The 136,621-nt window shown below is 43.1% G+C and overlaps 1 protein-coding gene and 1 long non-coding RNA gene across 3 annotated transcripts; one reads left to right on the forward strand and one right to left on the reverse strand.

Moving 5' to 3' along the window:
- Positions 1 to 25,055: 25,055 nt before the first annotated feature.
- LOC118009596 lies at positions 25,056 to 43,422 on the reverse strand. Of its 2 annotated transcripts, XR_004678979.1 has the most exons (4): positions 43,163 to 43,422; positions 33,341 to 33,425; positions 27,073 to 27,208; positions 25,056 to 25,166 (listed from the first exon to the last, which is right to left on the reverse strand). It is a non-coding gene; the product is annotated as an uncharacterized LOC118009596 (long non-coding RNA). The 2 variants fall into 2 exon arrangements; XR_004678980.1 differs by lacking the exon at positions 33,341 to 33,425.
- A 114-nt stretch (positions 43,423 to 43,536) lies between these two features.
- LATS2 (large tumor suppressor kinase 2) lies at positions 43,537 to 119,340 on the forward strand. Its single transcript, XM_035003717.1, has 8 exons — positions 43,537 to 43,704; positions 56,324 to 56,873; positions 106,336 to 106,468; positions 107,851 to 109,262; positions 110,392 to 110,974; positions 112,253 to 112,435; positions 114,203 to 114,309; positions 116,972 to 119,340. Exons 2-8 carry the CDS (start codon positions 56,532 to 56,534, stop codon positions 117,464 to 117,466), a joined length of 3,255 nt encoding a protein of 1,084 aa, XP_034859608.1. The 5' UTR covers positions 43,537 to 43,704; positions 56,324 to 56,531; the 3' UTR covers positions 117,467 to 119,340.
- The last annotated feature ends 17,281 nt before the right edge of the window (positions 119,341 to 136,621 follow it).

Here is a 136,621-nt window from a genome sequence, read left to right on the forward strand (position 1 = left end):
GAAGGGGGGGAAATCGGAGGGGTAGACGAACCATGAGAGACGATGGACTCTGAAAAACAAACTGAGGTTCTAGAGGGGAGGGGGGTGGGAGGTTGTGTTAGCCTGGTGATGGGTATTGAGGAGGGCACGTTCTGCATGGAGCACTGGGTGTTATGCACAAACAATGAATCATGGAACACTACATCTAAAACTAATGATGTAATGTATGGGGATTAACATAACAATAAAAAATTAAAAAAAAAAAAAGAAATAGGTAGGTAATCTCCCAGTGGCTCCCCAGGGCCTTCAGGACAAAATACAAATCGATTAATGTGGTTTTCTAAGTTCTTTGTAACTGGCTCCTACCTACCAGTCATAACTTACCTCTCTAGCCAGGCTCCTAAATATTCCATCTCCTGTCTCTGAGCCTGTGCACTATGTTCATTCTGCTTGAAGACCATCCTACTCACTTTGTACCCAGCAGATTTCTATTCTGTTTTTAAGTCTCAGTGTAGATATCATTTACTCTAGGAATCTGTATATTCCAATATATTACATTATATTCCCATGTAATAATTGTCCCGCTATTTGGTGTCATCCATGGAAGTCTGCAAGTTCTGTGAGGGGAAGGCCTGCATAAGTCTTGTTCACAGTTCTATTCCTAGCCCTTAGCACAGATGGCCCTGGTCCCACATGGTCTTTGGTCAAGTGTCCATGTTTCTGGAGTCTTCCTTGTCGCTATGGTAAGGCCCTTCTCTCAGCCACCTCCACAATCTTTTCCTGTGCTGTGGTGTGCAAGATGGCATGAGGCTGTCCTCAGGCCATCTGCTCAGGAGCCTCACCCAGCCAGGCCACTATACAACTCTCGTGCATCTTGGGGCCTGGAACCTGGGGCTCCACAGAGGGCCTTATGGCCTCCGTGGGCTGTGGGATCCCCTCAGTCTTTTCCAGGGCTGTTATTAGCTTTCATCCAGGCTGAGTGAGGCTGCTTTTCAGAGACACCATCAAAGTGTGTCTCCATGGCTCTTATCTTCATCTCTCTGAAGTTCATCTTCACCCCAGTGACCTTTAATCTCGTCTTGGGTAGAACAACTTGCTTTTATGTCATCACGAATTTTCCCGAATCAGAGGTTTATGGCATAAACTTTGAAAGTTTGGCGCTCATACTAGGTTTTGGTAACTCAGAAAGTATTTTCTCTCAAAGCTTCTGTCTCTGTCATGAGCCTCAAAAGTCTATTTTGATAATTTGTTTCTTAACTTTGAGTTGCAGCCCTCTCAAAGGCAGTAAGCATATCTCATAGGCTGGATTTAATGATGGAAGGGAATGTGGGATAAAAGGAACTAATAAGAATGGGTTTATATGTCAGAATACTGCCTCTATACAGACCCAACAATCACACAGACACTTTCTACGATAACATGGGGTTGCATGCACAGGAGTCCCATTCCCAGGAATTTATCCTACAGAAACACTTACAAAACAAGGTAAAAATGAATGCATAAAGATGTTTTACAGTGTTGGGTTTTTTTGTTGTTGTTGTTTTGTTTTGTTTTAGAGACAGAGAGAATGGGGGTGGGTAGAGGAGAGAGACAGAGAGAATCTTAAGCAGGCTCCATGCTCAGTGCAGAGCCTGACATGGGGCTTGATCACACAACCCTGAGATCATGACCTGAAATGAAATCAAGAGTCGAATGCTTAACTGACTGAACCACCCAGGGTCCTCACAGGATTTTTTGTAATACTGAAAAATCATAAAAACCTAAATGTCCATCAACAAGGACTGGTTAAAAGATGATGAATGGATAAAGAAGAGGTGGTATATATATATACAATGGAATATTACTCAGCCACATAAAAGAATGACATTTTGCCATTTACAATGACATGGATGGAGCTAGAGAGTATTATACTAAGTGAAATAAGTCAGTCAGAGAAAGACTGATCATACCATATGATCACATTCATGTGGAATTTAAGAAACAAAAGAAAAGAGAAAAGGAGGAAAAAAGGAGAGAGGGGCAAACCAAGAAACAGACTCTTAACTATAGAGAACAAACTGATGGTTACCAGAGGGGATGGGGCAGATGGGGAAATTAAGAGGATGGGGACTAAAGAGCACACTTACCATGATGAAAAAAAATAAAATGATAAAAAAATTAAAAACTACCTTTATTAACTGCTTTTATCATGTATAACATATTGTGAACATCTGCATTTGTAATGGAAGCACAGTATTCCATCCCAGGGATGCACCAAGAATATTAACTTTCCTGCATTTTGGTTTCTCTAATTTTTTAAAACATTTTAAACAGGGGCGCTTGCATGGCTCAGTCGGTTAAACTTCTGCCTTCAGCTCAGGTCGTGATCCCAGGGTTGGGCTCTCTGCTCAGCGGGAAGCCTACTCTCTCTCCTTCTGCCCATGCACTCTTTCTCTGTCAAATAAATAAATAAAATCTTTAAAAAAAAACAATTTTAAACAAAGTTGGGTAAGTGTTCTTTTACATACTTGCATACTTAAATACATACTTTTAAAAAAAGTTTTTATCACGAAATGTTCAAATACGCAAACCACAGAATAGTACGATGACTGTCCATGTATCGCATCCAAATTCCACAATTACCATCTAGGAGCAGATCTTGTTTCATTTATACCCCACCTACTTTCCCCATCCCTGATTATATTGATTATATTGAAGCAAATCCCCAAAATAATATCATTTCATCCATAAATGTTTCAGTATGTATCACTAAGAGATAAGATTCTTCTTTTAAAATATAACCATAATACCAATATTACACCTGAAATCGTTTTAAGCATTAATTTCTTAATATTATCAAATAAATAGTCAGTGTTCAAATTCCTGATTGTCTCACAGAACTTTAATTTTTTTGCACAATTTCTTCTTCTTCTAATTAGGATCCAAATAAGAGCTATATGTCTCCTGGCTGATATACTTCTTAATTCGTTTTTTAGGGCAGCTTGATTGAGGTATAATTTGTACAACATAAAATTCACCAACTTGTTTCTCTTTTAATCCATAAAGTCCCCTTCCAGCTCTTTTTCTTTTTGCAAATTTTTGATGAAGAAAGCGGGTAGTGTTTCTCACTGCAGCCCCATGTAATGTCACTCAGCAAGTTTTCCCTGTCCCCTATATTTCCCAAAAATTGGTGGTTAGATTTAGATGTGGGATCAGATTTAAGCTTTACATTTTTGGCAAGAAGACTTCACAGGTGGTGGTGTGTACTTTCACACGCAATGTATGTTTATCTGTCTTTTTGTGTGTTTATCAGCCATTGATGCTTCTTGACTAGAGCCCGTAAAAGGGTCATACAGTGCTGATACTCTACCTTGTTTTCTTCATTTCTTCATTAGCTGCAATACTTTGTAAATAGAAGTCTCCCCTTATCCCTTTCTGGTTACCCAGTACTATAGTTCGTACTGGAATGGCGAGAAATAAATGCTTAATTCTTTCCTTTTATTTTCCAGTCTTGAAAATAAAATGTGGGTCCCTAGCATTCTCTGAAGGTGACCAACGAGGGTGTTACCATTCCTGTTTTTAGTACCCTTTTGAATTCGTAAATGTAGACAGTTTTAAAGTGTTTCCATCCAATGCAGTGAAATTCCTTGTTGCTCAAACTGTCCTTTCTTTGGTCGACGGGAGCTTTCAGTTCCATCCCGGACTTTTTTTACTTAACCGGAGAAATCAAGTCAGTTCTTCCTGCTTAGCACAGGAAAATATTCCAGGCTCATTCACACCCACTCACCCTAGAACCTAATATGTCACAGACCAAAGAAGGCAGGAGGAAACAAAAAGTGAACAAAGGCCCTCAGCTTAACTGGAAAAAGCCCTGGGGCGTGAGTCAGACTATCTGGGTTTAAGTCCTGACTCTGTAAATGGCTGAGTATTGCATTTGAGACAATTGGTAAACTCTGATCCTCTCACCCTTTTTAATTTTTTCTCATTTGTTTATGAGGATAATAATAGCAGGAACAACAATAGTAACCATAGTGTTGCCCACTTCAGCAAGTGTCTGTAGAAAGGCACTCTGTGCATGGCACACAAACGATATGCTATCACCGTGGCTCCTTCAGCCTGGGGTCCCCATCCGAAGAGCCCCACCACCAGCACAGGTGGTGGTTTCTCTCCCTTCATCTGTCTAACAGTCTCTTTGAAATGCTCTCTCTAAAGGGCTCTCAAACCTCCTTTCTAAAATACCAGTGAAGGGGGGCGCCTGGGTGGCTCAGTTGGTTAAGCCACTGCTTTCAGCTCAGGTCATGATCCTGGAGTCCTGGAATCGAGTCCCGCATCGGGCTCCCTGCTCGGCGGGGAGTCTGCTTCTCCCTCTGACCCTCCCCCCTCTCATGCTCTCTGTCTCTCAAATAAATAAATAAAATATTTTAAAAATAAATAAATAAAATAAAATACCAGTGAAGGGGCACCTGGGTGGCTCAGTCGGTTAAACATTTGCCTTCGGTTCAGGTCAGGTCAGGTCAGGTCCTGGGATGGAGCCCTGTGTCAGGCTCCCTGCTCAGTGGGGAGTCTGCTTCTCCTTCTCCGTCTCGCCGCCCCCCCCCTCCCCCCCGCCTTGTGCTCTCTGGCTCTATCTCTCTGTCAAATAAAAAAACTACCAGTGAAAACAACGCTGGTGAAGCTGGATCTCTGGACCTCAGTGGGGAAGTGGGCACAGGCATGTCATGCTGTTGAGAGGGTCAAGCAGTAGGACTTTTCTGAACAGTCATTAGCCAGTATGTAGCCAACTTTTAAAACGTGTCTATTTCTTTGATTCAGCAATCCTACCTCCTAGAAGGAATAGTTAGACAAATGAGATAAGATGTATTTGTGAGAACGGCCATTATGGGGTGATTTATAAAACCTTAAAAATTGGAAAAAATGTAAATATTACAGTAGTTATGGAAATGATGAAACATCCATTAAATAAAATGGAATACCATACAAAAACTGAAAATAATTTTGTAGGTCTGTATTGACTGACATGAGACATATTCGTGCTCTATTCCTAAATCTAAACAAATCAAGACACAGAAGCTGGGCGGGGTGCGGGTTGCTGGAAGTGTTTCCTATCTTGGCTTGGACGGTGACTACACAGGTGGACACATAGGTAAACCTGCACCGAGCTATGCACCTAAGAGTTAGGTACTTTACTTACATTTTACTAATAAACAAGATAAAGTAAAAAAGAAGGATAGAAGGAAGGAAGAGAGAGAGATAAAGAAAGAAAGAGAAAGAAGAAAGAAAGAAGAAAGAAAAAGGAGAGAGAAAGAAAGAGAGAGAAAAGGAAAAGGAAAGGCAAGATCATCAGAAGCAAGCATGGGCTCACCAAAAAAGTCATACCAGTCAAAACCCAAACCAAATAAACCACATAACATAATCCTGCATATATAGTAGGAACCAAAATTTTTGTTTTTAAAAAAGATAATTAAAAAGATACACTTCCAGAAGACTATTTGTTTACTGAATATTAAGGGATACACGTGCCCCCAGTCTGAAACTCATGATCGCGCGCAGGGTGCGGTTCCAACACTGTGGGGGTCTCTTGCCTGCACTGCCTAGGTAGCACCTCCTGCTGTGTCTCCCGGGGATCCCCTTTACCCCCCAGCCTGTTCTCCCCCAGCAGCCAGGGGGAACCTTGGCAGCCAGGACCCCTCCGTCCCTTCCTCACCCTCCAGTGACTTCCCATCACAAATAGAACAAAATGTGACCCCACCTACCTCACTGACCTCCCCTCCTTTCTTTCTTCTCACTGTTTCTTGAACACGCCAAAGAAATCCTCACACTTGATGCTTTTCTCTCAAAAATTCACATGGCTCATCTCTCCTTTCCTTCAAGTTTCCTCCCTCAAATGCCATTTCTTCAGAGAAACCTTTCCCGAACTCCCAAGCCAAAATGTTACTGCCGTATCCGTCATCTACTCCCACTCCTATTTTTCCGCACAGCATTGACCACCCCCTGGCTTTTTGCTGCATGTTTACCTCTTGGAGCGCTGGTCTTGCCTCATGCCTTCCTTGGGGTGTAGCCCCGCACCTGGCTGTCTCTGTGAGGAGTTGCTGCATGCAGACAGGAGAAAATCTCCCGTGATAGGAGCCCTGGTCACGTTAGTTTTTCTCCCTTGTACTTTTTCTCATTTTCTGAAATGTTTTACAATGAGCAAATATTACCATTACAACAACAAAATTGAACGAAGTTGTGTTGGTTTCCTAGGGCTGCAAGAACAAAGCATCACCCGCACAGACCACCATTGTCTCCAGGTGTAGAGGCTGGAAGTCCAAGATCAAGACTGGCAAGGTTGGTTCCTTCTAAAGACTGCGAGGGAGAATCTGTGCCAGGCGTCTCCCCAGGCTTCGGGTGGTTTGCTGGCAGCCTTTGGCGTTCCTTGGCTTGTAGATGCATCAACCCGATCTCCATCTTCAGCTTCACATGGCGTTCTCCTTGGTGCACGTCTGTGTCCAAATCTCCCCTTTTTATAGGAACATGAGTCATAGTGGATTAGCTGCCCCCCACCCTCATGACCTCATTGTAACCCAATAACCTCTACAAAGACCCTGTTTCCAGATAAGGTCATATTCTGAGGTGCCGGGGGTTAGGATTTCATCATATCTTTTTTTGTGGGGGCACAATTCAACCTATAGCAGAAGTATTACCTTAAAACAAGAAAAAACGGGGCACCTGGGTGGCTCAGTCGTTAAGCGTCTGCCTTCAGCTCGGGTCATGATCTCAGGGTCCTGGGATCGAGCCCCGCATCGTGCTCCCTGCTCCACGGGAAGCCTGCTTCTCCCTCTTTCACTCCCCCTGCTTGTGTTCCTGCTCTCGCTATCTGTCTCTCTGTCAAATAAATAAATAAAATCTTAAAAAAAAAAAAAAAACAAGAAAAAACGAATTTCTGAAATTTAAATGTCAGAAATGTGTGGAAACCTGTGTGTGAGGGGAGGATACTTCCCTGGAAACGTGACTTCTTAGATACGTTTTCTTTCAGGTTAATGATTTCACTAATGTCTAAAGCTGCTTAAGAATATCTCAGTCAAGGGACGCCTGGGTGGCTCAGTTGGTTAAGCATCTGCCTTCAGCTCGGGTCATGATCCCAGGGTCCTGGGATCGAGTCCCGCATCGGGCTCCCTGCTCTGCAGGGAGCCTGCTTCTCCCTCTGCCTCTCTCTCTCTATCTCTCATGAATAAATAAATAAAATCTTTAAAAAAAAAAAAAGAATATCTCAGTCACAATACAATTCTGGCTCATGCCAACAGAGCACATCTTTCTGTAAGATGCTCTTTTATTCACTTTAATTCTCCACCACTGAAACTTTCCTGCATTAAGGGATTGGCCCAGCTTTCTTGGGACAAAAGGCCTCTTGACTAAGCCAAGAGGAGCCGGTCACCTCCCAGAGGGCCCCTCCTCTCCCATGATGGGAAATCCATCTTAGCCTCCACCATCTCCCAACTCTGCAGCGAGGAAGGGCTTCCCTTGGAAGTGGGGCTTGACCTCATTCATGCTTCTAGAGTGTCTTTTTTTTTTTCTTCTTTAAAGTTTATTTTTGTATCCTGTTGTTAAATGAAATGCAACCTCCCTCTGTGCAGAATGGGAGGAATAGTTGCTTTTCTTTTTTTTTAATCAGAAAGCCTAGAATCTTTCTGGCAATTATGCCGTGACTGACATAGCTTAGTCACTTTTGCACAATTCTTTCCTGTTCTCTTTATGTTTGTTTTATCCTGAGGTAATTCCAGTCCTTCAGCTTCTGTGGCCTTGTGAGGTTCACGTGCGCTTCGCCTACTCCCCTCGCTGTGGGAGGATCGTGGGGGTTCCTTTTCCTCTTCTCCCCAGCTCTGTTTGCCATTCGCACACCACTGACTTTTCCACACCACCTGCCAGATGGGGCATAGGGCCCCTTGTGAACATCAAGACTCCTTTCCCATAATCTTTGATCCTGGCCTACAGGCGAATCCTGCCCAGCAAGTGGGGGGTGGCACAAAATAGATAGGGAGAGGAGAAAGCTAAAATGGGAGTGGATGCTAGAACCTGCTGGTAGGCTTTGCAAAATCAGCCACCGGGTTTTGTGGGGAGCCACTGAGAGGAGACGTGGGCTGGGAAATGCATGGCATGAGCCCAGAGGGTGTGGGCTCACACGCTTTCCCCTCCCTGCTCTCTTAAGAGCTGGTGGCTGGACAGCCACAGGGCCGAGATCTTCTGGCAAAGTCCTTTGTTCAAACATTCCCTCCGTTTTATTCATTCATCCACTGATAACACAGTTCCTGCAGCAGCAGCCGCAGCGTTAACCACAACAGGCCTTGGGCCTCCTCCCGGCCGGTGTTACCTCGGTCCTTCACATGAATGATTTCAGGTAAGGCTCGCAAAAACCTTGTGAAGTAAACACCACTGTTCTTCCCTCTTCTTCTTCTTCTTCTTTTTTTTTTTCAGACGAGGACCCTCGGGGGCCTGAGGGGGATGCAGAGGGCGGTGTCCTGCCCTTGTCCCTCCAGGGCGCTCGGCTGAGGGCGACTCCTGGTAGCTTCACTTGCGAATGCTTTACCAAGGTGTCATAGGTGACAAAGTGGCCCAACACCACACAAGCCAGACTCCAATCCCGCCCACCTGCGGTCTTCCCAGTATACCAGGAACCATCCAGTGAGGCAGCCGGACAGGACCCTCAGCAAAGGAAGGCCTGCCCAATGGAAGGCTGTATTGGCACTTGCCGGAAGCCAGACACGTTGCCCTAAAACACTTTTTTTTTGGGGGGGTCTTTATTTTTTATTTTATTTATTTATTTTTAAAGATTTTATTTATTTATTTGACAGAGAGAAACACATTGAGAGAGGGAACACGAGCAGGGGGAGTGGGAGAGGGAGAAGCAGGCTTCCCGCTGAGCAGGGAGCCCCATGTGGGGCTCGATCCCAGGACCCCGGGACCATGACCTGAGCTGAAGGCAGATGCTAAACGGCTGAGCCACCCAGGCGCCCCTGGGTGGGGGGGTCCTTTAAAAAGGCTTTCAATTTCTAGAAAATATATGTATTGTAAATATAAAAATACATATGTGTAAATACATTCACATACCCGGATGGCTCCCTTGAAATTGTCAATCCGTGCACTCTGACGCTATCCATCTTCAACAGAGAAAAACCTTGGGTTGGGTGCAGATCCACTTACTTATTAAAGCAACGAGTGTTGTTTTATACCACCTCTTAGGTTTCAGAGTTACTTGGGGCCCTCCGGTGCCTCCCTGGGCTTTGATGTCACATGAGCTGGAGGCGGTTCCCCGCCCTGCCCTGGTCCCTACAACTTGGAGCGGCGGCACTTTCATCACCTTCAACAGGTTCAGTGGCATCGAGATGCAAAGTGCCTGGCACCTTGTCAGTGCCCAGTGGACCAAAACTCTCCTTTAACGAGTTCCCAGCCTAGAAGAGGACCTGACAGCTAATGTTTTCAATTTTACAGTAATGGCGCAAGTATATGGAGAATGAATGGTATGCATTTATACACCCAGCGAGAAAACATGGAATTTTTTAAAAAGCTAACAAAAATAATCTTTTCCTAAGACTTCATTTATAGGATGAAGTGACTATTCATTGGGCTTATCTTTCAAGACTGCTTTTTATAAGGTATTGCTTTAAATTGTTCATTATTTTTTTTTGCAAACACAGCACATGTTAATTGCACAAAATTCAGGGAAAAAATCAAGGTGAAAGAAGAAATTTTAAGAATTATCCATGAACCTGTCAGGTAGCGGTAAGCACTGAGAATATTCTAGTGTTTTTCATTCATTTTCTGTGGATACGCATTTACATATAAATACACATAAATAAATACATGCAGATAAGGCATGATGCTGTAACATTTATTTGATAATCTTTTCTATAAAACTTTTCATCGACATATAACATCCTACAGAAAAAAGTGCACAAATCTAATAACTTTTTTTAATGCAATGCATAACAAACAACATATCGTTGAATCTTCTATAGCATGTTTCATAACTCCAGTATTCTACTTTGTGAACATACCGCTTTTCTGGGATTCTTGAGTTGCCTGAGGTCAAACAACTTTCTGAAATGAATGTCAATTCTTTTTTTTTTTTTTTAAAGATTTTATTTATTTGACAGAGAGAGATACAGTGAGAGAGGGAACACAAGCAGGGGGAATGGGAGAGGGAGAAGCAGGCTTCCCGCGGAGCAGGGAGCCCGATGTGGGGCTCGATCCCAGGACCCTGGGATCATGACCTGAGCTGAAGGCAGATACTTAACAACTGAGCCACCGAAGCGCCCCATGAATGTCAATTCTTAAGCAGGACTCTTATTTCAAGGTCCTGCACATTCTTGCAGGCCATGTATGGAAACTCATGGGCCATAGATGACTACCTCTCTCAGGATCCTGGAGCTCTTGATAAAAATGTAGATTCTTGCCTTACCGAATAAGAATGTCAGGGTTTGGGGACCAGGAATCTTCATTTAAAGTAAGCTCATATAGGAAACTCTTAGGAGCATTGAACTTTGAGAGCTACTGGCCTTTTATCATTTTAATGTGAACATTCCCTCTTGGGGTGTTATTATCCAGAATGATTGAAGAAGTAACCTCACTTGCTTTCATGTTCCTCAGTGACACCCAGATTGTAGGGTCTGCTTAACGGGAGGTTGAATGAGGATGAGATGTCTCAGGGGAGAAAAAGCGGGCTGTCTCACCTACTCCCTCCTACTCCCAGAGCACTGTTGGGAAAGACATTCTCACCTCTCAGAGCCTTAATTTTCTCATTGCAAAACAATGATGGTGAAAATAATGATCTCTCAGGGTTGCTACAAGGACTGAATGAGATAATGTCTGGGGAAATCTCTGCAAACCAAAACCTGCTCTAAAATATTATTATTACTATTATTGTCATCCACAGCTCAACTTTTTCCTCTCAGTCATGGGGATCCTGGTTAATGGTTACTTCTACACTTACAATGTCTAATATAGTAACCACTAGCCACATGTGACTTCTGAACATTCAAAATGTAGCTAGTCTGAATTTTATTATAGTTGTGCTGCAAGTTAAAATACACACCAAATTTTAAAAACAGTACAAAATACAGAAAGTAAATATCTCATTAATAAATTTTTAATGTTGATGACATGTTAAAATAATAATTTGGGTTAAATAAAATATATTGTTAAAATCAATTTCCCTTTTTTCCTTTTCCTAATGTGGTTAACTAGAAAATATTTGTATGATTTGCTACATATTTTTTTTTGGATAGTGCTATTCTAGAGACATTTTCAACAAAATAATTGAATTAAAATTCCCAAGTTAAAAAGAAGAATGTCAGCAATAAGAAAACAAACAATCCTATTAAAAAGGGGGTCAAAGACCTTAACAGACCCCTTACCAAAGAAGATATAGAGTTGGCAAATAAGCATATGAAAAGATGCTCCACAACATATGTCATCAGGGAAATGCAACAATGAGATACCACTATGCACCTATTAAAATGGTCCAGGTCCAGAACACTGACAACACCAAATATTGACAAAGATGTGGAGCAACAGGAATTCTCGTTCACTGCTGGTGGGAATGCAAATGGTCCTGCCACTTTGGAAGATAACGTGGCAGTTTCTCAAAAATTAAACATACTCTTGCCATCAGCTTCAGCAACTGCACTTCTTGGTGTTTATCCAAAGGAGCTGAAAACCTATATCCGCACAAAAACCTGCATGTGGATAGTTATAGCAGTTTTACTTATAATTGCCAAAACTCAGAAGCAACCAAGATGTCTCTCAGTAGGTGAATGGGTAAACAAACACTGATACATCCAGACATCAGAATGTTATTCAGTACTTTAAAAAAAAAAAAAAAAAAGCTATCAGACCCTGAAAACCCATGGAGGAAACTTAAATGCATATTACTAAGTGAAAAAAAGCCAATCTGAAGAGGCTACATACTGTGATTCCAACTATATGACATTCTGGAAAAGGCAAAACCATGGAGACTGTAAAATGATCAGGGATTGCCAGGGGTTGGTGGAGGTGGGAAGGATGAATAAGCAAAGCACAGGGGATTTTTAGGGCAGTGAAACTATTCTGTATAATACTGGAATGGTGGATGCCAGTCATTATACATTTATCTAGACCCATAGAATGTACAGCACCAAGAGTGAGCCATGATGTAAGCTGTGGACTTTGGGGGATTATGATGTGTCAGTGTAGGTTCATCAACTGTAGCAAATGTATCATTCTGGTGGGGATGGTGATAGTGGGGAAGACTGTGTCTGCATAGGGTAGGGGGTATATGGGAAATCTCTGCACCTTTCTCTCAATTTTACTGTGACCCTAAAACTGCTTTTTTTAAAAATAGAGCCTTTAAAGAAAAAAGAAGAGGGGCGCCTGGGTGGCTTAGTTGGTTAAGCATCTGCCTTCAGCTCAGGTCATGATCTCAAGACCCTGGGATTGAGCTCAGCGGGAAGTCTGCTTCTCCCTCTCCCCCTCCCCACCCTGCTAGTGCTCTCTTTCTCCCTCTCTCTCAAATGAATAAATAAAATCTTTAAAAAAAATAAAAAGAAAGAAGAAGAAAAAGAAGGTTGTACTGGCCTGAAGGAGAAATTGGCCTAAGAGTAGGGTAATGTTATAATTATGTGTGTGGGGGGGGGGATCCAAATTTCATGCATCCAACACTGCTGGCTGCCCATGGAATCTTGGGGGACTCTTGTCCTAAGAGTTTCTAGGAGAAGACCAAGGGAGGGAACAAAGCGCCAGAATTCATTAAGTCACTTTAAGGAAATCATGGGTTATAGAGTAGAAAACATTAGTAAGGCCCAGGGAAGGTGAAGTGTAGATCATTATAAAAGCTGACATCCAGCGCACAATGTCCTCATGAAGGCAGGTTTTTAGATATCTGGAATTTACTTCCAAATACTTCAGTGCAATTGTGTGTGCCAATCAACTTCAAATTTAATTCTGAGACTGTCCAGCCAACAGCAAGTTGTCAGCAGTAAAGTACTGCTCAGAAATAAAAGGAATTACTAATAATATGGTTGAATCTCAAGTGTAGCATGCTAAGTGAAGAACTCAGACTGAAAAGGTGTCATGTTTTGTGATGCCATTTCTATGACACTCTGAAAAAGGCAAAACTATTAGGTAGAAAATAGATCAGTGGCTGCCAGGGGCTAGAGGTTGGGAAAGGTGTGTACCATGTAGGGGCGTGAAGAGACATTTTATATCAAGGAAAGTGTTCTGCATCATGATTGGGGTGCCTAACTGTAGGTATCTGTCAAACCCATAGAACTATATACTATAAAGAGCAAATGTTACTATATGTAAATTCTATTTCAATAAACTCGAGGAAGAAAAAGACTGCACAGTTCACATTTCACTGTATGTAAATTTTACTTTAAAAAAAAGTCCATGAGGGAGTGTCTGGTTGGCTCAGACATGGCTCCACGCATGTGACTTGATCTTGGGGTCATGGGTTTAAGCCCCACACTGGACATAACTTTAAAAAAAAAGTCCATGTACAAATACTGGAGTCTAGTTGATATGCATCTTCAAAGTGTTCAGGGATAACATGTACTGATTACTGCAACTTACTTTTTTAAAAATTTTTTTTATTATGTTATGTTAATCACCATACATTACATCATTAGTTTTTGATGTAGTGTTCCATGATTCATTGTTTGCATATAACACCCAGTGCTCCATGCAGAACCTGCCCTCCTTAATACCCATCACAAGGCTGACCCATCCTCCCACCCCCCTCCCCTCTAGAACCTTCAGTTTGTTTTTCAGAGTCCGTAGTCTCTCATGGTTTGTCTCCCCCTCAGATTCCCCCCCTTCATTCTTCCCCTCCTGCTATCTTCTTCTTCTTCTTCTTTTTTTTTTTTAACATATAATGTATTATTTGTTTCAGAGGTACAGATCTGTGATTCAACGGTCTTACACAATTCACAGCACTCACCATAGCACATACCCTCCCCAGTGTCTATCACCCAGGCACCTGCAACTTACTTTGAAATGAATCCGAAAATTGGAAGGATCTAGGGCGCCTGGGTGGCTCAGTTGGTTAAGCATTCAACTCTTGATTTTGGCTCAGGTCATGATGTCAGGATTGTGGGATTGAGCCCCACAGTGGGCTCCATGCTGGGCGTGGAGCCTGCTTAAGATTCTCTCTCCCTCTCCCTCTGCCCCTCTCCCCTGTTCTCTCTCTCTAAGAAAAAATTGGATGGATAAGTGGATAGACGTGTGATAACACAAACATAGTAGAACCAGGGCGTGCAGTTCTCAAAGTGATGCCTGGGAACTGGCAGCCTCAACATCACCTAGAAACTTGTTAGAAATGAACATTTTTCAGGCCGGACCCACTGAATCGGAAACTATGGGAGTGAGGCACAGCCGTGTGTATTTTAACAAGCCTTTGAGGTGATTCTGATGTGTGCTAAAATTTGAGAACTATTGATGCAGATAGTGGTATATTGGTGGTCACTGTACAATTCTCTTAACTTTTCTGTACGTTTGAAAATTCTCATGATAAAAAGGGCGGAGAGAAGAATGGGAGTCCAGGAGCGGTGGGCTCACCTTATAACAGGAAGGAGCACCTGCACGGGTGGCTGTGGAAGTATCCCCCTTGGTTCGGTCCATTAGAAGGAAACCTAATGCAGGTGCCTGGGTGGCTCAGTCGGTTAAGCGACTGCCTTCTGCTCGGGTCATGATCCCGGAGTCCCGGGATCGAGTCCCACATTGGGCTCCCTGCTCAGCGGGGGGTCTGCTTCACCCTTTTCCCTCTTTTTTTTTTTTTAAAGATTTTATTTATTTATTTGAGAGAGAGAATGAGATAGAGAGAGCATGAGAGGGGGGAGGGTCAGAGGAAGAAGCAGACTCCCCGCTGAGCAGGGAGCCCGATGCGGGACTCGATCCAGGGACTCCAGGATCATGACCTGAGCCGAAGGCAGTCGCTTAACCAACTGAGCCACCCAGGCGCCCTGACCTCTTTCCTCTTGTGCTGTCTCTCATTCTCTCTCTCAAATAAATAAATAGAATCTTTAAAAAAAAAAAAAAAAAGAAGGAAACCTAATGATGTGATGTATGTTGTGATCACTGCTAACATGTAATGCTACGTCAAGCCTTTTATCAGGCTTCCTGTGGGGGATACTTCGTGTAGGGGATACTAGTCTAGGGTTCTGAACCTGAGCTTCAGAGAGCCCAAAAAGTCTGTGGGTAGAGCTAAGGGGTTTGTGAACTTGGGTAAGGAAAAGTTACATCTTTATTTTCTCTAACTTCTAACTGAAATTTAGCATTTCCTTCCTTTATGAATGTACGCAGCATTCTCAGTAGTATTAGCAGAACCTGTGTCTTTGTCTTCAGTAGAAATTACAGATTTTTCCTATCACATGACAATTGTAGTTATTCTTGAAATACCATTTATGGTCATTACTACTTCTTCACTATGGAAGTTGTTAGATCTGCCATCGGATCTTAATGCATGGGTAGAGAAAAACATGTGTTACTATATCATCAGATTTTTAAAGTATTTGATAATCATATTTCAATAAAATTGGTTTCCTTTGTAATCATATGTATTTTATTTCATGCATTAGAAAATATTCTGAGGGGCACCTGGGTGGCTCAGTAAGTTAAGTGTTGCCTTCGGCTCATGTCATGGTCCCAGGGTCCTGGGATCGAGCCCCTAATCTGGCTCCCTGCTCCGCGGGAAGCCTGCTTCTCCCTCTCCCACTCCCCCTGCTTGTGTTCCCTCTCTCGCTGTGTCTCTCTCTGTCAAATAGATAAGTAAAATCTTAAAAAGAAAAGAAAAGAAAAGAAAATATTCTGAGAAGGGATCCACCAGCTCCCCAGACTAAGAAGTTCATTTCTAAAAAAAAAAAGATGCAGGGGCGCCTGGGTGGCTCAGTCGTTGAGCGTCTGCCTTTGGCTCAGGTCATGATTCCAGGGTCCTGGGATCGAGCCCCACATTGGGCTCCCTGCTCGGCGGAAAGCCTGCTTCTCCCTCTCCCACTGCCCCTTCTTGTGTTCCCTCTCTCGCTGTGTTTCTCTCTGTCAAATAAATAAATAAAATCTTTAAAAAAAATTTAAAAATTTAAAAATTTAAAAAAAGATGCAAAAGCCCTGCTTAGCCAGACTGAGAGATAGCTGTTCCGCTGAAATTCATTTCTGAAACATGTAAGCGTTGGAACCTCCCCCAAGCCCGCGGCTCTGCCAGCCAGATTCAACAATCACTCTGAATTCCAGGGAGCTGGAAGGAGGGGGATGGCAAAGTGCAGGCTGATGGAAAACAACACTTGCTCAAGAACCCAGACCAGAAGAGGAGGCATCTGCCTCAGTTCCTCTCTGTTCCCTCCCTCCATGTTCCACTGTCCTCCCATCTGGGCCTGGGCGATTTGCTAGTATCTCGTCGTTACGGTGATAGCCTTGGCTATTAAAAATAATAATCTTCAAATTCCTCACTTTTGGTGTGAGCCTCAGTATTTGCAGTGGCACCAAAACAAAAGTAGATTTATTGCAAATATATTGCATAGTTTTCAGTGAAGCTCAACCTTGGCCCACGGTACAGAAAGGCATGATAAGTGGCTCCTGCTTTGCCAGCTGTAAAACTCAACTGGAAGCTGTTCCAAGCTCAGGATGAATACAGTGTGTTTAATAAAAAGGAGAAGAGGGAGAAAGAGGAAGAGAAGGAGGAGGAGAAGGGGAGAAAGGTCCTTGTTAACTTTATTAAAGTCACTTGAGATGAAAGGTCCCTGCTGATTGTCACCCTCTGGTTAGGTTTAATGGCAGTGAGATTGTAGTCCACTTAGTAAATTGTAAACATGGATTTGGATCTGGCCACTTACTAACTGTGAGGCTTTAGGCCACTTAAGGCCTCTGAGCCTCCTTTTCATATGAAATGGAGTTGCTCAGAGTAGCTGCCTATAGGGTTGCCCTGAGGATCGGATGAGAAAAACCCTGTAAAGAATTTACCTGGGGCTTGACACAGGGTGAGCCGGAGTCTCAACCCTGGTCCTCACACTGGCTGCAGGGAGTGATCACGGGAGGTGTGTGTGAGGGGGTGTTTATTGTGGTAAAATATACATAACACAGCCTTTACCATTCCACTCCTTGTAGGTGTATAAGACAGTGACAACTGAGTACATTGACAAAGTTGTACAACCACAACCACTGTCCATCTCCAGAACTTCATCTTCCCAAACAGAAACTCCATCCCCATCAAACAATAATTCTCACCTGGGCAGTTTCCAAATAACATCTGGACCCCACCCCAGACCCACTGAAGCAGGGCCTCTGGGGGAAGGGCCTGGCAGCAGTATTTTTTTAAAAACTCACAACCACAATGTTGATCATTAAACAAAGAAAGTCCTACTCAAGTAGGTTTCCAGTTCCCCAACCTTTTTTGGTCACCTCAACTCCTTGAATGTACTAAGAAGGCAGAGGATGAAGAGGATTGAGCCTACAATTGCCAACTCTGGGACCTGGACATGGCTGCAGGCCCCTTCAGCCTGAACCCTCAGCTCCTTTGGCACGTCCTTTTCAGTTTTCCCAAGAGGAGTTTATTGCTGTTGTTCTCTGATCACAGAGGCAACATTAGCTCCTGAGAGAAAAATCAGAAAATATAGATAAGCAAAACAGAAAAACGCAGTTTCCACTTTGAAAACATTCCTCTTGTACTTCCTGATTCCTTAAGCCCTCTGAGCTCTTTCTGCCAGCTGGCTGCCTATTTGCCCATATGTCCTGAGCCTAGATTGATTTTATTTTATTTTTTGGTAAGATTTATTTGTTTGTTTGAGAGAGAGAGAGAGAAAGTGCTTGAGCAGAGGGAAAGGGAGAGGGGAACCAGGGCTCCATCCCAGGACCCTGAGATCATGACCTGAGCAGAAGCCAAGAGTTGTATGCTTAACCGACTGAGCCACCCAGACGCCCCATAAACTTGATTTTAGTTAAGAGTGTCCCATATACTTTTTAGCCCATGTTCACTATTTCTTGGAATGATTTTTGCAGAGGTGGAGGGTTTCTTCCCTGCCTCCTTGATATCACCCACTGCATCTTGCTTTCCTGTCTTTAATATTTAATTTCTGTGGGAAGCAAATTCAGTTCAACAACATGAATGTAGCGTCTGCATACATACATACATGGGGAAAGGCACTGTCAACTTGAGTCATATTACTATTTAGCTGTTTTAGCAAAGTTTGATTTGCTAAGATGCTTTTTATAATGAATGTACTTTCTTACAAAGGGCAGGTAAAAATCAGTAATGACCACAGATACTGAAGGAGTTTTAAAAACTGTGGGGGTGCCTCTCCTCGATAGTAGTCAGACATCAGGGAATGTTGTCATCTTTCAGGAAAACCGAGGCTCTGACTCCTCTTCTTGTGATGCAGGCTGAGGAAATGGAAGCAGGGCTGTACCTGGGCCTCAAAATACCTTCCCATACTTCCTACCCACAGAAGAGTTATTTGAGCCAACAAACTTCTGTTTTAAAATGTGATGACATCTCTCTATACACGAATAATGAAGTAGCAGAAAGAGAAATTAAGAAAACAGTCCCATTTACAATTGCACCAAAAATAATTAGATACCTAGGAATAAACCTAGCCAAGGAGGTAAAAGACCTGTCCTCTGAAAACTATAAAACACGGATGAAAGAAATTGAAGACGGCACAAATGAATGGAAAAATATTCCAGGCTCACAGAGCAGAAGAACAGATGTCCATACTACCCAAAGCATTCTATACATCTGATACAATCTCTATCAAAATGCCAACAGCATTTTACACAGAACTAGAACAAACTGGGATGCCTGGTGGCTCAGTCGGTTAAGCATCTGCCTTCGGCTCAGGTCATGATCCCAGGGTCCTGGAATCGAGCCCCGCATCGGGCTCCCTGCTCCGCGGGAAGCCTGCTTCTCCCTCTCCCACTCCCCCTGCTTGTGCTCTCTCTCTCTCTCTCTCTCTCTCTGACAAATGTGTAAAATCTTAAAAAAAAAAAAAAAAAGAACTAGAACAAATTATCCTAAAATTTGTGTGGAACCACAGAAGACCCTGAATTGCCAAAGCAATTTTGAAAAAGAAGAACCAAACTGGAGGTATCACAATCCCAGAGCTCAAGATCTACCACAAAGCTGGGTAATGAAAACAGTATGTCACTGGCACAAAAATAGACACATAGATCAATAGAACAGAATAGAGAGTCAGAAATAAACCCACAATTATATAGTCAATTAATCAATGCAAAAAGACAGTGTCTTCAACAAATGGTGTTGGGAAAGCTGGACAGCCACATGCAAACGAATGAAACTGGACCACTTTCTTCCACCATACCCAAAAATAAATTCAAAAGGGATTAAAGATCTAAAACCACAAAAATCTTAGAAGAGAACACAGGAGTTGTCTTTTTGACATCGGCTGTGGCAATATTTTTCTAGATAATGTCTCCTGAGGCAAAGGAAGCAAAAGCAAAAATAAACTATTGGGACTACATCAAAATAAAAAAACGTCTGCACAGCAAAGGAAAACAATCAACAAAACTAAAAGATAACCTACTGAATGGGAGAAGATGTTAGCAAATGACATATCCGATAAAAGGTGGGTATCTAAGATATATAAAGAATGGAACACCAGAAAAAAAAAATCCAATTTAAAAATGGGCAAGAAGACATGAACATTTTTCCAAGGAAGACATCCAGATGGCCAACAGACACATGAAAAGATGCTCATCACTCATCATCGGAGAAATACAAATCAAAACTACAATGAGATTTCACCTCACACCTGTCAGAATGGCTAAAATGAACAACACAAGAAATAGGGGTGTGTGGGTGGCTCAGTCGGTTAAGTGTCTGATTCTTGATTTCAGCTCAGGTCATGAACTCAGGGTGGTGCGATTGAGCCCTGCATCGGGCTCCATGCTCAGCAGGAAGTCTGCTCATGATTCTTTCTCTCCCTCTCCCTCTGCCCCTCACCTCTCTGCACTCTCTCTCTCTCTAAAAATAAATAAATCTTTAAAAAAAACAAAAAAAACAAGAAACAAGAAGCGTTGGTGAGGATGTGGAGAAAAAGGAACTCTTGTGCACTGTTGTGGGAATGCAAACTGGTGCAGCCACTGTGGAAGACAGTATGAAGTATCCTCAAAAAATTAAAAATAGAATTACCTTATGATCCAGTAATTCCACTATTGGGTATTTACCCAAAAAACCCCCTGAAAACACTAATTTGAAATGATGTGTGCACCCCTAGGTTTATTGTAGCATTATTTACAATAGCCAAGGTATGGAAGCAGCCCAGGTGTCTATTGATAGATAAATGGACAAAGAAAATGTGATATATATATATATATATATATGAATATTATTCAGTCATTAAAAAGAATGAAATCTTGCCATTTGCAACATGTTTGGAGCTAGAGAGTATAAGGCTAAGCAAAATAAGCCAGTCGGAAAAAAACAAATACCATATGATTTCATTCATTCATTCTTAAATTCCTTTAAGAAACAAAACCTATGAGGGCACCTGGGTGGCTCAGTCGGTTGAGTGTCGGGCTCTTAGTTTCAGCTCAAGTCATGATCTTGGGGTCCTGGGATCGAGTCCCACAACAGGTTTTGTGCTCAGTGCGGAGTCTGCTTACCCTCTCCCTCCCCCTCTGCTCCTCTTTCTCTCTCAAATAAATAAATAAAATCTTAAAAAAAAAAAAAAGAAACAAAACGTATGAACAAAATAAAAAAGAGACAAACCAAAAAACAGACTCTTAACTATAGAGAATAAACTGATGTTTACCAAAGGGATGGGGGAAGTAATAGGTGATGGGGATTAAAGGGTACACTTATCATGATGAACACGGGGTGATGTACAGAGTTGTACACCTGAAACTAATCTAACACTGTATGTTAACTACACTAAAGTAAACCTCCCCCACCCCGAAATGTAATGATCTCAGAGGATCCTCACTTCAAACTCTTTGATATCAAACATCTTTTTCTAACACCAAGGTCAGCCTAACTATGGGGCTAGGGGTTCCAACATGGCTGGGAGCACTGTGGGGGCCTCCCCCCACACTGGCCTTGAAGGGACTGAAGGCTGCTTTGGGACACGTGTCTGCAAAGAGGCAAACAAAGACTACATCAGCTTCAGTTTCCTTGTCTGCAAAATGGCGTGATGTGAAAGGGCCAATGTGAAGATTTAGGGGAAATCATGTTTCTAAAGCCCTTTGCATGGCGATGGGCACATAGCAGGCTCAGAATAACAGGTACCTTTTACTGTTGACATCATCAGCATCACCGTCACCATCTCCTATGCCATCTCCTCTGGCATAGGTGTGGTGGGTTGCTGATGCCCAGTTTGGATCTATTTCTCCCCAGAAAAAGAGAGATAAATATGAGAACTTTCATCCCTATAATTCTATGGTATTCACTGATACCACTAACTACTAACATCCACTACTAACATGACCCCCTTTAATTAACCCAGACAAGCATGTCATTAGATAAAACATAAATGATCTTGTTAAGAATAAGTAACATGGGCTGAAGCTGGACAAACTACTTAGGTCTGTTATTTTATTTTTATTTATTTATTTTTTTAGAGGGAGGGAGAGAGAGAGGGCGGGGTGGGGCAGAGGGAAATGGAGAGAGAATCTTAAGCAGGCTCCATGCCTTGTGCAGAGCCCAATGCAGGGCTCGATCTCACAACCCTGAGATCATAACCCCAGCTGAAATCAAGAGTCAGATGCTTAACTGACGGAGCCACCCAGGTGCCTCTAGGTCTGTGTATTTTAAACTGTGGTCCTTAGATCTCCCTTAGGAGAACTACCAAGAAGACTTGTTTAAAAGGAACTTCCCTGAATCTGCAAGGTGAACCTGGAACATCTTGTCATACAGAAAGAGAAAGAAGCTATTCAAAAGGACTCAGGAGGTAATGTGAATCGGCATGCACTGGTTGAAATGGGACAATGTGAGAATAAACATGTCAATGGATCAAAACATATCCTGGTATGTTCAAATGATACCAAAAGCAAACCAAACACTCCTGGGTAACTTTCACAGAATGCTAGAGAAACAACTTATCCCTTTGGAAACTGACAAAATAAAGGGGAAAATCAAACATTTATTCTCCCTCTCCTGTTAGAACCTAACCTCAGGAGAACCAAATAGTTGTTGCAAGGAGGTTTCTCTTTATAAAAGAATTCCAACTGATAAATGAAGATAGAATGATAGAATATCGCCACTGTGCCGTCCCCTAATGCAGTAATGGATTAGGTATCGAGCATCAACATTTCCTAATGCAACACAGGAGGAACAACCATACTAAGTTGATACTAGGTGGCTAACTATGGGAGTATATTACGTTCATCTTGCCAAAAAATAAAATCTGAACCTGATCAAGCAGCTTGGTCCCACCACCAATTTACATGATGCAAAAGGGATATAGGAAAATGTTAAAATGTACCAGGAATGCAAGCAGCAAAATTGAGATGGTGGGAAACTCTGCTGGACATCTAACCTGGTTTCTTCAGTAAATATATTGCAAGGGGGGAAAAGAAGACAAAAAGAAAAACAGGGGGTGGCTTAAAAGGGACTGAGGCATATTAGCCTACTGCAGTGTATAGACTTTAATCCTAATTCAAACAGAGGGCAAAAGCCATATTTTTAAAGAGAAAACTAGAAATTTGAACGTTGATCCTATTTGGTGATTTTAAGGGATTATTGTTAACTTCTTTAGGTGTGAAAATCACATCATGGCTATATTTTTTTTACAGATTTTATTTATTTATTTATTTGTCAGAGAGAGACAGAGAGAGCGTGCACTAGCAGGGGGGGAGGAGCAGAGGGAGAGGGAGAAGCAGACTCCCTGCTGAGCAGGGACCCCAATGTGGGATTCATTCCCAGACCCTGGGATCATGACCTGAGCCGAAGGCAGATGCCCAACCGACCGAGCCACCCAGGCGTCCCATGGTTATATTTTCTTTTAATTGAGGTATAACTCACATACAACAAAATTTACCATTTTATAGGGTAGAATTCAGTGGTTTCAGCATTTTCACAAGGTTGTACAATGATCACCATTATTCAATTCCAGAATGCTTTCATTACCCCAGAAAGAAACCCCATACTCATTAGTTGTCACTTGCCCTTCCCTTCTTTCTCTTGTTTCCTAACAACCAGTAATCTACTGTCCCTATGGATTTGCCTGTTATGGGCATTTTGTATCAATTGATCGTACAATATAGACTTTTGTGACTGGGTTTTTCCACTAGCATGTTTTTAAGGTTTATCTATGTAGTAACACGTATAAGGACTGCATTCATTCCTTGTTATGGTCAAATAATATTCCATTGAATGGATATATCACATTTGGTTTATCCTTTCATCAGTTGATGGACACGTACTGTTTCCACTTTTTGGCTATTATGAATAATGCTGCTGTGAACATTTATGTACAAGTTTTTCTTAAAGATTTATTTATTTGAGTGGGGGAGGGGCAGAGGGACAGAATCTTAAGCAGACTCCCTGCTGAGCAGGAAGTTATATGTGGGGCTCAGTCCCACAACCTGTGAGAGAAACCAAGTGTGGAGGCTCAACCTGACTGAGTCACGCAGATATCCCTATGTACAAGTTTTAGTGTAAGCATTGTTTCCACTTCTCTTAGGTATATACCTAGAAGTGTAGTTGCTGGGTCATGGTAACTCAATGTTTCATGTTTTAAAGAACTATCAAACTGCTTTCCACAGTAACTGTACCATTTTACATTCTCACCAACAATGTATGAGGACTCCACACCTTAGCCAACATTATGTCTTTTTTTATTATAGTCATCCTAGTGATTGGCAATTAGTATCTCATTATGGTTTTGATTTACATTTCCTTAATGACTAATGTTGTTGAGCATCTTTTCATGTGCTTCCTGGCTATTTATATATATTTTGGGGGCACATATCTATTTGGATCCTTTGCTTGTGTTTTAATTGGGTTGTCTCTTTATTGTTGAGTTATAAGAGTTCTTTATATATTCTAGATGTATTATTATGTATATCATTTTATTAGTATATGATTTATGATTATTTTCTTCCATTCTTTTCACTTTTTTTGAATTGTGAATTGTCTTTTCCCCTTTTTTTTTTAAGATTTATTTATTTATTTGACAGAGAGAGAGACAGTGAGAGAAGGAACACATGCAGGGGGAGTGGGAAAGGGAGAAGCTGGCTTCCCGCCGAGCAGAGAGCCCGATGTGGGGCTCAATCCCAGGACCCTGGGATCATGACCTGAGCCAAAAGCCTGAGCCAATCAGGCGCCCCTCTTTTTTTTTTTTAAGATTTTATTTATTTATTTGAGAGAGAGAGAGCACACCAGCAGGAGGAAGGGGCAGAGGGAAGGGGAAAAGCAGACTCCCCATCTGAGCAGGGAACCTGACGTGGGGCTCCATTCCAGGACTCTGGGATCACAACCAGAGTCGAAGGCGCTTAACTGACTGAGCCACCCAGGCGCCCTATCTTCAGTCTCTTGATACTATTGTTTTATGTACAAAAGCTTTTAATTTTTTTAAAGATTTTATTTATTTATTTGACAGAGAGAGTACAAGCAAGGGGAAAGGCGGGGAGAGGGAGAAGCAGGCTCCCGCTGAGCAGAGAGCCCGATGTGGGGCTCAATCCCAGGACCCTGGGATCCTGACCTGAGCCGAAAGCAGACACTTAACTGACTGAGCCACCCAGGTGCCCCGCTTTTAATATTGATAAAGTCCAATTTATCAATTTTTTTCTTTTGTTGGTTGTGCTTTTGGTGTCATATCTAAGAAAGCTTACCAAATCCAAGGTCATGAAGATTTACACCTATGTTTTCTTCTTAGCGTTTTATCATTTTAACTCTTACATTTAGGTTGTCGATCCATTTTGAGTTAAATTTTGCATATGGTGTGAGGTAGAGATTTACCTGTGGATATCCAGTTGTCCCAGCACCATTTGTTGAAAAGACAATTTTTCCTCCATTGAATTGCCTGGACAACCTTATCAAAAATCAATTGACCATAGAAGTATGGGTTTGTTTCTGGAATCTTAATTCTATTTATTTTATGGCTATTTTATGCCAGTATCATACCTCTTTGATTTCTGTAGCTTTGTAGTAGGTTTTGAAATTGGGAAGTGTGAGTCTTCCAAATTTGTTTTTTCTTTTGAGGATTGTTTTATCTATTCTGATCCATTGAAATTTAGGGTCAGCTTGTTCATTTCTGTGAAAAAACATTTGGAATTTTGATCAGTATCACATTAAATCTGTTGATAAATTTTAACAGTATTAAATTGTCCAATCCATGAACACAGACATATTTCCATTTATTTAGGTCTTCTTTAATTTCTTTCAACAATATTTTGTAGTTTTCAGTATACAAGTCTTGTGCTTCTTGGTTAAATTTATTCCTAAATATTTTCTTCTTTTTGGTTCTATTATAGATGGATTTTTTCTTAATTTCATTTTCATATTATTCATTGCTAGTGTACAGAAATAAAATTGATTTTTTTATATTGCTCATGTATCCTTTTACTTTGCTGAACTAATCTATTAGGACTAATAGTTTTATTCATATGTATTTTTAGGATATGTCATCTGTAAATGAAGATAATTTTATTTCTTCCTTTCTAATTTGGGTGCCTTTTATTGTTTGTTTGTTTTTTTAAGTGCCCTTATCTTTTAAAGATAAGATTTGAAATATTTATAGAAAGAAATGATGTCTGGGATTTACTTCAGAATAATCTGGGAGATACAAGAAGATAAACAAGAGGTGCCATGTGTTAAAGCTGGGTGATGGATGTGTGAGGGTTCATTATACTAATCTCTTTATTTTTGTAAATACTTTAAAATTTCCATAATAAAAACCAAAATGAACACTCCTGGAGTCCTCACTTTGGATGGACTTTTGGACTCAGAATGTCTGGGTAAGGAGTGAACTTTTTAAACAAGCTCCCCAGACTATACCTATAGAAAATATTGTTTGAGGGTTTCCATCCCAGTCTGTGAATTACAAGTGAACAGAGCTTTCTTTATCCTGGCCCAGGATCCCCTCCAGGTTTTCACCACCTTGGTGCTTTGCCAAACTCAGGTCTGTGTTCGAGAAGCCATGATGAAAGATGCCCCTTTACTTTCACAAAAACCTGTGATTAGGCAATGTCATTTGTATATATTGACTTAGTGAATATTTTGGTTGCTGAAAATGTTAAATTTCATTAACTTGTCACTCAATTAGGCCACTTCCACAAAAAAGGGGGGGCCACGCATACATGGTTGAACCCAAGTTTTTAAATTAATATTCCACTTGTTTCTACCTTTTGTCTCATCGCTATTAAGTACCACAAGTTTAAGAACAAACTGCCTTCAAACCAAATGTCAGCAAACTGTGTAACGTCACACAAGCCAATTTTTCTTTGTTTTTTTTACATGAGAATAACTTAGCAGTTCAACAGAAGTAGATTGTTTTATTTTAAAATACAATAAGAAAAAATATCTAATTCTGCCTTCTAGATTTTGAAGGTGAAACTATATAGCTCTCTGAGCCTTATTTTGGGGTACTATTTAAAAATTTTGTTTCCACCAAGTTTAGACCACACAGGCTGCCCCCCAGAGTTGCCCCTTCTGGGCCCCGTTTTTGCTTTCCATAGCTGCACTCATCTGAACTTCAGACTCCAACTGAGCCCTGACTTTTGGTTTGATACCCTCTGAGCACTCAAGCCCTTGCTCTGTTGGCATATTACTTTGAACTTCTTACGGCTCTGTTGCTGCCGTCATTATTTCTCTTGTATGTGGGGCTCTCTCCATCAGTCTTTTCTGTTCCTTCTCTTCACAGTCCTTGGCACAAAAGTGCTCAATGGATGTTATTGGCTGACATCCAGTCCTATCCAACTTTACTAAATAGCACACCTACAGAAACTAAACATTACGCTATCATAGGATCCCGGGCATTTGAAAGAATATTGTTAACATGCGCCGCGCCCAGGTTTATGTTTAGCATTTAGCAGCGGAGCAATGAAGGCAACTGCAAATATGAAGTTCATTTGCAGTTCAGCAGAGAAGTACTTGTTTTGCACACAAATGAAACCCCATACATCCACGTCTTGCCAGTTGTGCTTTTTCGTAGAACTTACATGTAGTGACTGCATCTTAAATTAATGTCCAGCACTGCCAGGGAATTTTCAGGGCTGAGCCCCTCGTACTGATGTTTGTCCTCGGTCAGCCCATTTGGTGCTTGAGATAATGCCCAGTAGATAGGAGAACGGTTTCCTGGAAGTGAAAGAGCAAATTCCTCTGAGCATTCCTCATGGTGTCAGGAATTGCTTCTCTTGAGGAAGGAATTGAAATCATTTGGCCATCTCTCTTTACCCATAGTCTCAATTTCCTGACATTCAGAGTTTTTCAGTGACACATTCTGCTGGGCGTGTGAACTGACCAAACAGGGTGTGGCCTCACAGAGCGTGCTGTGGTGAGCAGACCGTCTGACCTCTTGTTTCCAGCTGAGACGGGGCCAGTGTTTGCGTGCATGTGTGTGCGTGCGTGTGTTAGCAAAGGATAGGGTTTGACTTTGATCAGTTCAGCTAACTTTGTGAGGAACATAAAAGCAAACCAAAAAAAACGGTGAAGTGGCGACATAAGATTATGGGATATCGACAAGTTCAAAGTCATCTTTGTATTTCCAGTCTAACCTGTAAATCCTATGTTTTTTCTCTTTTTCTAACAGCACTAAAGGAAAACTAGGGTTATCCCTGAATCAGAACCCCGAGTTTTAGAGATCCACCATAACACATTGCTCTACCCTTGCCAAACAAAATGCTTGTCAGGCCTTAAAAAGGCTTAGAATTAATCCCACAGCTGCCAGTTATGATATTCGACTTGTGGCGTTCCTTCCTAAGGTTAGGGAAATTCCATTCAAAGTCCCCAGATTCTTTGTTTGTTTTTTTTTTTTTTCAGCATATACAGCATGTGGAGTTTAATATGGATAGTTTTATGAAAAAACAATTCTGTATCTACAGGATGTTGGTCACAACTGTGCTTTACTTAAAAATCATCATAAATGCCCTATTTATATTTCTGTTCATGATTTCTAAGAAAGCACAGCTATGGGCTATAATTGGTAGCATATGGTGCTATTACCTTCTGTAGAAATGCATTTCCCTCCCTCAATTTGATGTTAATAATTTGATTCATTAGGCTGAAAACTCGCCGAAAGATTGTTGGCTTTATCCTTCCATCTAGGATGTTCTTTTCACTCTTGAGATTTGGTAAGCTCCAGCTCCTCAAAATTTTTCCTTGGATAAAAATTTTATTTATTCAACAACCATCTACCATATGCCAGGGCCTTCACATACATTGTGTTATTTGATCCTATGACACCGTGAGAAGGATACGAATCCCTGCTTTATAAATGAGGAAACCAAGGCTCTGAAAAGTTTTGATGAAATTGGTCAAGATCTCACAACTAACCAGATATGTTGGCTCCAAAGACTGGCTCTTTCCAGCGCACTCAGCTGCCTCCCAGACCAGAGGTTATAGGCTTGTAATCCAGGATCAGGAAAAGTTTTGTGGAGGAAGTGGCAGGATGGGGAGCTCTTTTAAATCAGAGTGATAGAAGCTTTCAGAGCAACAAGTGGGAAAAAGTACTAGGGAACAAAACCATGTGGAAAATAAACAGATCTGCAACATACACACAACCTTTCTGGGCACCTGAAATCACACCATTAGAAAGTAGTTACTTTCAATCGTTCTATCACATTAATGGATCACGTCCTAGGTGCCAGCCTTGTTCTAGGGTGCTGAGGATGAGCTAAGACTAAAGTAATCCCGTCATAGTGCAGTTGACAGTAGCAGGGTAAGGTCTCTCCTTCCTTCCCCCCCTTCACTTAGTAATTCATTTATACCTTTCTTTTCCAGGAGCTTCAGAAGTGCATCCAGGAGACAAGACTCAGAGAGAAGCCTGGGAGTGGGTTCTGGGTGGTGGACTATTCCTGGGATGGCAGAGCTGCCCATGGGCATCAGTTACCCCAGGGAGTCTCTCTGTGTCCAGCCTGGGTCCCATCTCGGAGGGGAGGGAGATGCTACCAGGCACGCAGAGGGGCAGGGAGGCTGTTGGGAATAACCCATTTACTCTGAATGGCGTCCTGGTCCACCTGTCTAGGCCTTTGTTCAGAGTCTTGTTGCCTTGGTCCTAGTGAGGACCAGTCTTCCTCACACACCTGCACCTGCCTGGTGTGCTCATCTCACCCAGAGATGAAACTGCCTCCATTTTTGTCTCCCCTACAAGAGGAGAGCTCTTCACAGGTGAGGCGGGCTTAGTCCTCTCTCCTTTGGCTTCACACAGGCTGGGGTGCAGTAAGGCTGAATCAGGCTGAAGGGAGAGAGGGAGAGGTGGGCTGGGGAACAAAGGAGCTCAGAGCGGATGGTGAAAAGGAGCTTCCTTCAGGAAAGAAAAAAGGTGGGATGCATGTGATGTTGGTTAGACCCAGAGGTAGACAGGCAGCTCTGGGATTTAACGGATGTGAGGCTCCTCCTTTCTCCCTATAAGCCCAACTGGACTCTGCGCATCAACCTTATAAGCCGAGTGGGAGTTGTGAACCAGTAAGTCAGCCTGAACTTGGTTTCCTGATGTGTTCTGTTTCACCAGCATTGTGTATTCACAAAAATTGACTTTGTGAACTTTTAGATGAGGTATGTGTCCCCCCACAGGCCCCAGTGTTCTTTATTTCTTACAGAGGTCCAAACACAGGGTCATTTTACTGACCCTGGTTGATCTGTGGAGGTGTTTGCATAGCCTGAGTTCTATGGCAATATCGGGGGAGGTACCCGAAAAGCAGGAGTCGCTGACATCCCCCTCTTTGTCATTCCCTATGTAACCAAATTCCCTATGTAAGCCAAATTTTGTTGATCTTGCCTCTTCAGCAGCCCCCGTACCCATCCAATTTTTCCATGCCCACTGCTGTGGCTCTGGGGTGACAGTTGGCAACCTTTTCCTGTAATAAGCCAGAAAGCAAATATTTAGGCTTTACAGGCCATATGGTATCTGTCACAACTACTCAAGTCTAGTGTAGGGCAAAAGCAGCTATAGATAATATGTAAATGAATGAGTGTGGTTGTGTTCTCATAAAGCTTTATTCATGGACACCGAACTATAGATTCATAAAATAGTCATGAATCATGAAATATTATTATTTTTCTGACCTTTCCCCCTATTTAAAAATATAAACACCATTCTTAGCTCAGGGCCCACATAAAACCAGGTAGTGGCCTAGATTTGGCCCATGGGCCGTGGTTTGCTGACTCTTTGTTATGGGTTGAGTTGTGTCCCTCCAAAATTCATATGTTGGAGTCCTAAACCCCAGTATCAGGATGTGACCTTATTCAGAGATACAGTCTTTGTACTGGTAATCAGGTTGAAGTGAGGTGGTCAGGTTGGGCCCTAATCCAGTATGATTATATGTCCTTATAAAAAGGGGAAATTTGAACGCAGACACATACAGAGCAAGACCATGTGAAGACACAGGAAGAAAATGACCACCAACAAGCCAAGGAACACCTGAAGCTACCAGGAGCTCGTAGAGAGGCCTGGAACAGATTCTCCCTCACAGCCCTCACCAGGAACCTGTCTATTGACATCTTGATCTCCAATTTCTACCCTCCCCGACCATGAGACAATACATTCCTGTTTAAGCCCCCCCAGTTTGTGGTATTTGTTAGGCAGCCTCAGCAAACCCCTCTCGCCCTGCTCTGAGGAAGCGCCCTCATCTCTCACCTCTGTGAGGCCTGTGACTGCTTAAGCTCACGTCAGTCCTCAGTGTAGACCTTCTCAGTGACTGCCTGCTGTTCTGAGGTAGATAAAGAACCGCATCCTTACCCTTCCCAGAAGTCTGGCCCTGCCTGCCCTCTAAACCTTTCCTTTCAACTCCCCGCCCTTGTGCCCTCCTGCCTTGGACACTTCCCGTGGCTGCGGTGTGACCATTGCCTTCAAGGGCCCCTTCCTTGTATATGTGTATAAAGGCAAATATAATTGATAATTGACATTACATTCATATTTTTCTTTTGATTTTAAAAGATGTTAAAATTAGAACGCTTTTGTGGGCCTGATAAAGAGGTTGCCCTGGCAGTTCCCTCTACCTCATGGTGAGGCTGAAGGGGGACATGAGAGGGACTCAGGTCACCAACATCTCCTTCAGCCCCTCCAAGTAAACTTTTGTGGTCCCTAAATCACTCCTATTAGCATCACCAAGAGGGGTTTGTTTGGTGAAAAACATGAGGGTCCTTCCAGCAAGAGTAGACTGGCTACCATCTTCAAAGGACACTCATTAGCCCAGCACTCCCTCCCCCATATAGAAATTCTCCAGTACCCAGGCCAGGGATGCTGCTCCCACCCCATCCCTACCCTTTGCCTGGTTACCTTCCACTCACCCTTTAGCTCTCAGATGTCATTCCTTCAGGAAGAGCATCCCTGACTGCCTCCTGTGCCCAACAGGTTAGAGGAATTAGATGATATGACACTTACTACTGTTTCTAATCATGCATTTGTTTTTGATTTAGGGCCACCTCCTCCTTCTTGGAGTGGTAATTTCTATGATGACAGGGTTCTGTTTGAGTTTGCTCACCATCATTATGATCTCAATGCCCAGCACTGTGCCTGGAATTCGATATACAGGTGATAAATGAATGGATGACAAAGTATTTCTAATTCTTGAAATTCCACCTAAAGAGATTCAGTCCTTTGAATCTTAAAGGCTTTACATCTCCTGGGTTCCCTTTAAAATGCAAATACTCAGTGGTTATTAGTTATGGAGGAAATGCAGCATCGGAATGGGCTCAGACATGGTGACCACACATGGGACCGGCACTGTCTTGGGGACATAGAGATACAGCATTGGTTACCTTCCATGAGGACTTCAAAGAACCTCCTCTCTTACTTTTGACCTTCTTTAGGGATCACTAATAAAAAGGACTGTGTGGCTCGGTTGGTTAAGCGGTTAAGCGTCTGCGTTTGGCTCAGGTCATGATCCCAGGGTCCTGGGATTGAGCCCCACGTTGGGCTTTTTGCTCAGCGGGGAGCCTGCTTCTCTTTCTCCCACTCCTCCTACTTGTGCTCTCTCTCTCTCACTCTCTTTCTTTCTGTCACAGAAATAAAAAGAATCTTAAAAAAAAAAAAAGGACTTGGGCTCAGGCAGTATTTCTAGTGCATTTAGTAATTAAAACTTAATCTGGAGAGGAAAACTGAGAAATCGGCCAAGAACAATTCTACAGTAATGGGGTGGGTAACCACAATCCAACAGCCCTGTCTGTCGCTGGAGCACCAGTGTTCCTTGATTATTTTCCTGCTGGGAGCTCAGCCCTTCTCTCTCCCCCTGCTTTGTCCCCTGAGTGCACGTTATCTGAGCTTCTGCTCCAATTGTACTTGGCTTCTTCCTCTGTTTTCCTGCCACTTCTTCCCCGTCCTAGTCAGATTTTATCTAAAATTTCTCTAGATATCAGTAGCTAACTACGTTCAGTATTTGAGTTGTTGCATGTTTGCTACAGAGATCTTCAACGCATATTCATTTTGAAAAATATATAGTGTACTATCTGCTAAATAAAGGCATACTGGGGGTGGGGGGTATCATGCTTAAAAACCAGCAAGAGCCTGGTCCAAACAAAATCCATCATTCTTTTTTTTTTTTTTAAAGATTTTATATTTTTATTTGACAGAGGGAGACATAGCGAGAGAGGGAACACAAGCAGGGGGAGTGGGAGAGGGAGAAGCAGGTTTCCCACCGAGCAGAAAGCCCGATGCAGGGCTCAATCCCAGAACCCTGGGATCATGACCTGAGCTGAAGGCAGCCGCTTAACGACTGAGCCACCCAGGCGCCCCCAAAATCCATCATCCTGATCTCTCAATGTAAAATTAATCTGTTAGTTTAGCTCTGAGTTGTGATTTTTTAGTGTAGCTTCCACTGTTCAGAAAATATTTTCCTTTCCTCTTGACTTCTTAGATGTCTAGTTCTGGGATCTGTGAAATTCATGCATCCATTGTCAAGGGAGCAATCATCTCTAATATCTGAATCTTGCTTTATGCTTTTACAGTGATTATTTGAACACTGTAGCTTCATATCTTGGGATTTTTAGTAGTCTATAAATGTTCTGTCTGCCTTGCTATTATCATCATGGTATTCATTCAGTATAGATGGGCATGAATGTGTCCCTTGATCTGGGGGAACTTTTTTTTTGAAATTCATTTTTCTCTAATTCTAAATATAATTTATATTCACTATTGTACTCTTCCCTCCCTCATAATTCCATCCTGGAAAAGAAACATTAAAGTGCGGACTTAGTCCTTTATAAGTTAACCAAATCCTGTTTGGTGTGAATGTAAACTGATTATTATCAGCAATATTAAAAAAATAATACCTTGGTTATCTGCAGCCATTTACAGGTAAACATGTCTCTTTATCCATTCTCACTTATCAACTCCTTGAAGTTCCAAGGTCTGCTTCTGAGGAAAGGCATGAAATATAACTAATTGAAATTAATTGTGTGATGGGAATAATATTTTCTGTTAATGGTAAATATTCAAATGGTTTGGGGCTACTGATGATAGTAAAGGAATGGCTTCTAATTTCAAAGTTCAGATAATTATATCTAACATGAGGGAAAAAAGAAGGGAAAGGGTATACTTATTATGGTTATTTTATGTCTGCCATCTTTATAGGGATTTCCATTTGTTCATTACGTAAAAACAAAACAAAAGAAATCAAAAACAATTGTTGAGCAGCTTCTGTTTACTAGGCAAGGGGCTAAGTACTGTGGTGGCTACTATATGCACCTAAATCCTGAGCGCTCATTCACCTCAAGGAGCTAGAAGTCTAACAGGAGAATTAGGAAAGTTTGCAAATAACCAGGATCCCAGACCATTTCCCATCAGGAGAGAAGTCCCACACAGTGCTGCAGGGAGTTCAAAAGAAAGGAAAGTGGCTACTTCTGACTTAGATAGTCAAGGACAGCTTCTTGGAGACAGTGAATTAGAAAGTGTCTAGTGAAGGAGAAACCCCCTGAAGGAGGGTGTAGCAGTTTCCTCCTGCTGCCACAACAAATTCCATAGACTTAGTGGCTTAAAGCAACAAAAATGTCTTCTCTTACAGTTCTGGAGGCCAGAAGTCCAACATGGATCTCAATGGCTAACACCAAGATGTCATCAGGGTTGAATTCTTTCCTGGAGATTCTAGGAGGGGGAGTCTATTTCCTGTCCATTTGGGTTGTTAGCAGAACTCAGTTCTTTGTGGTTGTAGGACTGAGGTTCCTGTTTTCTTGCTGGCTATAAATCGAGGGCTTTACAAAGCTTCTAGAAGCCACTGCATTCCTTGGATCGTGGCCCTTCCTCTGTATCCAAACCCAGTTGCAGGTCAAATCCCTCCCATGTTGTAGCATCCAACCTTCCCTTCTGTTCTCTTCCACTTTAAGGACCCTTTTAATTACAGCAGGCCCCACTTGAATAATACAAAATAATCTCCCCATCTCAATGTCTGTAACTTTAATCACATCTGCAATGTCCATTCTGCCATGTGGAGTAACATTCACAGGCCCTAGACATTAAGGCATGGATATCTTGGTGGGGAAGTGGCATTCTGCTACCTACCACATGGGAGTAGGATTTCGACCAGGAGAAAAAGTGGGGAGTAGACAGCCAAGCCTGGCAAAGCATGAGCAGGACATGGAGACAGATTCCAAGCAGGAAACAGCCATTTGGTTAGCATCTAGGTCTAGGGTACACACACCTGCATACATGCACACACAGAGTCAAAGAATGCAAAGGAAGCCTGGAAATACATTTTTTCACTTCATCATGGAGGGCTTGTCAACTATCAAAGAGTCTAGGCTTTGTTCGGTAGGCAGTGGGGAGCTCCTGGAGGTTTTTGAGTAGGCTGCACATTAGGACAACTGATGTGGCTTCAGGCTGTGAAGAATGGATGGGAAAAAGATGAAACTGAAAGGAGGGGAGCCCATTTAGGCCACCATAAGGGTCTAAAAATGAAAGGGAACGGTGATGCCGGGGTCTCCTATCCCATTCTTCACCTGTGCTGCAGACCTAGAAGGTGGTAAGGTAACGACTATGTGCCTCTGCAAGTCATTGATTGTATGGTAACTTATTACAGCAGCAGAATTCTCCCATTTAAAACAAGTTCTCCCCTTGAACCCTCATTGTCCTCCAGCTACTTTCATTTCCTTGTTTCTTTGCCACCTTACTCATCACAAATGTTTCCCGCCTAACGTCTCCTCTCTTCAGCCTCCCAAGAGAGAGCTCTCCGCTAAGGTTCCACTGACTGCCAAGTCTTTAAATCCAAGGGACATTTTTCAGTTCTCATTTTACCTGACTTTTTAGGAGCATGCATCTTTGTTGATCTCTCCTGCCCTGAAACACTCTTCCCTTTGTTTCTGTGAAACCACATTGACTGGAAACCACATTGACTTCCAGCTCTCTGGCAGCTTGTCTGTTTCCTGTGCAGGCTCACCCTGCTCTACTCACCATGGAATGTTGCATTTCCTCAACATTCAAGTCCCTTCCCCCTCTCCCTCTACACTGTCCCTGTGGGCAAATTCCTCTACACCTTCAGCTTTGGTGGCCACCTGCAATATATGCAGGCAACTCACAAGGTTGGATCTCCTGATCAGATTTCTTCTGAGCTACAAATGGGTGTCTACAACTATCTTCATAACACCTCCATTCACTCCACTCCACCCCAAATGATAGCTCCAAAAACAAATGCAGGATCTCAGTGCAATGGAAGGCACTATCACCCACCAGTTTGAGAAGTTAGAAACCTCACAGCCACTTGCTTCTCCCTTGGGCCATACAGCTGATCCCATTGTTATTTCTCCATTTCATCTACTCTCTTCCTCCTCCAAAGCTATCATCTTAGCCCGAGCTGTATCACTTCATTACTCGACTAGCCTTTGCCTCCTTCCTTTCAGCTCCCACTCGTCCTTCACTCAGCCCCCAGAATGATCTTTTGGAAACACATCAGGTCATGTCATTCCATCATGTCCCTTTCATGACTTCCCATTGTTCTGAGTATAAAGACTAAGATCTTAAAGTGACACACAAGGCCCTATGTAGCCTGACCCCTGCCTACCTCTCTATCCTCACCTTTTATCTCCCACCCCCTACTTATGCATGCCAATAACAATAGTCTCTTTTAGCATTTAAAGTGGTGCCTTATGTTCCTTCCCCCACAGGGCCTTTGCACAGGTAGTTCTCTCTGTTAGAATGCTTTTCCTGTCCATCTTGTTAATTTCTTTGCATCTTTTACATCTCAGCTAAAGTGCTTCCTGATTTTTTAGGCCAGATCACATCCCCTCTTTTATAAAATCTCAATGGATAGTTGTGTCTACTTTATAGTACTAGCCACAGTCCCAAATTTCCATGTTTGTAGCATTACCTCATTATTATTTACCTCTCCCACTAGACTTGTAAGCTCCATGAGAATGCCTGTGTTCAGTATTTTGTCCCTGGTACCTAGCACATCTGGGCGCCCAATGTGTTGAACAAATTAGGTACTGCTGAAGAGGGTGACAAGACTAGCATATTGTAAATGCATGATAAATATTTGAGTGAATATGTGTTCCATTTAGACCACTTTGACTTTGAAAGGTTGTCAAACCACACATATGAAAATGTCTAGAATTGGTTGGAAGTCTGGAAATGAATATGTGTGACTTTCAAATGCAAATTATAACTTTCTAACCCATGAACACACTCAAATTCCTGTGTATGTAAAATACCAGGAAGAAAAGGTAGGCAAACTCAAGATCTTGTTTTTCTTTGAGGTCACCTTTCAGTGTAGACAAAAACCTTGTTCCGTTCTTTTGTTGTGTGAACGCTGGCCACTGTGATGCTTTCTACCAGAGTGTTGTCCTCTCATCTCCTCTCTCTGCCTGAGCTCAGTTTAACTTTCTTTCACCCTCTGTGATATCTCCCCAATATTCTTTCAGCTCCTCTCTCCTCCCCGAGTATTAATTTGACAGTAGGTAAGCACAGAGAGATACCATCTGGTCTTCCCAACTTCTCTGTTTACTTCACCGTCTTATTTCTCTAACATTCTCCCTACTCTCTCCATTCTGTCCATTCTCCGCATGCCTGAAATACCAGGCTTTCCCATGACTTTGCTCCTGCCCTTCTCCCCTTCCAAGTATCTTTACCTCAAACTTTAGTTCTTTCTCTCACCTCTTTCTGAGAGGTATTAGCTCTGGGACATTTTTCAAGTTTCAACCCCAAACCAAGAAACTCTTTTTGTTCTGGAGTTGCCAGCTATCAAATACAATCTGCATGACTGCTTCCTGACTTTTACAGATTTCCCTTTGCTCTTTGAAATTTGGCAGCCTGTCACTGGCCCCCTTCCACTTCTGCATATGAAATTACCTTATCATCATCTCATCAGAGTTTTTATTATCAAAAGCCATTTATCAAGCATCTGACTATAACACACTCAATTGTTTTTTTTTTTAGATCTGATTTAACAAAATACATAGTCTTAAAAGCACTGTTCGATAAAACATTTAGTAGTTAATTTTAACGTTAAAAATAGACCATGAAAATGTTTCTTTTACAATTATGCAATTAAATATTTATTGTCAATTTAGATGAGCTCAGTTTCCCTTTGAAAATGTAAATTTCACTATTGAAATTAATTTTGTGGAGAGGAGAGTTTGAGCCTTAGACTTTTAGTTTTTCCTAAAGCAAGTATCACCAATGTTTACTGCAAAAGATGAAATTAAAAATTTGAGGGACATTTGGGTGACTCAGTAGGTTAAGCATCTGCCTTTGGCTCAGATCATGATCCCAGGGTCCTGGGTTCGAGCCCTGCATCAGTCTCCTTGTTCAGTGGGGAGCCTGCTTCTCACTCTGCCTCCCGCTCCCCCTGCTTGTGTATGCTCCCTTCTTCTCTCTCTCTCTCACTCTCACTCTCTCTCTCTCACAAGTAAATAAATAAAATCTTTAAAAATAAATTAAAAATTTGAATGGAAGGTTTTAGAACATACAGGAGCATATAGACCTTTTCAGTGGGATTTTTATTTCAGTTACATACATAACAACATGCTGCTCAAGTCTGCAAATAAAACAGAAATTGCAGCCAACTATAAACGTAATGAGAAATAAGTAAATAGCTGGTGTTGCTGTCATAGCTCACTCAGCATAAAAAGTAAGCTAACGGAGGATGTGGTAAGAAAAGAAAATTTGTTTTAGCAATTCGTCTCTTAATAATGTAAAGTGTCAACATAAGAATTCTCTAAATGCAGAATGTGATTTTTATCTTGACAGTGTTTCTTTGAGGTCTTCTGGGAACAAATCTTCTTAAACTCTTGAGCAATTCTGACTTATGCAATCACATACTTTATTACTCATCTGAGAAGCAGAGTGGCTATGCGGAGAATGAAGCTGCGCTCCGTGGTGTTGGAGGGCTGGAAAGGCAGGTCTGCAGAGACTGTCCAGGTGGCCACCGTGGAAGGCTTGCTGGGACCCTGGACCTTCTCCTAAACATGCCCCAGAGAGTTTTACCAAGTTTTCCACAAGGTCCTGTTTTCCAAAATGGAAATAAATAACAAAATAAACCAAAATCAGAGAAAATTTTTCTCTCATGAATTTAATATTAGAAAACATGTTTAAGAATGAAAACTTAATACTGGGGATTTTCTCCTCTGGTATCAGAAACATTTTCATTATTGTGAAACATAAGAGTTTGTACACTTAAAAATGGTTAAGATGGTAAATTGTAAGTTAGGTGTATTTTACCAAAATTGAAAAAAATTGGAGAGAAACCTAGAGGTGGAATCTATTAAATAGGTTCCTATTAAATAAAGGCATTTTAAAAATTACAAAATATAAAACATTTCTGATCATTCATCTGCTATCTAGTAATCTATTACTCTCTTAAAAACAATAATAATCTACTTGTCTCTAAGTCTGACTTTCTACAATATATACCCTTTGGGAAATATCCAGAAACTGAAGAAGCAAAAGGCCTTTTAACAGTTGAAATAGCCACCACGAAGTCCTAGTTCTTCCTTGCAGAGGAAAGACCTTTAGGAATGAGAAGTTCTATTAGCTCTTACTTTACATACAATTTTGATAAGCTGAGTAATCTTTCTTACACAACAGTAGATTGAAAGCAGAAAATTAGTAAGGTATGGTATTTTACTAGAGACTGGAATCTTGATAGCAGAGGAAAAAAAAAAAGGAGTTGATTATCTAACAGAGGCAAAACTAACTGCAAAGAAATCCCTCAAAAAAGCCCCCAAACAAACAAGAAGGGGAGGAGGAATGGGATTTGTTTAATGGGTAAGAGTCTTAGTTTGGGATGATAAAGTTCTGGAGATGGGTGGTGGTGATGGTTGTACAACATTGTGAACTTAATGGCACTGAACTGTACACTTAAAACTAGTTAAAATGATAAATTTTATATTATGTATATTTTATCACAATTACCAAAAAAAGGTTAGAAAAAGAGTTCATCATTGAAACAGATCCCCCAACTAATAGAGCTGATATTGTTAATCCTTTCTCTGGATTTTTTTTCTTTTCATTTTTTTTTTCTTTCTCTAGAAGTTGCTACAAGTTTGCAGAACCGAAAACTCCGAACAACAATGAATGAGTAGATCTCTTTGGCGGACCCAGAGTCATTGGTTTCAAGAAAAAGTGGTATTAAATTTTGATATTTGAGATATTAAAGTGTATTCAGTATATTTGAACTAGCAGGTAAGAAGTTCTTTATATGTAGTCTCGGGGGAAGAATATGGTTCCTATTCTTGTGGAATTTATGATCTAATCAAGGAAACAAAAGACATGGGTATAAAACAAATTAAATCAGTGTAGCTCATCTAGTTTTTTAGGGCTTTTAAGACTAGAGCCTGCTTTTCGGGCACTGAGACATAAAGAGGCTGAGCCATAATCAGGTGTTTTGCATTGGAAGCTTGGGGAGGGGGTGGGAGGCAGGTAGGTAGTCTTAGGGCATATTCCTCAGGGGCCTCAGTGAGAACCCCTAAAACATCCTGGCCTCATAACTGCAGGGGACTGGCCAGGGAGTGGATCCATAGCCTCTCTCTGCTTTGGCTCGTGCTGGAGACACATCTTTGAATTCCCCTCTTCCTCACTGCACAAAGCCCATTATTTGACTTCAGTTTCCTTATTTATAAGTGCATTATAATCATGATTCTTGAGGTCCGTGATTTCAAGCTTTGGAGTCAGATCTATCAAGGTTTGAATCCCAGCTCTTGGTTACTGGGGCTCTCTGTGTTTTAGGGTCCTCTTCCAGAAAAATGGGGTTAATAACATGGTTGTCTAGAGCATTAAATGAGAATACACAGGTTTAGGGCAGCAGCTGGTATAGAGTAAGGACATATATACATATATTTATATATATATATATACATACATACATACTATGTTAATTAATTTATACATTGTAGCTTTGCCACTGCTGTAGGCTTTATGCTCAGCTGGACTTGTGTTCTCTCTCTCTTTTCTCCTCTTCTCAGTTGATGCATTGTGTGGATGTACTTATTAAACATAATTTTTGTTAATTATTCTATTTAAAAGTATTAAGAACTATGAGACAAAAATCACCCAGAAGGGTGAAATAGGTGAAGGGGATTAAGAGTACACTTATCATGATGAGCACTGAGTAATGTATAGAATTGATGAACCACTATATTTTACACCTGAAATTAATGTAACACTGATGTTAACTACACTGGAATTAAAATTAAAATCTTCATAAAAAAATCAAGTACATATAAAAAATAATAAAGAAATAAAACAAAAAATCACCCAGAATAACTACATCCAGAAACTACAACTTTCAGCATTTGGCTGCATACTTTTCTGGACTTAAAGATTTTTTTTGAGAGAGAGCAGGGGGAAGGGCAGAGAGACAAGCAGACTCCCTGCTGAGTGTGGAACCAGAGGCAGGGCTGGATCCCAGGACCCTGAGATCATTACCTAAGCCAAAGTCAGCTGCTTAACCAACTGAGCCACCCAGGCGCCCCCCCATATCTGTATATTTTTTTTAAATTCTATATTATATGGTATAAAATATATATTTTTGTATACATATTTTAAAATATAAATATATATACTTATATTGTTTTACAAAATTGGATACCACTTGCTTTTTTTCGAACACATCTACAAGACTGTCAGCTCCAGCAGGGGATAAATCATGTGGTTTTGCTCTCCATGGTATCCCCTGTGCCTGGTTTAGCCCATGACTCATGGCAGTACTCAAAAAATAAAAAAACAAAAAACCCTAAGGAATGAATGACTTCGTATCAATAAACACATATCCAGAATAACAATAAACATGACCATTAATCATAATATTCTCCTGCATAGGTGTGTCAATTTGTCCAAGCAAGCTTTTTTTTTTTTTTTTTTAAGATTTTATTTATTTATTTGACAGAGAGAGAGTGTGCGTGTGCACAAGCAGGGGAAGTGGCAGACAGAGGAAGACAGAGAAGCAGGCTCCCCACTGAGCAGAAAGCCCTATGTGGGACTTGATCCCAGGACCCTGGGATCATGACATGAGCTGAAGGCAGACGCTTAGCTGACTGAGACACCCAGGCACCCCTCCAAGCAAGCTTCTATTTAGAAGTTTACCTGTTTCCAATTTGTTTCATATATAGATATTTGAAAACTTTTAAAAAATGGTTTTTTTAAAGGCACAAAGAATAACACAGCACACATGATTAAACCTATTCACCCAGAATCAACAAATTTTAAGATTTTGACAGTTTTGCCTCACTTTTTAAATAAAAGAAATAACATATTGGAGGTAAAGTTGAAGTCCTCATTCTGCTCTTCTCAGTTTAATTTCCCTCCTTCCTTCTACATAGGCAACAGCCATCATGAATTTGGTGCATCTTCTTGCAGTCTCCATGTCTATACTTATAAAAGTATTGATTAGTATAGGTTCTGTGGCATTTTATTGATGAATATGGTATCATAGTGTATATACAGTTCTGCACCTTGCTTTTTTTCCACTCTACAATTCGAATTCTATCATTTATCCTATGAAAAGCATAGAGCTAGTTCATTCACTTAGCTTTTTTGTCACTTGAATATCTACCTTTTATTTTCCTATTATTCCCTATTGCTGGGTATTGTAGGTTATTCTTGATTTTTCACTATTGCAAACAATGCTTTAATGGTCAGTATAACTACAAAATTTTATTGGGGTTTATACAGAATTTTTAAGTCACTAAATTCCTTTTATTTGCAACATTTCTTTGACAAAAAAAAAAATGTTTTCTTTAATTATGTTTACATCTTCGAAGACAGCAAGGGCAGGACCTTTAAACATACACAAAGAAGAATCGCAGCTAGCCCTGCCCGCCTGGGGCTGGGGAGGAGAGAGTGAGTTCAGTGTATGAGTGAAAAGGTACACAGGTGAGTGCAAGACGGACTCAATTACAGAATACCCACTGGGGACTTATACTGTCCAAGATGTCTGGGTAGAGCACAGGATAAGATTGAAAAATGAAATTGAACTCTAAGCCGCACAATCATTGGTTTAATTACCAGAGCTCAAAGAGTAGAGAAAACAGGAGAGTGATCTAGGAAGATTCATTCCTTGTGAGAGCTAAGACGGAGGCAGGGCTGAAAGCCTGGGTGGGAATTAGATGAAAGTGGACAGGATGGCAGACCAGGGACTTGTAAGGTTGTTAAAAAGTCCAGAGATAATTACCTTCATTACCATTTCTTTTCACATTAAAATTTAAGAACTTCACAAGAACTTATTAGTTAAAAAGGAAATCGGACTGGCTTTTAAAACAATATTAGCCCTCACCATCACCTGCCACAGACTGTAGGTGGTAGGAAGTATGTCAGGAGAGTCCAGAAGTAGATTAAGGATTGCTTCCAGGCTATTAGTTCAACTCACATCTCTGCACAATCCCTGCACATGCCCGTGTACCACACCCACAGACCACAAATGGAAATGCAAAACTCAGACTCACTTGTTGGTATACATTTCTATCTAGTTCTGCACATCATGAAACATTTCTCATAAACAAAATTTCCACAGCACTGGGGTTTGATTAAATTAAAACTAATTTTGGATATACATTTGAACGTCGTTTATTACTTGATTCCATGGACTAAGCTGTCCTCTTCTATCCCCTACTTTTAACAGCTGACACCTATTTGGTAACTTGGTGGCTCCTTCAGGCCTGTTAACTTACTTTCTTCGCCAGGGCTGGTGTGAGACGCTTAAGAAAACAGTGGCTTTAACGACAGTTACCAACTTTTATACCAGTGCAGTCGAAGCGGCAATACTGGAGCTGGGGGTGGATGACAAAGTGGCAAAAAGGTCCGCAAGAGTCGGCGGGGAGGCCGCGGGCAGGTGGCGACGGGCGCTGTTGGCCGCGACCGGGAGGCAGGAAGCGGCGGCGGGGCGGAGCGGGCCGGCCGCCGAGCAGCCAGGGCCGCAGGCGCCCCGCCCGGGCTGGTATGCGGCCGAGAGTGACGCGGGAGGCGGGGTCACGTGACGCCCGTGGAATGCCAACAATGTAGCGAATGTCCCACTTGGGTCTGCGCGCTGGAACCTCGGCGTGAGCGCCCCGGGAAGATGGAGCAGCCGCCGCCCGCGCCGCCGCCGCCCGGGGCTCCCCCGTACCCGTGGGGCCAGCAGCCGCTCCAGCCACTGGCGCCCGGTCCCCCGGCGCGCGAGGCCCCGGAGCCACGGACGAGGACGCCCCGGAGGGTGTAGACCGCGCCCCAGGAGGTGAAGGGGCAGGGGCGGGGGGCGTGTGGCCAGGGGCCAAGGCGGGGCGGCTGGAAGTTTCCGCGGGCCGGCGGGGCCCCGGGGCGCCCCGCGCCCACCCTCGGGCCGCTGCGGGCCGCGGCTCCGGGAGGGGCGCCCGACTCGGCGGGGCGGCCCGGCCGAGGGGCGGGGAGCGGGGCGGCCGAGGAAGTTTGTCCCGAGCGGAGCCCTGCGCCCTGCCCCCACGGCCCCCGCCCGGCCCGGGCCCGGAGCCGCCTCCGCTGGCGGCGCGTCGTCGCGGGCCGTCCGGAGTCAGCCGAGCCGGGGAAGTTGGGAGCGAGCGCCCGGCCGGCGGGGCTGCGCCGCTTTGTTGTGCGCCGGGCGGCCGCGGCCGGGCTCCCGGCGGGGCTGGAGCGGCCCGGCCCGGGGCGGCGAGCGGGGCGTCCCGAGAGGCCGTCCGCGCCAGGGGTACCCCGTCTCCACGGCCCTGGGGAGCTGGGCTTTTACCCCGAGACCCGGCCGGGCGCCGTGCCGGCTGGGGGGCCCGACAGCGTCGGGATCCCGCGCCCGCTGCACCGCGGTCCACAGAGGCCGCGCCGTCGTCCGCCCCGGGCGGTGCGGTCGTCCCCCCACAGGCCGCGGTGTCGTGCCCCCGCTGGCCGTGCGGTCGTCGCCCGACCCGCCTGCCACGGACAGTGCAGCCCGCAGAGCCCCCGGTGGTGCCGGGCCGGCGCTCGCTCCGACCTCTCCAAGTTTGCCTCCCGGTCCTCGCGGGTCGCAGCCCGAGCCTCAGGGACGCCTTCGCGGCCGTGAGAGCGGCGGCCGTTGCATAATACGCCTTTCCTGCGTCCTAGTTTAGCCGACTTTCTGGAGCTTGTCTTTTCTGATGCAACCTCACGTGCAGTTAGTTCCCCTGCCGGACTCCGGCGATGCGGATTCTGAGTTTATTCGCGTTTTGCCAGTCACCTCTCCGCAAGCCTGCCTTCGGAACTTCAGGAAGAGCATCTCTCTCGGGGTGAAGTCTGGCTCGCGGGGTTGGGCGGGAGTGCAAGCCTGCAGCAAACCTGGCGTCCTTTGATCCCGAGTCCCCGGTACCCCAGGGGAAGGCGGGGAAGGTAGACCCCTCCCAGACGAAGGTGAAACTCACCTGACGGCACCGGGGCCCGGGTGTCCTAGGCTGCTGGCTGGCTGTATGTTCTGAGCCCTTCGAATGAGAAGTTGTTTTGTTTTTTTTTCCTTGCAATCATAACCGTGAAAGTATACTTTATTTGTAGTTTTATTATGACAAAATCTTAAACAAGAACTTTTACATTTTCACACGTACGGAGGATATAAGTGAGCGTGCTCTTAATAGTAATCTAGACTTTTAAAAAATTGTTTAACAGTACTCTTAAACCAGGGACTATACATTTGGCAGATAAAAATCCAGTGGCCAAACAGCTCTCTTCCCAAAGTATTCGGCAAATATGTTACATTTTTAAAGGAAAGTTGGCCCACATTTTACTAAGAAACTTAAATATACTGAAATTTGAGTGGAAAGTCACAAAATGTGTATTGTCTTTTTACAGGTGTTCTGTTTAAATTAGTAGATGAGGAGCCTCCCTTTAATAATGGAGAAAGCAACTCGTGACTTATTTTTAGGAAATTTGTACTAAGTAGATCTTGCTCCATATAGTTAGTTGAATCTCAGGATAAATCCCTCCATATGGATCACCATTTTTGAGTGCTAAATCAAGAGACTAAGCTGACTTGTATCTTTTACTTTTTCCTTTAGCTTTTACTATTTCCTATTTTTACTCTTTCTTTTCGTAATAAGGTAGTAACAGAACAATCTTCCAAAATAAGAATGCAGAGACTGTTTAAGAAAGTCTGTTTTAAATTATAATTAACAAGACACTGTGTTATTCAGCCTCTCATAAAATTTGGTCTCATTATCCAGGTATATAGAACACTGTTTAATGAGTACACCAGCATTCCTTTGAAATTAAAATTGCTAAACATTTAATAAATCTCAAAATGTAAAGCAATTGAAAATGGCATCTGAACAGAAGACCTCATGCAAAAGTATTAAGTTGAATTACTAGAATCATGGAATTTTAGAACTGGAAAGGATTCTACTAGTCTCTCCTTCTAGGTGGAAATAGTTTTGACCTAAGTGTAAATTGGAACTGTACATATTTCTTTCCTTAGCAAATCACAGGGTTGATGGGAGGGACTTTCCTTTGGTGGGAGGGGAATGTTTTTACAATAAGATGCCTTGTTATTTTAAATGCTGTGTTGTAAATAGCCAGCCCTAGGCTTCTAAATCCCACTCTGTTGGGGTGGGGATGGCGGGGGAGGGGGGGGGTGTTGAAGCTGATAAATTCACCATAAACATAGGAAGGATTTGGGAAAGCTTTTGGAGGGGGCGGGGGTGTTCTGCTTTGTATTAGATAAACCAGACCAACACAGTTTTTGAAAAGTTGCTTTTATATTTCATTTCATGGTTGTAATGTGAAACTTGTAAACAGTGTTCCCTACTGACTTTTAAAAAAAATGACTTGAAGAAATAGAGAAGATTACTCAGTGCTTTTACTTTGTCTTGACTGTAAATCTGCTTTAAAAAGGAGCACAATATCCTGATCAGCCGAATGAAGGGGTTGGGCTTGATAATCCCTAAAGTGACGGACTTCCAGCTCAAAAAATTCTCTGAATTTCCTTCCTTTTTACAAAAGCCTATTGCTTAGTAATTTCTCTGGAGAGAACTGGGCCTCTATGGCACAAGTCCGGGGGTCACCATTCCCATTATATGTTGCGTGGGTGATGCTGTATGAACCAGGGCTTTATACACAGAGCACCTGTGAATGGTTCCTGGTGTTTGGGCCACCAGTTTCTCTCTAAGTCAGCTGTTCTCTCAGTATTTTTAAAGCTAATGTTATTTGATCTATAATTTCATTTTTGAAGTATTCAAACAAGGTAGTGTTGGAAATAAAGATAATGGTTGTGATACTAAAATTAGAATTGACATTACTTAATGTTTACTGTTCACTATATGAAAACCTTATATTGCTTACCATCTAGACCATGTCAACCTAATTGTAACAAATGGTTTCTTAAGTTAATTAAATACTTTTTGCCCATGTGCTAATCTTTGACATTCATAGGAATTTTTCTGGAGGACAAGTGAAAAATCTCATGGTTTGTAGCAGTGGTTTATATTTATTGTTAACCAGCATTGCTCTATTGGGGTGTAACGTAGATTCTATAACCTCTAAATTAGCAAGGATGGTAAAGATTTTATGAATGTAAGTTGGCTCTTGAATGGAGTGGGCCTCTGGAGTATTGGCCTCCCTGCCTCCAAGCAGTTTTCCTGATTAGGAATTCTAAGAACCAGCAGGTTTCATTCCTAATTAACATCATCCCTACCTCAGAAGTCTCCTATGTTCTCATTAAATGTACCCAGACAGTTTACCTGCTCCCTCCCCAACATTATCTGCCTATTCATTTTTCTCTTCTATGTTTGAGCCTTTTCACAGGAAGTTCCAGACTCTAAGAATAGCTTCACACTTCCTTCATCAAATCATAGCCTTTTAGCCTTTCCAGTTTTGGTGAAACAATCCTTTCTCTGGTAGATTTTCTCCAAATAGGCACATGGACTGGGATTCTTTGGACAGTCACAGTATTACCTCTGTCCATAGCAGGACTCTCAAATGGGATGGGTGTTCTGATTCCTTAGCTGGCGTATGTCTGAAATTTGGAGGGAAAGGAAGCAGCGCTTTCTTAAAGACTGAAAACCCTTACTGGGGTATGGAGTTGAAGATACGGAGACCCATCCTGTATAGTTGCTTGCTGTTAGGAATGCTGCAAATAATGGATAATAAATCTGTCTATAACCTGATCATTCTGTGTGGTCATCTAGAGTACAGACTTCTGTGGCTCCATTTTTTATGCCTTTGTTCATAATGCATACATATATATCCCACAGATATCAGGTGCAGAGCTAATAAAAGAATGTGATGGTTTGTTTTTCCTCTAGATTGTAAGCTTATTTAGAGGTGAGACCCTGTTCTACTTGGCTGAGACCTCATAATACCCAGCAAAGTATTGGCATATGGCACTTCTAAACCCACTACAACCTTGTGATTGCACTATTTATTGGAGAATTTTCCTGGATCCCCAGAGGGCTGTAATAACTGATTTCCTCAAAGACCTTCATTATGAGGGGGAGCCACTGTTGTGTGGTTTCCCAGCCTGGACAGTACTGGAGAGGTACATCAGCATGGTAGTTGGTGATTCTGACATTTGGCATCTGGCTGGAGGCCTGCCCTGCCCTGTCTGCCTGACTTAGTTTCAACTTTGCTAGTTAATTATAGTAAGGATATGATTTTAATAATAACTGGAATTTTAGGTCCAAGAAATACTGTTTTAAAAAATGCCGGTGTTTGTCATTAGTGTGGGTCTCAAGAGACATGGGTTTGGTTGATTCTGTGGTTGGTGCTTGATGTGTGTTTAGCATCCAGTGTGGGTTCATGAAGCACTAACAGATATTAGAATGAAAGTTCATGAACATCTGATCGCACTTTCCAGGATTGGAATTGGGTTTGAGAGGGCCAAATTAAGGGATACTTCAAATATTGCTCTCACATTTTTACATGAGCCACCTATTCTAAGTAGTTGTCTCAGTTCCAGGTTTGAAAGTGAGGTGTTTTTGTTTTGTGAGTTGTGAAATAGTTTTGAAATTCTGGTGTCTAGTTTCTTTTAAAGTATATTTAAATTGATTGATGATGCCAAATGAATTTCCAAAGTTAGATTTACTTTGCTTGATACCCTCTTTTTTAAAATCCACATTCATGAGGCCTTAGGGTCATATTTAGAAAATTCTTGATGAAAGAACTTATTAAAATGATATAGTAGTGTGTCAGAGTAGCCCATTTCTAGCTGCAATCTTTGGTGAGTATTCTCATGAAAAATTCTTTCATAAGTTCATAATTTGGCCATGAAATCAACTGTCTTCAAACTAAAACCTAAAATACAAGGTCTCAAGCTGAGAAAATACTTTAATTCTTTATGAGACTGAGGGAAAGTTTCATGCTTTCCAGACTGTTCAGGCAGGAGCACAGTTTGCCCAGAGGTGCTGTGGTACAGATTCGCTTAGAGAGACAGGGCAATACCTGTGATGGTCCCAGGACCAGTGCTTTCTGTCAAGGTGATGGTGGAAGATGGGAAGAACATGAGAAGAGTGTGTGGTGACCTCCAACTCCCGCCACGCAGAGGAACTTCCCCAGCGGTGGGTTTATGGGGTGTGAATGAATCACTCTTTCGACTTCTGTATATGTTTGAAATTTTTCTTTTTTTTAAAAAGATTTTATTTATTTTTTAGAGAGTGAGCGAGAGAGAAACAGCATGAGAGGGGAGAGGGTCAGAGGGAGAAGCAGGCTCCCCGGTGAGCCGGGAGCCGGATGTGGGACTCGATCCCAGGACCCTGGGATCATGACCTGAGCCGAAGGCAGACGCCTAACCATCTGAGCCACCCAGGCGCCCTGTTTGAAAATTTTCATCCTAAATTGTTGAGGGGAAACAAAAAGAAAAGAAACCGAGACCTCTGGTCCGGATTCTGTTTAAGGGCTTATCCACTTGGTATTTCTCGGCTCATGCATCCATACAGACATCAACACAGAAATGTCTTGCTCACCTGTGCCGGCCAGCTTTATAACTGGAATGTTTGTGGGACACATGAGTGCTTAAAACCCCAAGTATCTCAGGAGCGCGGCTCTTTGGAAGCTGCTCGCTGTTGTGTGTTTTTCGGCCTCCTGGCGGTGGGGGTGACGGCGTGCTTGGGAGGGCGAATGTGGCACCTGGCAGGTTAGACTGCGCTCTGTGAGGGGACTTTGCCCTCCTGGCAGCGCCCTGTCCTGAGGTTCGGTCTCTGCATGTGTCACTGTGTGTAGCAAGGGAACCATTCTTCAAACGCTAGTTAGCGAAATGTGAATAGTTAGACGATTTTCCCCCCGTTTTTGTATGAGTGTAAAAAATACATAGTATTTATCATTTTAATCTTTCCTAAGTGCATAATTCAGTTGCATTAAGTACATTCACATTGTTACTGCAATCATCGCTGCCATCTATACTCCAAGCTTTTTCATCATCCTAAAAGACACTGTACGCACTAAATAATAGCTCCCCGTACCCCTGGCCCCTGGTCATCTCCATTCTGCTTTGTCTCTCTCAAGTGGCATATTCCAGGCGCCTCATGGAAGCAGAATTGTGAAGTATTTGTCCTTTTGTGTCTGACTTACTTCACTTAGCAGAACATTGTCAAGGTCCATCCATGTTGTAGCCTGTGTCAAAGTTTCATTCCTTTTTCTGACTGAATAATATACTGTGTTATGCAACTTTATATGATAGTTATTTGTGAACTCCACTGGGGAACATTTCACCTGGGCCCACATCTTACACTTCAGAGGAAAAGCACTGCTGTTTACTGAGTGCCTTCCGTGTGCTCAGCCTTGTGCCAGACGCTCTCCCGCGCCGCCCTTAGACCAGTGGCAGAATTTATCACCGGTGTAGGATGGAGGGGACAGACCCAGAGCTAGGTGACTTCCTATGTTCATTCAACAGATGCTTCTTGGGGCCTATGTGTGTGTCCGACAGGCAGGCTCCTGCCCCACGGACCTTACAGTTGAGGTGATTCAAGACGAAAGCAGGCACGTCAGTCATTCGTTATACTCTGGGACGTGGCTGTGAGTGAACACCAGGGTCTCTGGGGTTGGGTGGGCAGGGAGGTCCTTCTGCGAAGGGGTTTTTCAGCTGAGAATTGTAGGAGGCATAAGTGAACCAGACTGGGAGTGGTATTTGTTCCTCGCAGAGAGAATAGTCTTGCTAAGTTCCAGAGGTAAGGAAGAATTTGTTGCCTTTAAGTTCCCCGGGGCCATCCAGCTTGAACCTGATGCTGGCTGGTTGGGAAGCAGTCAGCTTCCTGAGGTTCAGGTACTGCTCCCAGGCCTGGCTGCAGGCACACGTTTCAAACATTAAGTCTAATCACTTAAGTTTTTCTCTCTTCATGCTTTTCTTTTTTAAAAAGGAAGATTCTTTAACTTTTCAAGCATTGCTATCAAATAGTCATTTAAAGAGGAGTCACTTGGAGTGAGCATGAGATACCTACATTTCTACATTCAGTTTGGTACCTTTTCCACTAAGCCAGTCTGGACTTTGCCCTGGTCTTGTCTCTTGACTTGATTAAAGCCTTTTTTGTCTAACTGATTCTGAGTCCTGAACTTCTTAGTAATTCTAATAATTGGCCAGTGTGTTGTGCGTTACAGATGAGAATGATCTCACATGCAGTTTCACCTGTGATCTTCAGAGCAGCCCTGTCAAGTAGACAGAGAAAGGCTTGTTACCCAGTAGGAAACTGAAGCTCGGAGAGGTAAAGTGCTTGCCCAGATCACATGGAACTAAGTGCCAGATCTGGGGGTGGAAGCCAGCTCCAGCTGCTTTTTCCTTTGCACCGAAACGGCCGTCTTCTGAAACAGCCTCCCCAGACCTGTCCTTACCTCCTGATAAGTGCCCTTCTCCATCCCCACCAAGGCTTCTTTCTTGATGCTCATTGTCCAGGTGGTTGTCCTAGCTCAGAGACTGGTGCTACCATCAGCTCTGGTTTCTAAACCAGAAACTTGGCCTCCCCTTTCAAACCTTTAGTCCTCTAGTGAACATCACCAACCCTTACGGGTTCTATTTCTTAAGCTGTTAAATCCACTCACTTCTTTCTGTTCTCCAGCTAATATTCTGTTTCAGATCCCCATAATATTTTGGGTAGACTTTTATTGTCACATTATCTAAGTAATCGATCTTCTTGTCTGTCTCCCATCTTAAACTGTGAATTCCCTTAAAGTCAGAGGCTGGTCATTATTTTCTGTTTTTCTAGAACCTAGTAACAGAGCCATCTTGTATGGGTGTTCAGGTTGTGCGCTGTTCAAGGGCCTTACACGTAAAAGGGCATGCCTCACATCATACAAATGCTCGCTTATATGAGGGCATGTGTAGCCTACGGGGAGACCCTGGGCCACTCACGGAATACCTGTACAGCAGTAGAGAGTCACCTCCCCGGATAAAGCCACATGGCGTGCATGTTATGTACCTGTTCTGGAGAGTACACATGATCACTCCTCTGTCACTTGCCTCAGAGGTCCAGTTCCCTCCCTCCTTGTGATTTAGACTTTATCTGCCCCCCTCACCTGGGGGGTGTATATTATGTGTGTGTGCATGCCTGTGTGACAGATTGTGACATGTGGCATCGGTAGGTTTTCAGAGAGGGCCAGGCCACTATCCACAGAGCTCTGGAAAGCTCCCCAGGGCAGGAGTTGCCCATGTTGTACAATAATATAGTAACAAACAATTTACTTGAGGAAGGGGTACCTTTTTATAGTCCCACAAAGGTACCACATGAACCACTAGGGCTCTGCCGATAACTACACAGAAAGTGTGGTGGTAGAAGCAATGTCTTAGAGCAGACCACTCACTCCTCAACTCCTCCTAGCTCTGGGGCTGGAGTCACAGGGCCTCCGGAAGCCATAAGAAAGGCAGCACAATTTGCAAAAGCCCCAAACTGGAAATAACCCAAATGTCCTTCGGTGGCAGAATGGATAAACAAGTATGTTCATACAATGGAATATTACTCAGCAGTGAAGAATAGCAAACTCCTGGTACATACCACTGTATGAATAACCAAACAGTGTCGACCAAAATAAGCCAGACATGAAGAGTACAGACCATGTCATTCCATGGATATAAAGTTCAAAAACCAGTCAGACTAATCCTTGGTGTTAGAAGTTAGTGAAGGCGATTCCCCCTGGGGCATTGGTCTGTGGGGGGCTGGGGGCTTCTGGGTTATAATGACACACTCCTCGATCTAGGTGCTATTTATAAGGGTGTGTTCTTTGTGAACATTCATTGATCTTATGATTTGTGCACCTTAAGAAGTATATGTACAACTTAAATAAAAACATTCCTCCCCCCGTCCCTCCAAAAGACTGACTTCTTCCCCAGCTTTCAGCAACTTTGTGTTTTTAGAGTAAATTCCAGAGGGCTTTCAAGCCTCAACCCACCAGGGCCTCTTTCACCTGTGCCTGGCTCCGCTTCTCTCTGCTGGTGTGGCTGGGCAGAGAGGACATCCCCACATCTGGGGTTTGGCATTCTCACAGTTCTTTTTTCTTCAGTGTGGACTGTCTCCTGTGGCCCTTGCCCTTTCTTAGCTGAGTACAAAGCAGTTTTGTACCTTCTCTTAAATCTGCTAATGTCACTTGATGGTAAAATGAGACTGCTCTTCTAGGTCATGCCAGTTGGGAGGGATACGAGCTCTCCACTCACTTACCTACTGCTCTCTCTCTCTATGGCTGAGCAGACAGCTCCCTAGCTAGGTGAATGTCCCGCATGCTGGTGCCAGTCATTGATGTTTCTAAGGCCAGACTAAGCCCAGACGTCTGGCCAAGGTGTAACCAGCTTCTGATCTCTCTCTCCTCCCTCCCTGGGATTGCTGCACCTCACCCAGGCTTTCCTCATCTACCTGGTGTGTTGCGATTGTCCCTTCCAGTCCACCTTTCAGTTGGCTTCCAGACTCAACTCTTCAAAGGGCACTTTGGCCACATCACTCCTTAGCTTCACTGCAGACAATGACTTTCCACTTTGTCTGCAAGGAGTCCAGACAATTAACATGGCCTTGAAGGTCCTTCCAGATGGAGCCTTGTACACCTTCCACAGTCTCATCTCTCCATAACTCTCCAGGAAAAGCCTTTGCCACACAGATGTGAATGTGAAGGGTGGGGCCTGTTCCTCTCCTTTGCATATGCCCTTCCAGTTGGCTGGAATTCCGTTGTTCCCTACACTCAGATTCAGTTATCTCTACTTCACAGCTTTTTCTGGCTTTCTCCTTTAATCTCCCATTTGTTAGATGATTTCCCCCCTCCTCTTGGGCATCTCTTTTCCTTTGAAGCTGTTTATTTGGCTACCTCACGCTCACCTTGCTGAAGGCCAGAATTTGTTTTTGTTTGTACTAGCAGTGCCTAAGACTTAGTAGGCTCTTGATGAATGTTTGCAAGGTGGATAGGTGGGTGGATGGGGCTTAGATGAGTAGATGGTAGAGGAAGGGTGAATACATTTTGACTGCAAAGAAACCCTCCCTGATTATTTATTGTGAAGATAGGATAATTTGTCTTGTGTGTTTCAGTTTTCAAAAAAAGGGAAAAAAGACCCTAGAGATTGGAAATAAAGTGATTTGTGTAAATTCCCACAGGAAAAGATACAATTCTCCTGCCTTTTCTCAGACATAGTGAGAGTCATCAGGATTCTCCATACGTGCTTGGCAGCTCCTTGAGAATCTCTCTATTTTTGCTGGAATGGGAATTCATGGTTTTAGAAAGTTAGGTATTTCAAAACAGATGCTTAGACCACGAAGTCACTGAAAATGAGTGTGGTTGCAATATGCCCATTTTACACCAATTAAGCAGAGCTCTGGGCTTCTGGCCCCCTGCCAACACTCTGGTCCAGGCCCCAGGGAAATCTCAGCAGTTCTTGGATCTAATTGTTCACTGTCTGCAAGGTCTTAAAACAGTCATTTCGGTGACTTTACTATGTTAGATGTTGTGCATTAAAATATAGATTTCATGTTGAAAAATGTATTTAGTCTGATTCTTACTTTCTAAATAGAATCTTCCCTCAGTTTCATTGAGAACGATAGTTAGAACCTTTTAAGACCTTCCATCTCCCCACCTCTAAGAATAGTAATTTTAATGTCATTTCTTCAGATTTATGGTCCTATATGATTATGAAATAGATCTATATAAGTAAATTCACGTAGAACTCTTAGAGCCTGGCACATAGTAGATACTGGATAAATATTAGCAATCATTTTTCTTTCTGCAAGACAAAGTCTGTGAAGCAGATTTCCATTTTACAGTTCTAAAATTCCTTACTGAAACAAAAAGTCCAGAGCCCTTTGCCCTGTCCTTTTAAAGACTGCTCTTTTTTGAATTGATTTTTCTTTGTTCATTAAAATGCAAAATGCTTTTCCTTTACAGTTTGCTCTTAGAGTTCTGTGGGTTAAAAGGAGTGAAATGAGTGAGGGCAGAAGAGGAGGGAGGGGGAGAGGGGCCACTAGAGCTTCAGGTGTGAGCCCAGAGGCTGTGCAGCAGGCCTTTGCTTTTGCCACCAGTGGGCATCTGTGCTCTGGTGATGACAGCTAATTACACAAATAATAGTTACACGAGTACTAGAAAGCATGGTTTACCAAAAACTTCTATGTTCCAAGTGCTACTGAGCCAGTTCCATGCATGGTCTTGCTCAGTGCTCACCACTGCCCTCTCACCAAGTGGTGTCATCTGTTTCACCCAGGGAGGGTGAGGGAAGTTAAAGGACTTGTCCAAGGTCACCCAGCCAGCAAGTGACTTGAGCTAGATCCTGCTTCCAGGAGAGCTGGCTGCTAAGGGCAGTATTGGGTTGGACTCCATTTTGTTTTCGGAATGCAAGAACAACAGAGTAGTCAGTGAATTAGGCCTGGGGTAGGTATAATTCACTATCAGAAAATGGCTTTGTGATCTCTAGTCCTTTTTTTTTTTTTTTTAAGATTTTATTTATTTGCCAGAGAGAGACACAGTGAGAGAGGGAACACAAGCAGGGGGAGTGGGAGAGGGAGAAGCAGGCTTCCTGCTGAACAGAGAGCCCGATGTGGGGCTCGATCCCAGGACCCTGGGATCATGACCTGAGCCGAAGGTAGACGCTTAACGACTGAGCCACCCCGGCACCCCTGATCTCTAGTTCCATATGTACAAGCCGTTTCCATGCTGTAGTAGGTGATCTGTATGAATAACTTATTGATATAGCCACTTGTTAGTATGGTCATAGTGACTCTGAAAGAAATCACCCATATGCTTTTACCAGTCCCCTTCCATGTAAGTATCAGTTTCTGCAAGAAAGGTATTTAGGTCTCAATGCTGATAAGAACTTCACTACTTTGTAAAAAAACCAGGGAGTAGTTACCTTCAAAGTCTTACAGCACATTGTGTTAGAACTGCTTTCAGTTGCAATATAGGACACCTTTAATGTGATGAGTTTTGTGGTATCTTCCAGGAAGTTTGGGAGGGCTTTATAAGGAGTAATTTCCAAAGACATGGAAGGACCACAGGTTCAGAGCTGAGGTGGGGGAGAGTTAGTAAAATCACGGAGATAAGAGACAAAGGTGTGGGTTATGAGTTGAGTGGTTATTAGGAACAAGCCAGAAATCCAAGACCTCATGTAGAAAGTTTAATCCTTAAATACTCAAGCTGTAAATTTCAAAATGAAATTATATTATAATGAGTTACTTTAAATGAGCTATCAATTGTTAATACTACTCTCTCTTCTTGCCTGAGTCAAATATTTCTAAGTCAGTATGAGCTTGTAGAGATTTACTTTATTGCAGATTACATATTACAGGAAACATCTTGGGACAGCCCTAGATGTCATGTGCACCAACCAGAGTTGAACGGTATTTTTATCATTTCTGAGAGGTGATGTGTTCTTTCTTAATCCTTCCAAGTGGAATATTTTCAAGATCATTGTCCATTTCTGAAAACTCTTGTTAACAGTATGTGAAAACCACAAATGAATATGTTCTTTCCATTTTCTTTTTCAGATAGCGATGATCTTCAAAATGAAGACTCTGGAAAATTTTAGGTTCTCTACAGGAACTACAAAAATTGAAGGAATGAAGGTTTTCAAAAGGAAATTGTTTTGAAAGTATGTTTACAACTAACTGATACTGTTGACAGTTTTTTTTTTTTTTTTAATAATAAAACGCTTTAAGAAGATTGTATTTATGGTAAAAGGAAACTGGACTAACAATGAGGCCAAAGACTTTTCCTGCCACAACTTACTCTGGAAATAGCCGCCAGCGACTGCAGGAGATTCGAGAGGGCTTAAAGCAGCCGGCCAAATCTTCCGCTGAGGGGCTGCCTGTGGGACCAAACAGCGATGTTTCCCTGGCCACCAAAGTCCTGGGGGGCAAGGATGCTGCCAGGCAGCAACAGCAGATGAGAGCTACCCCAAAGTTCGGACCTTATCAGAAAGCTTTGAGAGAAATCAGATACTCCCTGTTGCCTTTTGCTAATGAGTCCGGCACTTCCGCAGCTGCCGAAGTGAACCGACAGATGCTGCAGGAACTGGTGAATGCGGGATGTGACCAGGTGGGTGTAACCTCCCTGAGGCTCCTGCGGTGGCAGTTATAGTAAGTAGTCCATCCGAACACCGCTGAGAAGCCAAAGATCCTGTGCTTGCCACTTGAAGGCTAAGAGAAGTGTTTCTAGGTCAAAACCCAAGGCCCTTCCAATGTGCCATCACATTGTTTTCCACTCTCTCTCCAGAAGGGTCTTTTTGGCCACTTTTCCTTTTCAGGCAAGATCCAGAAGTTTCTGAACTCTACTGAAATTCTGTTCTGTCCCTGTGATGTTGAGAAGGGCTTTCACACTTAGTCCTTTCTTTGGGGTTTATTTGGGCTTATTCTGAGCTGTCAAGAGGAAGGTACTGACTTCCCTTGTTTCTGGCTTGTGCATTCATTTTACTTAGTTAAGGGAAAGGTTGATTAACATTATTTGGCTCTTCCTTAGACTCTGCTTTCTCCTATTTTAAAAAACAGTATGTATACCATTATAGGAGACTATGTTAAGGAAATGATCAAGCTTGAGAAGTCATCAAAGTGGTGGCAACATAGTCTGACTTCTCAGTTGCTTGAGAATAAGGGACACATTAATGGAGGTGGCAACAATGATATATAAATACACAACTTCTAGCTATACATTTATGATCCTGTGTTGATTCACATAGCCACGTAAAACCCAGGTTGAGGGGCAGGACCATGTAAAATGGAACTAGTGTCCAACCATGTAAAAATGTATTTAGTAAAATCTAACTGTAAAAATGTAATTGCCTTATAAAAGAACTTCTGAAAGCTAATGCTTTGTTACCATCTGTCATCTTAAAAGTCTCAGTTGCATGAAAATGGAAATAAGGTAGGTATTTTTGCTGCCTTGGAAAATTAGTAAGATTTCATGCTCAAAGCACATCTAGATGGCTTGAGCACTTGTAGTTTCTTAGAAATAACCTAATTACCTACTCCTGGCCTCACAGTCACAGGAAAAGGCTAACAATGCCCTCTTTTATTTCCAAAAGCTATCTCAACCTTCTTGTTGTAGTTGCTTACCATAGAATTTAACTAGAGAATTTATTTTTCTCAGATGATATGTTTGTGAAACTAATCGTGCTATTTTGCAGGGCACTTCCTTGACACTTTGGGATATACTGGGATTAACTTGTGTGAAGCAAGCATTGTTGTGTTGAAAGTTGCTTTTATAAAACACAGGATCATGAATAATGTGGTGCAGAGTGTTTTAGCAGTGGAAGCTGACAGCAGAGGCATGACCTTTCTCATTGTGAAAATATGAAGTTAAATACGCTGCCAAGTGCTATCCCTTGACAAACAAAACTTGATGGTTTTGAAAGTAGGAAGGAGCAGTCCTGGGGAAATACTAGAATAAGATTGCAGACTTGAAACCCAACAGCAAAGCCTAAAATCTTCTATAAATCACTTACAAACAAAAGAGGTAATCAGAGCAGGGTGTTCTTTGCAGTTGTGTTTCAGCTGTGATAAAAAGAAACAAGTGAAGCAAATAATCCAAAATACAGGTGGGATCTCATTATGGCAAAATCCATTAGTGGTAATTACAGTGCAAGAAATAATGAAGCTGGTGCTGTATCCAAGACAGTAAAATACAAATACAGTAAAATTAAGGATCATGACACCAATGAAGTTCCCACCAACATTTAATTTATGTTAATTGCTAGCAGAAAGGACTCCATTTGTCGTATTTAATGGTTCTGAAATAATCACTTTGGTGTATAGTGTTACTCTATAAAGTAAAACAGCTCTGCTTTCACCCTGACCCTCCAATTCGGACTGGTTTTGGTCTATATACAGGGTGCATTTGCTTTCAGAGAATCCTGGTCAGAACGTCATTATGAGAATCTGAATAATGTGAGTGGAAACAATCAATAGTACCTCTAGAGTTGTGTGTTTCTTCAATAAAGCAGATTATCAGATCCAGTATAATTGGTACAGAGAGTACCTAGTGTTGCAGCTTTTCATTTTCCTTTGTCTCCTCCTATATTGCCTTTTAATTTAGGTTCAGTTTTATTCTCTTGTACTTTGTCATTTTTGACCCTAATATTAATCAGAATGGCAGTAAACTCCATGTTTTCTCAAGGTCTTCCTGGTGATACACACTTTTATATGCACTATTTTATTCATTGCATATACATGTGCATACATTTTTTCCCACTTTATTTGACCTGAGACTTACTGAAAATATTTACTTGAGTGTTTTCTTTTAAACTTTTTATTAAAATAAAATTTACATAAGAAAAGTACATGATTCCTAAGTGTACAGCTCAGTGAATTTCACCCAGTGAATCACACCCATGTAACTAGCATGGATGGGTATATTTTTTTAATTTTTTTTTTTTAATTTAAGTAATCTCTATCCCAGCGTGGGGCTTGAACTCAACACCCTGAGATCAAGAGTCGCATGCCCTTCTGACTGAGCCAGCTGGGCACCCCTGTGTGTGTGTATTTTTTTAAGATTTATTTATTTTTAGAAAGAGTGTGCACACACAAGAGAGTGTGGAGGGGAGGGGCAGAGGTTGAGGGAGAGATTTTCCAGCAGACTCCACACTGAGCGTGAAGCCAACTCAGGGCTCAGTCTCACAACACTGAGATCATGACCTGAGCTGAAACCAAGAGTCGGATGCTTAACTGACTGAGCCACCCAGGTGCTCCAGCCCCCACTGGGGTATATTTTTAATTAAAATATTTTTAATGTAAATATCCAGGAAAAGTAAAAGACTAAGTATTTTCTGTGTAATGATATAGTGTATATGTCAAATGATGCAGTATCTAAAATATTTTTGCACATAAGTTATTAAAAACTTATGAAAATTTCTACAGGAAAAAAAGGCCAGTGGATTAATATTCCTTATGGAAGGAGCTTTTCTTTAAATATAGATTAAAGGAATAGGAAAGATAAGTATTTGATTATGAGTGTCATATTTATCATTTGGATACTCTTCATACTGACATAGGTAATTTAAATTTAGCTTTTATCTTATATAACTTAGTTTCACTTTTTCTTTTAATGGTTTCAAGTGATCATATTACCAGGTTTTCCCTCTTTTTCTTCCTGACAAAGTTTTAAAAACCACTAATTAGGGGTGCGTGGGTGGTTCAGTTGGTTAAGCGTCTTGCCTTCTGCTCATGTCATGATCCCGGGGTCCTGGGACCGAGCCCTGCATCGGGCTCCCTGAACCCTCTCCCGCTGCCCCCTGCTCATCCTCTCTCTGTCAAGTAAATAAATAAACATACTAAAAAAAAAAAACCCACCCCACTAATTTGATTTTGCAGCGACATTAATACATGTAACATGTCTGCTTCTCGGAAGCATATGACTTGTGTCATCTCACTGAATTGCAGTGGGTTAACAGGTATAAGGGTGCTGTTGGGGCAGGCTCACTATACTCGGGGCTTCTCAGGGTGCAGGGATGGCTGGCTGGCATAGGGGCCTAGTGATGGCAAGAATCCTATTCAGCGGTAGCTCCTGCACTCCTCAGAATAGCTAAGCATTTTATCACTTTGTGTCCCTTAGAGAAAGACTTAAGTGAGAACTGCCTTTCAGATGTGAGTACCAAGAAATGTTTTTTGCTTCTCTTGAGCAATTAGCATGTGCTCTTTCTCTGTGGACAGCCCATATCCTGACCTTCATAAGCCTCCCTCATTGATCTGCTGAGGGCTCTGGCCTGTCATAGCTACATTCTTCCAGTCCTGAATTTCAATGCGTAATTTTCCCAATCCTGACTTAATCCAATTTTTCCTCACTTTATTGTGAATGTTTAAATGACTTAAATCTTTACTGGAATGAGGGTAGGAAGAAAGGTAAACAAATTGATTTATTACACCAAATTTGGCCTAAGAAAAAAGCCGATGGTCAGGGTGTATATTCAGAGGCAGGCTTCCTGAGAATGATGGTCATAGCAACAAATAAATTGGAGGTAGTCTGGTTAATAGGAAAAGGGAGTGAATTTCTTTGTATTCTCAAGCCAAAAAGTACAGAAAAGTCAAGTTTCTTAACCCATTCTGCAAGTTATTCCTCAACCCAGGTGCTTTTGCCAAAGGAAATAGCACTGCAGAGGGGTGAGGCCTGCTGGGACCTGTGAGTCTCAGAGGAAGGACAGACACTGGTGTTGGCAGCCGCCTCCTGTGCCAAGTACCGGTCCCGACAAGCACTCGCGTCGGTAGCCTCATTATTGAAACTACACAGCAAGCATTTGAGATGGATTCCAGTCGTTCCCCCAGTATTGCAGAGGAAACTATGGCTTGGGTGGTCAGGCAAGTGACTCGAGCTCTCCTCTGCACCCTCCCCCCGACCCCCCGGCTCTTACTGACCTTGTATCTTCAGCAAGGGTTGGTTAGACATACTGGTTACGCACACTTGAGAGGAAAGACTTCAGTGCTCCCTTAATGTGGCCATGCAGAGCTCTGTCTTTAACTTGCACCGTGTGTGTTGCTGGCCCGTCCTGGTGGGATTTTCTTCTCCGTGACTTGGTCCTCCCCCACGTCCAGGGGCGGGCGGCACTTTCTCAACGCTTCCAGTCCCCAGGTCCCTGGCCACAGGCCCCGCCTGGTCCTCTCCAGGGGCGCCCCACCCACTCCTCCCCTGTGCACCTGCCCCAGATGCGGGGCGTGGCCTCCTCCTGCTCGCACCTCCACTTCGCTTGTTCTGGGGGCTTCCTCAACATATGATGCTGTTGGCTGGTAATGTCGGCATCCATCTTCCCCAGCGTGGATTCGGGCACCTGTTAGGGTTCGACTCAGATTCTTTCTTACTGCAGGGTCTTGATTCTTCCACCTGTTTTTGAACTGTTCCTATTCAGACTTCCATAGTTGTGTATTTCTGGGGCATTGGATGCTTGATGCCTGCCTTGTGCGGACAGGTGGTCATGCTGTCGTCGCACCTGCAGTGTGGTGCGCAGGCCTCTGGGGGCTGCGACCCGGCGCGTCCTGGTGTGCGCGGGGCGTCGCGCGCGGCTCGCCGGCGGCCTGCGCGGTGGGGATTTGCGCACGCGCTGTGCGGATTTGCGCACGCGCTGTGCGTGCCCCTGGAAAACTGTGCCGACGGTTCCCTGTGCCGGTCCGCGCCCGAGCCGTCGCTGGTTTGTCGGAAGTTGGAAGAGACAGACACAAACACCCCTCGGCCTCTCTGTATGTTTGCAGCGGGTTAACAGGTGTTAAACAAACAGTAGGCATCATCGGGAAAGCTCTAGACGGTGACCTACAGAAATGTTAACGCTGAAGTTGTTCCTTTAGCCTGGTGTCAAGATCCTGCCTCGGTATTAGTTCTCCGTAATACAGGTATTTTGCTAATGAAAAAAAGTAGAAAGGGTTTAGATAACAAGTACATTTCCTCCTCCTCCCTTCGTCTGGAAAGGGAACGAATTTTCAGAATTACCGAACACCAAACACGGGTACTCCCCTGAAATATTCATAAGAGGAAAAGAAAAAAGAAACACTTAAGTTTAGGAATGCCAGTAATGTAACAGGAAATTGTATTACAATGGCTTTTGGGTGTAGCAGTTCCTTATCTTCCCCCTTCCACCACCACCTTTTTTTTTTTTTTTTTTAGCTTTTCAAATTAAATCTGGCCTTGCCAAAAGATAAACCTTATACTTTGTTAAAGTAGGATATTTAAAATTAGTTTGACAAGACACAAGCACATCATACCCTTGTGTCATACCCTTCTCCCACCCCACCCCACACAAGCTCCCCCCTAGTTATTAAAGAAATAGTGTTCATTGTGTAAGTTTGGAAAATAGAGAAACGTGCTGACATTGCCACTCCTCCTGGACGCTCTCCTCATCTGTTCCCTGCACAGAACCCTCTGAGGGATCATTCTAAAAAGGAAAAATCCTGTCATTTCCTTCTGGAAACCTTTCCACTGCACTTGGGATGAAGCTCCCGACCTGTGGGCAAGGCCCATCCCACAGCCTCAGGTGGCACCCCTTTTCCAGCAGTTGGTGTCTGACCCAGCCGGCTTTACTGCCTTTCCTCAGACCTCTCAACACTGGCCCCTTCTTCCTGGATAATGGCTACTCCTCTTTGAAGGCTTGTCTTGCTGTCCTGGATTCAGAAAAGCATTTTCTGACCCCCTAGTCTAAACCAGATCCCTCTGTTTTATTCTCTCTCGTTACAGAAATTTCCTTTAATAGCATTTATCAGAACTTGTTACTAAATGTTTTGTTGTGTATTTCATATAATACCCATTTCTCTCTTTAGAGTTAATCCTCATTAGGCAGTGGCTTTGTTCTGGTCATCATACTCTAGTACCTAAAACTGCAAACTCTCAAAAACATCTGATGTATAAATGAAGGGGTAAACGTTTTGCTATAAACATTTTCATTTTTAACGCCTGTGTTGTATTCCATTGTTCAAATAGTACTATAATTTATTATGCATAACTGGTGTTAAGAGGTAAACTGAAGCATATTTTAAAGTTTATCTGAGCAAAAATGATTCCAGTTGGTGGCAGCAAACCAGAAGTGGTTAGGAGCACTCCACTGACAGTCGCTCAGGAAAGACTTTCAGAGAGCAGAGGCAGAAGCAAAGCAAGAAAATTATTCGATTGTCCACAGCTTAAGCAGTTACCTTATTTGGGAAAGCCTAGGTGGCTGTTTATGATTGGTTGTCCTTAGGTTTTGATTTTTTTAGCCTTCAGGCATTACAGCCTTAGGTTTGGTTTGCTTACATGGGCATAAGGTCTTAGAATCACCTCAGTCTGATGGCTTCCTTGTTTAATTAAACACTGTGATGAACATCCTTCTACGTAAATCTTTATAGACAGCACTGATTCACTTAGAATGAATTTTAGAAATGGAATTACTAGGACAAATGATAAGAGCATTTTTACAGTTTTTATTTGGCAAGTTTCTTTAGAAAATTTTTAAATTGCCTTTATATTTTCAACCCTGCCAACGATGAATACTGCTACTACGAAACAACACATCTGTTTGTCAGTTTAATAGTTTGTTTTGTATTCTTAATTGTGGCAATGAGTATGTGGTAATAAAGTGGGATAGTTCTTCAGTTTTAAGTAGCAGAAAACTCATATTTTGAGGGGGGCTCTAAGTGTCTGAGATTGGATCCATTTTCCTCTTAAAATGCAATGCAAAATCTAGTACATCAAGACCAAAATGCATCTTTTGAGGAACATCTTTTCTCTCCTCCCTGAGTGATTTACATTTGTGCATGGTACAACTCCTGGCCAACACAGGATTTTGCAGTCCTAGAGGATTTGCAAAAAAGTAGTTGGCAGACAGGTAGGCAAGGCCTGCCTTCTGGGGAGGGCAAGCCCTAACAACCCCAGGAGCGGCACTCTCTGGACATTCAGCTTGCTTTGTTCCCCAGAATGTTTTGTGTGCAGAGCAGAGCGCCCTGGCTGGTGTTCAGATATGACAGGCTACGAGTTTGCTGAGGTGTTCGTTCTGGCTGCCCTCAGGAAGCTGAGTGCTCGCGTCCTCTTTGAACAACCTTTTCCCTTAATCCAAACAAGCAGTACAACTATTAATATTTTCTGTATGTGTCATAATGTGGAATATATTGGAGATCACAAATGTTGTTTACCTAATACCTATTATTCACACTGAGCAGTTTTCTACCTAAATGATTATTTGCTGTTATATATATATGGTTGTGGCCGTTCGATGGATCATGCAACCCTAGTAGGTGATTAATGAGCATTTTAATATATTCTATAGCATAGTGCTTTTCCCCTTAAAAGTGCTGCATAGGCAGATATTATAAGTGCTGTAGAAGGTTTTGGAATCATTATTTGGTCCTCCTTTTCTTGCACCCAGTGGTTTTCCAACCTGGGAAGTGTTGAAAAAATACTGCCACCCAAGCCACAGCACCAGAGATTGAATTCATTTGGTGAGGAGTGGGCCCTGGGTAGGAGCCCTTCCTGACGGGTCTCAGATGTGACTAAGGTGCAGCCAGGGTTGAGAGTCATTCATTACTGCCTGGAACCTCAGCTCTGCATTGAACTTGATGGAGTCGGCCCTGGGAAGTGGCTCTAAGATCTGAGCCTTGTGTTTGCCTGCAGTCTGTTTCAGGGCTCCTTACACTGTTTCTGTCATTGCCAACCCATTTATGGATGTAAAGAGAAGTGAAATAACCCAACAAGGAAATTGAGTTTTTTTATGTCCTTTATTTTTTTATTTTATTTTATTTTATTTATTTGAGAGAGAGAGAGACAAGCAGTGGGAGCGGTGGGGGCCAAGGGAGAAGCAGGCTCCCCGCTGAGCAGGGAGTCCGGTGTGAGGCTGATCCTGGAATTTGGGGATCATGACCTGAGCCAAAGGCAGACAGTGAACCAACTGAGCCACCCAGGTGCCCCTACCTTTTATGTCCTTTAGCAACAATTTCTTTTAAGCTACTTTTAATACAGTTATTATAAATTTCAGACTTAACAACAAAAAAGCCACCTCTATTAACATAGTCATTACCCAGCTGCTGCTTATTTTGGTGTTAAAATTCAGTTACCAGAAGTTCAGAGTTCTCAAGCTTAATGCAAAATGTGTTCATCATGCAATTTTTATATACTATGTTTTATTCATCTTGGATTTCTTTACTGTCTTTTTTTAAAATTATTTTATTTAAATGCAATTAATGAACATATAGTGTATTATTAGTTTCAGAGGTAGAGTTCAGTGATTCATCAGTTGCATGTAACACCTAGTGCTCATCACATCACATGCCCTCCTTAATGTCCATCACCCTGTTACCGCATCCCCCCACCCACCGGCCCTCTAGCAACCCTCAGTTTGTTTCCTATAGTTAAAAGTCTCTTATGGTTTGTCTTCATCTCTGATTTCATCTTATTTTATCTTTCCCTCCCTTCCCCTATGATCCTCTGTTTTGTTTCTTAAATTCTACATGAGTGAAATCAGATGATAATTGTCTTTCTCTGATAGACTTATTTCACTTAGCATAACACCTTCTGGTTCCATCCACATCATTGCAAATGGTAAGATTTCATTTTTTGATGGTTGCATAATATTCCATTGTGTGTGTGTATATATTTGTATATATATACATATATATATATACCACATCTTCTTTATCCATTCATTGTTGATGGACATCTGGGCTCTTTCCATAGTTTGCTGTTGTGGACTTTGCTGCTGTAAACATGGGGGTGCTTGTGCTGCTTTGAATCACTATGTTTGTATCCCTTGGGTAAATATCTAGTAGTGTAATTGCTGGGTTGTAGGATAGCTCTATTTTTAACTTTTTGAGGAACCTCCATACTGTTTCCCAGAGTGGCTGCACCAGCTTGCATTCCCACCAGCAGTGTAAGAGGGTTCCCATTTCTCCGAATCCTCGCCAACATCTTTTGTTTCCTGACTTGTTAATTTTAGCCATTCTGACTGGTGTGAAGTGGTATCTCATTGTGGTTTTTTCTTTTTTCTTTTTTTTTTTTAGATTTTATTTATTTGACAGAGAGAGAGAGCACAAGCAGGGGGAAGGGCAGAGAGAGAGGGAGAAGCGGGCTCCCCACTGAGCAGCGAGCCCGATGTGGGGCTCCATCCCAGGACCCTGGGATCATGACCTGAGCCGAAGGCAGACGCTTAACCAACTGAGCCACCCAGGCGCCCCCTCATTGTGGTTTTGATTTGTATTTCCTCTTTCTTTTCTTTAGTAAGTATATTTGGAAAGGAGATGTTTTTCGTAATTATATTTTTCAAATTTGTGATTTTATATAATTGACTTATTTTTCAGTGTAACAATTTGAATTTTCATAAGTGTACTTGCTGTTTTTCCTGGAGTTATGGGAAACCATAGGAAATTTCTCTTCCCTTTGTACCATTCTCCCATGCCCTCACCCTTACCCTAACCATCTAGCATAGTCCTGGATAAATAGTGAATGCTCAACAGATATCTCCAGCTGTTAGACAGACTGCATTTCAATTCTGACTAAGCTTGCTCTTGAGTATGATTTGGGAATTGAATTAAGCTGTTGGTGATAGATTCGCAGCTACAGAGCTTAATATCCATAAGTGGCCTAACAAAGGAAGGCTGGCAGTTGGCAGGATATGGCCAACATGGTGGTTCTTCAGTGTCATCAAGGCCCCAGGCTCCTACTGTCTTTCAGTTCTGTCCTCCTTAATAAGAGGCTTCCATTTCCAGGTGCACCAGGTGGCACCTCCCTGAGAGTCAACAGTTTGTACAAGAAGCAGGAATATGGCAGCAAAAGTGCTGTTCTAGCTCTGGCTCTTTCTTAAAGAGCTTTCCTTCATACTTCACTGGCCAGAACCTAGTCACCTGATCACAAGAGGTTATAAAGCAGCCTTGGAAATGTGTACTTCAGTTGGGCATATGGCTGTCCCTGATAGAACCGGGGCTTCTGTTAGTGAGGAGGAAAGGATATCAGTAAGTCAGTAGATTTCGTTAAGGAACCAGAGGATAACCACATGTCCTACTGGCTGTCACCATGGGCTAACAGCCTACCTTTCTGAGCCTCATGATCCTTCATCTATACCCTGGGGGTAACGATTACTCCTACCCCATGGGTTGTGTTGCAGACCAGAAAGAATGTAAAGTGACTTGTCTTTGACTGTAATCTCTACTTTAGTCATTATATTAATGCGTACTTTCCCCAGTACCTATTTTTTCTCCTGCATAGCTTTCACCTCTATGTCTTTTCAGTGCTAACACCCTGCTCTATACCTGGATTCTTCTAAGTAGTCCCCCTGACCCAGTATTTCTGCCGGTGAACCTTTCCTAAAAGGTGACAATCAGCCACTCCCTTGGTAGGGATTATCTAGCCCACATGGCTCGTCACACAGTTAAATTAACTGAGACCCAGAGAGGTGATGTGGTCAGTTTAAGACTATACAGCAAGTGAGGGGCAGACCCAAAGCTACAAGCCTCTCAGTTTCACCCATGAAACTTGAAAGAGAAAGAAACAGAAATAGCCATCACTCTACCATTTATAAAAGTAAGATATTTCCATACAGTAGAATTGACCCATCAACCCACTGTCCAGGGATAATCATTGTTATTTGACCATATTATATTTCCTTTTATGGTTGTTTTGATTAACTTTTTATTTTGGAAAAAATTTAAAAGTACAGTAGCATCGGGGTGCCTGGGTAACTCGGTCGTTGGGCGTCTGCCTTCAGCTTGGGTCATGATCCCGGGGTCCTGGGATCGAGCCCCACGTCGGGCTCCTTGCTTGGAAGGAAGCCTGCTTCTCCCTCTCCCACTCCCCCTGCTTGTGTTCCATTTTATTTATTTATTTGCCAGAGAGAGACAGCAAGAGAGGGAACACAGGGAGCCCAACATGGGGCTCGATCCCAGGACCCCGGGATCATGACCTGAGCAGAAGGCAGATGCCCAACGACTGAGTCACCCAGGCGCCCCTAAGTAAATAAAATCTTAAAAAAGAAAGTACAATAGCATCTATCTCTGCAGTAATTTTTAGAATAAACATTTAATTCAAATATAACATCTAGAATATTTTCAAAACAAATACCAGGCATCATTTCACTTATCACTCATATACTCCTATATTTAAATGTATCTGTGAAAGACAGAAAAAAGTAAAAAACACAACAGAATAAAAACATAATCACAATACTATTATCACATTCAACAAAATAAACATTTTAAATTTAGTGTAATTTTTATGACTACATGGTTAATATTGTGGAACTACTTATTAATGAAATTAATATTTCTGAGCAATTACTATGTGAACAACAAGCCTGCAAGGAAGATTCTGTTTTTGTCAACATTTACAGGTGAAAAAACTGGCTACAGATTTACTGGCACAAGATAAATAATGTGCCTACTAAGTAGTGGAACTAAGAATCAAAAATCCAGATCTGGCTTTTTCTTGTTTTGTATCCTGAATATTTTTCCCTCAACATTTATATACATAGTATGTCTTCATATCAGTAAAAATAGTAACCTAAAACGTTTACATGCCATCATGGGAGTCTGCCAGAATTTAATAATTTCCCTAATTTTGGACAATGAAATTGTTTCAAGTTTTTTACTATTATAAATAATGCTGCAGAGCACATGTTTATTTGTAAATTTTGGAAGACATCTCTACTGCTTTCCTTATGTTAGATTTTTTTAAAAGTGAAATTACTCCAGGAGCCTTGTTCTTTGATTGTTTCATGCAAGTTAGTTTTGCCTAGAAGTTGAGTAACATTCGGTAGTAGTAAATGGCTGGCAGAACCAGAAGTAAACCCAAATAATGTTTGCAGTCCTTCTTTGAGTGCATGTTTATTGAGCATCTAGGAGGCGTTATGCACTGTGCTAAGCACTGAGGATTCAGAGATGTCTGAGACCTGAGATCCTTCCTCTTAATGCCTGGTTGCTTCTGGCTGGACGCTTTCTCATTTACCAGAGTGCTGAAGGAAAAAGAAAATCTATCCACTGAGAATTCTGTATGTAGCAGAACTGTCCTTCAGAAATGGAAGTGAAGACATTTCCAGGGAAACAAAAATCTGAGAAAATTTGTCACCATTTGCAGTAAAAGAAATACAGAATATACAGGAAGGAATGAAGAGCACTAGGAATGGTAAATATCAACAAGTATAAAAGACAAATTTATTCCTTTCTCCTAATTTCTTTAAAAGATATGTCAGTACTTAAAAATTACACTGTAATAATGGGTTTATCACACATACGATGTAACAACATAGGACACTATGGATAAGGGGTTAAATGGAATTGTATTATGCAAGGTTTCTGTGTTTCTTCTGATGTAATTAAAAATTAACACTTAAGTAGATTATGATAAATTAAAAATCTGTATTGCAGTTTATAGAGCAGTCACTAAAATAGAATTCAAAGAGCTAAAGCTAGAGAGCCAGTTAAGGAATTAAAATGGAATACAGGGGTGCCTGGGTGGCTCAGTCAGTTGGGCGGCTGCCTTCGGCTCAGGTCATGGTCCCAGTCCTGGGATCGAGCCCCACATGGAGCCCCGCGTTGGGTTCCCTGCTCATCGGGGAGTCTGCTTCTCCCCCGCCCTGCTCTTGTGCTCTCACTTGTTCTCTCTCCCTCTCAAATAAATAAATAAAATCTTTTAAAAAAATAAATAAAATGGAATACAAAGAAAACTTTGATTAACATGAAAGGAGGCCAGGAAGCAGGGACAAAGGAACAAACAGATGAGATAAATAGGAATGGCAGGCTTAAATAAAACCATATTAATAATTACGTTCACTTAAAGGGATTAAGCACTTCACTCAAAAGGCAGAGGTTGTCATACTGAATAAAAAAGCAAGATTCAACTATATCCTGTCTATAAGACACACTTCTTAAATACAAGGACACAAATAGACTGCAAACAAAAGTCTGGGAAAAGATAAGCCATGCAAGCTATAAACATAAAATAGATGCAGTGGCAATATTAATATCAGATAGTACCCTTCAGGATGAGTATTACTTGAGACAAAGAGGACCACTTTATAATAAAGGGCCTATATATCAGGAAGATGTGGTAGTGAGGTATGCATTTAAACACAAGCTTCAAACTATATGAAGTGAAGTAGATGGAGCAAGAACTAAAGGAGAAATCCGCAAATCCATGATCATTATGTGGAGATTTTAACCCACCTCTCAATAATTGATGGGATAGGTAGACAAAAATAAATCAGTAAGAATATAGGAGAATTGAACAGCATTATCACCTACTTTAACTTAATTGACATCTATAAACATCACACTCAGTACATGTAGAATATACGTTCTTTTCTAGTTTACATAGAATGTTCATTCACGGAGATAGACCATTTGTTAAGACAGAAGTCTCAATAGCTTCTCAAAGATTGAAAGCTTACAGAATATGTTCTCTGACCACAATGAAATTAAATTAGAAAAAAGTTAAAATCTTTGAAAGCCCCAAATATGTAGATGTTAAACAACTCACTTCTAAACAAGTCATGACTCAGAAATCACAAAGGAAATTATAAAATACTGGTTCTGAATAATAAAAATTTTTAAGATTTTGCTAAAGCAGTACTTAGAGGGAAATTCATAGTTTTAAGTGTATATTTAGAAAAGAAGTCTAAAATTAATCATCTAAGCCTCTCCTTTGGGAAGCTAGAAAAAAGAACAGTAAATTAAACCCAAGGTAATAAGTCAAAGAAAGGAAACAATAAAGAGAACAAACTGTAAGAACAAACAATAGAGAAAGTCAATGAAGCCAAAACCTGGTTCTTTGAAAAGATCAGTAAGATTGATAAACTTCTAGCCAAACTTACCCAAAAAAGTAAATAAGAAAGAAAAAGGGGGCACCTATGTGGCCCAGTCGGTTGAGCATCTGACTCTTGATTTTGGCTCAGACCATGATCTTAGGGTCGTGGGATCAAGCCCCATGTCAGGCTCTGTACTCAGCACAGAGTCTGCCTATCCCTCTCCTTCTGCTCCCCCTTCCCCCCACTCACGTGCTTGCACATGCTCGCTCTCTCAAATAAATAATTAAAATCTTTTAAAAAAAAGGAAAGAAAAAAGCACAGAGGAAACAAATGACCAATTTCAGGAATGAACGGATACTACTGTGGGTCCTAAGACATTAAAAAGATTGTAAGGGAATATATAAACAATAAATTTATGATCCAATAAATGTGACTTAGATGAAATGGATAGACAAATTTGCTGGAAGACAAAAAACTACCAAAATTAACACTAAGAAATAGAAAAATCTGAATAGCTCAATATCTATTCAGTTCGTAATAAAAATCCTTCCTACAAAGAAAGCTATAGGCTCACATGCTTCACTGGTGCATTCTATTAAACAGTTAAGGAAGAAGTAATAGTAATGCTAGCCAAACTCTTTCACAAAATAAAGGAGTAGGGAGTAATTCCCAAGTAATTTCATGAGACCAGTGTTGCTCTGATATCAAGACTTGAGAAAGCCATTATAAGAAAACTGACCAATATTCCAGTATCTTTTGTAAATGCTACATAAAGGCAAACATCCTAACCAAAGTATTAGCAAATGCCATTCAGTGAAAATATATTAGGACCAAATGAGATTTATCCCAGACATGCGGGGTTGGTTTAACATTAGAAAATTAATGTAATTCACCATGTCAACAAAATGAAGAGTAAGGCTATGAGTAAAGCCATCTTCATAGATACAAAAAAAGCACTTTTCAAAATCCAACAGCCATTCATAACAAAACTGGGTATAAAAGAGAACTCAAATTGCTGAAGGACACCTATGTAAAATCTATAGCTAGCATCACATTTAATGGTGAAACTCTGAATACATTGCCTCAAAGATTGGTAATAAAGCATGGATATCCACTTTTCATCTTCTGTGGAGGTCCTGGGCAGTGCCTTAAGGAGGGTAAAAGAAATAAAAGTACACAGATTGGAAAATAAGTAAAACTGTCTTTATTTACATTTGACACGATTCTTTTGTAGGAAATCCTAAGGAATCTATTAAAAAGCTACCAGAACTAATAATTTCCTACATAATAATTTAGCATGGTCACAGGAGACAAGATCAATATGCAAAAATCAATAGTTTTCTGTATTCTAGCAATTAACACTGGGAAATTGAAATTTTTTTTTAAAGATTTTTATTTATTTGAGAGAGAGAATGAGAGACAGAGCACGAGAGGGAAGAGGGTCAGACAGAGAAGCAGACCCCCTGCTGAGCAGGGAGCCCGATGCGGGACTCGATCCCAGGACTCCAGGATCATGACCTGAGCTGAAGGCAGTCGCTTAACCAACTGAGCCACCCAGGCGCCCGGGAAATTGAAATTTAAAATGTGATTTCATGGGGCACCTGGGTGGCTCAGTCCGTTAAGTGTCCAACTCTTGATCTCAGCTCAGGCCTTAATCTCAGGGTTGTGAATTTAAACCCTCATGTTGGGCTCCATGCTGGGCATGGAGCCTACTTAAAAAATAAAGTGATTTCATTTATAGTAGCATTTAGAAATATGATATACTTAGGGATAAATTTAACAAAATATGAATATGTTCAAGACCTGTAAAACACACAACAGTACTGAATGAGTTAAAGAAGATCATAATAAATGGAGTCATATACCATGTTCATGGATTGGAAGACTTAATATTGTTAATATGGCGGTTCTCCCCAAACTTATCTGTAGATTCATCACAATTCTGAGAAAGCCACAGCACGCCTTTTTGACAAACTGAGTCTAAATCCATATGTTCTGCAAAGGACCTAGAATAGCAAAGGCTATATTAAAAAAACATAGGTAGAATACTTAAACTATGTAATTTCAAGACTCATACTAGTTAAAACTTTATAATAGATTCTAGAGCTATACAATAATCAAGACAGTGTGGTACTCTCATGAGGATAGATACACAGTTGAGTGAAACAGAATTCAGAGCCAAGGGGTGCCTGGGTGGCTCAGTTGGCTAAGCATCTGCCTTCATCTTGGGTCATGATCCCAGGGTCCTGGGATTAAGCCCTACATTGGGCTCCCTGCTCAGTGGTGAGCCTGCTTCTCCCTCTTCCTTTGCCTACTGCTCTGCCTACTTGTGCTCCTTCTCTCTCTCTCTCTCTCTGTCAAATAAATAAATGAAATCTTATTTTAAAAAAATAAAGAATTCAGAGTCCAGAAATGAGCATTTATATAGTCAACTCATTTTCAACAAGGATACAGAAGGAAGGAAAGGGGTTTTTTGTGTTTTCAGCAAATGGTCCTGGGATAAATGAATATCCAAATGGACAAAAATCAGCACTCTTACACCATTCACAATAATTAAATCAAAATGGATTATAGACCTAAATACAGATTATAAAAACTTTTAAAAGAGAATGTAGGAGAAGATCTTTGCAATCTGAAAAAGGCAGAGATTTCTTAGATCTAATATAAAAATCCTGGATCATAAAAGAAAAATTTGACTTTAATAATAATATTTGAGTAAATATGAGTTTTCTGAAATTAAAAATCTTTGCTCTTGAAAAGACATAATTAAAACAACAAAAAATCAATCCATGTGATAAAAAATATTCCAAAGACATACATTGGGCAACAGACTTATCTCTGGAATATATAAAGAATCCTTACAATTCAGTAATAAAATGACAGGCCTTAAAAAATGGGCAAAGATCGGGGGTACCTGGGTGAGTCAGTCGGTTAAGCGTCTGCTTTTGGCTCAGGTCATGATCTCAGGGTCCTGGGATCGGGCCCCACACTGGGCTCTCTGCTCAGCGGGGAGTCTGCTTCTCCCTCTCCCTCTGTGCTCTCTTTCTCCATCTCTCTCTCTCTCTCAAATAAATAACTTTAAAAAGATTTTTTTTTAAAGGGCAAAGATTTGAGCAGACACTTCACAAAAGAATATACAAGAATGGCTAATAAGCCCATGTAAAAATACTCAACATTATTAGACATCAGGGAAATGCAAGTGAAAAACCACAATGAGATACCACTATATTAGAAAGGATAAAATTTTAAAGTCTGATAACACCAAGTGTTGGTGAGAATGTATAGCAACTAGGATTTTTTTATACTTCTGGTGGAAATGTAAAAAAGTTTCTTAAACATATACCAGACATACATCTCGGTCATTCCTCTCATAATTATTTCTTGAAGAGAAATGAAAACCTGTGTCTACAAAAAGACTTGTGCATAAATGTTCATAGCAGGTTTATTTGCAATAGCCAAAAACTATAAACAGCCCAAATGTCCATCAGCAGGTGAATGGATAAATAAATCCTGGCATGTCCGTACAATGGAATACTGTTCAATTAAAAGAAACCTGTGGGACCACTTTTGGAAACAACAGCATGGACAAAATCATACTGCATGAAAGATGCTAAACACAAAGTAGGATCATATAGGATTTTCTTTTTATAATATTTTAGAGAATATAAACTAATTTGTAGTGACAGAAGGTAGATCAGTGGTTAACTAGGGTGGGGGTGGAAGGAGGGAGTACCAGAAAGGAGCACTCAGAAAATTTGAGGAGTGATGAAGATATCTGTATCTTTGTTGTGATGGTGGTTTTACTGCTGTGTATATCTTGTCACTCATGGCTGTGGAGCCCCAGAGATGTGGCTTATCAGAGTTGAGATATGTGAGTCTATAGTAGACATCCGATCTGGAAGACCTCAATGATGTGAAAAAGAGAATGTGAACTATCTCCATCTTTTTAATATTGGTTACATGCTGAAAAGATTTATTGTGTTAAAGAACATATGTGAACATCAGTTCCACTTTTATCTCTGTTTTAAATGTGGCTGTGAGAAAATTGGAAGTGACCGCGTGGACGGTGCTAGTCAGTGGTGGCAGCGGCAAGGGCATCTTCAGTCACGCCGTTGCCTGGGGCAGCTCCCTGCAGTGCTGTTGCTTTGGACATGCTCTGCCCAGACCGCTTGCTTATAACGGTCCTCACTAAAAGTTCAACCAACTTAGGGGGCGCCTGGGTGGCTCAGTCGTTAAGCGTCTGCCTTCGGCTCAGGTCATGATCCCAGGGTCCTGGGAGCGAGCCCCGCATCGCTCGGCGGGAAGCCTGCTTCTTCCTCTCCTACCCACCCACCCTGCTTGTGTTCCCTCTCTTGCTGTGTCTCTCCCTGTCAAATAAATAAAAAATCTTAACACACACACACACACAAAACCAAAAACAAACAAACAAAAAAGTTCAACCAACTTAGAAGAGGCAACTTTTATAATTTTGTTGTGATTTTATTACTTCTAACTGGTAATCTGTATTCATTGTAGAAGACTTTGGGCACTGTAGGTAAAGAAAACAAAAGCTGTTGAAACCTTACCTCCGAAAGGCAACCACTGGTAAAACTAAATTTTTTTTAACATTAATATATTGATACAAATCTATCCCTGCGGTATTTATGTATGGATTTTATAAGAAAAGAAACAAACTGGAATCACTTTGTTTTGTAATCTTGGTTTATCATTTCATGAGCTGCTGCTTCTCTCCATATTCCACTTCTTTTTCTTCTTGTGTTTAAACGCATGCATGTTATTTTTCAAATTGATGTTTTATTTTTCACAGTTAAATATTTAACTTTTCTCTGTGAAGGTCTATACATTTGCTGTGGGGACACCTCCCTCACAAGATGCCAGGATGCTTTCTTTTTCCCCAAGTCCTGTGTTTTCTTTTAGTCAGTAGCACAAAATGTGTCATTAGTTGGACCTCCCTTCAGTCCTTTTGGAATTTTAAGATCTTGTTTCATTGTTGATCCTCAACTTCAGAAGACTTGGGAACCAAAGGTTCCCATCAAGAATGGCAGTTCACTACATAAGGCGCACTGGTTGTGCCACGCCCATGGATTTTAGATGAATACAGGTTCACTCCACAGGCAAAGGCCGGTCAGCGCACTTGGCAGCTCAGCTTCCAGTCTGTATATAGCAGAGGTCATGGGCTGGAAGCCTAAGGATCTTTCTTTTTTCAAATTTTATTTATTTGTTAGAGAGAGTGAATGAGAGAGAACACGAGCAGGGGCAGAGGGAGAGGGAGAAGCAGGCCTCCTGCTGAGCAGGGAGCCCGATGTGGGGCTCCATCCCAGGACCCTGGATCATGACCTGAGCTGAAGGCAGACGCTTAACCAACTGAGCCACCCAGCCACCCAGGTGATCCTAAGGATCTCTTTCTTTAGCAGTGGTGTTTTTATTCTACCTACACACATTCTTACAGTTTAAAAAAAATCAGTTTCCAACTTACAAAAGCCAGGATGTTTCACATTAAAACTTGGGTTTTTAGCTACCCTTGAAAAGGAGAAGTCCATGACCTGTCTGTCTTGTACAGAAGCGGGTTCCAGGGCTTTTGGGTGACCTCTGAGCCTTCTGTGACAGCTCTGGTTCGGTGTTGACGCGGGCAGAAGTGTGGTCTCATGGAACCTAAACACCAAGCCCCAGAGCAGCTGCTCAGCGGAGACAGCAACGGAGGCGGCCTCGAGGAGGTGGCCGCTTGGCCGCTTGGCCGCTGTGGGCCCTGGGCCGTCCTGCCTCAGGCCCTGGGGCCAGGGATTGCAGCGCCGGCTTGGAGGAGCAGCCGGAGGAGCGGCCGAGCTGAGCTGTCTTCCCCTCCGGCAACCCCCCACTCTCACTAAGCGCTTGGACGCTCAAAACCTGCTGCCCCTCTGCCTCCTGTGTTTGCTCAAGAGGGGATGCAAGTGCCTGGGTGGGGGGAATAGAGGACATCAGCCATTGGCAAAGCCTCCAGCTGAAGAGTAAGAAGGGGAAATTTTATTATTTTTTAATTTATGTATGATCGAGGTAATGGATGTGCCCCAGAAAAGGTGATTATTTCTTTTAAAGCCAGGGTATTGTGGCTCCTCCCACCTCCCTGAAGAGTAGCTGGAAAATCCCTTTGTGAATATAATGAAGATCTTTTATTCTCTATCAGGGTGAATAACTCTTTATACCAGCTTGAGTTTCTCAAAAACACGTAAATGAAACTCTCCACCTTCACATCTAAATTGATTGTTTCTATAACATCCCTCCTCTCTGACCCCTGCTTGCTTGAATATTAAATTTCTCTGGCTCAGGTGGTAAATACGGGATTCCTGAAAGCACCTGGCAATTAAATAAAAAGCTCAATTTTGACTTTGGTGTAGCTCACTTCGTCTCTTCAAACTCTTGGAAAAGGGGACAAGATTTTTCTGTATGGTTTGAACTAGGACAGGTGGGAGCAAGGTCCATGTGGTGTATGCATGATATGAGGAGGAGCTTTCTAACACTGCAGTCTGAAGGTGGGGTGTTAGGGAGGTTAGCTCCACCACCAGTGGGAGGAAAAAGGTAAGGGGTGTGTTGGGGGAAGTCTAGAACCTCAAGGTAAATGCATGAACTAGAGTTGACAGTTCTCAGCCTTTAGCAGTTAGACTCACTGAGGAGCTCTGGGAACGCGTGTGAGCACACATTCTCTCTCTCACTCACTCTCTCACTCATGCTTGCACACCCGGCAGGCCTGGGCCCCAGCCCCAGAGGTTCCGATTTAATTGGTCTTGGATGGGTTCTGGGCCTTGGTATTTTTTTTTTAATTTTTTAAAATTTTATTTATTTTTATTTGTCAGAGAGAGAGAGCACAAGCAGGGGGAGCGGCAGGCAGAGGAAGAAGCAGGCTCCCCGCCGAGCAACGAGCCCGATGTGGGGCTCGATCCCAGGACCCCGGGACCATGAGCTGAGCAGAAAGCAGACGCTTAACCAACTGAGCCACCCAGCCATCCCTGGGCCTTGATATTTTTAAAAGCTCAGCAAGTGTGGGGCGCCTGGGTGGTTCAGTCGTTAAGCATCTGCCTTTGGCTCAGGTCATGATCCCAGGGTCCTGGGATCGAGCCCTGCATCAGGCTCCCTGCTCGGCCGGAAGCCTGCTTCTCTCTCTCCCACTTACCCTGCTTGTGTTCTCTCTCTGGCTGTCTCTCTGTCAAATAAATAAATAAAATCTTTAAAAAAAATAAATTAAAAAAATAAATAAATAAAAGCTCAGCAAGTGTGAGAACCCACCGGGCTAGTCTCAGCTGTCATCTTCCAGTTTCCCCTTGGGCTCACTACCCTTGACCCCAGTCACTTTAGCATCACAAACGAAATCAGCTCTTCTCACTTGGGGGCGAAAGTACGGATTTTTGTTATTTCAGTTTGTGGAACTGAGAAGGTTGAGAGGAGCTTTCATCTCTTGCTGCTTTGTGACATAGATGGTTTCGGGGGTGCTGTGGAAGGTGCCCCTGAGCCCTGTCAGAGGCCGGTGCACAGGAGTGTGCTGGGTATGGGCGTGACCGGGGCCCAGCGTCGGGGATTCTGTGACACAGTTTGGGTTTTCTGTGTCAGCACCGTATCGCCTCCTAGAAGTAAGTCCCTTCAGCCTCATTGCAGACCCCACCCTTACCAAGTGCTCTAGATAAGGCCACCCGTTCCAAATCAGGAAGAAACTTGCCTTCGTTTATCTCCATAAACAGTATTTCTCAAATAAATCTTTACTCTCTCAATGAATTCTAAGTATCTGACACATGCCTGAGGAGATGTCTTAGGTTTTACAGACCTTTGGGACCTGTGAGGCTGCAAAGCCGCTAACCAACAAGCGGACGCTCTCTGCGGAAATGAAACTGACCCTGAAGAGTAGGAGCGGACCAGCTGACAACTTCCACTTCCATGGGGCAGCTGGGAATTGAGATGATGTAAAGAGGATCGTGGCACCTAATTGAAGGGATGGCATTTTCAAAAGTCTCACGTCACTAGTATGAAGAAATGAGTGATCCTTTCGGTGGGAGGTGGGTGGTTGTTGACAGCGCCCCAGCATTTTTAGTCAAGTGTCTTTCATACTGCAAGGTGAGATTCTTGAATGGATCAAACAAGCATTTTGTGGCCTGTGAATAACAACGCAGAGAATCACAACACATGTAAATAAGGGTAAGTTGCTCTTATGAAATTGTGAGTCACAGTATAAACAAAGCGACAATAACAAGGGGCTCCGTAGAACGGTAATTTTTACTGCATGGGAGACTGATGGGGGACAGACTCAGTGCCTCACTTCATCAGCTAGTGCCAGGCACTCTGCTGAGGGTTTTTCTAATGGTTTGTCACCTCCTACCATGATGTTTGGGATTCCTTAGAAGTCTGAGAGAGAAAGAAGCACTAACAATGAGGATGAATTTGTTTCCAGTTTTGCCATATTCTGTGGGACGTGTTTTTTCTCATGAGTAATTTGGTGCCCTAATTAGTCTTCTGTCTGAGAACACGTGTATGGCCAAGGGTTGGGCATGGTGGTGTCCTTTGTCCTGGTGTCCCTCATTTCAAGGAGTTGGATTTAACAGGAAACAATGTAGGCAGTCTTGGACCCTGCCCATGGTAGAGGGTTACTTCAGGTTTTCTGTAGGGTGTTATAAGCAAGACGCTATCTGGCTAATTTCTCAACTGTGAAATACACAAACCAGTCACTTGATGTTAGTGTGGAGAAACACTTGTTTTTACTCAAGGTAAAGTAGGCTGCACTTAGTATCTTAGTATTTATGGCAGAGTGCTGATATTTCCTGATTGTAGGATAAGGGTGAAATGTGAAGAAAGGTATCTTTTTTCCTGGGCATTTTTAAAGGAATGAACTGGTATATAAAGGGAAACTGCTGATTATAGAAAATTGATTTTTTTTTTAAAGATTTTATTTTTAGGGGGCACCTGGGTGGCTCAGTCGGTTAAGCGTCTGCCTTTGGCTCGGGTCATGATCCCAGGGTCCTGGGATCCGGTCCTGCATGGGGCTCTCTGCTAGGCGGGAAGTCTGCCTCTCCCTCGGCTCCTCCCCCTGCTCATGCTCTCTCTCTTTCTCCCTCCCCGCCCTCAAAAATAAATAAATAAATAATCTTTAAAAAACAAAAACAAAAAAAGTTATTATTTTTAGGTAATCTCGACACCCAACATGGGGCTTGAACCAACAACCCTGAGGTTAAGAGTTGCATGCTCTACGTACTGAGCCAGCCGGCATTCTGAAAACTAATTCTTGACAATCCCCTGAATTCTGTTTATAACACCTACCTAGGAGAATTTTTAAAGTTGGGCATTAATGAAGCCAAAGATATTTTGCTTGTCTTCTTCTTACAGAAATTTAGGAGTAAGTTTTATTTGGGTTTTAGGTGAGTTAATGTGTATAGTATGGACTACTGTGCAGTACTGTTAGATGTCTTTAATTAAGTGTGGAAATTGTGCACTAGAGAGTGACATGTTTCATCTCTGCCAGAGTCCTGGTCCTCGCTGTGTCTGAAACACGGGGCTTCTTCCAGGGCAGGATCCTGATCGTTACAACAAACCAGCACAAAGTGAAACCCCGCCCAACACAAGCAGCAGCTTCTGCCTGCCCTGTTGGTCCTCTGGCTGGCTGTCCCTTTATTTCTGTGGCTGATCTGGACTTTTCCTGCCAGCAGCTGAATCTGAACTCCTCGGAGTGAGGGAGTTGGTCATGGAAGAAGAGTAAAGAAATGTGTTACTAAGCCGTTCTTGCCCAAGTGTGGTATAGGTCCTTTCACAGTAATCTAAATGTTACTGGACCAAGAGGGTTATACAGTTTTACTTAGAACACCATGCATTGGAAACTCAAAAGAAATTCCTAGTATCACTGACTCGGCACACATTGTGGCATGCCTACTGTGTGCCAGGCACTGTGTTAGGACCCCAAGGGTACTATAGTGAACATAATAGACCTGAGTTTACAGCCCCCCTTGGAGTTTACAGCCAGCCAACAAATATATTTTCAATACCTTTTTTCCAAACTAAATTGTCCTACAACAGACAAGATCTTAGAATAGCTTAGATTTCCCAACTGGATAAAGAACGTTAGGTGTTATTTGTGAATTTCTAAGAAAGGAGTGTTCATGTAGTTGAGGCTCTGAAGTTAAACCACTCAATGAGGGCGCCTGGGTGGCTCAGTTGGTTAAGCGACTGCCTTCGGCTCAGGTCATGATCCTGGAGTCCCGGGATCGAGTCCCGCATCGGGCTCCCTGCTCAGCAGGGAGTCTGCTTCTCCCTCTGACCCTCCCGACCCTCCCCCCTCTCATGCTCTCTCTCTCTCAGTCTCTCTCTCTCAAATAAATAAATAAAATCTTTAAAAAATAAAAAAATAAAAAAATAAACCACTCAATGAATTTTTTTAAGTATCATATTCATTCTTCCCTTGGCCCTTTGATGTTTATTTTTGTTGCTCAAATTGGACTTCAAGGCTGATAGCAGCCATGCTGGCCGCAGAAACAAATTTGTCCAGTTCAGTGAAATCAGCAGAACTTGTGTTCGTGGATGGGCTGATGGTCAGTGCCTTTCTGACTCGGTGGCTGAAGCATGCATTGTCGCGAGGGGCGCTGCTTCAGCGCACCGCCTCGGCATTTCTGTGCTATCTGAAAGTGATTGTAGAACCCTCCTGGCATATAATTTTCTAATACACATCAAGCATATACTTTTCATCCAAAAATACTTCCTTCATAGCAGTGCCTTAGCAAAAGTTATGCTTTATTCATACTTCAGTATTGAGCTAAGCCAAACCATACAGCAGGGCAAATTGGCTTTTTTGGTTTGTTTAACCTGACTGCATTATTACTTTCTTTGGCTGGTGTGTCTCAATTTTGGAATTTGTTTCAGATGATCATTTGACCTGAGAGGATAGATGGTTGAATTGCTAATTGTCCTCTGTGGTTTGCTCTCATCTTTGAGAGAACTAGTAAGAAGGGAAGCTGCTGGATTCCCTAGCGCCACGCCTTCCCATCCAGGGAGTGGGGACTTGTGTCACAGACCTCATATTGTCCTGTTCTTGTTTTTTAGAATAATTCCCTTTTATCTGTTTTTCCCCCTAAATTATTTAGCCTTTTAAATCTGCTTCCTTATTTCATTTTTAAATGAGCTATACAAATTTAATGGGAGGACAAGGAAAAGGACATTTCAGAGAATAAAAAGAGCACGTCAATATCAATGTGAAAGGTGAACCATTAAAATGGAACTCTGTTACAGGGCCTTGAAACAAAGGTCAGGACTTTATATCATTTACAGTCTTTTTGAGTGTAGCTTTTCAAACAACCTTATCTTTACCTTTCCTGCCTGTTTTAGGTCTTGTCTACAGAAAATTCGACTCTTCCCATGCATTTTGGAGTTAACACACTGATTTTTGCTTTTATAAAGTCTTGGCTCAAGCACATTGCTCACATCCTGAGGATGAGCGGATTACTCAGGCATCAAGCCAGGACAGCTGGTCCTACTGGGACTAACCTCAAGCTTCCCTAACTCTAGTGAGTAGTTACTCATAACCCCTGAAAGCCCCACTTTACCTGTCGCTACATCTGGTTGGCTGACCTGGCCTAAATGAGCAAGCAATGAGAATTTTTAGGTATAGGAACTCTCATGAGCAGAGGCCTTTGTCTGCTCTGTCACTGCTGCATCCCCAATACCTAGAACCGGGCCCCTTACTGGTTTGGTGATTTAATAACGGTTTGAATGAATGAAATGTTCTAGCCAAGATGATGAAGACATTGACATGAACAAAATCTCTATACCTTAAATAGTTGCTTTGTAATAGAAACAAGCTTCTCCTCTCCTTAACACCACTCCATCTGTGTTATCTTTGTCACTTTGGGTAGATTGCTAATCTGTTCCCGCCACAGTTTTTCCATCTTGGAAGCATGGCTGGTAATGCTCTTTTTCCCAGGGTGGTTGTGGGATGGATACGAAATGATTTAAGTAAAGGGCCTGGCACGGCACGTGCTCTTTGCCAGCACTGTCCTCTCATGCTGCCCACTCCCTTCAAAAATCTACCAACATCTTACAGTTGTGGGCTGTGCCCGGTGGCATAAATGGCGTTTCCTAGGCATTGAAAGGGGGGAACGCTGGTAGGTAGAAAATTTGACTAGAAGCGCACCAGGCTGGCCCAGTCGGTACAGTGTGCAACTCTTAAAATTTCAGCATTGTGAGTTTGAGCCCCACGTTGGATGTGGCAATTACTTAAAAATAAAATCTTTAAAAAAGAAAGGAGGGAAGGGACGAAGAAGGAAAAGAAAGAAAATTTAATTAGAAAATTTCCTAGTGGAAGTGCTGAAGCTTTTGGCTAACATTAATAAAGGCAACAGTCTATCATTTTTGGAAGGCTGTTAACTCTAGCCAGCTGGTATTTTGCCCCCAGATTGTCCAGTCCAGAAAGAAGCACACCAGATTTTGAAATGTCTAGCCTCGGGCAGAGCCTCCTAGCAGTAGCGTGTACTCAGAATAGTTTAATCGTCTTTCACATAGAGACACTTGCCATGCAGAATAGCCGTTTCTCAGAGAAAATGTTAATGCACTTGAGGAGTTGTGCATTTTCTGACTTCTTGTTTATCGGCTCTCTGCCACTTGTGGGTACAGTGACCAGTTAAAAGCACCATCCTCCCTGAGACGAGAAGCATTACCTACAGCCTTGTGGCTTGCAGCAGGGTCAGAGTGCACATTTGGTGAGTGTCTGAGACCCATGGAGGGGTAGAAAGGATGTGGGGAGGATGTGCAGATTCTTTCAACCAGAAGCTGACACATGTGCACCATCTTTAGAAGTCAGTTTCAGTCTTTGAAGGAAGACAGATATTTCAGAAGAGTAGCCAAAGAAGAAGTGAGAGGAAGTAGGAAGGGTCATGGGGCCTGTTAATAAGGTGTTTGGCATGCATTTCTGGAAAATCATGCTGCCACCACTACGAGGTAGCCACCATTAACCACTAATGTTGGTATATGCTCTGATTTTTAAAAATTTTACAAGAACAGGGTCATGTTGTAGGTACTGTTTGATTGGTGTTGGCTTTTGGGAGACGTTCTCGAGTATCTAGTGATTTGGGAGCGATGCACTAAAATGCTGAGGTGGGGCCTATTGATGGGGGCTTCACTGTAGGGTGGTCAGGTGGAGAGCCAGTCCCACAAATGTCTGTTTCTGGAGGCTTGTTTCAGGAGCCCTTGGGTTTTTCCAGGGGAGACCCTCAAGTGGCGAGATGGCCAGTGGCTCTGGGAGGTCTGTTCTCAAGGACAGGGGAGGACGATGGGCTGCAGTCAATTCAGCGTGTCTGGCTCAGTCTCCCTGCTTTATTCTGGTGCTTCCTATCTGCCGCTTGCTGTGCTGTAGTCTCTGATTTGGGTGCTTCTGGTCCAGGGTCTCCTGCACAGAGTGGGGACCCAAAGACTCGGGTGCACTGTGCGGAGCACCCTCTTTTCCACCCTCCCCTGCCCTGTGGGCTCCCATCATGCACTTGGGTGTATGTGGAGTCCATGGCTGCCCCTCCATTGGGTTCTGAACTGAAATCCCTTCTTCTTCACTGTGATTGTCACTTAAGAGTATGATGGAAAAACTAAGCAGAGTAACGAGAGTTGTGGCTAATGCATCAGTTAGAAGCTGAAGGCCCAAATATTTTTGTTATCCATTTTTTGTTGTTTGTTTTTACTTAACAATGTATTATAAACATTTTCCTATGTCATAAAATTTTACTCTCTAGCACTTTAAAAAAAACTGTTGTATTTCACTAAATGGATGACAGACATTAATTTATTTGGGGACACTCCATTCATTTGTAGTATTTCACCCTGTAGGCAACACTCAGGTGGATATACTTTTAATCAACGATTTCATTGTTACACATGGTTTGCTGGGCCAGTTGTCAACAGAGAATTTGAACCAATTTGCCAGAGGGATTTTCAGATAGTTGCCTGAGAGGAGAGGGTGAGGAGACAGGAGCAAAGGAAGAACAGGTTATATGACACTGTGAAAAGGTCTCCGGGGCACTGAATCAGATGTGAGATGGTGCTTGTTCCTGCCTCCCAAGAGTTTGCAAGGTGGTAGGGAAACCAAGGCATGAAAGAGCTGTGCTTTTGTACACTTACTCATTTGTTCATTACTTAACCAAACATTGAGCAGTCCCTGTTTGCTAAGCACAATGGATACAAACATGAATATGACTCAGTTTTTGGCCCTGAGAGCACACAGGATAAGGAGGCAGGATTGTGAAGTAAGACCGTGGGACAAAGAGAAGCTGGGTCTTGGTTTTATTGTTGAGTATTTTGGTGATGATTGATGATGATGTAATCTTTCAAACATTTATAAAAGGAGAATAAGAGAACATTTCCCCACATTTGTTTCAGAGACTTTTTTTAAGTTTTTATTTTAATTCCATTTAGTTAACATACAGTGTGTTATTAGTTTCAGGTGTACAGTATAGCAATTCATCACTTCCATACAACACCTGGTGCACATCATGAACATGCCCTTCTTAATCCGCATCACCTATTTCACCCACCTCTCTCTCTGGTGACCATCATTCTGTTCTCTATAATTAAGAGTCTGTTTCTTGATTTGTCTCTCTCTGTTTTCCCTTTGCTTGTTTTGTTTCTTAAATTCCACATATGAGTGAAATCATATGGTGTTTGTCTTTCTTTGACTGATTTCGATTAGCATAATACCCTCTAGCTCCGTCCATGTCGTTGCAAATGGCAGATTTCATTTTTTATGGTTTAATAATATTCCATTGTGTGTATGTATGTATGTATATATATATGTATGTATGTGTATATATACACACACACACACACCACCTCTTCTTTATCCATTCATCCATTGATGGACACTTGGGCTGCTTCCATAATTTGGCTATTGTAAATAATGCTGCTATGAACATAGGGGTGCATGGGGGCACCTGGGTGGCTCAGTGCATTGAGCGTCTGCCTTCGGCTCAGGTCATGATCCCAGGGTCCTGGGATCGAGCCCCGCATCGGGCTCCCTGCTCCGCGGGAAGCTTGCTTCGCCCTCTCCCACTCCCCCTGCTTGTGTTCCCTCTCTCGCTGTCTCTCTCTCTGTCAAATAAATAAATAAAATCTTAAAAAAAAAAAAAAAACCATAGGGGTGCATGTATCCCTTTGAATTAGTTTTTTAATATTCTTTGGGTAAATACCCAGTAGTGCGTTACTGGATCACAGGGTAGTTCTACTTTTAATGTTTTTGAGGAACCTCCATACCGTTTTCTACAGAAGCTATAGCAATCTGCGTTCCCACCAACAGTGCACGAGGGTTCCTTTTTCTCCACATCTTTGCCAACACCTGCTGTTTCTTGTGTTGTTGATTTTAGCCACGCTGACAGGTGTGAGGTGGTAGCTCATTGTAGTTTTGATTGGCATTTCCTGATGGTAAGTGATGATGAGCATCTTTTCACGTGTCTGTTGGCTATTTGTATGTCTTCTGTGGAGAAATGTCTGTTTATACCTTCTGCCTATTTTCTAATCAGATTATTTGTTTTTTCAGTGTTGAGTTTTGTAAGTACTTTATATATTTTGGACACTAACCGTTTATCAGATATGCCACTTGTAAATATCTTCTCCCATTCAGTAGTTTGCCTTTTAGTTTTGTTGTTGTTTCCCTTGCCTTAGGAAACGGATCTAGAAAAATGTTGCTATGGTTCATGTCAGAGACATTACTGTCTGACCTCTCCTAGGATTTTTATGGTTTTTAGGTCTTTAATCCATTTTGAATTTATTTTTGTGTATTTCTTACAGAAAGTGGTCCAGTTTCATTCTTTTGCATGTAGCTGTCCAGTTTTCCCAACACCTTTGGTGAAGAGAGTTTTTCCCATTGTATAGTTTTTCCTGCATTGTGGAAGGTTAATTGATCATATAATTGTGGGTTTATTTTTGAGTTCTCTATTCTGTTCCATTGATCTATGTGTCTATTTTTGTGCCAATGCACCATACTGTTTTAATGACTACAGCTTTAATATAACTTGAAGTCAGGAATTGTGGTGCTGTTTCAGAGACTTTTACAGAAACACTGTATTATGTACGTAGTGGGGCTTCTCTGGGCTCTTCCAGCCTTGATCTCTCCCTTCCCTCCCCAGCCACTGTTATCCTGAATTCATCTTCTCATTCCCATGCATACGATAACCAATACACAGTACTGTTTTACAAATTAAAAAAAACTCTGTACAGTATGATTTTGCAACTTACTTTTTTCATGCAACATGTTTTTGAGATTTATCCTTGTTGATAGAAGAGGCTCTAATTCATCTTAATTGTCCAGTTGTATTGCATTGTCTAATTATATCATCACCTATCTATCCATTATCCTGTTGATAGACATTCAGAGTGTTTCCAGTTTTCTTTTACCAAAGAAGTGCAGTGAGCATTCTTCTGTATGTCCTCTTATGAACATGGAGATTTCCCTAGACTGTATACCTAGAAGTAGGATTTCATGGGATTTGAGGTCATGGGATTTGAGCATCTTTAACTTTCCTAGATATTGTCAAAGTATTCTCCTCTGTGGTTATACTATTTCACACTCCTTTCCTTGGTTTATCAGGGCAGGTCTCCCTGTCCTTGCCAGTAACTGGTGGTGTCAGACCTTTTAAATATGTCAACCTAAGGGGTGTGAAATAGTTTTTAAAAATGCAGTTCTGGAGGGAGGCAAACCATAAGAGACTCTTTAATTGTAGGGAACAAACCGAGGGCTGCCTCCCCACAAACAACTCATGCTGGAGGGGAAGGGGGTAGGAGGATGGGGTAACCAGGTGATGGGTATTAAGGAGAGCACGTGATGTGATGAGCACTGGGTGTTAAAGGCAACTGAAGAAACACTAAATTCTACCCCTGACACTAATAATACACTATGTTAACTAAATTGAACTTAAATTAAAAATGCAGTTCTGGGGGCACGTGGGTGGCTCAGTCGGGTAAGTGACTCTTGATTTTGGCTCAGGTCATGATCTCAGGGTTGTGAGATCGAGCCCCGCATTGGGCTCTGTGCTGGGCATGTGATCTGCTTGAGATTCTCTCTCCCTCTCCCCCCACCCCCACTGGTATGCTCGCTCGCTCTCTAAAAAAGAAAATGCAGTTCTCGGATTACTAATGACATCGGACTTCTTTTGACTGTTTGGGTTTGAACCACCGACGGCATGAACTCGCAATATGATTACTCATTCCGAGCCTCAGTCTCCTGATTTTCATAAAACGTGAATACTGGCATTTTGGAGTTCTTCTGAGGATTGGAGACCATGTGCACAGTTCCCGGCGCGTTTCTGTCTCAGTCTTGAGTCTTTCTCCCAATGGTACCCATGAGGCTGCCCCACATTGAGGAGATACACCCCTCCCCGCCAAGAGCTGTGGCAGGAGCCCGTGCAGAGGCCCTGCTGGAGCTGAGAGCCCGGCAGGAGTCCCAGGAGAGCCCCCGCCCACCGTGGCCCGCCAAAGAGTTTATGGAGTCAGGCAGGTCTGTCGTGCTACCTGACCTCCCCTCACACCGTTACAGTCCATTCTCACACAGTAGCCTGAGCAATCCTTTTAAAGCAGAAGGCAGATCTTGGGCTCTTGTGTGGCTTCTGGTCTCACTCAGGGTGAAAGCCAGAGTCCTTATCATGGCCTATGCGCTGAGTTCCCACCCAGTGGTTTGTCGCCCGTTTTCATCCTGAAATGAATCTGCAGGATCGTGTCCAGCGTTTCAAAGCCAGGGAGTAGAGGAGGGATGGAAGAGTGCAGCACGCAGCTGGTGTTGAATCAGTTGGTTTGGTTAGGCGCGTGCGTACGGAGTTTTCGTGTAAAATGTACTGTTTCCTGCGGCCGTAGTCCAAGTAGCATCGCAGCCTGCGAGTCTCTGCTGTCCTGTCCTGCCTGCTCCATTCCAGCCACACTGAGCCTGCTCTTTCTTGAACGCGCTCTTACCTGCCTCAGGGCCTTTGTAGTCGCTGTTCCCACTTCCTGCAGAAACCTTCGGCTTCACTCCCGCCCTTCCTTCAGATCTTTGTTCACATATTCCCATAATAGAAAGGCCTTCAAACACCACCCTTTAGAAAATAGCAACCCCGTATCCCTGACACACACACTCCCTATCACCCTTATTTGACGTTTTTCCACGTAGCACTTGTAATTTGTGATTTCCCTCAGTATTGTTTATCTCTGTCTCCCCAGGGCCTAGAATGGTGCCTGGTACATGGTGGGCCCTCAGTAGATATATTTCTTGAATAAATGACTGAGTAGTGGGCTTTCAGTAAATGTGGCCACAGTCCAGTAGGAGCAGGCAGTATATAAAACAGTAAGTAAAACTCAGTGATACCAGTTCCATGGAAAGAAGACTGAGAAGTCAGTTCTCCTGGGTGGTTGTTGGAGGGTGAAGAGAGGGGCATCAGGGTGGGTGTCGTGGTAGAGATGAGGGCTTGAGCCGAGTCTGCAGAAGTGTGTAGGTATTTGTCAAGCAGGAGCTGGGAGTGGGCCTGACATTCCAGCGTTGGAAGCAGCGTGAGCAAAGGTCCTAGGACATGATGCCATGTGATAGATTTCTGTGATGCGTTTCAGAGTGGCAAACCATTGCGAGCGCAGCCCACGTGCCGGGGTACAGCTTAGGGGAGGGGACAGAGGCCAAGGAGGGCGGTGGTGTGTGGGTGGGTCTTGAGGGAGGGGATTCCAGCCGGAGTCAGGAAGGCCAGGAGGAGAGAAGGGGCACCTGCATTCAGGCATTACCAGAGTGGGGTGTTCGTGTGTATGTAGGAGAGGGTGGTGGTGATGCATTTCTATAAAGACTTTATTTTCCGAATACAGAAACAATACAAACTTATTATAGCAGATTTGGAAAGTGTAGGGAGTGTGTGAAGAATATAAAATTCACCCCTGATCCTGCCGCACGGAGCTGACGTTGTGTTCGTGTCTCGGGTTGTTCCTTCACTGCATGGTTAGTTGTGTCTCCTCACTAATAGGATTGTTCTTCTCCAGTTACAAAGTTTTGTGAGACGATTAGCCTGGCAGGATTGAAGGCACTGAGAGTTGTTGGTGACAGTTACTGGCATGGAGAGCGCTGGAGCCATGTGTTCTTGATCCTTTTTGTAATTTTAGAGGAAGACACTTTTTTAAGTCTTCCCCCAAATGTAGAATTACATCGGTTTTGGCCCCCTTTTTCTACCACAACCAATTTGTCCCTCTCTCCCTCTCTCGCACACCCATCTGCGCCCACACCCGCTCCTCTGTGTCCTCCGGCCGTGGCTGCCCCGGACTGCTGTGCTGGGCCTGGCCTGCGCCTTGTCCCCTGAGTAGGAGAGAGCTTCGTGGCACCGTAGCCCGCAGCAACGGCTCTCCAAAGGCCTGGGTTCACTCCTTGGTGCTCTAAGAAATGTCATAGATGAATTCTTCCTTCCTGGGAAAAACTGGGGACTGAGAAACGTGTTTGTCATCTGAACTTGGCAAAAGCTATCCTTGCCCTATCGGGCACAACAAGAATTTAAATGGAGGGTACCTGGGTGGCTCAGTCGGTTGAGCATCTGCCTTTGGCTCAGGTCATGATCCCGGGGTCCTGGCATCGAGTCCCGCATCAGGCTCCCTGCTTCTCTCTCTGCCTACCACTTCCCCTGCTTGTGCTCTCTAGTTCTCTGTCAAATAAATGAATACAATCTTTAAAACAAAGAAGAATTTAAATGTAGCATTCTATTTAATATTAAAAATATTAAAATGTTGGGGCACCTGGGCGGTTCAGTCTGCTAAGTGTCCGCCTTGGGCTTGGGTCATGATCTCAGGGTCCTGGGATTGAGTGCCACATTGGGCTCCCTGCTCAGCCGGGAGTCTGCTTCTCCTTCTCCCTCTGCCCGTCCTCCCCCCTACACACCGTGCAGGTGCGCTCTCTCTCTCTCTCTCTCTCAAATAAATAAATAAATAAAATCTTTAAAAAATATTTTTAAATGTTGTACACAGATTTTTTTAAAAATTGAGGTATGATTGACATGTAACATTAATTTAGGGTATATAACATAATGATTCGATATTGCAAAATGATTGTCACATTAAATCTAGTTAATATCTGGGGCGCCTGGGTGACTCAGATGGTTAGGCGTCTGCCTTCGGCTCAGGTCATGATCTCCAGGTCCTGGGATCAAGCCCCACATCAGGCTCCCGGCTGGCTCTGTGGGGACCCTGCTTCTCCCTCTCCCTTTGCCTCTCCCCCTGCTTGTGTGCTCTCTCTGTCTCTCAAATGAATGGGTAAAATCTTTATAAAAAAAATAATAAATCTAGTTAACATCTATCACCATACATAGTTACAAAATTTTTTTCTTGTTGAGAACTTTTAGGATCTACCCTCTAGCAGCTTTCAAATACACAATACAGTATTATTAACTGCAGTCACCATGCTATGCATTACATGCCCAGGACTTATTTATTTTATAACCGGAAGTTTGTACCTTTTGACCCCTTTACCCACTTTGCCCACTCCCTACCCTTCACCTCTGACAACTGCCAATCAGTTTTCTGTACTTATGAGCTTGCTTTTGGGGGTTTTATTTCGTTTTGTTTTTTTCTAAGCTTCTACATGTAAGTGAGATTGCTTCCATGTCTTGGCTACTGTAAATAATGCTGGACAAACATCTTTTTGAGTTAGTATTTTTATTTCCTTTGGATAAATACCCAGAAGTGGAATTGCTGGGTCATATGGTATTCTTATTTTTAATTTTTTGAGGAAGGTCCATACTGTTTTCCACAGTGGCTATATCAATTTACATTCCCACCAACAGTGCATGAGGGTTCCCTTTTCTCCACGTTCTTGCCAAACAGATCTATATTTTTTAACATAAAATTTATACCACTATTTGGCAATGCTTGTCCTGAGATTTCACTGTCAGCCACGTAGAATTAAGAAAAATTATAACTGGTAGTCACAGCCAAGTTTGAAACAAAATGAGTGGATTTTAAAGCACTAATGGAGGAGCTCCTGGCTGGCTCAGTCAGTAGAGCATGCAGTTCTTAATCTCAGGGTTGTGAGTTCAAGCCCCACATTGGTTGTGAAGTCTACTTAAAATAAAAATAAAAAATAAAAATAGGGCGCCTGGGTGGCTCAGTTGGTTAAGCGACTGCCTTCGGCTCAGGTCATGATCCTGGAGTCCCTGGATCGAGTCCCACGTCGGGCTCCCTGCTCAGCAGGGAGTCTGCTTCTCCCTCTGACCCTCCCCCCTTTCATGTGCTCTCTCTCATTCTCTCTCTCTCAAATAAATAAAATCTTAAAAAAATAAAAATAAAAATAAAAAATAAAATAAAATAAATAAAAATAAAGCATTGTTGGAAAATGAAAATTGTTACAGAGCTTCCAAGTCCTTGGAGATGTGAATTAAAAGTTAACTCTCCGATATGTATCTATTTCAAAGTTATACTGTAACTGTTTCTGAAAAATACATAAAAACTTAACTAGGGAGTTTCAGTTTTCACTACCATGTTTCATAACTAAGATATTTATATGTTTCAATAAATTATACTGTAATTAATATATTACATGATATCTTTCAAGAGTACTTGTAGAAGTAGCAGATTGCTGTCTTCTTTGATGAGCCTATAGCTTTCTAGATATTCCCATTTACTTGATAACATTAAAAAAAATAACCTCAGGGAAGAGGGCTCTGTGTACACTGCATCCAAACGCCCCCTCCCCTTGATGCAAATGGGCTGACCATCCCCAACAAGGTGAGACAGAGGCAGCACAGAGGGCCCAGAAGACACAGTAAAACAAAAACAGTTACTCACTTAAAAAGCAAAGAAAACAAGCTTCAAGTTCTATGACAAAAGCATGGGCTCCTGAGGCAGGCCCACGTGCTGTGTTCAGGTAAGCGGGTCATAGACAAGGGTAGACCTTGACAGGCAGCATTTGTCTGGAAGTGAAGAGCAGCCAGTCTTCCCACGTATATTTGGTGGACTTAATTTCAAGAGCCAGCATTGGCTTGGAGCCCAGTCAGAGAAATCTGTTTGTCCAGAATCATGTTTAAGCTTTTCATGCTTCAGCTTTGAGGACTCTGGTTTATCTTTTGGCCAGCTTGATGCCCCGTCCTGGCACAGGCTAGTCTTTCATAAACTCAGTCCCATCACAGCACGTAAGCTTTGGTGCCAGACGGTTTTTCGTAGAGTTGAACCGGTCATCCACTTGCTCTTTTTTCAAGGATGGGGTGGGTGTTGGAGACCAGGGATGGGTACCGGTATCTTTGATAAAAACACGCACAGTAGGGCGCCTGGGTGGCTCAGTCGTTAAGCACCTGCCTTCGGCTCAGGTCATGATCCCAGGGTCCTGGGATCGAGCCCCGCATCAGGCTCCCTGCTTGGCGGGAAGCCTGCTTCTCCCTCTCCCACTCCCCCTGCTGGTGTTCCCTCTCTCTCTGTCAAATAAATAAAATCTTTAAAAAAAAAAAAAAAGAGTGTGAATTAAAACTCAAAATTACCTCCTGTCATAATTCTTACCACTGGGTAATGCTCCTCTAGGCAGCTGAAGACAAATGGCAGGTGGCCTTTTGTCTTACCTTATCTTTAGTATTTATCTTACCTCTGTCCCTGTCAGACAACAGTGGAAGTTCAGAGTTGAGTTTGCAGATGAACTCCCAAGCTTTGGCAAGCCCTTCCTTCTGGACTCTTGTCCTGACCTCTGAACCTATCTTGAAAGGAAGAGAAAGCCACAGGAGAAAGCCTGAGGTTGGTGCCGTCCTGGCTAGCCTGAGCTCTCCCCAACAGAGGGAGCCAAGAAAGCTGGCTTTGGGTCTCTTAGCATCTATTCAATTACCCACTGTCAAGGTCAGGTTATGTTCTTTCTAAGTTCTCTCTGTATATGATCTTGTCCTCTTTACCAGAAAGTTTGTTGATCTATCTTCTACCTGCACTCAGCCCTGCCCTCCACCTGGCATCCTTCAGCTCATTCTTTAAAAAAGTGTGAGCTCTTAGTGATAGGTTTTCTTTTGTGCTGGGAAAACATGGACCTTGAGAAGTCAAACCCTCTGGCTGATGGTTACCAGAAGTTTCCTTAGAATTCTGTCTTCTATGGGGCCAGCATCATTGCTTCCTGTGGATTGCACCATTTCTGTGCTGTCTGCCAAAGGCTTCTTGCTTCCCTAAGCACTCAGAACACTGAAAGTGATGATCTGGATTTCCTTCATTGTTTCCTTCAGCAGTAGAGGTTGTTTTAGAGACTTGGTAGAAGTGAGGCACATGATAACTCCCCTGTGCTTTGGTGTGTATGCTTATTTTTTTTTGCTGAATTGTACCAGCCAAATTTTAGAGTACCTGCTGTCCTTCTTAAAAACAGGGATGTCTTGTTGGGTGGGGGAGGTGCTCTGGAAGGGGCCAGAGCAGATTCTGCTGTGTGAAGCTCTTGCTCAATCTCTGTTGGGCTTTGGCTCTCACTCCTTGGATCAGGATGCTGCTGGATTGTTCCCTGGTGCTGCTGGAGCCAAAGGGCTTCCTGCCAGAGCACAGGGGTGCCTGCAGGTTGGAGGCTGGGACTGGGAAGCCCAGTGCAGTGCTGGTTTCCTAAGCCCAGACTGTGGGCTGTGTGCACACGCAAGTGCATGCCTATGCACACATATGGTTGGGACCCAGGAGTTCTCCCTTAAGAAAAAAAAAAAGAAAGATTCACCCATTCTTTCCTGAAGCACTTTAAAATGGTTTTGTATATTTATTTTTCTATTACTTTCATGACTGAAAAAAATAGTTTATTTTTCTCAAAAAGAGATTGGATCTAAGTTATTGTAACAAGTCATAGCCAAGAATTTGGTACTCCTTTAAGAGAACAAAAACATTTAGAGATATAATAATAATTTTGTAGCCAAATATTAACCCAACCAGATATTTATTTGAGGACCTACAGAGTTGTAAGACCACTTAAAAAGGTAGTACTTACTGCTGAATATGCAGCCAAATTATGATAACTAAATACAAAGTTTAAGATAAAATAAATAGGTGAACGTACTTTTTCAGATTATACACTGTTATAATTGTCAATTACCTGTTGTGTAACAATCCATCCCAGAACTTTTGGTGGCTGAAAAATAACAATAATTTTATTATTTATGAGGATCCTCTGGGTTGGCTGGACTCTCCTGGACAGTTCTTCTGCTCCATGTGGCGTTTGCTGGGGTTCCTTGTGGTTCATTCCACTGGGAGCTCAGCTGGGGGTTGAGCATCCAAGATGGCATCACCCACATGCCAGAACTGCAGCGGGGTGGGCTGGAGCTGCTGAGGCTGGCTGGGTCTCTCTCTAGCCACACAGAGAGCCAGAGAGTAAGGACGGAAGCAGCCAGGCCTCTTGAAGGCGAGGCAAGGCGCACAACTGGCATAGTTCCACTTGTGGTTCATACCACTGGAGCTGGTCCCAGGCCGACCGTGACTGAAGGGGAGGAGCAATAGCCTCCACCTTCCTCCAGGGGCCGCAGCCCGTGTGTACGGGGACGGAGGAGTTGTTGGTGCTCATTTTTAGACACAGGCACACACAAATAGAAAGAGAGGATCGGGGACCCCTGAAACCATATGTATGTATAAAAGCTAAGAGGGAATTTTGCTATATTAAGTTTCCATGGAGTGTGCATACCTCTCTTCACCTACCTCGACAGTAGCAAAAGTAAAAATCTTTAGCATTTTAGCAAATATCCCTCAATATCATGGTATTTTAGAGGGATTACCTTGTGAAATCTATCTCTCTCATTGGACTTAACAGTAATCTGAAGAATTTTTGTCATCAGCCCACAATGATGTAGCTAGATAATACAGGTAGTTTTATTCTAATGGAATATGACATGTGCATCAATAAATACTCTTACTTTGTTACTGTCTTTAACAAAAAGAAATCATGGGTATTTCAACATAAAATTAAGTCAGACTCTTTTTCTCACGTTCTAATTAAGCCCTTGTTCACAGACAAAAAATTAATTTATACATAGCTAAGGTACTAAGACACATAACATTTTGTACATAAGCATTTTTGCATGTTGTTTACACTTTTGAAAGTTGCATATTTTGTTCACTGCTGCATATTCAGTATTTTTTTTTTAAGATTTTATTTATTTATTTGACAGAGATAGATATAGCGAGAGAGGGAACACAAGCAGGGGGAGTGGGAGAGGGAGAAGCAGGCTTCCCGCAGAGCAGGGAGCCCAATGTGGGGCTTGATCCCAGGACCCTGGGATCATGACCTGAGCCGAAGGCAGACGCTCAACAACTGAGCCACCCAGGCGCCCTGCATATTCAGTATTGAGAACAGTAGGAGGTGCTCAGTAAATATTTGGCAAGTAAAAGGATTGTGGCCATAGAAAGTATTTTTATGGCTGTATTAGTATGTTCTGGGTAATACATTAACTATAATTAACATAATCATTCTATCATTGGGTATTTAAGCTCCTTCCAGCTCCCATCCCACCCCCTTCTATTTAAAGAGCTGATTTATTATGTCTTATTCTGACACTTCTTGGTACAAATTGATTTTTAAAATATTTTTAAAATATTATTTTAAATTAGCCTGAAAGGGACACCTGGCTGGCTCAGTCAGTAGAGCATGAGACTCTTGATCTCTTGGGGCCATGAGTTCAAGCCCCACGTTGATGGTGGAGATTACTTAAAAAAAGAAAAATAGCCTGAGAATAAAATTCAAGAAGTAAAATTATTTAATCAGGGTACAAGCAAATTTTATAACTACTGATACTTAATAACAAACATTCATCTTAAAGGAGTATGATGGTTTATATTGCCACCAAAAATCTGGGACTGTTGAAGAATTTCACCAACCCATTTATCTTTATAGTGGTTTATTCCAGTGCTAAGAGTAGTTATAAAGTACTATTTTATTAGTGTTTCTTTGATTATTGGCAAGGTTGAAAATTTTTTATGTTTAATTTTAGGTCAGATTTATTCTTCATTCCCTTACCTACAGGTTACTTTAAGAATTTTTTTTTTTTTTTCTGGGGCGCCTGGGTGGCTCAGTCGTTAAGCGTCTGCCTTCGGCTCAGGTCATGATCCCAGGGTCCTGGGATCGAGCCCCGCGTCAGGCTCCCTGCTCCGCGAGAAGCCTGATTCTCGCTCTCCCACTCCCCCTGCTTGTGTTCCCTTTCTCACTATGTCTTTCTCTGTCACATAAATAAATATAATCTTAAAAAAAAGAGAGAGAAATTTTTTTTTTCCCTCAAAAGTGCTGAGCAGTGACTCTACCCAGAGCCTCTTGCTGTGTAAATAAGGCGTAGGTGCAGTGGCTTCGTCCCACAAACCTTAACCGCCACGAGGGGTTGAAGTTTCTATGAGCCTCTAATGTGCAGTAGTAATTAATTTTCTTTTCTTGTACACACATTTAAAAGTCAGAGCTGCTTCTGTTTGTCCAGCCATCGTTGGAGCACGCACATGAGGAAGCTCTTACAAGCCCACGTAGAGTGCTCTTCATTCTCTTTGGGAACTACGTGCAGCGCAAAGAACAGTAGGAGGCCGGGTCTGCCGGGCTGGCTGGTGATTCACATCCATTCCGCCCGAGGCCTGTGTTTCTGACTAAGGCTTGACAAACTGGCAGCCGGATGCACTGAAACACTGTGTTCCACTTGGTTTCCCAAAGAACTCCTGGAAGCATTTGGTTGAGGGAACGCAGTGCAGAAGCAGCGCTGCGACAGTATGTGCACTTCGCGGCGAGGCCTCCTGCGCTCCGGGGAGCGGCCGGAGCCTCATGGGCACCCGGGCACCTTTCCTCTCGGGGCTGCCGCTCACTGTGGCCGCCCTTCACACATACCCCACTGCTCATTTCTCTCCTCCATGCTCAGGAAATCAAAGTGCTTCTGGATCAGATTCCTTTTTGAGGTGAAGAAGAGGACTACCACCCAGTTTCAAAGCTGGCTGTGCTGTCTTCCTTTTCCTTGACAGGCTGAGGAAGTGCCCGTTGATTTGGCAGGGAAAGGGGAGTATTTGAGTCCCAGGACAGCAGTGCTCAGGTGGCCAGGGGATCTTGCCCAGAGATGGGGTCTTCAGCAAGGGATGGCCAGAGACTCTTCTCCTCTATTCTCACTTGGAACTTAAATTGGTAGTGTGTGTACTGAGGATGGAGACACAGGCCCACATAGACCCAACAAGGCCTGAGTTCTACATTTCTAGTTTTTTAGCCAAAATTCATAATTGGAACATTAAAATGTTGGGATATGGCTTTGCTAACATTTGAAAAATGCTTCCTTACCAGGAAGGGGTTGGGGGAAGGACCTCCGTAGGAAATTCCTTCCTTCATACATAATAACTCTTCACTGAATTTCAATTACTCTCAGTCCTGCATCGATGCCCATAAAATAATCGAGCTGTACAGAGTGTGTGAACCCAGCTTTTGTCTTCCTGTGAGTTATGAGTCAGAAATCGTAGGCGCATGACTAGGTTTGCTACAGCTCTGCCCTGTAGGACCTGTGAGTGGTGGAGAAAATGCACCCATTTGAGGGTGACCAGGTCAGGAGAGTAAAGGCAGGTGGGGCACATCCCTGGCCAGACCACGGCCTTTTCCCCAGGCTGGGGCAGAGTTGGCAGCGAGAGCCCACGCACCTGGGGCCGAGGAACAGCACAACTGATTGCTGGTCCTCCTCATGCTGTTCGGTGGGCTTTCTGCCGTGTGTCGGCGGCAGGGCTGGCAGGGCAGGGCTTTGGGGGCCCTGCAGCAGCTGGAGAGCTGGTCGCTGGACAGGGCTGCTGGGTAGGAGGCTCACTGAGGGGCAGGATCTGGACTAGGCAGAGGGAATGTTAGGTGGAGTGGACCTGCAGTGGAGGACACTCTGGAATTGGGGTGTGGAGCAGCCCAAGATTCTGCCAGGGCAGCGGGAGGGCAGTTTGGCTACATGCCCCACACGTCACCCAGTTGGCCATTTTGTTAAACTGCCTCACTGCAGTCCCTTTCATATCAGATGAGATAGGGGGAAATCCCATTTTCCAGAATTTATTTTGGCTAGAACCAGTTTTAAGTTCTCAACAGTTTATTGATAAAATGTAAAAGAAGAAGTCTCTTGGGAGAGATACCTAAGGTGGAATGCTTTTGCCTTCAGAGCATCCAGAATCTTCTACCACTCTAGTCTAGGTAAAGCTGAGAAAAAAATGCTTTTAGATCGGATGTGGGATGTGAAGGAAATCTCAAAGTCAAGATGCTTCCAAGGCTGGGAGAATGGCATGTTGTTTACTGAGTGGGAGGACTGGAAGACGGAGGTCGGGTTTGCACAGGGCGAGTCATTGCACTAGGTGGCACGGAGCAATCACCAAGGAAGTGAGTTTGAACCCTGGAGGCAGCCTGTACCAAATCTAGCATGCCTCGTATAGTGGTTCAACCCCAGCACGGAGGGCTGTCTGGAAGAGAAGGCTGGCTTGTAGACGTAGTATCTGAGTCCCCACTGGAGAAGCATAACTTTGGTATGAGATGCTAAGCAATCCTAACTGAAGCTTTCTGGAGGGCTTTAGGAGAATGAGTTGTGTGTAATATTTTCTTGGTGCATGTTGATAGGTGGCATAAAGTTATCAAAGTCTTGTTAACCCGCTGTATTGCTTGGTTTTAGACTGCTAATAATTAGTAAACGGTAAACAATAGAAGAGACACATGGTAGGACAGCTTTAAGATTTTGTCAACTTCTTTTTTTTTTTTTTTAAGATTTTATTTATTTATTTGACAGAGAGAGACAGCGAGAGAGGGAACACAAGCAGGGGGAGTGGGAGAGGGAGAAGCAGGCTCCTGGCTGAGCAGGGAGCCCGATGAGGGACTCGATCCCAGGACCCTGGGATCATGACCTGAGCCGAAGGCAGACGCTTAACCGACTGAGCCACCCAGGCGCCCGATTTTGTCAACTTCTATAGAGGAGGCTCTCCCAGGTATGCATATTAGGTACTAGAGTAAAACTCAGGGGAAATAGTTTGATTTTTGTGGTCAGCGTTTGTGCTTTACGTTCCCTTCAGCCTGTGGTTGGGTACAGCCCTGTTTGTGCTTTATCTCCATCTTCCCACCCAGCGGGAGGCAGCCTGCCCAGAGCACCTCCTGGCCGCCTCCCCGCCTCGCTTGCTGGGCAGGCAGCCCTCTCCTCCTTTGTGGATCTCCCGGCAGAGTCCCATTCAGTCACTCCGCCACTCACCCAGCTCTTTCTAGTGTCAGACACTGGAACGGATACCTGACTGTCCTTCCCCTTCAGCTGGGACCACGTGCTTGCTTTAGGGCACGGCCGTCCTAGCACCCACGGAAGGGAGTAATATTTATGGGGCAGCCCTGGGTGAACTGGAGGAGCTCAGAGGTGTCTGTTGAGACTTGGTAAAAGGAACCCATGACAGTTCTCTTTCTAATTATGGTAAGAAAAATAAAGCAAAAAGTATTAGAAAGATTAAATATTGAATCTGTATCAAATCTACAAATATAATCTACGTTTGTCACCGGAGACACTTAAAATACCTCTGTGAACTGTGAGAGCAGACCCTTACATGGTGCTGTTTTGAAATATGTCATTATCTCTTTTCATCTGTGGAGCGGCCCTCTTAGCCTTATTTCACAGGGAGGGAAACAAATGCTCAAAGTAGGTAAATAATTGGCCGAAGGGTACACAGCTACGTGACGGGGCAGGTGTGAAGCCAGGCCGCCTGGCTCCATGCTCCACGTCGAGGCTCTGTGCTGCTCTGCCATACTGCTGCCTGTTCTGGAGCAGGTTTTATGCTTGGATTGGCCATGCCCACTTCTAGATCAGGACTTTTAAATGATGGTGCGTGCTTGAGAAAGGAAGATGAGTGACCCAGCTCCTCAGCTTGGCTGTAGGGCCCGATGCCGGGCTTTAGCTTCATCCCCTTCCATCTCCTGGCGCTGGCCTCTTGCCATCCCCCTGACTGCACTTGTCTTTTTGCCTGTGCACAGGCTTTTCGCTCAGCCAGAGGGCACCAGCCCCCTTCCCATCCTCCATGTCCTGACGTGGCTGTGGGCACCCTTGCCGCACTCTGCTCGTGCCTGGCGTGTGGTGTGCGGCCCGTGGCGGTCACTAGCGAGCGCAGGGATGTGGCTTCTGTCTGTCATCCCCCTGGCAGCTTGTCCGGGAGAGGTGCCGCCCAATTGCCCGTGAACTTTTGCTCCTTGCTGCTGACTGGGAGGCTATGGGATGAACCCTGAAGTGTCTCCAGGGCCTTTGGTAGGATCTCTTTTCCAGGTAATAGTCCATTTGGTTTCTGTCACCCTCCGGCCTTCCCTAGTAGGAGGGAAATTAAGTACCTTGGAGCTGAGCCAGCTGCGCCACATGGTGTACTGTGTGGGGTCTGTGGAGAGCCTAGCAGACAGGAGTCTGGGCTCCTCTGGGCCCCAGGTGGCGGGACAAGTCCCTACAAGTTGGGGAGAGTGTGGGAAATGAAGCTTCAGTGACTTTCTGGGACTGGCTTAAGGTCATCATTTGTCAGTTCCCATGTTCGGTTTCATTAGAAATATAGATAATTTATGGTAGTTTCCGTTTTTACTTTTATTTTCGTCAGAACCAAGTAGTTTCCATTGAAATTTTACAGTGAAGATTGGATTCACGATTAGCTTTCGATCATATCAGCTCCTGCTCATTTTTGCTTCCACGCTGTGAGCTGTGAGCCGCCACTGTTTTGCCGTGTCCACATCTCTGAGCCTCTCAGGTTCGAATTTCGGGTAGAAAGTCACCCTTCTGTCAAGTGCAAATCCCTGTGATAGGTACTTTTAGCTGTTGTTAGTTGCATCTTGGGGTGTGTTTTTTTTCTCCCAGTAATTTTCATTATGAATTTGATAAAGGGCTGATCAGTCATTAGTCCATTGGAAATTGGTAAGCAGTTTTGTGAAATGGGGATTTGAGACGAGACAGACAGGGAGTGGGGTGGAAGGGGCCGTGGGACAAACAGACCCAGTTGGGGTCCAGGGGTGGTTGCTGAGGTCTGGCTGCCCTGACTGGTCTGGGCACTGGGGGCCCCTGTTCACTCAAGCGGCCGTTGCAGCTGCTCCTGGGTGGGGGCACCTCTGCCCGCCCAGGGCATGGTTCATCCCCTCATTGTTTCCCTTGAACTCCATGCAAGCCCTGTTGTGCAACAAAGGAGGGTGGGAGGGACAGGTGGCCCACCAGCCAAGGGGCTCTCAGAGCCCAGATTCCTCCCAGATCTGCCTTGGAGGGCAAGGCTTCCCACGGAGCATTTCCATGGAAGGTATTCACGGAAAAAAAGCTATGTGGGAAGAAGTGACATGTCAGTCAGGTCCTAGTAATGGTTGGAAGAGGATCCCTTTGTTTTCACAGCTCCTGTGAATGAGGTGGTCCTTGTGGGGGGGGAGGGGCCACGTCACTTTAACTTTGGCCTTATTAGGTCACCCCTTTTCTCCCTCAGTTTTTGCTTTGTTTTCCTTTTCTCTATTATAGGCCTTTTTAGTTTGATTCCAAAGATATTTATTACTGAAGGTACTAAGGAAATCAAAATTAACGAGACATTGCCCCTGTGCTCGTTGGGCGCCTAGACTAGTAGGGGAGACTTTAAATGTCCTGGGACAGATCAGTAATAGGAGTACAAGGTACAGAGGAGCATATGTGGGGGGGGGGGGGCGGTGCAGGGGTGGCACAGGGACCGGTAAGAGGAAGAGACAGTCCAGAGGCAGACGGGACATGGGTGTGTGCTCCCGGAGAAAGGGGCATGGGGGGCTGGCCCGTGCAGGATGCACATAAATATGCCAGTGTCTGAGCACATACCATCCAGGAAAAGTGCCTAAGCTCTAGGGCAGAATTTGGGCATTCTTGGGTACATTAGAAATACTGTGTGTAATGGCACCTTTGGCCCCACCATCACCTCTGACCAGTGTCAGGAGGGGCGTCTGACCTTCGGGGAGAGGCCCATGCCTTCTCCTACCGGGCAGCCAAGCCCAGCGCCTGGACACCTTGTGGGGATGCTGGAGGCAGCGGCTGCCGTCCTTCCTCTCTCTGCACCTCTCCCCAGGCAGGTTCCGAGCCAGTTCCCGTGGTGACACTCCAAGCTGCCGGCTTGGTGTCTGACAGCCGGAGTCATGTGGAGCTTCAGAGAGGTCGCACGAGCAACTGTGCGGGAAGCAGGTTGTGCTGTGGGATTGACGTCTGCTTGGGTCTGTTCGCAGTCCGCAGCAGATGGTGAGGCTGGATGAGAGGCAGGGTGCTTATTCCCGGTGGATTTAGAAATGATCCCGGATTTCCTTCAGCTGGAAAACCTAGCTACACATGTGTATGTAGTAGCATCTTCCAAGGGTTAATGTGTAGAAACTACTTTTTGCCAAAGAGGGTGAGGAACAGACAAGGGCAAGACTTGACTGATCTGGATTTTTTTTTTTTTAAGAATTTATTTATTTGACAGAGAAAGAGACAGCCAGAGAGGGAACACAAGCAGGGGGAGTGGGAGAGGGAGAAGCAGGCTTCCCGCCGAGCAGGGAACCCGATGCGGGGCTCGATCCCAGGACCCCGGGATCATGACCTGAGCCGAAGGCAGACGCTTAACCATCTGAGCCACCCATGCATCCCAAGGCCTGGATTATTTGACGGTTTTTAATAAACAAGTTGCCTCGTTAGCATTGGTTAGGTTTTTTTGTTTTTGTTTTTGTTTTTAAGATTTTATTTATTTATTTGAGACAGAGAATGAGATAGAGCATGAGAGGGTCAGAGGGAGAAGCAGACTCCCTGCCGAGCAGGGAGCCGGATGCGGGACTCGATCCCGGGACTCCAGGATCATGACCTGAGCCGAAGGCAGTCGCTTAACCAACTGAGCCACCCAGGCGCCCGCATTGGTTAGGTTTTATGATTTGAAGCATCGCTGTGAACACAGTCATTATTTGTGGTCTCCTGTTGATTTTTCTTGGTTAAGTTCCTAGATTCAAAGCACAGTAAACGTATAAATCTTGAAGTCGTGGGGGCCAGTAAACAGGGAGTTTGAGAATGTATTTGTTTTGACTTGGTCCGCGAGTCAGCACTTGCTGCTGTTCGGCAGGTGCTGAAGGAGTGAGCATGCCTGGCAGTCCCCCCTGGAGGAGACAGGAGCTGGTGGTCACGTTTCAGACAGAGCAGACTGCTGTGGTTAGGGTCAGCTCCCACGGGCACATATTTTGCTCCAGGGTGATCCTGATAAGATGCGGCCTTATACCGTGTTTTTCTCTGAGCTGTTGAGAGTTCTCTGCAGACATGACCTCATCGCATAACATAGCCGTGAAGTAGGGAGCTTGAAGGATTACCTCCCGTCTGCAGGTGAGGCATCGCCGTGTTCACTTCTGCACCTCTCTCTCAGTGGCCCCACCGGATTTGACGCACTTGCCCTTTCTGTCAGTCCAAGCTCTGCTTTCAAAACACAGCTCTGTTCTTACCGCCATTCTCTGTCTGCCTGCTAAGCTGCCTCTTCGTGCTCTCCCCCCCCGCCCCGCCCCCACGCAGCCTCCTGCACCCAGCACGTCCCCACCCCCCCATCTTGGGCCATTGGTCCCTACCCCCTGCCCTCCCTGCACTGTCTTGCCGTGTCTCCTGGCATCACCAAGAATATAGGCACAGGTTGCAGCCAGTGTGCTTTGTCCTGCCATAAGGCGGGGATACGGCCAGGAATGGAAAACTGGATTTTAGTATTATATAATCAGGGGGATATTAAGCACTGAAGTTGTTCCAGTTGCTTCATTAGGTGGGTGATACAGCCACAAGTGACGTGGAGTTCAGGCCCCACCAGGTTCTCCCAGGCCCAGAGGAGGAGACAGACCTATGGACGGACAGATCCGTCTCATGAAGGTCATGGGTGTGTGATGCCCTGTCACGGGGCTGGTGGCAGCACAGTGGTCGGTTCTGAGTTAGCCCGGAAGAGCGCTTGGTTGGGGAAGCCAGGGAGCTCGGTCCTCCTCAGTGTCTGGGACTATACGGATTTTCCAGAGTGGCCCCTTGGATAGCACAGCCACCGTCTTTCTGCCCAGAACAGCCCCAAACTTCCTTCTCGTCGTCCTGGGGTCTTCCTGCACCCTCACCCCTGTTCTCTCCTTTCTGAGCCACAGGATTTCCTTTGCCATGCTTTCCTACCCCTTATGCCCTCGGTCCCCCTCTCAGCTCCCGCCACCACCCCTTCTGCATTTTGTCACTTCCTCCCCACTTGCCTGCCCCTCGCCCCCTCACAGTGCTCAGTGTCCCCTTCCACAGAGTCCCCATTTGCTGCCTCTGCCTGTTCTGTCTTTGTCTCCAGGAGGCCGGCCTCTGCCATCCTTCCCGTTTGCCCACAGCTCTGCTGAGCCAACCAACAGGCACCTTGGCCCTTCCAGTTTCCCGTCCGCTCTGGCCTGTTTGATCTCCCCAGCCTGAGACTGCCTCCAGCTCTGCTTACCGTCTCTCTGCCCCAAACTGGTCTTTTCACTGCCCCATGTGCCCTGTTGGAAAGCCTCCAGAACCGGGCAGTGTCTGGCCCCAGCCTGTGGCTCCGTCTCTGCTGTCTCTCGTACCCCTGCTGGCTGCCTGCCACTCCGCCCGTTCTCTGCACCCCTGGCCTCTGGTCCAACTGTTCCCCCTGCCAAGAAGGCCTTTTCTCTCCTGGGCTCTCCATCTACCCAAATTCTGTCCGTCCTTGGGCAGCCAGCCGTGCCTCCATCTCTTCCACCAACAGTGCCTGGTGCCCCCTCCCTCAGCAGGGGGAATCCGTCTCCTCTGACCCTCATCCCTCATCGCTGACCCTTGTCCACTGTGTCTCCCGTGGTAGTCCCCAGCTTCTGTCTCTTGTTCATCCCAGAGGCCATTTTAGGGTGCTTGTCCTGTGTTGGGCACTGCTCCAGGGGCTCCTTTGGGACCTGGCTTCTCTTTCTCCCACTAGATCAGGAGCCCAAGTGCAAGTTCCCAGCTACCATAGCCAGCACAGGGCATTCAGCAAGCTCTTTACAAATGACTCTGGCAACCCTTCCCTCCTCCGGTGGGGGGCCGGGGTGGGCAGGCCACACCTTCTCCTTCTCCCAATTAGCCTAGGGGTCAGCTGGGGTTAAAGCTAGGGTCTCTGACTTCAACCATTCTTCACATTAAGCTGTTCTAGTTTTAGGTTTACCCACAAAGCAGAATCTATCAGTACAATCACAGAAGTCTTCTACAGAGAAGCACAACTTAAGATTCTTTCAGGTCCACCATCAGAATTCCAGTGTGTTTGTGACATACCCTAAATAGCCGATAGTCTAGTGTGTGTGAGGCTTTTGTCGTGAGGCACCTGAGGACATGGGGCCAGCTCTGCTCAATCTGGGACTCGTCTGCAGCACTTGTTGCAGGACCCCAGCAGGCACAGAGGGGCGGATGTCACACGGTCCTGACCAGGGCGGGAACGCAAGTGTGGCTTTGTTTTAGGATGACAGGCAATGATACCGCCCACTGAAGCATCCGTGTGCTTTCCTCCCAGGAGATGGCAGGCAGGGCTCTGAAGCAGACTGGCAGCCGGAGTATCGAAGCCGCTCTGGAGTACATCAGCAAGATGGGCTACCTGGACCCGAGGAACGAACAGATTGTGCGCGTCATTAAGCAGACCTCGCCAGGTGAGCTCAGACGTGCAGCACTGTGGGTGGTCGACAAACACAACTCCGTTTGCAGCAAGGGAGGTCCAGTGTGGCCCCAGTCAGCACGTTACCTCTTGGCCGTTTGCCTCACTGCTCTTACCGGTGAGCTGGGCCTGCCCTGCTCTGCATTTGGGCCCTGTGAGGGGAGGCGGCAGGTGGCAGATCACGGGACTTACCTGGGTCCTGAAATAACCTGTGGTACTTTCCAGGGGGTGGCAGTTATATACATGTTTTGCTCTATGAAGATTGAAAAATTCACTGGATATTAAAGTTAGGCAACCCAGCAGAGTGAGATCTAAAATGTTCTTTTTACTCTCTTGGGCCTGTGAGGGAGTCTTTGAAAAGGGAGGTTTATTTCATTGACTTTTTTTTTTTTAAAGATTTTATTTATTTATTTGACAGAGAGATAGGGAAAGCAGGAACACAAGCAGGGGGAGTGGGAGAGGGAGAAGCAGGCCTCCCGAGGAGCAGGGAGCCCGACATGGGACTTGATCCCAGGACCCTGGGATCCTGACCTGAGCCGAAGGCAGATGCTTAACGACTGAGCCACCCAGGCGCCCCTTTCATTGACTTCAAAACGCACATTTTCTCATACTGTTGCTGCAGAGCAGGCTGACAGGCACCTCTCTGGGCTGGAGGCCGTGGCAGTGGCGCTAGGACAGCCCCTCAGTGTCCCCTGGGAAGGGCCAGAGGCACCAGCACCCATGCTCTGCCTCGCTGGCTATTGAATGTTTCTCTCTGAGGATGGAGCAGATGGGACAGTGTTTGCTACCTGAGGTCCCTGGGCATGATAAGAGACTTCGGGTATTTTAGCAAAGAGAGCTTTCCTTATTTTGTGAAAGATCTTTGTAAAACCCTCTTCACCTGTTGAGTGAGAAGGTGTATCTTTGTTGTTAAGAGGACACAGGCTCTTGTTTTCTTGTTGATGGAAGATCCTTAAATGACTGCCTGCTGGCTCTCCATGTCCAGATGCGTAGAGTCCCAGGGTCTGTCTTGGAGCATAGCTCCACAGGGAAACGCAGACCCATGTCTGTAAGGACTTCCTTCTATGTTTGCCTTTGACGTGTACTCGCTGATGCATCTTCTTAGCCCAGGAAAACAGTCCTTGTTTGGCTATGCTTCTGCGCTGGGTGATGTCTGTAGAGGTTCTCGGCTGTGCCGGCTAGCCCCGTGAGGGGCCCCGGGTGGGGCAGAGCCTTTGACCCAGAAGGTCGCCCGTGTCAGAGAGCCTTCCAGAGGGCCTTGGGTCATTGAAGAGCCTGTGCAGCAGTGTCAGCCCCAAGGACACTGCCAGCGACAGGGCCCAGAGCCAACTGAGCAGGTTCCCCTCTAATGCCGTGTCCTTGTTCTTTGCTCTGCAGGAAAGGGCATCGCACCAGCCCCTGTGCCACGGAGGCCAAGCTTTGAAGGAACAGGCGACCCTTTCCCCCCCTACCATCAGATGAGTGGAGCCGCCTACGAGGGCAGCAACACGCTGGAGGAGGTGCCTCGTCAGTACATGGACTTTCTTTTCGCCGGAGGCACTCACGGCGTGCCTGGCGGCCATCAGCACCAGCCCAAAGGCTATGCTGCAAACATGGAGGCCGCAGGGTTGAACTTCCCAGTGGGCGGCCCTGGGGGCCAAGCCCTCCCACTGCAAGGCTCCCACTACAGGCCACACCTGCTGGTGCCTGGGGAGCCACTGGGCTATGGCATCCAGCGCAGCCCCTCCTTCCAAAACAAGGAGGCAGGAGCATATGCAAACCTTGCTGCCAAGGGCCCAGCCGTGCAGCCGGGGGCGGGCCACGCGTTTCCGCCCACGGGAGCGGCGACAGGGCTGTACGTGCCCCACCCACACCACAAACAGGCCCACCAGATGCACATGATGGGCTCCCGGGGCCAGGTGTTCACGAGTGACAGCCCCCCGCAGAGTCTGATCACACCCTCCAGAAACAGCCTCAATGTGGACCTGTATGACCTGAGCAGCCCTCCTGTCCAGCAGTGGCAGTCCTCTACCCTGTCCCGCCGTGACTCTCTTCAGAAGCCAGGCCTGGAGGCACCACCCCGCCAGCACGTGGCGTTCCTGCCCGAAGGCCCCGTCCCCAGCAGAACCAACTCCTTCAACAACCACCAGCAGCCAGTGGCCGTGCCCATCCGGGCAGGAGTGCCCAGCAAGACGGAGCCTTCCATGCCCTCCCCCAACACCATCACGGCTGTGACAGCCGCCCACATCCTGCACCCAGTGAAGAGCGTGAGGGTGATGCGGCCCGAGCCGCAGACGGCTGTGGGGCCCTCCCACCCGGCCTGGGTGCCAGCACCCACCCCTGGGGTGGAGAGTCTGGACTCCAAGGACGAGCACCCTCTGCCCCTGGGGGGCGCCAGTGCGTACCCGCTGGACGTGGACTATGGCAGCCCAGACCTGAGGTGCCCGCCCCCACCGTACCCCAAGCACTTGTTGCTCCGGAGTAAGTCAGAGCAGTACGACGTGGACAGCCTGTGTGTGGGCATGGAGCAGAGCCTCCGAGGCGGCCAGGCTGCCGAGCCTGCCGAGAGGAATGACAAGAGCCACAAAAATACCAAAGGGGAGAAAGTGGGGAAGGATAAAAAGCAGATTCAGACCTCTCCTGTTCCTGTTCGGAAAAACAGCAGAGATGAAGAGAAGAGGGAATCTCGCATCAAGAGCTACTCGCCGTATGCATTTAAGTTCTTCATGGAGCAGCATGTGGAAAATGTCATAAAAACCTACCAGCAGAAGGTCAACCGGAGGTTGCAGCTGGAACAGGAAATGGCAAAAGTAATTTCTCATTATATTCTTATCATTTGGCCCTGGCTCTTTCCTAAATTGGTAGTGGGAATTACGGCAGAATTCCTTTTTTGTTTCTGCTTTATGCACCTTTATTACAAATGATTCGTCTCACAGGACGATGGTGCAGTTATAGGGCGAACACCTTGCAGAAATGACAGATGTTTCAGGCTCCCTTGTCCCTTCTCCCTGACTCTGAGGGGAGCAGTGAGCACAGAGCAGGACGCAGCCAACAGGCAGATTACCAGATCGATTTTTATGGTGTGTCCTTATTTGTTAACAAAATTTGTCAAGTTTTACTGACTGGTGTTTAAACATTTTGAAAGAGTAGAAACAAAGTTTGAGGTTTTATAATTTGAAATTGCGGTATTTATAAAGAAAAACATATCTGGGAATGATCTGTTTATCCTTTAAGTTTATAATTAGCAAATAATATATACCTATTTTTTAAAGATCTTATTTATTTATTTGCAAGAGAGACAGAAAGAGCACAAGCAGGGGGAGGGGCAGAGGCTAGAGGGAGAGGGACAAGCAGGCTCCCCTTCGAGCAAGAAGCCTGATGCGGGGCTCAGTCCTAGGACCCTGGGATCATGACCTGAGCTGAAGGCAGACACTTAACCAACTGAGCCACCCAGGTACCCCAGCAAATAATATTTTAAATGTACATTAGTTGATACTTACTTGCTAGAGAAGGTAATTCATGAAATTTAAATCACACAAAGCCAATCATTTCAAATTCTAAAAACCAAATCTGTGCTCTCCCATTTTCATTGACTTTCCTTTGTTCCCATTTTCCCTGAGCTATTAAATTATTAGATTGTTCTTAGAGTTCTAGGAACTTTGCGGTTCCCCCCCCCCCTTTTTTTTTTTTACAGATTTTTATTTATAGAGGTTCCCTTTAGAGCCTAAAGTCACCTGTTTTGCCTTCCCTTTAGATTCCAGATTTGTGTCTACATAAGTATATAAAGAACAAAACCAGTTGTTGTATTGCTTATAGTATACTGGACCCATTCAGTGTTCTTATTTCTATAAATTAAGTTAGGACCCTTACGTCTCCCGCCCCACCTATTTCCTACCATGGGCTCCTCTAATGTGACTTCCTTGTTTTCCTTCTCCGCAGGCTGGACTCTGTGAAGCTGAGCAGGAACAGATGAGGAAGATCCTCTACCAGAAGGAATCTAATTACAACAGGCTGAAGAGGGCCAAAATGGACAAGTCCATGTTTGTGAAAATCAAAACCCTGGGGATTGGTGCCTTTGGAGAAGTGTGCCTTGCTTGTAAGGTGGACACTCATGCCCTATATGCCATGAAGACCCTGAGGAAGAAGGATGTCCTGAACCGAAATCAGGTGGCCCACGTCAAGGCCGAAAGGGACATCCTGGCCGAGGCAGACAACGAGTGGGTGGTCAAACTCTACTACTCCTTCCAAGACAAGGACAGCCTGTACTTTGTGATGGACTACATCCCAGGGGGCGACATGATGAGCCTGCTGATCCGGATGGAGGTCTTCCCTGAGCACCTGGCCCGGTTCTACATCGCAGAGTTGACTCTGGCCATTGAGAGTGTCCACAAGATGGGCTTCATCCACCGAGACATCAAGCCAGACAACATTTTGATAGATCTTGATGGTCACATCAAACTGACAGACTTTGGCCTCTGCACTGGGTTCAGGTGGACTCACAATTCCAAATACTACCAGAAAGGTATTGTCTAGACGTGCCACGGCCACCTTCTACATCTAGACAGAGCTGAACCATCTAAGGCAGTTCCTTCCCATCTGGGTGGCTCCGGATCATTTTGAAATTATCTGTTTTCCATTATTTTATAATTTGGCATGACATCCTTTTCTCCCTGAAACAGTACTATGGTGTGTGGGGAAAAAAAGGTTTTTTTTTAAATTAATGGATTCAAATTTTACTATAGTATTTTTAGGACAGTAGGCTATGGGGTGTCATGGGACCTTGGTTGGGAACCATCACTCTGCCCTTATAAAATGAGCCTTAAAAAATAAGTCTCACAACCTCCCAAGTGTCCTGTCTTCTAGCTAACGTGAATCTATAGGTATCTATAAGTACAGGTATAGGTTAACTCCATCTTCTACAGTTTTGCTGGCCATTATGTTACTTGTGACTCAGTTTCTTGACATTGTTATTTTAATACCATGGCTCAGGCTTCTTTTTTTTTTTTTTTTTTTTTTAAGTAATCTCTACACCCATTGTGGGGCTTGAACTCACAACCCCGAGATCAAAAGTTGCACATTCTATTGACTGAGCCTCATGCTTCTATTTTTTTTTTTTAATTTTTTTTTTTTTTAAAGATTTTATTTATTTATTTGAGAGAGAGAGAATGAGAGAGAGAGAACACATGAGAGGGGATAGGGTCGGAGGACGAAGCAGACTCCCCGCCGAGCAGGGAGCCCGATGCGGGACTCAATCCAGGGACTCCAGGATCATGACCTGAGCCGAAGGCAGTCGCTTAACCAACTGAGCCACCCAGGCGCCCATGCTTCTATTTTTTAACTCAAAACTAACCCTAAATCATTTAATCCATTCCCATTTTCTGGCATTAGAGTCACTTTTGTTTATATTTTTTAAATCCTCTTATGCTTTTCCATGTTAATCTTGAAACATGTCAAACAGGTAGTAGACTTTGGCCAGAGTGCTATGCCTGATACCCCCACAGCAGTTACCTGAGCTTTTTTCCCTGTGCATCACACTGTCACCCCACACCATGCCCAGCTCCTGTCATCGCTTTATCCATCGTTCTTAGTGTTTGTGTTACCTCATGACTTGAGTCTCAGACCCAGGAATCATGGGCCACCCCTACAGAGCAGTTGGGAAGGATTCTTTCTCATAACATGTGAGGAGCTGAACTGAATTACTTTCCCCTTTGAAGTTGTGGATTTGTTGCATCGCTGAATAGTGGAAATACACTTTGTTTTTTATTCTCTTCTTTCCCTGCCCCTGATTCCTGGGTGAAAGGGAGCCACATCAGACAGGACAGCATGGAGCCCAGCGACCTCTGGGACGACGTGTCTAATTGTCGATGTGGAGACAGGCTGAAGACCCTGGAGCAGAGAGCCAGGAAGCAGCACCAGAGGTGTCTGGCACACTCCCTGGTTGGGACCCCAAATTACATCGCGCCGGAAGTGCTCCTCCGAAAAGGTGCGTGCTTCCGGCCACAGCCAGCTGCGCAACTGGCGGCCATCTTGACTTCAAACCTTTGGGGCCAGATGACCCCTCAGAGTCTCTCCAGCTCCAGCTTTCCAAGACTCTGAATGTTCTCATTGTATTTTTGTACTCGTGGAAGCCCGAGAGGAAATTATTTCCCTAACAAACAAACCTCCAGCATATCTCTCGTCTGTTTTGCAGCTGCCCTTGCTTCTGGGGTGAAAGAGGACACACACACACCATTAGACCTGTCTCACTAGCTCCTCCTTTGGCTGGGCTAGATTGGGTATAGGGTGTGGGCTTTCTGTGTAGAACCCAAGAGAATCTCGCCACAACTGATTCTGACAGAAACAACTCTGAGGGCACAGGGACACTCGTCATTCTGCCTAAGCCATACATGTTCAGGCTCCTAGCTGCTTGCAGCATATCCAGCTGGTTAGAAGTATGACAGAACACAAGTATTATTTCCCTCCCGTTCTCCCCTGTTAGTCCAGAAGTGCTGGAAGGTGAGATGTGGGGACAGGGGTATGCATAAAATTAAAAGTGTTCAGTAAAATCGGTCTGTGCGGATGTTCTCTCAAATACGCATTTGAGTACAAGAGAAACCTTACAGTGAGTGTGGGGCTCATAGCAACAGTGCAGTAAATCCAGAGATTGGTGGTCTGTCTTTTCACATGTGCTCTTTCAAGTCTTTCAAGTCTGATCAAGTCACTTTCCTTTGTTAGCTGTGGAAATCCAAAGCAAATCACTTAACCGCTCAGAGCCACAGGCCTAACAGGAACTACCTTGTGAGGTGGTTGTGAATATCGGCCTCGCTGCCCTGGAAAGGTGTCATTCTTTCCTTCCTCTCCCAGTGGGAGGTGGGAGGTGTCTCCAGCACCCTGACATGTGCCACAGTCCCGGAACGAGGGGTTGGAGTTACCCTTCGGCCTCCAGTGCCGGGCCAGGTTGGGAGGAGGGGGGGTGAGGGGAGAACAGAGCTAGCAAATACTGCTGGCGGGTCTTAAGGCCCAGTTCAGGCTTAGCAGGCATCAGGTGACATCAAGACTGGAGCATGGCTGGGACTGGGCTGCAGAGCTCCGAAGGAAAAGTGGGAGAAAATAGAAGAAAAATGGACCTGTCCCACCGCCTCGGTGAGGCTCGCCCTGTCTGACCAAGCCGCAGGGTGCCCTGCCTCAGCTCCTGCGTCTTGGGAGCTCCGTGAGCAAAGGGCCTGGCTCCGTGAGTGCGTCACACTGTCTTATTAGACAGTTGTTTCCTTTGCCAAAGGGCCCCCTTTCCCCTCCTCTTCTCCATATTCCTCAACTTCTTCCAAAACTGACTCAGCAGGCCTCCCCAGGAAGTCCTCGCTGACAGGTGTAGCGCTTTCTGTTTTCCAGTTAGTCCTATTTTAATCAATGTCTTTGTGTGTTCTTTAAGAACTTAAAATCCTGGTTCGTAGTGTTACTAAGAGTTACAATAGGCTTTTAAAGTTAGAAAGTCTTACTACAAAAGCATCCTGTGTTTGTCACAGACTAATGTAGAAAATAAGAGAATACACGACGACTGGCGCCGGCCTGGCAGGTGCCCCACGCAGCCTTCTATACTGAGCCACACGCACAAGGAGGCGCGTTTTATGTAGGTTGGTTTTCTTTTACGTAACATGTATGCTGCTTGAACATGCTTTCCCCCTTAACAGTCAGTTAGCATTTGAGGATTTCATAAAATTCTCTGAGAAGAATACATGCCTGTGTTGGAACTGAGTGAGACTTTGTCTTTCAGGATACACTCAGCTCTGTGACTGGTGGAGTGTTGGCGTGATTCTCTTCGAGATGCTGGTGGGGCAGCCACCCTTTTTGGCCCCTACTCCCACAGAAACCCAGCTGAAGGTAGGAATTAACTAGCCCATGCATCTGCTTGCTGCAAACACACATGGTTGTCTGATGAACCCATGAATCTCTGGTCGGCATTTGATCTTTCATTCTGAGTAGCGTAGGAGTGTCCGTTGTATATATTAAAAGTATTATTATTATGACCTATAGAAAAAGTTTTATTTTAATAAGTAAACCCACAAAGTTAGACCTGTGTTTTGATGTATATGTATATCTGAAGTTTTACTTGAACCATTGGCCATCCGCCATCTTGAACCATGAGCGGTGAGAAGCAGTAAAGGGGCTCTGTACATCTGGTCTCTGCTGCCACATGCCTACCTTGCAAAAAACACCGAGAACTTTATGAACTAGACCTAAAGAAATCAGTTATTTCTTTGGATGTTATACTACATTATACACTATCTGTATTACTGTTTGCAGATTATCAGCTCTGTAGTTGGGCTAGTTGTACATATTTCTAATATTAATTGGAAATAAATAATTACTCTCAATCATTTAATGCTAAATAATCAGTTTTAGAATGAGAGATTGATAGCCATTATTCTCTGAAATGAATGATTTGATTATTTAAGAAGGACTGAATAGAGAATCTGATGAAATCTTTGGAGCTTCTTTGAACAGTGCACTTAACCACCAACATAGGTGTTTACTAACAATTCTATGAAGTACTCATATGTCCCAGAGTCCATGTTAGACCCTAAATTAATAATCCTTTATTTAGAAAGACCCTAAATGAAGGCTTAGTTTTCACTCTGGTAACAGTAAAAATGGAATTTGACATTATCTGTATCCTAATTGAATTGCTGAACCATTCTCTAACTTGCCTGCATGATAATAACCCAATGTTTTTATTGTGATAAAGTTTACCATTTTAACCATCTTTAATTTTGCAGTTCAGTGGCATTGAGTGCATTCACAGTGTTGTACAACTACAACCATTACCTCTTTTCAGATATTTTTATCATCCCAAACAGAAACTGTACCCATTAAGCAATAACTCCCCATTCCTCCCTCCACCAGGCTCTGTAACCTCTCTCCGACTTTCTGTCTCTGTGAAGTCGCCTAGTCTGGAGCCCTCATGAAAGTGTAATACCATATGTGTCCTTTCATGACTGGCTTATTTGCCTTAGCACAATGTCTTAGAGGTCCATCCATGCTGTAGCACCTGTCAGAATGTCCTTCCTTTTTAAGGCTGAAGAATATGCCAGTGTATGTGTACAGCACATTTATTTATCCATCATCGGGTGATGGTCACTTGGGCTTTTTCTGCCTTTTGGAGTGAACATGAGTACGTATACAAGTATCTGTTTGAGTTTCTGCTTTCATTTTTGCGGTTATATACCCAGAAGTGGGATGGCCAGCTCATATGGTCATTCTGTGTTTAACTTTTTGAGGAACCACCAGACTGTTGGCCCCAGTGGCTGCATGATTTTGCATTCCCATCATCCATGCACGAGGGGTCCAGTTTCTTCACATGCTCATCAACACTTATTTTACTTGTTGTTGTTATTTTAATAGAAGTCATCCTAGTGGGTGTGAGGTGGTATCTCATTGTGGTTTTGATTTGTATTTCCTGATGATAGTGATTGAGCCTCTCTTCGTGTGCTTATTGGGCATTTGTACATCTTTGGAGAATGCCTGTTCCAGTCTTTAGCCCTTTTTTAATCAGGTTGTTTTTGTTGTTGAATTGTAGAATGTATTCTGGACGTTAATCTCTGATCAGATATATGTTTTGCAAATATATTCTTCCATTCTGGGGGTTACCTTTCCATTCTGTTAATAGTGTCCTTTGGTGCACAAGTTTTAAATTTTGATGAAGTCCATTATATATATTTTTTGTTGTGTTGCCTGTGCTTTTGGTATCCAAGAAATCATTTTCGAATCCAGTGTCATAAAGATTTTTCCCTTTGTTTTCTTCTGTGACTTTTACAGTTTTAGCTTTACTAAAACAACTACTCAAGTTCAAACCAGCCCTCCCACCCATACACCCACCTGCCTGCATGCCTTACCAGTGCCCTGTCACCCCAGCCTGTAGCCTGATGGTTTGGCCTTGCTTTATTCTAAGTATAAATAATAGAGAGTCCCTTAGGTTTTCTCTTCATAGTAGTTGCTTTTCGTGACAAATGTATTTACTGAATATCCCGATGGCTGGTCTGTGCAGTTGACCATCACGAACATAGGCCAAGGCCATAGGGTCCATCACCTTTATTCTTCTCTGTGAGGTTGTCTTTTTTTTTTTTTTTTTTAAACAAAACCCCAGTTGACCATCTCTTGGCCATAATAAGTACTGAATGAGAACCATGATGGTCCAATAGAAATCTGTTGCCATAAGCTAAAGAAATGACTCACAGATGAGCGGCCATTTCATTTTTATGGAAACCACACAATTCTTCTGCTAAACTGTATTTCTGATAGTCTCTTTTGGTCTGTTTGGCTTCATCACCCCCTGCCTCAGGCTGTGAGCCCCCTACTAAACCGCGCCGGCCCTTGATGGCTGCTCAGCTCTGCAACTGCTGCTCCTAGATCTAGTCTAACTGTTCTCCCGTCGTGGAAGTAAAATTATTTAAAAGCCACGTCATCACACACTGTCTCAGAACTGCCCTAAATGGGCCTTAAAACGTGAAAAGAAAGGAAAACTTTGGTTCTGTTGTCTCTTCAGGTGATAAACTGGGAGAACACGCTCCACATTCCAGCCCAGGTCAAGCTGAGCCCCGAGGCCCGGGACCTCATCACCAAGCTGTGCTGCGCTGCCGACCACCGGCTGGGGAGGAATGGGGCTGACGACCTGAAGGCCCATCCGTTCTTCGGGGCCATTGACTTCTCGAGTGACATCCGGAAGCAGCCGGCCCCCTACGTCCCCAAGATCAGCCACCCCATGGACACCTCAAATTTTGACCCCGTAGATGAAGAAAGCCCTTGGAACGATGCTAGTGAGGACAGCACTAAGGCCTGGGACACACTCACCTCTCCAAATAACAAACACCCTGAGCATGCATTTTATGAATTCACTTTCCGAAGGTTCTTTGATGACAATGGCTATCCCTTCAGGTGCCCCAAGCCTTCAGGAGCAGATGCTTCACAGGCTGAGGACTCTGATTTGGAAAACTCAGATATGGTGGATCAGACTGAAGGTTGCCAGCCAGTGTACGTGTAGACAGTGACTCGCCGTCCCCGACACTCTGCTTCTTCAGAGGTCCAGGGGGCCCAGGGCCGGTTTCCTAACAGGCCTGATGGAGAGTCGAGGTCAGCTTTGTTCAAGTTAGTCCGTTGGTTACTTCACTTGAACTTCTGGTCTTCACCAAAAACCCCCAGAACAAACAAAAAAGCTTTTTAAAAAAGGACTCAAGTCTAGCAGATTCTGGTTGATGGGAGTGGGGGCAGGTGTCAACATTGCTTTGAATTGGAATTGGCTTTTGAGGACCTTCACTGCATTAAGACCATATTTTTAAAAATTTAGTACAGTTTAGAAAGAGCACTTATTTTGTTTATAGCCATTTTTCTTACTAAATTATAGGGATTAACTTTGACAAATCATGCTGCTGTTATTTTCTACATTTGTATTTTATCCATAGCACTTATTCACGTTTAGGAAAAGACATAAAAACTGAAGAACATGTGATAAGAAATCTCTGTGCAATAATGTGTAAAAAAAAAAAAAGATAACACTGTTCTGTTATTACTGATACCATTTTATTCACACAATGGTTTTTGTTTTATATTTTTTCCCACATTTCAAAATTGTGATATAATGTTAAAAGCTGCTTTTTTTTTTTTTTTTTTTTTTTGCTTTTTGCATATTATAGTATGCTAGAAAGTGTGAGCAAGGTGATTATGTGGGTGTGATTTCAGATGTCTGGTGTGTAGAGTACTGCATGAGCAGGGTTTTTCTATTATAAAATTACCATATCTTGCCATTCACAGCAGGTTCTGTGAATATGTTTTTACTGAGTATCTTTAAATGAGATGTTCTAGACAGTTTGCTGATAACGTATCGTGTGGGTGACTTCTTCGCTATGATTGTATCCCTTACTGTTTTGTTGAAGAAATGCAGATGTGTAACTGAGAAGCGATTTTTGTGTGTGTGTCTTGGGTATGATTGGATTCTTTGGGGGGTAAACTTAAACATTTGTCATATACTAAACTCGTATACATCAAAAGGGATTAATTTAGCTATGCCAAAAAATTTAAGTTGCTCGTGGAACTCAGTCCATGCCGCTCGTCGGTACCCTGTCGCTGGCCTAGCTGATATGTGGAACCCAGCGTCCGCACCACCGGGCGGTCTGCGCAACGCCGTTCCTGCTGTCCGCACAGACAGCAGAGGTGTTCTTCCCATGATGAAATCTAATGCTCTCCTGTTTTCTTTTTTTTTTTTTTTTTGGTGTGCTTTGAAGTATCAGTCTTAACTTGGTTTTAAAAACACACTTTTCTAATCTTTGTAAAACAGCAAGGATTATTCAAAGTGACATTGGAATAAAAAAATAATTAAGCCATACGTATTTTCTTAGAGGTGTAGATGTATATATAACTACATAGATAAACACACAAAATATTCCTTATTTCAAATTAGTATGATTCCTATTTAAAGTGATTTATATCTGAGTAAAAAGTTCAATTCTTTTTTGCTTCTTAAAAATCTGATGCGTCATATTTTTCATTATATTATTCCACATATTTTTCCTTGAATTTTTTAGCATAATGTATCCATTATTTAGTATATATCTAGGCAACAACACTTAGAAGTTTATCAATGTCTAAACTAAGAAAAAGAACAAAAAACAAAAAAAGCAATTCCTTGTGTACTGGTTTACATTTGTATGAATGGCAAATTCTGAAGTCTGCTGTGCTTGTATCGTGACTGTCAGTATTTCCGCTATTTTATAGTAACGCCCCGTTATTTACAGCGCTCTGACATACTTTCATGTGGTAGGTTCTTTCTCAGGAACTCGATTTAACTATTATTTATTGATATATCATTGCCTTTGAAAAGCTTCTACTGGCACAATTTATTATTAAAAGTTTGAATCCAAATCCTTTGGTGTCATGTCGTCCTGGAATTTGTAACTTCCTGCTTGTATCAGTGTGTTTCTCAGGGATCCGAATGCAGCCAGGACTGCCACCTGCTGATGGAAGGCACTATCACGAGAGGGAAGGGAGAGAAGCCTCCCCAGACAGGGATCTGGCTCAGGGACAAAGGGTCAGGTGTGGGAAAAATGGGTTTTCAGGTTATACACAGAAAGTCCAGGGCAGGGTGTGGTTCTGTGACCTAGCTTCTCTTCCATAAGCCGGTGACAAAATACACCTCACTAGGATCGTCAGGTGTGGGATATCAAATACGTATGGTAGGTGATAAAATAAATCCTGATCAGGAGCTGATTCCCCCTGCGTGAGATGCTTAAACTGAGAGGACCACTTGAACACCCTGACCTCTGGGGCGTTAACGCATGTGGGGCGCCTGGGTGGCTCAGTCAGTTGAGCATCTGCCTTCGGCTCAGCTCATGATCCTGGCTTCCTGCTCAGCGGGGAGTTTGCTTCCTCTCCCTCTGCCACTCACCCCGCTCATGCTCTCTCTCTCTCACTTTTATTTTAAATAAAATCTTTTAAAATAAATAAATAAAAATAAAATGGTTGGTGGAATTTGCAGAAAATACTTTGTTTTCTTTCGGTTCATCTTTGAGTAGTTAAAATCACATGGTTTAAAAATCAAAACACGTAAAAGGATATACAATAGAATGTCTCCTACTCCTTTTCCTAGCCATTCAATTCACTACTCACAGTTTCTTGTGTGTCCTTAGAGAAATGAAACTTTATGCATACACAGCACAAGAAAATGCATACACGTGCACATTTTACCTCTTTTACACAAATGGGAGAACGTTATGAATACTTTCTGCATCTGTTTTCTTCACTTGGCAATCTAAGCACTCGTCATGCTTTATTATACTATGTGGTATTTCATCACGAAGGTGTATTATAATCAGGCCAAGTCCCATATCACTGGACATTTTGGTTTCTGACCTTTTTCTATCATAAATAATGCTGGAATAAATAACCTCTATAGCCATCATTTTGTGCATGTGCAAGTGCATATATAGGATAGATTCCTAGAGGTGGAATTGCTAGGTCAAAAATTAAGTGTATTTGCAATTTTTATTGCCAAATTGCCCTGCAGAGATCTTGGGAGAAACTCTTCTCTGGCTGTCAAAGGCCCTGACCATTTTTCACATGGACTATTTCTCAGGATTGGGTTTGCAGTGAGCAACCTTGAGGGGTGAAGTAATGTCTCCCTCCCAGACAAAAAAAGCAAGCTTGCTTATTGCTTGCTATAAAAGGGGTATATTCCTCAGGCTCAGTGTACCTTAGCAAAATCCCTCTGGGTCTCCTGTGCTTCCCCTGTGGGACTTGGGGGCAAGGAGATTCGTGCAAACACACTGATACTCACACTGCTTAATGTACTGTGAGTAATAAAGTCCTGCGTGCCTGATCCTGGAGTCCCTTGTCTTATTTCAGGATTCACGATAGAGTAACAGGCTAACTTCTTCGCTTATAAGTAGGGTAAAAACAAACCTTAGACCTGAAAACAGGTATTATGCCAATATATACCCCCCAAAGAAATACATGGGAGTATTTACTTACTGCTTTGCCAACTGCACAGTATATTATCAACCTTTTTGATCTTTGTCCATTGACTAAGTTAGAATACATGTGTGTGTATCTTGATGTACTTTGACATTCCTCTCATTTTGAAAGAGGTTGAGCATCTTTGTGTATGCTTAATATTCATGTGCATATCCTTAAAAAGTAACGGTTCTAATTTTATGCATCATTTGAGTGTTCGTCTCTAAGAGAATCCTGAAAGATTTCCATTCACTTCCTGCTCTTGGACTTCTCTTCCTGCTCAGCTAAAGTGAATTGTTTAACTGGGCCGATGGCCAAACAACAGATTACTGAGAACAGACACTTCAGTGTTTTGACAGATTCCATAGGAGGTGAATACTCTGCTCAGAACAGTGCAAGGACACAGCCAGGCCTAACTTCAACATATCTGTGGTCATTGCTAGGTGTGATTGGAGTGCGTTGAGGAAACAAATGCTTACTACATTCCTTCAAAGTTTCCTTCTTCGCACTTGGCATGTTATGTGTCCCTTGATAAATCTAAATGCAAATCTCAAAGAGAAAAACAGTAGCCAGCATGGCTGGCTTCCTCTGAACCTCCTATGCTCTGACCCATTATTCAGTTGCAAAAAAAAATTTTTAAGATTTTTATTTATTTGAGAGAGAGCACAGGCAGGGAGGAGGGGCATAGGGAGTGGGAGAAGCAGACTCCCTGCTGAGCAGGGAGCCGGATGTGGGGCTCGATCCCAGGACCCTGGGATCATGACCTGAGCCGAAGGCAGACACTTAACTGACTGAGCCACCCAGGCACCCTCAGTTGCAAATTTTTTAAATGGAGTTTAAAAACTCATAATACTTCCTCCAGATTCTACTTATGAACTTTAAAGCCCAGTACTTAGCTAATAGTTTATTTCCCCTGGCAAAATTCAGCATAATAAAAGATCTTTGCTATTAAAGTGCATATTTGTAAGTAGTACTATGCTGGTATTATTAACCAGTAATTATATTCTTTTCTGTCAGTAAAGAACTTTTCCTTAGTAAGAGAATTTTCCATTTCCAAAAGTGGAAGCTTAAACTTAGTGGACAAAATGTGCTTATTCATCATAGAAAGGAAGAAACATTTTATTGTTATTGGACACTGGGATGAAATACATATGGCCCACTGTTAAAGGGAGAAAACTAGCTTGAATGGCAACTTTTGTTTTTCTTTTGCAACTCACATCAGACAGTGTTCTAATTTTTGTTCCCATGATTACTTTAGAAAACTCAAGAAGAAAAGGAGAGCCTACTGTATTTACTGATAGTTTTGCTCACCATATTCTTTCTTCCTGATACTCTTAGGATTTTTATCTTTTCCTATCTTTTTAGAAAATGCCCTTTAAACTTATTAAACTCAACACCCAAAGAACAAATGAAACAAGAATGGAAAGAATAAAGCAAATGAACAAATAATCCAGTCAAGAAATGGGCAGAAGACATGAGCAGACATTTCTGCAAAGAAGGCATCCAAATGGCCAACAGACACATGAAAAAGTGCTCAGTATCACTCAGCATCAGGGAAATCCAAATCAAAACCTCAATGAGATACCACCTCACACCAGTCAGAATGGCTAAAATCAACAAGTCAGGAAATGACAGGTGTTGGTGGGGATGTAGGGAAAGGGAACCCTCCTGCACTGTTGGTGGGAATGCAAGCTGGTGCAGCCACTCTGGAAAACAGTATGGAGGTTCCTCAAAAAGTTGAAAATAGAGCTACCCTATGACCCAGAAATTGCACTACTGGGTATTTACCCCAAAGATAATTGGGGCGCCTGGGTGGCTCAGTTAGTTAAGTGACTGCCTTCGGCTCAGGTCATGATCCTGGAGTCCCTGGATCGAGTCCCGCATTGGGCTCCCTGCTCGGCAGGGGGTCTGCTTCTCCCTCTGACCCTCCCCCCTCTCATGTGCTCTCTCTCATTCTCTCTGTCTCAAATAAATAAATAAAATCTTTAAAAAAACAAACAAAAAAAACAAATGTAGGGATCCAAAGGGGTATGTGCACCCCGATGTTTATAGCAGCAATGTCCATAATAACCAAACTATGGAAAGAGCCAAGATGTCCATCGACAGATGAATGGATAAAGAAGATGTGGTATAGATATACAATGGAATATTATGCAGCCTTCAAAAAAACCCCAAAATCTTGCCATTTGCAATGACATGGATGGAACTAGAGGGTATTACGCTAAGCGAAATAAGTCAATCAGAGAAAGACCGTTATATGATCTCACTAACATGTGGAATTTGAGAAACAAGACAGAGGATCATAGGGGAAGGGAGGGAAAAATGAAACAAGACGAAACCAAAGAGGGAGACAAACCATAAGAGACTTAATCTCAGGAAACAAACTGAGGGTTGCTGGAGTGGTAAGGGGTGGGAGGAATGGGGTGGCTGGGTGATGGACATTGGGGAGGGGTGTGCTATGGTGAGTGCTGTGAATTGTGTAAGACTGATGAATCACAGACCTGTATCCCTGAAACAATACATTATATGTTAATAAAAAAAAAAATCCCCCCCAAGAAAAAGAAAAAAGATGCCCTTTATCCATTCTTTTAGGAAAGGTCAACTGGTGACAAATTCTCTTAGGTTTCCTTCATCTGAGAATGTCTTCCTCTCCCCTGAAAGATATTTTAGGTATATTTGTTTGGGGGATAATCCTATTTGGGTGTAGGATTCTAGATTGATACTTTCAGCACTTGAGAAATATTATGCCACATCCATCCAGCCTCCATGGCCTCTGATGAGAATCTGTTGTCATTCTAATTATTTTTCCTCTAGAGACAAGGTGTTGTCTTTCTCTGGCGGCTTTTAAGATGTTTTCTTTGATTGCTTTTCAGAAGTTTAATTATGCTGTGTGCTGGCTTGGATTTCTTTAGGTTTACCCTGTTTGTGGTTCACTCAGATTCTTGACTATGTAGGTTCACTTTTCTTGCCAAATTTGAGAAGTTTTCAGCCATTATTTTTCATTGAGTGCTTTTTCATCCCTGCCCTGTTTCTCTTCTCCGTCCAGTACTCCAAAGAAGCAAGTATTACATCTTTTGTTATCCCTGAGGCTCTGCTCATCTCCCACCCACCACTTCCACCCGTTTTCTCTGTGCTGCTCAGGATGGGTAATTTCTATTGTTCTTTTAGTTCACAGATTCCTTCCTCTGTCCCCTCTCTTCTGCTCTTGAGCCTACCCATGGAGCTTTGTATTTCAGTTATTGTATTTTGGGGTTCACAAAATTCCATTTGATTCTTTTTTATATTTTCCACTTCTTTGCTGAAGCTTTCTATCTTCATTTTTTTAAGAGCACAGTTGCTCTTTGAAGCATTTATTATGGTTTAAAATCTTAGGTAAGTCTAATATCTCAGCATTTTGTTGTCTATTGATTTCTTTTAAAGATCTTCCTGATTCTTGGTGTGATCCTCAGTTGAAACTTGGACATTTTGCATTGCTTCTGAGACTTCGGATCTTCTGTTTTAGCTGGCTGACATTGCTCCAGCAAGGGAAGAGGGACATACTGCCTCATTATTGCCTGGTGCAGGTAGAAGTCCCCACTCAGCCTCTTTTGATACACAGGGACAGGGACGTTTCCTTAGTACTGCTGAGCAGGGATGAAGTACCTGCTGTCCAAGTTGTGTCAACTGACATCATGTGGGGGTGGCCTCATTACCACTGAGCAGTCCTGACTCTGCACGAGGCCTCCTCTGACACCACCCAAGTGACGGAGAGAGAGGGATGCCTCATTACTGTCAGGTATCGGATACCGAAGTCCAGGTTCCCCATATTTTCCACTTAGACTGCCAAGTTGGGAAAGGCATCGCCAGCCAATCGGGATGAAAATCCCAGCTTCCTACTTGGAGTTCTCTAAAATCACCCCAGCAGAAATGTTGAAAAACCTCCTTTCAGCCCTGCAAGGGTAGAATTCTAGGCTCCCACTTGGCCTTTGCTGGCATGGCATTTTAGGATGACTGTGTGGTGCCACAGTTTTCTCTGTGGCAATTGGCTAGAGTAGAGCAGTTATGGTCTAAAAGCTGTCTTGCTACCCCTTTCTTCCTCCTCTAGCTAGAGAGAGCAGGCTTTTGTTGGGACTCTTTTTGTCTGTGCTTGTTGGCATTTCCAGGCTGATGGCTTCTAGCTCCAAGTCTGGAACACGGAGGCAGAAAGAAAACCCAGAGAACTCACTACTATGTCATTCCTTGGGTACTGATGTCCCTAGCTGCTCTGCTTTCTCCTCTCCACCTTTCAGTGCTTTTTGTTTTATATATAATGTCTAAAAGTTTTGGTTGTACTTAATGGGAAGAATAGGGAAAAGTACGTCTACTCCATCTGAAAGTGGAAGAGGATTTCAATTTCAGTTTCAGTGCTAACTAATTAAAACTCCAAATTCAAGTCCTCAGTCACACCAGCCTCATTTCACGTGCTCAGTAGCTACACATGATTAATGGCTACCACACTGGATAGCTCAGATCTGAGAGAATAGTTCTCTAGTTTTACAGTAATTCTTGCATTGACAAACATCTTGCTGAATTTTTTTAAAGATTTTATTTATTTATTTTAGAGACAGAGAGAGTGCAAGCAGGGGGAAGGGGCGAGGGAGAAGGAGAAGGAGAGAATCTCAAGCAGACTCCACACTGAGCACAGGGCCTGATGTGGGGCTCGATCTCATGACCCTGAGATCAAGACCTGAGCCTGACTGAGCCACCGAGGCCCCCCCTTGCTGAATTTGAAGATAAGTATAAGCTAGCCCTCATCTCTCATGCATCATTTATGCTTGGGCAATGGAGAGACCACACTATTCTTCAAGAAGCAGAGTCAACTGAAGATCTACAGTGCCTCCAAAACTGCCTTTGGTTTAGCAGCATCATTGACTATTCCTGCTTCACTGCTCTGACTACATGGTATTTCCTAAAATCACCAGTTTCCTTTTCTTTAGGCTGGTGACTAATGTCTCCAAAAGGACTAATGTTTCCAAAAGCTTATAGCAGTAAGGTAAGAATAGAAGACATGCAGTGTGTCTACCACAGCAACCTCTCACCTGTCTCGCCAGACATCGCCAGTCAATCCACAAACACCTTCCGGCTGAACCCAAACTTGGCCTCAGAATCCAACTCAGCGCTTGGAGTAGGTCTTATCGATTGATCAAACTAGGCATTGAGATAATACCTGGTTGCCACTCTTAGCATAATAATGCCAACCTCTTAACTTCCCCTCTTTCTCCTTTGACCCTATTACCTCTTACCTCCTGTGAAACCTTCAACTCTCATTTATTCCTTTCCACTGGCCTCTAGCTCCTACACCAATATGAACAAAGGTGTCCACATTTTCCCTGCCCGTAAAAATGAACCGGCCTCCAGTAATGCCTCTGTCCCTTATGTTTTTAAATTCTTGAAGCAGGACCTTTTTTTTTTTTAATGTTTTTTTTTTTTTAAGATTTTATTTATTTATTTGACAGAGAGAGAATGAGAGAGAGAGCACATGAGAGTGGGGAGGGTCAGAGGGAGAAGCAGACTCCCCGCTGAGCAGGGAGCCCGATGTGGGACTCGATCCAGGGACTCCAGGATCATGACCTGAGCCGAAGGCAGTCGCTCAACCAACTGAGCCACCCAGGCGCCCGAAGCAGGACCTTATAAGAGAAAGAGTCCTGAGCAGGGAATCCGGGGCCTTGATTCTAAGCCCAGCTTTGTATAACTTAGGGTAAGTTAGAACTTCTGTCAGATTTGTTAGTTACACGGGTCAGAGAGAGTCTGGCTTTTAAGTTACTCTTAAGAATTAGTGACTTCTGGGCGCCTGGGTGGCTCAGTTGGTTAAGTGACTGCCTTCGGCTCAGGTCATGATCCTGGAGTCCCTGGATCGAGTCCCGCATCAGGCTCCCTGCTCGGCAGGGAGTCTGCTTCTCCCTCTGACCCTCCCCCCTCTCATGTGCTCTCTCTCATTCTCTCTGTCTCAAATAAATAAATAAAATCTTTAAAAAAAAAAAAAAGAATTAGTGACTTCTGAGAGGTGTCTCAGAGGCTGCTAGGGTAAGAGGGCCCTGCCCTCTGCTTCTCTCACATGCTAGCTGTGCTTTCATTTTGCATAAGATTTCCCAAAAAAGCATTCTAACTGAACAAGTTTTAAGACCACTGGTTTACATGATTAGTAAAGTCTTTTCTTTGTTATTTAAAGCTAATTTTAAATTTTATAAACATTATAAATGTATATAGTTTTGAAAGTTATATTACCAAAAAAAGAAGTCTCTGTCCATCTCTTGCCATTTCCTGCTCCCCAAACACAACCAACTTTCTTGTCTTTCTACGTTATTTCTTCTAGTATTTCCATCGTTAGTAATAAGCTTCTAATGATATTCCTTGACTTACTTATTTCAAATATTTTGTATCAATAGCATATTATGGTCATTCTCTTATAGTCCCCTTCCCAACCTCTGTTTCCAAATAGAGTTCTACCACAATTTTTTGTTAAATCGTCACTATAAATATTACTGAGACTATGCTAAGTACTCTTTGAGCCAAATACTATATTGTGATTATGTTTCTCTTTTTATATAATTTTTTTCCTCTTAGACTTACTAACTGCCTCACTTTTTCATTTGCATTGTTTTCTTTGAGCCTACAGGTGTTTTTGTCTGTCCATCCATCCTTTCCTCCTCCCTCCCTCACTCCCTTCCTCTTCCCGTCCTTCCCTCCTTCCCTTCCAATTGCTGCAGTGGATCTGTCAAATGCCAGACTGTTTTCCGGGAGCAAAAATGCTTTGTCCACCTCCTCCCAGTCTGGACTGGCTGCTCTCCAAACCTGACAAACAGCTCATCATGGGAATTCTCTGTCACTTTCCTGTGTTGGATCCTATTTTTGCCAAAAGCTGTATCTTCCTTTTTCTTGATTTGTACCTAGAAACAATTTGGAGTCCTTGTTTGTCTGAAAATGTCCCTTTTCTACTTGATTGAAAATATGGGTAGGCATAAAATTCTAGGATGAGAATTCACATGCACTTGGAAGACATTAGTCCTTTGTTTCCCTGCTTCTAGTATTACTGTCAGAAGTCTAATGCTATTCCCATTCTCAGTCCTGTATGAGTGGCCTTTTTTTTTTTTCTTTCTCTCCAAGCATTTAGGATCATCTCTACATGCCCAATGTTCTACATTTCATGATTATGTTCCTTGATATACATTGTTTTTCATGTATTATCCTGAACACATTGTAGCTTCCAACCTAGAGGCTTGTGCCCTTCAGTTCTGGGAAATTTTCTTGCATTACTTTGAAGTTTTATTCTCTCTGTTCTCTAATTCCTATATGTGGGATCTCCTCAATTGCTCCTCCAATTTTCCTAAGTTTATATTCTTAAGTTATATACTATGATCCATGTCTTTTTTATTCCACTTTCTGGAAGATTTCATTGACTCTTAGGGGGCTAGCAAGCAATATCTTTTTTTTTTAAGATATTATTTATGTATTTGTCAGAGAGAGAGAGAGAGCATAAGCAGGGGGACCAGCAGGAGGAGGGAGAGGGAGGCTCCCCAAGCAATATCTTTAATTCCCAAGAGCCCATTCTTATTCTCTTAACCAATCTCTTCTTGTTTTGTCTTCAGTATTTGTGTTTATTAGCCGTCTTATTATTTTGAGTTTATTCTGTTTTTTTTCCAAATTGTCTCTGGGTGCGTTTTTGCTATCACTTTTGCTACTTGTTTCTTTGTTTTCTTCTTTCTCTTTCATGTTGGAAGCTTTCCTCAAATTACTCTGACCATCTTTTTTTTTTTTTTTAAGTAGCTTTAGGGGCGCCTGGCTTCCTCAGTTGGTGGAGCATGAGACTCTTGATCACAGGGTTGTGAGTTCAAGCCCCAAGTTGGATATAGAGATTACTTAAAAGTAAAATCTTTTTTTAAAAGTAGATTTAATGAAATATAATTCACACAAATCCATAAAATTCACCCATTTAAAGTATAAAATTAAACAGTTTTTAGGATATTAGGAGTTGCACAAACATCCCCACAACTTGATTTTATTTTTTTAAAGATTTTATTTATTTATTTGATAAAGAATGAGCAAGAGAGAGAGAGAGAGCACGAGCAGGGGGAGAGGGAGAAGCAGACTCCCCACTGAGCAGGGAGCCCGATGTGGGGCTTGATCCCAGGACCCCGGGATCATGACCTGAGCTGAAGACAGACGCTTAACCGACTGAGCCACCCATGCACCCCCAAACATCACCACAATTTTAGAACATTTTAATTTTCACCCCAAGACAAACTCTGTTCCCTTTGGTGATCACTCCCATTTTTTTAATCCCCTCCCAGTTGCCCACCTGAGGCAATCACTAATCTCGTTCTTATCTCTATGGGTTTGCCTCTTCTGGACATTTCATATGGTCATACAATATACAGCTTTTGGTGATCGGCTTCTTTTACTTAGCATAATGTTTTAAAGGTTCATCCATGTTATAGCATGTGTCAGTATATCATTCCTTTTTATTGTCAAGTAATTTTGTATAGATTTACCCCATTTTACTTATCCTGTTTATCCATCAGTTGATGAACATTTGCGTTATTTCTACTTTGGGGCTATTATGAATAATACTGCTATAAGCATTCATGAACAAGTTTTTGTTTGGACGCATGATTTCATTTCTCTTGGGTATATGCCCAGTAGTGGAATTGCTGGTTCAAATGATAACTCTCTATTCAACCTCTGGAGGAACTGCCAGACTGTTTTCCAAAGCAACTGCATCATTTTTGCACTCCCACCAACAATATATGAGGGCCCCAATTTCTCTACATCCTCATCGATGCTTGTTACTATCCAGCTTTTTTATTATAACCATCCTAATAGGTGTGAAGTGGTATCATTATGGTTTTAATTTACATTTCCCTAAGAACTAATAATGTTAGCCTCTTTTCACGTGGTTATTGGCCATCTTTATATCTTCTTTGGAGAAATGTCTCTTCAAATATTTTGCCCATGTTAAAATTGGATTATTTATTTTTTTATTATTGAGTTGTAAGAGTTGTTTATATATTCTAGATACAAGTGCCTTGTCAGAAATATGGTTTGCAAATATCTTCCATTCTTGGGAGTCTGTTGTCTTTTCACTTTTTTAAAGGTATTCTTTGATGTCCCTACATGTTTTAACTTTGATGAAGTCCAATTTATTTATCATTTTGTTGTTTTTCCTTTTGGTGTCATATCTAAGAAGGCTTTGCCTGACCCAAAGTCATGAAAATTTACTCCTATGTTTTCTTTAAAAAATTTTAAATTTAGCCCTCACACTTAGCTCTATAATTTATTTTTAGTTTATCTTTGTGTGTGGCAAGATGAAGGGGTATGATTTCATTAGTGTGCTTGTGAATATGGACAATTTGTTGAAAAGACTAACTATTCTTTTCCCATTGGATTGTGTCTTGCCAAAAATTAACTGACCATAAATTTAAAGATTTATTTCTGGACTCTCTGTTATATTTAATTGAACTATGCATCTATCCTTTTGCTAGCCATTCTTGTTTAAAGTATCAAGCACTGACAGCCAACTAGGAGCTCCACTTGGGGGGTGGGGGGTATTTTATTTCTGACTCTGAAGTCTTTCTGTATTTGCAGGAAGGCTGCACTTCCGGCTGGTGGTTATACACCCAAATGCAGGCATTCTGTGGACCTGGGACCCAGCAGAGATGGGCTCATAACGTGTGCCTCTTTCTTTCTCTACCTTGAGATCTCTGCCTCTGTTGCTTATACATTGACCATGTTCTCCCTCCTGGGTCAGGACTCTTTTGCAGTATGAGAAAGCCTACTTACTGCTTGAAGTCTACCTAAAAATGGTTCCCCATTACTCAGCATCTGGCACTGCCAGGATATTTATGCTTCGTAAATAAACCATTTGACCCTTTTTACTCAGTACCTATTCCTTTGCTTTCAGTTTGCACCAAGAGCACTAATTATTTCCTCAGGACCAAAAGAAACCAGCTTCTTCTTAGTGTTCTTCACCAACCATAGGCTTCAACACACTTCTCTATTTCAATGTATTATATTGATTTAGACATCTAAGATGTCTGGATGTATCTACATTTTCTCTCTCCCCCAACACCGCTAAAATGACAGAAAAGAGATTTTTTTAATTAATAGGTTTATTTTTTAGAGCAGCTTTAGGTTCACAGCAAAATGGAATGGAAAGTACAGAGGTTTCCCATATACCCCTCCTCTACACATGCATAGCCTCCCGCATTATCAACATCCCCCACCAGAGTCCATTTGTTACAATCGATGAATCCATACTGACATATCAGTATCATTCAAAGTCCATAGTTTACATTAAGATTCGACTTGGTGTTGTACATTCTATGGGTTTGACAAAGGTATTATGACAAGTATCCACTATTGTAGTATATAGAGTAGTTTCATGCCCTAAGAATCCTTCACCTCACCGACTCATCCTCCCTCCCCACAACCTCTGGCAACCACTGATTTTTTTTTACTGTCTCCACAGTTTTGTCTTTTCCAGAATGTCATGTAGTTGGAATCACACACTATGCAGTCTTTCAAGATTAGCTTCTTTCCCTTACCAGTATGCATTTAAGTTTCCTCCAGGGCTTTTCATGGCTCATTCCTTTTTGGCGCTGAATAATATTCCTTCGTCTGAACGTACCATAGTTTATCTATTCACCTACTGAAGGACATTTTGGGTTGCCTCCAAGTGTGGGCAATTATGAATAAAACTTTTAAACACCCATGTGCAGATTCTTGTGTGGACATACAGTAGTCTTCCCTTATCCATGGGGAATGTGCTCCAAGGTCCCCAGTGGGTGACTGAAACCACAGACAGTGCACGGAGCCCCAGATACACTATGTTCTTTCCTGTACCTCCATACCTATGATCATTTTTAATTTATCAACGTGGCATTGTAAGAAATTAACAATAATAACTAATAATAAAATACAACAATTATAACAATACCCCACAATAAAAGTTATGTGACTATGGTCTCTTCCTCAAAATATCTTTGTGTACCATATCCACCCTCCTTGTGATGGTGTGAGATGATAAAAGGCCTATGTAACGAGACAAAGTGAGGTGAATGATGTAGGCATTCTGATATCGAGTTAGGCTACCGCTGACCTTCTGACAATATGTCAGGAAGAGGATCATCTGCTTCAAGACCATGGTTGGTGGTGGATAACTGAAACCACAGATGAGGGTGGACTGCTGTACTTTTCAGTTCTGGGTAAATTCCAAGGAGCGCAACTGCTGAATCTTATGGTGGGAGTATGTTTAGTTCTGTAAGAAACCACCAAACTGTCTTCCAAAGTGGCCGTACCATTTTGCGTTCCCACCAGCAATGAACGGATTCCTGTTGCTCCACATTCCCACCAGCATTTGCTGTTGTAAGTGTTTGGGATTTGGGCCATTCTAATAGGTGTGTTGTATGGTGTCTCACTGTTGTTTTAATTAGCAATTCCCTGATGACATATAATGTTGAGCCTCTTTCCCTATGCTACTAGCCATCTGTATATCTTCTTTTCAGATCATTTGCCTGTTTTTAAATCAGATTGCTTGTTTTATTATTGTTGAAATTTAAGAGTTCTTTGTATATTCTGAATAACAGCCCTTTATCAGATGTGTCTTTTGCAAATAATTTCTTCCTGTGGTTTATTGTCTCATTCTCTTGAGAGAATCTCATTGTCTTTCACAGTGAAGAAATTTTTAATTTTAACAAAGTTCAGCTAACCAATTCTTTCTTTCATGTATCATGCCTTCAGTGTTCTATCTAAAATGTCATTGCCAGACGGTGACCCCCACACCTCTGCAAACATGGGCACATGCTGCTGGGAGCAGTGCGGTGGAGGCCCAGGCACTGAGGCTCTGGCACCATCTGGAAGCCGTGCACAGGCTCCACTCTGCTCTCCGTGCCTAAATTCACAGACAAACATGACTGGATAACAACAGAAAATGCTATTGGACCAGTAGGAATCAGCAACTTTGCACAGGAAGCTTTGGGAGATGTTGTTTACTGTAGTCTGCCTGAGGTTGGGACAAAATTGAACAAACAAGATTAGTTTGGTGCTTTGGAAAGTGTAAAAGCTGTTAGTGAACTCTATTCTCCTCTGTCAGAAGTAATGGAAATTAATAAAGCTCTTGCAGAAAATCCAGGACTTGTCAACAAATCTTGTTATAAAAATGGTTGGCTGATCGAGATAACACTCAGTAATCCTTCGGAACTGGGTGAATTAATGAGTGAAAAAGCATATGAAAAATACATAAAATCTATTAGGAGTGAAAATGGAACCCCTAAATAAACTAGTGCGAAGCAACTTAATCTAGTATAGTTGTCTTAAATTAGTGGCGCATAGAGGATTTAAAATACCAATGTTTAACAATACCAGTGGAAAAAGAAACTACTTGCAACAATGCTAATGGAAGAAAACAGCCCTCAACTTTCTAATGATTGCCGATAAACTCGATATGCATCTTTTTTGCAACACCCTTTGATTTTTAGGCTAGGCTCCAGCTATAATATTCAGAATCCTGAAATTATCTGTGGTTAAAAACTAGTTATAAAAATGACATAATTCAAGAATAACATTGTGATCCTAAGCCATAGGGAATACTGTAACTTGCTTACATCTAGCCCTGGATTGGGGTGGAAATGCACAAATGATCTTCCCATTGGAAATCCTGGCAGTGAAGAAAGGCTTGTGAGTTGTACAGTGTCAGATAAAGAGTAATACTGTCTTTAATTTTGTAATATACTGCCCTTTACTGGTGCTGTTTTTATACAATGAAGCAACAGCCTTGTAGGAAGATAGTTTAATAATAAAACATTCAACTTCCTCATTAATCACGGTTTTTGTTCTGCTGTTACTATTTCATTTCATGCTGGTATTTGTGAAAATGAGAATTTTAACTTACGTAAAGTTATTTCGTTGTTGTTGTTGTTGTTGTTATTTTTTAAAGTAGGCTCCACGCCCAGGGTGGAGCCCAACGCAGGGCTTGAACTCACGACCCTGAGATCAAGCCCTGAGCTGAGATCAAGAGTCAGACGCTTAATCACCTGAGCCATCCAGGTGCCCCTGGAAAGTTATTTTTTAAAAAGAAATTTAAGCCATAATAATGAAAATTTCCAAGAAAATGTAAAAAATAAATAAAATGTCATTGTCATACCCAAGTTCATCTAGGTTTTCTCTTGTAGTCTAGGACTTCCCTAATTTCATGTTTTATATTTAGGTTCATGATTTTTTTGCAAAATATTTTTTTTGTGAAGAGTGTAAGGTGTCTAGATTTTTTTTTTTTTTTTGGTATAAGGATGTCTAATTGTTCCAGCACCATTTGTTGAAAAGACTGTCTTTGCTCCATTCATCTTTGTCAAGTATCAGTTGTTGGGCGATATTTATGTGGATTTATTTCCGAAGTCTCTATCTTGTTACATTGATCTACTTGTCCATTCTTGTGCCAGTATCATACTGCTTTGATTACTGTAGCTTTATAGTAAGTCTTGAAATCAGGTAGTGTCAGTCCTCCGACTTTGTTCTTCCCCTTCAGTATTGAGCTGGCTCCTCTGGGTCTTTTGCCTCTCCATATAAACTTTAGAATCAACTTATTGATATCTATAAAATGACTTGCTGGGATTTTGATTTGGATTGTGTAGTATCTATAGATTAAGTTGGGAAGAACTGACACCTTGACTACATTGTCCTATTCATGAATATGGAATATCTTTCCCTGTATTAACTTCTTTGTTACTTTTCATCAGAGTTTTGTAGTTTTCCTCTGTAGATCTTGTATATGTTTTGTTAGATTTATATTTAAGTATTTCCTAGTTTTGTGCTTCTATTGTAAATGACCATATATTTTTAAGTTCAAATTACAAGTTTCAAATTATGCTTGTTCATTTCTGGTATATAAGAAAGCCATTGATGTTTTTTGAGATATAATTGACATATATGCATATATATAACTAGCATTTATATATTGTATTCATTTTAGATATACAACATAATGATTTGATATATGTATATATTGGGAAATGATTATCACAATAAGCTTAGTTAATATCCATCACCACACATAGTTACAAACTTTTTTCCTTATGATGAGAACTTTTAAGAACTTTCAAATATGCGATATAGTATTAACTATAATCACCACGCTATACATTATATCCCTAAGACTTATATATCTTACAACTGGGAGGTTTTTACCTGTTGACCACTTTTATCCCTTGACTTTTGTATCCTGCAAACTTCTATAATTGCTATTAGTATAGATTTTTTTCAGATTTTCTGCATAGACGGTTGTGTCATCTGTAAACAAAGACAGTTTGATTTCCTTCTTCCCAATCAGTATAAATATATTTCTTTTTTCTTATCTTAACTGAATTGCTAGAACTTTCAGTATGATTTTGATAAGCAATGGTGAGAGAGATATCCTTGTCTTGTTCCTGATCTTAGCAGGAAAACTTTGAGTTTCTTACCATTAAATATAATGTTAATTGTAGGTTTTTTGTAGATGTTCTTTATCAAGTTGAGGAAATACCCCTCTATTACAATTTTGCTGTTTTTTTTATTTTTTTTTTTAATTTTTATCATGAATGGGTCTTGGATTTTGTCAAGTGGGTTTTTTTTCTTTTTTGCATCTATTGATATGATCATGTGATTTTTGTTCTTTAGCGTGTTGATATGATGGACTACCTTAATTGATTTTTGAATGTTGAACCAGCCTTGCCTGCCTGGTATAAATCACTCTTGGTTGTGATGTATAATTCTTTTTATACATTGTTGGATTTGATTTGCTAATATTTGTTGAGAATTTTTGTATCTATGTTCATGAGAGATATTGGTCTATGTTTTCTTTTCTTGTAATATCTTTGTCTGGTTTTGGTATCAGGGTAATGCTGGCCTCATAGAATAAGTTAGGAAATATTCCTTCTGCTTCTATCTTCTGGAGGAGACTGTAGAGAATTAGTATAATTTCTTCCTTAAATGTTTGGTTGAATTCACCAGGAACTCCTGTGGCCTGGTGCTTTCTGTTTTGGAAGACTAACTATTGATTTGATTTCTTTAATGGATATAGGCCTATTCAGATTGTCAATTACTACTTGTGTGAGTTTTGGCAGATTGCCTCTTTCAAGGAAATGGTCCATTTCATCTAGGTTACCAAATGTATTTTTTTTAAGATATTTATTTATTTATTTATTTAGAGGGGTGGGTGGAGGGGTAAAGGAAGAGGGAGAGAATCTCAAGCAGACTTCCTGCTGAGTGCAGAGACCGCCACAGGGCTTGATTCCACGACCCTGAGATCATGACTCGAGCCAAAATCAAGAGTTGGATGTCTAACCAAATGAGCCACCACCAAAGCACCCCCCCAAATGTATTCTTTTAGTGTCCATGCTCTATTGATGTCCCTCTTGCATTTCTGATATTGGCAACTGATGTTCTCTCTCCTTTTTTCTTAATTAGTTTGGCTGGAAGCATACTGATTTTATCATTTTTTTTCAAAGAACAAGCTTTTGGTTTTGTTGATTTTCTCTTCTGATTTCCTATTTTCAGTTTCACTGATTTCCACTCTAATATTTATCATTTATTTTCCTCTTTTCCTTCTCCTCCTCCTCCTCCTCCTCCTCCTCTTCCTCCTCCTCCTCCTCCTCCTCCTCCTCCTTCTTCTTCTTCTTCTTCTTCTTCTTCTTCTTCTTCTTCTTCTTCT

The sequence above is a fragment of the Mirounga leonina genome, unplaced genomic scaffold, assembly GCF_011800145.1.
Source record: "Mirounga leonina isolate KUSES-001 unplaced genomic scaffold, KU_Mleo_1.0 Mir_127, whole genome shotgun sequence".
NCBI lineage: Eukaryota > Metazoa > Chordata > Mammalia > Carnivora > Phocidae > Mirounga > Mirounga leonina.

Bases quoted from the DNA above. Each gene is read 5' to 3' on its own strand.
- LATS2 (XM_035003717.1), top strand. From the start codon at position 56,532: ATGAGGCCAAAGACTTTTCCTGCCACAACTTACTCTGGAAATAGCCGC. The intron at 56,874-106,335 runs GTGGGTGTAACC...CTTTCCTCCCAG, and splicing joins TGAATGCGGGATGTGACCAG to GAGATGGCAGGCAGGGCTCT. The intron at 112,436-114,202 runs GTGCGTGCTTCC...TTTGTCTTTCAG, and splicing joins GGAAGTGCTCCTCCGAAAAG to GATACACTCAGCTCTGTGAC.